General features: G+C 43.3%; 14 protein-coding genes across 22 annotated transcripts in view; 11 read left to right on the forward strand and 3 right to left on the reverse strand.

Annotated features, from left to right (window-relative positions):
- Nucleotides 1-3055, reverse strand: part of tek (TEK tyrosine kinase, endothelial) — a 20306-nt gene extending 17251 nt beyond the window's left edge. The window contains exon 1 of the mRNA XM_062554369.1: nucleotides 2834-3055. Within this exon, the coding sequence (XP_062410353.1) occupies nucleotides 2834-2945 (112 nt within the window). The 5' untranslated portion in view covers nucleotides 2946-3055. The remainder of the gene's footprint in view (nucleotides 1-2833) is intronic.
- A 5135-nt stretch (nucleotides 3056-8190) lies between these two features.
- Nucleotides 8191-31636, reverse strand: ift74 (intraflagellar transport 74). The gene is made up of 20 exons (XM_062555231.1): nucleotides 31495-31636; nucleotides 30858-30993; nucleotides 30569-30704; nucleotides 30395-30443; nucleotides 30186-30284; nucleotides 29837-29897; nucleotides 29627-29686; nucleotides 29454-29515; nucleotides 24512-24650; nucleotides 23657-23719; nucleotides 23121-23264; nucleotides 22424-22464; nucleotides 22220-22299; nucleotides 21229-21282; nucleotides 20692-20789; nucleotides 20074-20200; nucleotides 14118-14281; nucleotides 10152-10277; nucleotides 8875-8935; nucleotides 8191-8641 (listed from the first exon to the last, which is right to left on the reverse strand). The coding sequence occupies exons 2-20, from the start codon at nucleotides 30975-30977 to the stop codon at nucleotides 8526-8528; spliced, it is 1800 nt and encodes a 599-aa protein (XP_062411215.1). The 5' UTR covers nucleotides 30978-30993; nucleotides 31495-31636; the 3' UTR covers nucleotides 8191-8525.
- LOC134101507 (leucine-rich repeat-containing protein 19-like) lies at nucleotides 26260-29527 on the forward strand. The gene is made up of 4 exons (XM_062555232.1): nucleotides 26260-26776; nucleotides 27019-27535; nucleotides 27776-27868; nucleotides 28303-29527. The coding sequence occupies exons 1-4, from the start codon at nucleotides 26687-26689 to the stop codon at nucleotides 28683-28685; spliced, it is 1083 nt and encodes a 360-aa protein (XP_062411216.1). The 5' UTR covers nucleotides 26260-26686; the 3' UTR covers nucleotides 28686-29527.
- A 552-nt stretch (nucleotides 31637-32188) lies between the features above and the next one.
- On the forward strand, nucleotides 32189-56122 carry fsd1l (fibronectin type III and SPRY domain containing 1-like). 3 transcript variants are annotated; one of them, XM_062554162.1, is made up of 14 exons: nucleotides 32189-32388; nucleotides 38847-38942; nucleotides 39615-39746; nucleotides 42761-42862; nucleotides 44193-44215; nucleotides 44910-45031; nucleotides 48929-49138; nucleotides 49294-49392; nucleotides 49635-49764; nucleotides 50478-50510; nucleotides 52722-52819; nucleotides 52991-53242; nucleotides 54036-54124; nucleotides 54974-56122. In XM_062554162.1, the coding sequence occupies exons 1-14, from the start codon at nucleotides 32374-32376 to the stop codon at nucleotides 55094-55096; spliced, it is 1524 nt and encodes a 507-aa protein (XP_062410146.1). In that variant the 5' UTR covers nucleotides 32189-32373; the 3' UTR covers nucleotides 55097-56122. The 3 variants fall into 3 exon arrangements, with proteins under 3 accessions (XP_062410146.1, XP_062410148.1, XP_062410147.1); XM_062554164.1 differs by lacking the exon at nucleotides 50478-50510 and having other exon boundaries at nucleotides 32190-32388; nucleotides 52725-52819; XM_062554163.1 differs by lacking the exon at nucleotides 50478-50510 and having other exon boundaries at nucleotides 32191-32388.
- Nucleotides 56123-56839: 717 nt separating this feature from the next.
- fktn (fukutin) lies at nucleotides 56840-63161 on the forward strand. The gene is made up of 10 exons (XM_062554415.1): nucleotides 56840-56918; nucleotides 57357-57542; nucleotides 57671-57727; nucleotides 57974-58174; nucleotides 58357-58634; nucleotides 59147-59279; nucleotides 59749-59878; nucleotides 60040-60173; nucleotides 60296-60420; nucleotides 61267-63161. Exons 2-10 carry the CDS (start codon nucleotides 57441-57443, stop codon nucleotides 61478-61480), a joined length of 1374 nt encoding a protein of 457 aa, XP_062410399.1. The 5' UTR covers nucleotides 56840-56918; nucleotides 57357-57440; the 3' UTR covers nucleotides 61481-63161.
- Nucleotides 63162-63700: 539 nt separating this feature from the next.
- On the forward strand, nucleotides 63701-76657 carry LOC134100918 (UDP-glucuronosyltransferase 2C1-like). Of its 6 annotated transcripts, XM_062554412.1 has the most exons (7): nucleotides 63701-64423; nucleotides 65418-65566; nucleotides 65805-65936; nucleotides 66171-66258; nucleotides 66353-66572; nucleotides 67457-67530; nucleotides 75767-75876. In XM_062554412.1, exons 1-6 carry the CDS (start codon nucleotides 63715-63717, stop codon nucleotides 67470-67472), a joined length of 1314 nt encoding a protein of 437 aa, XP_062410396.1. In that variant the 5' UTR covers nucleotides 63701-63714; the 3' UTR covers nucleotides 67473-67530; nucleotides 75767-75876. The 6 variants fall into 6 exon arrangements, with proteins under 6 accessions (XP_062410396.1, XP_062410395.1, XP_062410398.1 ...); XM_062554411.1 differs by lacking the exon at nucleotides 67457-67530 and having other exon boundaries at nucleotides 75767-76657; XM_062554414.1 differs by lacking the exons at nucleotides 67457-67530; nucleotides 75767-75876 and adding an exon at nucleotides 69465-70449 and having other exon boundaries at nucleotides 66353-66575.
- Nucleotides 76658-77142: 485 nt separating this feature from the next.
- Nucleotides 77143-83006, forward strand: LOC134100921 (UDP-glucuronosyltransferase 2C1-like). The gene is made up of 6 exons (XM_062554417.1): nucleotides 77143-78579; nucleotides 79472-79620; nucleotides 79872-80003; nucleotides 81352-81439; nucleotides 81533-81752; nucleotides 82075-83006. Exons 1-6 carry the CDS (start codon nucleotides 77844-77846, stop codon nucleotides 82355-82357), a joined length of 1608 nt encoding a protein of 535 aa, XP_062410401.1. The 5' UTR covers nucleotides 77143-77843; the 3' UTR covers nucleotides 82358-83006.
- Nucleotides 83007-83187: 181 nt separating this feature from the next.
- LOC134100922 (testis-expressed protein 26-like) lies at nucleotides 83188-85754 on the forward strand. Its single transcript, XM_062554418.1, has 7 exons — nucleotides 83188-83465; nucleotides 83682-83766; nucleotides 83881-84046; nucleotides 84136-84292; nucleotides 84855-85028; nucleotides 85133-85294; nucleotides 85503-85754. Exons 1-7 carry the CDS (start codon nucleotides 83453-83455, stop codon nucleotides 85625-85627), a joined length of 882 nt encoding a protein of 293 aa, XP_062410402.1. The 5' UTR covers nucleotides 83188-83452; the 3' UTR covers nucleotides 85628-85754.
- A 99-nt stretch (nucleotides 85755-85853) lies between these two features.
- Nucleotides 85854-100079, reverse strand: capn12 (calpain 12). Its single transcript, XM_062554416.1, has 20 exons — nucleotides 98662-100079; nucleotides 98238-98307; nucleotides 97401-97519; nucleotides 96428-96561; nucleotides 96043-96214; nucleotides 95117-95200; nucleotides 93673-93758; nucleotides 93156-93233; nucleotides 92738-92904; nucleotides 92349-92602; nucleotides 90604-90812; nucleotides 90069-90105; nucleotides 89852-89926; nucleotides 89305-89350; nucleotides 88952-89013; nucleotides 88452-88520; nucleotides 88025-88103; nucleotides 87702-87818; nucleotides 87342-87391; nucleotides 85854-86986 (listed from the first exon to the last, which is right to left on the reverse strand). The coding sequence occupies exons 1-20, from the start codon at nucleotides 98857-98859 to the stop codon at nucleotides 86960-86962; spliced, it is 2133 nt and encodes a 710-aa protein (XP_062410400.1). The 5' UTR covers nucleotides 98860-100079; the 3' UTR covers nucleotides 85854-86959.
- Nucleotides 100080-102104: 2025 nt separating this feature from the next.
- ythdc1 (YTH N6-methyladenosine RNA binding protein C1) lies at nucleotides 102105-112770 on the forward strand. Of its 2 annotated transcripts, none has more exons than XM_062553488.1 (16): nucleotides 102105-102348; nucleotides 103239-103340; nucleotides 103616-103914; nucleotides 104068-104479; nucleotides 105839-105892; nucleotides 106022-106116; nucleotides 106251-106359; nucleotides 106458-106575; nucleotides 106671-106755; nucleotides 107522-107691; nucleotides 110126-110205; nucleotides 110666-110702; nucleotides 110818-110857; nucleotides 111073-111138; nucleotides 111262-111420; nucleotides 111811-112770. In XM_062553488.1, exons 1-16 carry the CDS (start codon nucleotides 102321-102323, stop codon nucleotides 112030-112032), a joined length of 2076 nt encoding a protein of 691 aa, XP_062409472.1. In that variant the 5' UTR covers nucleotides 102105-102320; the 3' UTR covers nucleotides 112033-112770. The 2 variants fall into 2 exon arrangements, with proteins under 2 accessions (XP_062409472.1, XP_062409473.1); XM_062553489.1 differs by having other exon boundaries at nucleotides 104071-104479.
- A 1286-nt stretch (nucleotides 112771-114056) lies between these two features.
- On the forward strand, nucleotides 114057-117844 carry dnajc25 (DnaJ (Hsp40) homolog, subfamily C, member 25). Its single transcript, XM_062554392.1, has 4 exons — nucleotides 114057-114374; nucleotides 114651-114803; nucleotides 114975-115445; nucleotides 116122-117844. Exons 1-4 carry the CDS (start codon nucleotides 114066-114068, stop codon nucleotides 116242-116244), a joined length of 1056 nt encoding a protein of 351 aa, XP_062410376.1. The 5' UTR covers nucleotides 114057-114065; the 3' UTR covers nucleotides 116245-117844.
- A 752-nt stretch (nucleotides 117845-118596) lies between these two features.
- On the forward strand, nucleotides 118597-120971 carry gng10 (guanine nucleotide binding protein (G protein), gamma 10). The gene is made up of 3 exons (XM_062554393.1): nucleotides 118597-118887; nucleotides 119509-119643; nucleotides 120665-120971. Exons 1-2 carry the CDS (start codon nucleotides 118807-118809, stop codon nucleotides 119632-119634), a joined length of 207 nt encoding a protein of 68 aa, XP_062410377.1. The 5' UTR covers nucleotides 118597-118806; the 3' UTR covers nucleotides 119635-119643; nucleotides 120665-120971.
- Nucleotides 120972-124343: 3372 nt separating this feature from the next.
- rcl1 (RNA terminal phosphate cyclase-like 1) lies at nucleotides 124344-133798 on the forward strand. Its single transcript, XM_062554558.1, has 9 exons — nucleotides 124344-124541; nucleotides 125199-125270; nucleotides 125577-125752; nucleotides 126225-126299; nucleotides 126495-126619; nucleotides 126901-127026; nucleotides 127313-127466; nucleotides 131936-132039; nucleotides 133477-133798. The coding sequence occupies exons 1-9, from the start codon at nucleotides 124412-124414 to the stop codon at nucleotides 133628-133630; spliced, it is 1116 nt and encodes a 371-aa protein (XP_062410542.1). The 5' UTR covers nucleotides 124344-124411; the 3' UTR covers nucleotides 133631-133798.
- Nucleotides 133799-136866: 3068 nt separating this feature from the next.
- mcc (MCC regulator of WNT signaling pathway) overlaps nucleotides 136867-139805 on the forward strand; it is a 97152-nt gene continuing 94213 nt past the window's right edge. The window contains exons 1-2 of the mRNA XM_062555247.1: nucleotides 136867-137212; nucleotides 138841-139088. Coding sequence (XP_062411231.1) covers nucleotides 137085-137212; nucleotides 138841-139088 — 376 coding nt within the window. The 5' untranslated portion in view covers nucleotides 136867-137084. The remainder of the gene's footprint in view (nucleotides 137213-138840; nucleotides 139089-139805) is intronic.

Genomic DNA, 139805 nt, shown 5'->3' on the forward strand with positions numbered 1-139805 from the left:
CACAGTGTGATGACCTCTGAAACACGATGCAATCAGAAAATGATGACTTTGCAAAGGAGATGACTGTATTTGATATAGAAGTCACTCACAATTTAGCAACCAGCTAGGGATACACAAACCTATCAAACATTCATGGTCCAAACTCTTATTCTAATTAGCAGGCTTACTACTGGGATTAATCATTAAATCAGAACCGTTTAACTAGGGTTGAAGCACAGCCAGGAGCCACATCTACACACACACACACACACACACCCTTAATTACACTGTTATTACAGTGATCAATGCTATCAGAGCCAATCTGTTGATAAACAGAGATAGGTTAATGAGTCTTTATATGCTGACGAATAGGGTTGTCCGGTAATCTACGGGCCATCTTAAACAGGCCCCAGTCGCTCATTCCTTCCAGTAAACCAGGCCATCCTCTACATTGTTTTCACGAGTTGATTAAAAGAGGCGACAGAGCGTAGCTATTTTTTATTTTGCCGATGAGGGAGTTCAGAGTTGGCAGCCCAAGAACAAGGGGTGTGGGTCCATGAACTAATTTGTATGTGCATGTGGAGAGAGAGAGAGAGAGAGAGAGAGAGAGAGAGTGAAACACAGAGAGAGAGAGAGAGAGGGTGTGTGTGTTTAGGTGGAGAGGAAACCATTCGGCGTTCCAGTGCTTGCTTGACAGGATTATTTTATTAATTCCAGCGTGTTAAGTAACTGGAGCCACTGGTACATTAAGCTCCAGCAGCCCGCTCCATTTCCAGGCTCTGGCCATATGGTTTTCATATTAATGCCGATGCTTTATTCGCTCCATTTTTTTTCTCTCTCCTAAACGCATTTCTCTCCTCCTCCTTTTGCCTTGATAGACACATCAGACTTCATCAGCGCAGTGTTGCAGAGGCCCATAAAGAGTGCTTAAGAGCCAGGGGGGAGAGCCATTCTAGGGAGCCACAGACTTGATTAATGAACACCGGGATGGGAGTTTAAAGACCTCACAAATGACAAGAGCACGTATAAAATCATTCCCTCATTTGGAGGAATTTTTATAGCGCTCGAGTTTATGCTCCGAACACACTTCACACTCAGAGACCCATAACCACGATGCTGGAAATCTAAGGAAGCTCACTTGAAGCATGACTGCAACCAGGCTGCAAGCATTTACACATTGACCTTCAAATCAAAACGGCTAAAAACACTAGAGGTACATCATCATTATAGGAACAGATAAAATTACAGATAAAAGGAACAATCATGTGCAAACCATCAAGGCCGTGGAGCTCTTTGCCCATGGCTCCTCATACATTCCACAAGCTCAGATGTTCAATCCATCCCCAACATCACAGCCTACATACATGTATACTCCCATTTTTCACCTGGTACATAACTGTGGATTAAATCAATGCCTCCTCTCCTTCTCCTGGGGCAGTTATAAGCACTTTGGTTTTCTAGCACTCTGGAAAACATCACAGCAAAGCCCAAGGGGGGGCACACAGTCCTCCCTCCTACACATGTAGACATCTCCAGCTCTGGGTGCCAGGTAGAGCTCAACCTAATGCAGTATGAGAGATCTCGCCAGAGTCTGCCAAAGTGAGGAGATTTCACACACGTGTGTCTCAATGAAAAGGGTTTGGAAGACAGTGTATCTGGAAATGCCATACACGCTGTACTGACTGACAGACTGGCGCAGGAGAGTGGGGCTGTTGCTGATTCCTCTGACTTGAGTAACACACTCACTGAGTGTTTTGTGAGTCCTGGCTGTCATAGTGATGTCGTGTTTTGCCCGCGGCACCCAGAGAACAAGCTTTCTTCGTTACTTGGGCGCGCCTGTTTTGGAGAGGTTTTGAGAGTTTCCTTCAAAGTGTATCAACCCAACACAATACCGGTGCCAAGATGGCTGAGATGTCTATAGTTCACTCTGAATGCCATCGGGTAGCATTATTAATTATTAATATTAATACCAATGGCATGCACTTATGTTGCTTAAACCAATGATTCGGCCATTATACATGTCAGAGTATGCCTTAAGCCTAATCAATTAACACTGAACAATTGAAAACTACTTTTCCAATCTGAAAAACAGCACACAGGATTACATTTTGAGCACTCCAAGAAATCCAGCTGCCCAAAAATTATACATTGGGTATTCAACTGGGGACAGATTTAATCCAAAAGAACATAGCTTTTGGCAAAGAAGGCAGTCCAAGAACAAAGCGAAAGAATCTTAAATATGTTAGTGGTTAGTATTACCGGGGCCAAAAGGATGCTAAAACATTCAAGGGAACTATTTCCCAACTGAACTCGGCATGATGGAAATCTGACATTTGGAGGGCATCAGAGTTTAAGGCAGCTCTCTGTACCTCACACAGCAAATCTGTGGAATTCACTCTCCTCAAACAAACTGACAAACACAGTAAAGACTTCCAAAACCACAATAGACACCACCGCATCATCCATGTATTTCTCAAAATGGACAAACTATAAATTTAGAGAGACAAAGAATTACATGTTTTTGCAATGTTTTAAATAAACCGTTTCCTGAAATAAACTGACAACATTCTACCAAAAGCAGTTTAAACAGACAATCCCAGTCCCTATAAACAGAATGACTCTCACCGTTACACATCTTATACAAACATCCATACACATAAAGTTAAGACAGGAGTTGTGTGAAATATGTTTGGATCATCTCACTCCAATTACTTGTGGCTCATTAATTCAGAGGTTACAGAGTTAGTATCAAAACCAAAATCCTATAACAAACAATAACGGTTAGCTGTAATCAATGACTTCACAACAGACTATCATGACTCCACGCGACGTAGACAAAGGCCGGCAAACTCACCTGAGTAGATCCAGCAGAGCAGACACAGGGCGAGGGAGGAGAGCTGACGCATGTTCCCCCAGCCGCAGGCCTGGGTCTGGGCACGGGAGAGGAGGCAAAGCTGGCGGTACATCCACAGCGAGGGGGTTACACACTGGGCTACGGCTCGAGTCAGGGACCAAACCCCCAGAAGGGTGTCAGAAAAGCCCCTCCACACACATCTCGGCACTCAGTCTGAAGCTCGAAATTCTCTCCCTCCCTTCCCTCCCTCCCGCTCTCTCTCTCCCTTTCCCTCTCTCTCTCTTGCTGCCGCTCTCTCTCTCTCTCTCTCTCTCTCTCTTTCTCTGCTGTCCCCTCCCTCTGCCTGTATTCCCTGACTGACCCCCCCCGCGCCTCTCCTCTGTCCAGGCGCTGGGAGTTTAAGTTCCTTTTTCCTGTTTCCTTTTCATGTGAGGATGGGAAAGGCCTCGTCTGAACAATTGCTTGACATTAATTGCGGCTCCTGCGCAGCCCTGTGGGGCGTCTCCTCACTGGAACCCCGCAGAAGGACCCGGTGCTCAGGGAGGGGCCGCACAAAAGAGACACTGGGGGGGGGGGGGGGGGGGGGGGGGACGAGGACACTTGCCGTGTACCCACAACAAAACACTGTAATCAATTTCAGGGGAAAACAGATTTATGTAACTGTTGTAAGGTAATAATACACTCCATAAGATCTATAAGCTATCTTTGTTTTTATATGCTTGAATGGTCATCTCTGTGTAAATGAGTACTTTTGTGTCACTCACACAAAAGAGAGAGCCACACTGAAAGTTTTTGTTTTTTTTCTGGAAAAATAGTTTATCCAGACTACAAAACAATGTCAAATAGTCAAGAGCTGTTATCAAAATTTACCACTTTTTTTCCTCCGAGGAAAAATGACCCATGAAACTACCTTGGCACACAATACTTCATGCAGATACACATTCCAGGTAGAGAGAGAGCTAAGAGAAAGAGAGGAGAAATTCTCTTCAGGGACCCAATAAATCTGAAGACAAACCTGGCTACACTGATCAACAACAACATACTTTATCTGACTTTGCTATACAATTTTTCTGTAGGCTATACAGACAAAACCTAAACATCATCTAAATATTAAACTATGTCAACACTATAATAAAGAATTATTTTACGAGTGCAGGCTAGGAAAACGATCCACATTATATCATTTTGAAAGCCTTGACATTATGTAATTTACATTTTTGCACTTTCTTCCCTTGTTCACACCAGCTCAGCTGTCACCATAGGCCTACAATAACCATACTTTTAATAGCGTTATTACGTTTCTTCTGGAATGCTCTCTCCATGCTTCCATGTTTTTTCCAGTGCCGGTGTGAAAGTGCCCTCTTAATAGTTTAATTTACCGTTTTAGTCTCCCCGGGGACCCTTTTCCCCACTTATGTCCTCCAAATGGTCGTGTTTGTGAAAGTTTGAATTATTCACTCCGTTGCCAGAGGCATGGATATTCTCTTGACAGTTTGATGTGTAACCTAGGCTACGGGTTATTTGACTTGCATTACAAGACATCGTGTTTCTTCGAGCAGCGAGCTGCCAATCTGGCGCTCTGTTTTACGTTTGGGAGCGCCTCCCCCGATGGGAGGGAGACCTGGTAGGGAGGCCTCTGAGCCGCGGCCCCTCCGCGTTGCTCGCTCCCTCGCCCGCCCTTCCATCTCACGTTGGACCCACCACGTGCCAGAGACTATACCCCGCCAACGGGGGGGAGCGCTGGGTGGTGGTGCTCTGTTAAACAGCTACAGAAGCCTCGTGGAATAATCTGGAAAAAAAAAAGTATGAAGAGTGCACTCCCTAAACACTTCATCCAGAGTCTTCTCCTTCGACTTTGGAGTGGATGAGAGACCATATGGAAAAGATGTGGGTTTTCTGAAAGCCCAGGGGCAATAAATCACACACACATTTTCCCTGTTAAACAGGTGTGAGAGGGAGAGAAGAGGGGGGGAGTGTCAAGAGAGAGTGTGTGTTCGATGGAGGTTGTTACAAAGGAGGAGTTTGCGCTGTGTGTGAATTTACAATCCCCTGTCTGACCTCCATCTTTCACAAGTCCTATGCTCTGGGGTGGTCAGGAGGCTGAAGGTTGGACCCAGGGGTTGGAGCAGTGATGTAATGTGAGGAGACACACAGAAACTGGGTCAGGAAATGCTTGTACCCTTTAGCAAGTAAAGGGGGAGGTTGGTGGGAGGCTGGAGGGGGGGGGGGGGGTCTTATCAGCTAGTGCAGGGACCCTCAACTGGTGTTAACGCAGGTGCTGCCACACCATGATCTTTTAGCCCAGGCTTCCATTATGGTCAGAGGAATAGAGATCCTGTCCAGAGTTAAGACAAAGCAGCCTGGACCTATGCACTGTTCCTGGTCTGTTTTACTTTTCCCCTCCATTCCGTTTCCTCTAGAATGGCCAAGATAACCTAAGCACGTACACACACACACACACACACACACACACACACACACACACACACACACTGTAGATTAACATGGGACAAACATTCTTTCCCAGCAGGGACTCTCATTCCGCGCCACCCGTGGCTTGATGAGAACGGCCATTTATATCGGTGACTGGCCCCAGGCACAGTTTTGGGAGCATTCACAATTGCGGCGTAGGAAAAATATTCTCATGGCCCTCTTGACTCGGCGAGAGGAACAGGTTTGAGGACTTTTGTTTTGACAGAGGCCTGTGTTTCTTCCTCTGCTCGCACAGGGCGAAGGAAGGCAGCAGCTGTGGAAACAGTGAGGCGGCGCTGCCATTCATTCACCCTGATACCCAACACCCTGACAGGACGGCGGCCATCTTTTCCCGCCACACTCACATCCCCATAGCAGAGGGTTTAACAACAGCGAGTCACTCACGCACCACTGTCCAGGCATGACATTGTGAAACTTCAGGCAGGCAGATAGAGGGCCTCTTTTGTCGATGGTGGTAGCTCTTGCGAAAGAGGCTTAGGAGAGAGGGAGGGAAAGAAAGAAAGAAAAAAAGTGAGAGACAGTGGGAGGGAGAGTAAAAGGGAAGATGCCACAGTGAAGGGGAAAAGATAGAGATCATCCTCACTGGGCTCAGTGAAGGGGTCATGGCCCTCTCTATCGCTCTCTCCCTCTCTCGCTCTCTTCTCTTTCGTTCTCCCTCTAAGTGCGTAGGGAGCTGTAACTCTGTCACTGGCCTTGTGGAGAAGTTGGGTAGAGTTCCTCTTTCCTGGACTCCCACCCTGAAGTGCTTCACAGCCAGAGAGAGAGAGAGAGAGAGCGAGCGAGCGAGAGAGAGAGAGAGCGAGCGAGAGAGAAAGAGGGTGGCAGGCGTATGCCAAGTGCAAGTGCCCTGAGCGTGAGTCCGTGTGAGGGAGCCGTTGTGGGATGATGTCCATAAACTCTGTATGGGCGTGAGACTATTGTTCTTACAGGGGTGTGGACTTGCTGACCAGTAGCTAAGTGGGACCGAGAGAAGGAAGGGAGTGCGGGGGGGTGGGTGGGGGTGGCAAGAGGAAAAAGACAAACTCTGTATGTGAGTGTGTGTGTGTGTGTGCAGAAGCTCGGTCTACTACACACACCTCTCATCAACTCACCCCCGTTCCAGCGCAGTGGGGTGCGGCGGTGGGCCAGCGCGGCGGCCAGAGGGTGTTACGGCAGCGTTAGGGTCACCGGGGGAGCCCTAAACCTCCTGGCATCGGCCGCAGAGCACTCACTCTCTCCGCACTAATTGATGCGGGCTGTCAGGCAAGAGGCTCAGCCCCTGCCGAAGTCCTGCGGTTCAGCGCCGAGGAAAGGGGTGGGTTCGTGGGCTGAAGCCTGGAGCCTGTTGGTTGGAACTGGGGGGTTATGCCTCCTTTCCCAGCGCACTTACTCCGGAGCGCAGCTGGTCAGCATTCGGCTAGATACACAATGGGGCCAATTAGTCGGGTTTCTCCGCAGAGCAAACACGCTGGGACTGTGCTGTGACTTGCCTTGGGTTCACTCACACACACGCAGTTAAGTTCTATGTGTTATTTTGACCTCCTAGGACAGAGGAATGTGCGCCCCCTCTGCGACAAAAAAACGATGATCTCATTACTTTAATAAACCCGAGCGGTTTGTTATTCCTGCTCTGGTTCCGGGTTAGCACAAGTCATCGCACACTTTGAGGCAAGCATTGTTAGACGCGAGACAAAACACGGGCTTGTGTACGAGGGGGGAAAATTGAGGAACAATTGGTTTATTTTCTCTGCATCTGAGTAATTTAAGGACAGTTGTAGAGGAAGCCAGTGTGTGGACTGCTGGGGGTTTGCCGGTTGTCTGTTGAGTCGACTGGCCCTGATTGCACGGGTCCTATTATCCTGTGGTGGAATTCCCCCCCTCCGCCCCCACCTCATCCCGACTCAGGACAAACACACAAGCCTGCACCCAACCCCCCATCTCCTTGTGGACAATTGTTCTTTATCTTTACTTTTCCTTTTCTCCTGCGTCCACAAACAAAGTTTCCACGCTGACTCACTCACCGAGCGCCTCTATGTCCCTTCCTCCATCTCATTCACATTTTTACTCGTCTCCTCCTCTTTGAGTTCTCCTTTCTCTTCATCCGGCCATGCTCCCGGAATCACACTCTAAAGGAGAGTCATACACTGGGTGTCACATACTGGGCCGTGATGTTGCGATCAACACTCCCTCGGAGTGAGAATGGCGACTTGTCTCAGAAATGGGTTTTTGAACAATGATAAATGACCTCTAATTGTGCACAATATTCAATGTTTTTCTATGGCAATTTCACATGTATCTAATTCAGAGGGTAGCTCACCAGGACACACACACACACGCTAACTTACCAGAGTTGGGCAGGGCACGAGGCCGCACTGGTTGGGAAACACCGGGCCTCCTACTGTGATAGTGCTCGGCGGAAACCAATTGCATTAAAACAATAGTGTTATCAGCAGGCCCAGTTCCTGGCTACCATTAACCCCTGCTACCATTCCGGATCACACTGCTTAAAAGCAGTATGCCCACACACATGGGCACACACACAGAGACACACAGGCACACAAGCACACACACACACACACACAGGGGCACACACACAGGCACACATGCACACACAGCGACAAAGAGAGCAAAAGAAAGACAGAGAGAGTGAGAGACAACAAAATATGACTGATTGACTCCAAATGCATTTCTTGCACACCACATTTCCCTTAGCACACTAAATCCCTTAGTGTTGCGGAGCCAGAGATGAAGCAAGACCTGGATCCTGTTCTTCCTCATCTCTGTGCAGTATCACTGAAGCCTAAAGTCTTTATCATGACATCCTTCCCATGGCCACATCCATCACATCAATATAACTGTCATAAAATCACAGGCATTCTCTCACAAAAATGTTTATTACATCAACATTCTCATATAAATATAAAATAATACCGTTGATATGACATTCGAATATTTACACTTTCTAGATACAGTATATGATAGATGTTTTTGGTATAATAGTATAAAAGTTATGACATCAGTGACACCACAGTCTATGGACTGTGCATTATGCATGTATGCAGGACACCTCTGATGTAGCTTCACGTGGCGGATTATTCTAAATGTGGAGAAGAATGGCAATTAAGTGCCGGCCTCGTCTCTCACAGGAAGTGTCCGGGGGACAGACTGGCGGAGCCGTAATGGCTGCTGTCAGAGACAGGAAGTAAGGGGGTTTCTCGGCTCAGCCACGGCTGCCCTGCAGGGCCTCGACGAGGATCCTGTTGTAGTCACTTAGCTGGCTGGTGACGGTCTTCACCACGGGACGGTAGTCACTCTCCATGCCTTTGGAGGCAATGACTGGCGGCAGGAGGCAAGTTAAGGAAGATTGAGGGCTGAATCATGACAAAGACCACCACTGTTCCTCAGAGACATGTGCATGCACAGGGAAGCCCTCGTCTACTCTGCCCTCTTCAGCAGAGTTACTGACAGGAGATCAGATCATCACAAAGCTGCTACTTCACTTCGGTTCACATCACGTGTGTGTTCTAGTGTTTGGTTTTGTGCTATCTGGATTTTTAGAAAAAGGATACATTCTTTCATGACGAAGTTGTTCTGTTCATGATGCTGCCATTTCCTCTCCAAGTTAGTGAGCTGTAAAGACAGAAGCACACCGTACAGTAGAAAAAAGATCAATTCCAAATTCGCACGCCTGAAAAAGCAACTGCGGCCAAAGAAAACCTTCCATCAATCATCGCACATCACCAAGTGCAGGTCGTCTGGGGTTGCCCCTGGAGACAGTGGGCGTCTCTGTCACGTCAGATGACCCTGTGACCCCTGCAGGGATTATCTGAGGTCAGCTCCGTCCAGTCTCTGTCTCAGCACGACCCCACTGGAGGGGAGAATCTGCTGTCCTGCACAGAAATGGCTTCCTCTGGCTGATAGAAGCTTCTGCTCTTGCCAAGATCGTCAGCGCGATCCCCCTTTAGCCCACATAAACCAACACCCTCTACTGAAGCTTCTGAAAGATGAATCCCTTCAGGACGACACAAGACCCCGCCACTGTGGCGTCAGGGTCCTGTTTGTCCAGTCAAGAACTAAACTTTATACCCTCCATGTACAGAAAGATTTGTTGTATTCAACTCTACATGATCAGTTATGCTGTGTTCACCTCTTGATGCACTCAAAGGATGCTTGAGAGGACACCAGTAGAGGGAGCTGGGATTAGAGCAGAGGGTATGTGGAACTGTGGGCCATGTACAGTAGGTGAGTGTGGAACTATGGGGGCATATGAGGGGGTATGTGGAACTACAGTATTCGGTTGTTAAGTCCGACGTCACGGACCCAGCAGCTATTTTGTGAAAAGACGTTTATTAGCGCAGCCAGACGGGTTTTGCTACTTGTAAACTTTGTCATCACCACCTTCGTTTTAGCGGTTTTAAAACAAAATCGCTAAACTTTAACAAAGCAATCACTGTAGCTATGCAGCCAGATGATATATGAATGGGTAACGTCCAGGCTTCCGTGAAAAATATAGATTTGATTAGGTTGAGGCAACAAGTCCGTATAAGATGACAATTTTCTTAAAGGCTAGTCAGAATAGCGGAAAATAATAGTTTATTTTACTGTCTATGGAGAATGACATGTGAGTTTGAAAGCCATTGGACCCGGAAAACTATTTATTATCCCATTATTACATCATCACTTAAAAACCGAATGGGGGCATATGAGGGGGGATGTGGAACTATGGGGGAATATGAGGGGGGATGTGGAACTATGGGGGCATATGAGGGGGTATGAAGAGCTGCGGGGGTGCGTTCGGGTGAGTGGTCCGTGTGTTGACTAAAGTGTTGATGGACACTGGGGTCACCTGAGAATGAGTCTCGTTCTCTTGAAGCTGGGTCTTCAGAGCCTCATACTCCTCGTTCATCTTTGCCATATCCTTTTTGAAGGTGTCTCTATGCATGGTGAGGGAAATCTTCTCTTCCTGCAGCCTCTGAGAGATGTAAACAGAGAGACAGATTTTCAGGGAGATTTTTTTTATTTATCTTTTGATGTACACTATATTGCCAAAAGTATCCACTCACCTGTATCGAATTACATATGAACTTCAGTCACATCCCGGCCTTAATCCATAGGGTTTATTATGACGTTGGTACACTCTTTGCAGCTACTGTATAGTAGCTTCAACTCTTCTGGGAAGATTTTCCACAAGGTTTAGGAGTGTGTTTATAGGATTTTTTAACCCTTTTTTGACCCAGAAGCGCATTTGTGAGGTCACACACTGATATTAGACTAGGCGACTGGCTCTCAGGATCCACTCATCCCAAAAGTGTTCTGTTGGGTTGAGGTCAGGACTCTCTGCAGGCCAGTCAAGTTCATCCACACCAAACTCAGTCATCCTTGCCTTTATGGACCTTGCTTTGTGCATTGGTGGCAGTCATGTTGGAACAGGAAGTGGCCATCTCCAAACTTCCCACAAAGTTGGGAGCATGGAATCGTCCAGAATCTCTTGATTAATGCTGACGCATTCCGAGTTCCTTTCACTGGAACTAAATGACAAAGCTCGGGGATGGCCACTCGGGGATGGCCACTTCCTGTTCCAACATGACAAAGTCCATAAAGGCATGGATGACAAAGAAAAATGGATCACCGCACACCATCGGACTACACTTTATTTCTGAGCAACGCGTTTCGCAATGCGCTTCCTCAGGCTCGAGGAACGCAACAACACGTTTCGCAATGCGCTTCCTCAGGCTCGAGGAACGCAACAACACGTTTCGCAATGCGCTTCCTCAGGCTCGAGGAACGCAACAACACGTTTCGCAATGCTCTTCCTCAGGCTCGAGGAACGCAACAACACGTTTCGCAATGCGCTTCCTCAGGCTCGAGGAACGCGAGCAACACGTTTCGCAATGCGCTTCCTCAGGCTCGAGGAACGCGAGCAACAAGTTTCGCAATGCGCTTCCTCAGGCTCGAGGAACGCGAGCAACACGTTTCGCAATGCGCTTCCTCAGGCTCGAGGAACGCAACAACACGTTTCGCAATGCGCTTCCTCAGGCTCGAGGAACGCAACAACACGTTTCGCAATGCGCTTCCTCAGGGTCGAGGAACGCAACAACACGTTTCGCAATGCGCTTCCTCAGGGTCGAGGAACGCAACAACACGTTTCGCAATGCGCTTCCTCAGGCTTGAGGAACGCAACAACACGTTTCGCAATGTGCTTCCTCAGGCTCGATGAACGAGAGCAACACGTTTCGCAAGGAGCTTGAGGAAGTGCATTGCGAAACGCGTTGCTAAGAAAAAAAAGTGTAGTCCAATGGTGTGCGGTGAACCTTTTATTTTCTTCTTTTTTTTATTAATTGTGAACCTGCAAGTCACCAGCACCCAACAACCTAACTTAATTGGCTGTGCTGGGGATGGGGATTTGGGATTTTTTGCATCGATGACAAAGTTTGGTGTGGATGAACTTGACTGGTCTGCACAGAGTCCTGACCTCAACTCAATAGAACACCTTTGGAATGAATTAGAGCAGATCCTGAGAGCATCAGTGTGTGACCTCACAAATGCGCTTCTGAAAGAATGGTAAAAAAAAATCCTATAAACACACTCCTAAACCTTGTAGAAAATCTTCCCAGAAGGGTTAAAGCTGTTATAGCTGCATCAGCTTTATGACGTCATCATAAACCCTATGGCTTAAGGATGGGATGTGACTGAAGTTCATATGTGAGTCAAGGCAGGTGAGCGAATACTTTTGGCAATAAAGTGTATATGTATATCATGTATGTGTGTATGTGATGTATGGTCTGATTTCTTGTCCTGTACGCAATGACTGCTTGACTGGCAATACAATTCTGTGTCATATCAGCAAAGCACTTGAATAGATTATTTTATTTGACAGGGGGGAGTGCGGGAAGGCCAAGTACGCAGAACGGATGACGTTCGTCATATTCTCGATAAACAAAGAACCTCATGTTCAATCTTTTCACATTCCAATTTTTTGACGTAATCTTTTTATTCATTTTCCAATCAGAGACCTCCCTCATTGTTTATCCCACCCATACAACAAAGAAATGATGCATGACACTGATGAATTTAAGCCGGTAGAGGAGACGACTGTTTCCTGCAAGTGCATCTGCATGGCCCCACGTGTGTGTGTGTGTGTGTGTGTGAGGACTCATAAGATCCAGAGTAGCCCTAGGAGCGGCCCACTCCCCTGGGGGGGTAAGTCAGAAGCTCCTCAGTGGAAGAAACATGTCTTCCTGGTGTCAAACACAGCAGAGAAACCTGCATCCTGTTGTAGAGAAAAGGCCCCTGAAACCCACTCACCCCCAGGCCCTTCTCTAGACCCCCTACAAGTCATTTCTCTGGTGAAGTGAAGGGACGCTTTTATGTCCTCTTCCTCCTGGCCACACACACACACACACACAACCAAACAACACCCACGCACATATAGAACACACACACACATACACACACAACCACACCTCACCCACGCACATATACATCACACACAAACACACACACACACACACACACACACACACACACGTAACACACACACACATACAAGCATAAACACACTAAGACACACTAACAAACAAACAGGTACGAACAAGCCCACGCACACATATTCCACGCACATAAACAAGCATAAACACACTAACACACATAAACACAACCAGGCACAAACAAACCCACACACATATATGCCACACACACACACACAGACACACACACACACACACACACACACACACACACACACACACACACACACACCTACACACACACACACACACACACACAGACACACAGACACACAGACACACACACAGACACACACACAGACACACACACAGACACACACACAGACACACACAGACACACACAGACACACACAGACACCTGTTCCTATGGAAATGGTGCTGTGGGCTGCCTCCCAGGGCGGGAGCGGGCCTATGGTTGTTTACACTAGGTTGCGGTCTGCTGCTGGAGAGGCAGCCTGGGAAGCGGGAGCACGTCGGATACGTCTGTCAGGGCGCCTCTCCCGCAAGACAGGGGAAAACGGAGGCTGAGAAATGAATATTCTTCCTGTGTCCGCGCATGGAATGGGAGCTCCAGAGCAGCAGAGTGGGAGCTTTTATCTGGTGGCCGTCTTCGGCTGGCCCCAAATCTCCCGGAGCAGATGGTGGCACAGGCTTTCCGGACGCAGACATTTTTTTGAGAGAGAGGTGTGAAAATGTGAAAGCCCTGATGTTATCTTTATATCTGTGATGTGTTTACGTGTGTGTGTGTGTGTGTGTGTGTGTGTGTGTGTGTGTGTGTGTGAGAGAGAGAGAAAGTGTGAGTGTGTGTGTGTGTATGTGTGTGTCTGTGTGTGAAAATGTGGACGAGTGCACGGCTACAAGCACTAATGAGCCTGTGTTGTTCTACGCAAACTCGATGAAATTTGCCTGCCCACAGATAAAAGCGACAGGCAGGCGGGCCAAGTCTTGTCCATCCACACCTCAGCAACTCAACAAATACATACTGTACACAAATAACTACAGAGCTCTTGATCAGATGTGGACAGAATGTTTAGACTGACCGAACACCCCATAACAACTCTGGCCTGGGCCATCAGGCCCTAATTCTTAACGAGGACACGCGCACATCCAAAAACTGTCCGGTGCCGGATTCCAAAAGTTGAAAAAGCAAAGCTGAATCCGCACACTGAGCTCCACGTTACCGTAACTATTTTATAATCACAAACTAACGTTTCGGGCAACCGCCCCTCTTCATACTTGAGAAGAACAAAAGACAGAGGACAAGCTGGATGTTGGTGGATCCTCACCTTCTTCTTGTCCTCTCCGGCGGCCTTGAGGGCGTCCAGGTTGCTGTAGGTCTGCAGGCCCTCTGTCATGCTCTGGATGCGCTCCCTCAGGCTCTCCATCTCCGACGAGATCTTCCCCTCCAGCTGCTCCACCTTCTGCAGGTCCTGCTGAAGACGCTGGTTCTCTGTGGAGAGGCACACACACACACACACACACACACACACACACACACACACACACACACACACACACACACACTTAACATTACACATGTAAAAAAAAACACAAATGCTCATGCATGCCCCCATCAAATCCCGCACCCTCCCAACACACACACACACACACGCACACAGCGTGCAGGGAAATCACATTTGATGAATATCATATTGACACGCCTAGTTAACATACACACTCCGGGGCACATTCAAACTGCTGCTTTTCAGCACCTCTGCTCTATTGACCGCTGAGGCCCCCCCACTCCCCACATCATTGTCTCATCAGTTCCAGTTCCAACTCTCCGTGTCTCAGACACCTGGAGGGAAAGCAGCGGTTCAGGGAGAGCGGCACCAGACAGTGCTGAAAGGTCCAGCACGAGCTGCAGGGCCAAAGCTCTCTTCACCTGAGCCACTTCGGGTCTTAAAGCTCAACAAGGCCAGAGACTTTTGTTTTCCACAGCCTTTTCAAATAAAAAACAGGATATTTGGTTTTGCCATTTCAAATAAAACTCTGAAATTTTTGCTGACAGGGACTGACCTAGGGAGGGCTAACTATTTGCTTTTTTTCGACATTCGATTCGGTTGAGCCGAGTCTTCATTTCTCTGAGACGTCGGGGCTTAATAGACCTTGGAGGACGTCTGCATTTTTCGTGCAAATAAGGAGAAGAGGAGACAGAACCCCGGCAGACTGGAGTCCAGAGTCTGGACGATGGCCACGTCATTAACGTATGGTGAGAGGCCCGACACCCGAGCCACCTCTGACCAGAACCTCAACCCCCGGACCAGAACACGAGAGCCACATGGGCGGCGCCGGACTCATCATTCCGGGCCCTCTCCGAGCACCGGGGACGGATCCAACGCAGAGCCGGCACAGCTGGAAAAGAGCCCCGGCGCTGAGGATACGGGATTCAGCGCTCCATCGGATACTTCGGTTTTCATTTAGTTACACTTCATAATCGTATTCTTTTATGGCCGTATTCTTTTTTTTGTGCGTTGCACAAACCGTATTAAACTGATCCTCCAGCGCCCGTCCCAGCCAAGTCTATGGAGGTCTCATTCAATCCTTTCTGGCGAATGTCAACACAATCGATGGTTAAGTACTGGGCGGTCAGCCTCCCATAAAAGGAATGCGAAAACTGGCGGATCAAGAGAAGATAGGCCCACTGTGAGGCTGGCTTTGAATTTCCTCTGTTTATTCTCAATGACCGCAAGACCTGCTGCAATCCCCTCTCGACTGGTACCAGACCCCACGCAGAACTGATGGAGAAACCCTCCAGCCCCCTTAACCACCCCCCACCCAAGTGCGCCGATTGCGAAACCAAAGCTTCTCGTCCCTATCCTCTGTGGCAACGGCATCTTAACACATCCTTACACTCAGTCCTAAGTCCATCTGTCTCTGCCTGTTAAGCTATTGAGTCCCCCCACCTAACCCCTCCACCCAAAAAATAACACACACACACACACACACAGACAGAAACACACATACACACACACACACACAAACACACACACACACACACACACAGAGAGAGAGAGAGAGAGAGAGACAGACACACACACACACACACACACACACACACACACACACACACACACACTCCACCCCCCTCTGAGGCCGAGTTCTGTTGCCCCTGCTACTCTCGGGGCAGGAAGAGGAAGTGGGCCGGTTCCTCCTGATAGGCGGCCGGCCGGCCACACTGTTTGGAGAGGCCGCTGCACTCGGAGCGGCGAAAGACTCACAGAGTGCCCCATCAGCACTTCTGTGCATTCTCTGCCGCTTCCTCCTGGGGTTAGCCTTTCTCGCCGGCCGCACAGCTCCCCCCACCACCCTCACACACACAGACACACACGTACATGTACAGCCCTTGTCTATAATCCCTCAACAACACACACACACACACAGACAACTCCCTTCACTTCACTCCCAAAACCAGGCACACACACATCCACCCCCGTGCTGTAATCCCTCAATAACACACACACACACCCACAACTCCCAGCACTCCCAAAACCAGCATACACACCCACACCCACACACACACACCCTCTAAAATTCCTTTATTCCACATCCTCAAGTGCACACAAACTGCTCCAGCCCCCACAAACACACCCCACCCCACCCCACCCCACCCCAAAGACTTCTGCAGCCCTCCAACCCTTGGGGATGAATGTCTTGGCTTTGGTTCCCCATAATATTTATACAGGGACGCTGTGGAGGCCCAATTGTGTAGAGCAGATAATCGTCTGTTTATTAATACTGTGTACTTCACCTCGGCGTACCTCTCCGCAGCTCCCTGGTTGCTAAAACCTCCTCTAACATACCTCGCACCCACACAGAGGCTGAGAGACCTCTCGGTGACACACGGGGGGCCTTCAAAGCAAACCTCACCACTGGGCACCGATTCGCTTCTCTGATTTTTTTGTTTTGTGGCGGTGCTGTGAAAAGGTTCGCTGCCGCAAAGACAAATAAATAAGTGAAACCGAACAATGCCGACCCCCCGGCTCAGAATAGTCGGGCGGCGGAAGTGTCGCGGCTGGCTTTCGGCCGTGGCCCTGATGAGATAAGAGATGGGTTTTTCGGGGGGCTGGGGGGAGGGGAGGGGAGGGGAGGGGGAGGGGACCATGGGACGTGGGGAGGGGGGAGCCCAACACAAAGGAAGGAAGGCCTCTTGGCTCGGCTTCAGCAGCTCATTTGATAAATAAGAGTGTGAGGGGATGAGGGGGTTTGGGGGGGGCAGGAAATAGGGGCCGGGACAGAGTCGCACTGCAGGGTGGTAGAGCTCAACGGGAGACTGGCTCAGGTCAGGTATCCCCCCACCTGAGGCTCGTCAAGCTCTGGTGATGAGGTGCCACTGGTCCTTTGCTCCTTTGCTCCTTTGCTTCTTTGCTTAGCAGTAACGGTAGCAGGCAGTCACCCGAGCCAAGACTATCAATCCGCAACACTTTTGATAAAATGACGTCTCATCTACATTAGTCTTCTCGGAGAGACATATTAAGACCCCTTCCCAGAACAAAACTATGAGAAATAAGCTGTGCGTCTGTCTGTCCGTGAAATCGACACTACTATGGATAACTACAGTAATTGCAGGCTTTGGCTACCTTGCAGACTTTGCTGGCAGCTGTTGTACAGTTCAATTCAGCATTCTACAATGCTGCAGTGGCCTGCAGGAAGCAATCTATCATTTGAGCGTCTTATCCAACGCAAATGGTCACGTAGGATCATTTTAGCTAGCCTGACTCTCGCCAGACCCTTGTAGTTCCACCATGCTCCACCAGAGGCGTTTCGCTGAGCTCCACACAAGGGTCTGGACGCGAGGGCAATCCAAACCCCTGTGCCAGTGATAAAAAAATGAGCAACCAATCAGGAGCGCCGAAGCGAGTGTTTGATTCAAATAACAATGGCGGCACGCAGCGAGGAGTCTTGTACTGACATTGATTCTGCTATTTCAACCGTTTTGTCGAATCTATCGAGTATTCATTCTTTAAAAGATTAACAGAGAATAGTTTTGAAGACATTTATTGGTGGCAAGGATGTTTTTACTCTTCTTCCGACCGGGTTTGGCAAGAGCTTGAAGAAGCCTAGCACGTCATTCAAGATAACAGGCAAGTGGTTTATCAAATCACATGCGAGGATGTTTTACAAGGACCCGCCTTCAGAAATACATCTCCTATCGAGAAGTCCCAGATCCTTGTGTGAAGCAGACAGCGAACTACAGGATCTGGCGAAAGTCAGGTTACATTTTAGCTGGGACGAGGATCAATTTAGCTTTAACTTTTAAAATGAATTATAATTGAATAATGTGGATGTGCCTGTAGTACAGTTCCGAAGGACCTGACCACTGAATGCCTCATGAATGCCTCATGTCACTCATTTCTAAAGAAACTACAGTAAGTAAGTACACTGTATTTCATCATCAAGGTGAGTACCTCGAGCCAAGACTATATTACTTCTGACTTCAGTCAAAAGTGGTGGGGGGTGGGGGGGTGGGGGGGTGGGGAAATGGGGATGGAACTGAGCAGCTTCCAATTCAGCCATGGCCTACTGGTTAGGGCTTGTAACCGGAGGGTTGCCGGTTTGATCCCCGACCAGTCCACGGTTGAAGTGCCCTTGAGCAAGGCATCTAACCCCTCACTGCTCCCCGAGCGCCGCTGGTTGGGCAGGCAGCTCAGTGCTCTGGGTTAGTGTGTGATTCACCTCACTGTGTGCTGTCCTGTGTGTGTTCACTAATTCGGTTAAATTGGGTTAAATGCAGAGAATGAATTTCCCTCACGGGATCAAAAAAGGATATATACTATACTATACTAATTCTATCAGTGTTGTGAAGCTAATGGGGCTACTTCAGCTGCAATGACATTAGTTCTACTCTAAGTGGCAGTGCTGTTGTAACTAAAATGGAACGTCTGCTCCTGTGTGTTGACCACAGCCAGTAGTCTTGTATAATCAGAGTTAAATTCCCTTTGCGAGTCCCAGTGAAAACTGATCAAGGAGCCGTACGACAGCTGAGCCAAACAACATGGTGTTTTAGCAACCGTTGCGATTGACAGTGCTATGGCAACATACTGCATATCCTTACTGTCACACGCCACTCAGTATCATACACACACACGTACGCATGCAGAACACTACACTAGTTTACTTAACTATTTTATTTTTGTTCAAACATAATATAGGGATTGGCATTGCCATAAATATAGGAAACAGAATATAACATGACACAGTTGCACTGAACTGTAATTACAGCAATAACTAGAAAATGTAATTCCATGGAAGGAATTACCATTGCATGTAAATGCAAAAAGGTTGTTAGCTGCGTAAAACATATTAGGCCTATAGTTAAAAAGGGGCAGCGACCACTCAAGGCATAGGCCTAGCCTAAACTGAGTGATGAACGTGAAATGCGTTTTATAGGCTACAAAATTCTGCATTAAGATGACAATTGTGTGTAACCACGCTTAGGCTACCTAGTTAATGGTGAAATAGCATCCACATTTACAGCATTCAATAACCTAAGGACAACTTGATCTTAAGTTAAATTGTTCTCAGAAAAGGAACAGCAGGTCTACAGAATATTCCAAATAGTCCCTTCATGGTGACAGGGGGAGACCAAACTCTGTGTAACATACCTGATTCCGCTGTCAATGTTCAGTGCCTATGTAACCTGTAATATTTGTAATTTTTTAATCCATGAAAATTAACCAAAATGTATCATTTCCTATTAAAGGGGTAGTTCAGAATTTTGGACATAGGACCTCATTTCCAGGTTAGCCAGTGTGATATTTATCAGTGGAGACCGTTATCTGCACATTTCATCCAGTCCTATAGTTTCAGAGTTTGCTGGTGCTATAGTGCCTGCCACTAAAAACAGTCTTACCCAGTCTATGGAGGAACAACCCCTTAAAATAGAATTGCATTAATAAAAAGATGCTAAAATCCAATTTTCATTGACTAAAACAAGACTAAAAGTCATTAGTTTTCGTCAACTAAAACTAGACGAAAATAAGACTAAAATGCTCATACTTTTAGTCGACTAAAACTTGACTAGACTAAAAGAGTATGAACGTGACTAAAACTGATAAAAACTAAAATGACAGCTTGACACAAAGACTAGACTAAAACTAAAACCAAAACAGGTCGCCAAAAACAACACTAGTCTGTACAAATGTAATGTCATGTACAGCATGCTGCTATTGACGGCTATGACACGGTGTCGAGGACAGAAATGTGCAGAGTATGTGTGTGTGTAGGGTGTGTGAGTCTTACCTGAGGACAGGCCTTTGGCCGTGCTCTGGGACTTGTGCATCTCGGTCTCTTTGAAGCTGAGGTCCTCCTGCATGGAGCGCAGCTCGTGAGCCGTCACCGAGGAGATCTGCCGCAGGCGCGTCATGTTCTGCCAAAGGGAGAGAGAAAGATAGAGAAATGGAGAGATAGAGAGAGAGAGAGAGAGAGAGAGAGAGAGGCTCATCCAGGGGCTTTTCAGCCATAACATGACTGACTTTTATCATGACATGGATTTTAGCATGAGCTTTGGGGGCTTTGGCTGAGTCCATCATGGGAAACTGTAGGAAGTGTATGTTGTGAAACACTGACTAATGAGATCATTTTAACCAGCATTATCAATCAGCGTAAACCCGTAATCCCTTGTCCCTGTCCATTTAGTTCACTTTTGAGAAACACAAATTAGGGTCGGCAGTTGCCAAAACCAACTACAGCCAAAAACGACAGCCTCAAGTAGTTGTTTTGGGAGCTTGATTGAAACTAAAACTCATCAGAAATGCCAAGACTATAAACATGTCAACGTGCAACATACTCAGCTAAGAAAATATATAAACTGGTCTTGAGTTCTGTGGTATCGTGGAGTTTTCTGTGGTTATTACTCACTCTGCTAGAATGTTCTAGAAGAGCAGTGATGCTGGCCTGTGTCTGCTGATGGCGCTCCAGCTCCTGGGCTTTGACTTCGTCGTACGTCTCCAGGAAACCTGAGACACAGCCAGAGCCGTTAGCACTGTTAGCGCACTGGCAGAGCAGGCGACTCATCACACACTAGTCCAGTGGTTCTCAAACTTTTTACTATACCACCTCTGAGAACAATGACCCCAAGTACCGCCATTATGACCAGCATCAAAAAACGACAGCATCGTCCAATTTAAATATATTTTTCATTGTATATACAGTTTTGCATTGTTTTGTTTAGTTTTCAAGAAATATAGAAAAGTATGATTGTAATGATTTTTCATTATTTTTTTATACTAAAATATTAATATTATATATACTGTATATAAATTTAAAAAAACAATCTTAGAGACTCCCGAAGGACCACAACAGAGAGTCCGTGTACCACCAGTGGTACCCGTACCACAGTTTGAGAACCGCTGCACTAGTCTACACATGCAGAAGATGAAGATGAAGTCTACTGACTGTTCATGGTCTCCTCTTTCTTCTTCAGCTCCTTGTACTTCTGGCTTCGCTCCCCTGTCAGTACAAAGCCAGTTAGTGGAGATGGACAGGTTGCATTTGCTCCTTCTCTGCCTGATATGGCTTTGCTAAACCAAAGAAGACTGTATCTACAGACCATCACTACGCAATGGTATGATACAACTATGGCAACTATCACTGTGCCTAGGCCACAGATCTCAATCACTTGTTTCTAATTACACATATTCATCACACACATTCTTGACACACTGAAAGGTACAGACAAGGGGGTAGTAAGGGAGTATAGTGGATGTTAGAGGTGATCCGAGCCCTACTGCTGTGTCTTACCATCTGCCCGTGGAGTATGAGAGGATGGCAAAGCAAGAAGAGACACAGAAGTGATGAGAGAACACACAGAACACCTCTCTGTTTAAAACTCCAGCATTCCCACAGCTTATTGTGTATCGTGCTTTGCACTACACCACAGGGCCGGCGCTGTTTTAACGTCACCTGAGCCAAACTTTCCCCTCAGTCCCTCCACCCCCCTGGTGAGGCCCTCCCAGTCAACTCTATTGTTCCTCAGCGGTGTGCGTGCCGCACTTCCAGTGTCCCCGGCCAGGAGCGGGCCACTCAACGAGCCGCTTCCAGGCAGGAGCCCCCCAGACCCGGGGACGACGGCAGGACGTGAAGGCCAGCGGGGAGGGACTTCTTCCTGGACACCGTCCAAACTCGCTGGGATTTATGGCCTGCTAGTCGGTACAGCTTCAACCCTCTGAAAGCACCCCCACCCTATAGTCTTACGTGGGGGAAGATGCTTGACAGCAGCCAACTCCCGAACCCCCACCTCTCCCCACACCTCTTCCCGCACCTCCACCACTCCTCCTCCTCCTCCTCCTAATCTCTGACGTCCCCTGTGGCATCTCCGCCCAATAAACCGGTGGGGGCGCCTCCCATTCTGCCGCTCGGGACGAGCCGTGTTCTAGCTCTGCCTCACCTTGGCTCTCCTCCATGTCGTTGTCCAGCTGACGCATCTCCTCGGTGACCTGGCTGTTCTTCTCCCGCATTTCTGTCAACCTGAGGAAAAGTTAGGCTTACCGATGCAGGCTGAACAAGGGCTTTGCCATTTCACAATTGTATATGTGCACTTGAGTGAGCGTCATGGCCAGAATATAATGCTCGCGAATCACTTCATACTTACTGTCGCTCCATACTTGCTATCTCCTGATTATCTTCTTTCACCTGTGAAGGAACAAGCCCAAGTCAAAAGGACAGTACTCATATGAAGTTTCTTCACACACACACACACACACACAAAATGAGTCTTCAGAGGTTAATATTGGCGTATGGTTTTTCTGAGGCCGGCCATGAATAGGGCCTTTATCTCCGGTCCTGTGACAGATAACTGCTGGCAGCCAACAGCAGAGTCATGACTGCGGAAAATAATAAAACCGCTGCGGTTCCCCATTAGCACCCGTATGGGTACAGCCTTCCCATCCGCAAAAGGGCAAGCCCTGAAATAACCACAGCCGCAGGACAAGGCCAGAATGTTTTCATCACCACCGGTCCACGCCGACTGGACAAGGCCTGAACTCTGGCAAGAGGAACACAACAGATTCCTTGATTCCTCGGAGTCTCAAATCTCGGAGGAGTCTACAGTACAGTCTGCAGCGCAGCTTGAATGCTACTCCTCATTTTTGAAAGTCGGGTTTGGTTAAAAGCATCTGCTAAATTAATAAATGTAAATGTAGAAACTAAATCCTGCCATTTTGTGTGTGTCTTCTTTCCTCTCTCGTTGCAGACATGAGACCTCATCTTTCTAGGCCAAGAGGACACGTTGGCTGGCTGCAATAGAGTGTGCCAAACAGTGATGGAGGGGCCTCGGGGCTGGTCCTCACCTGCTTGAGCAGCCGCTCGCGCTCCTCCTGCGGAGAGCCCATGCTCTTGTCCTCGGCCAGCATGGCGTCCCGCCGCAGCTCCAGCTCCTGCAGCCGCTCGTACAGCAGCACCGCCTCCTGCTTCACCTGCGAGTGAGCCATCTCCTGCCAGAGAGGAAGACATCAAGCAGACAGACAAAGAGTCAGACAGACAGACAGACAGATAGACAGACAGATAGATAGATAGATAGATAGACAGACAGGGCAGTAAACATACAGTACAGCAGGGCAATCATGGGAAAGACAAACAAAGGCAAAGAAGTGAGTGGGTGGGGTAAGAGATATAAACTGTTCAGAGAGAGCAGTACAAGAGTATTCTTTGTGCTTTGGGCCATCAAGGGAGAAAGTCTGTGACAGTGCATTCAACGTGTTTTAGGTGAAATAGGCCTTTCATTTCAGACTGGACAGCCTTTCAGAGTGCACCGCCTGTGGTGGTGTTGGTGGGAGAGGTCACAGGGTTTGCGGTCAATGATAAGAAATCTGGGCTCTGGACTCACAGCTTCGAACACCTCCTTCCGTGTGACAAGGGCGTCCAGCTCCTCCTGACGGGCGTCCAGTTCCTGAGAACACACATCAGAGAGAATCCAGCACTGTAATTTACCAACTATGAGCCGCGGCTTATACACTGATTTTACCAAAAATGGCAAAAGGCCAGTCGTTAGTTCTGAATGGATGGTTGCTACGACCAAAAGCCAGTCGTTAGTTCTATCTCTCCCGTTGTCAAACGGGCATATCCCAGGATTCTGATGAACGTTAACTTTGAAAGATCGCTATTTTCATAGCCTACATGCCATCCAACAAGCTACAATCCACCTCTGTCATATGCTACAGTGTTACTATGTTCTGAACGTCTGTATTTCAGATTGGATGCAACGTGACAGTTCATTTAAACTTCGCAACGACGAGTTTGGCGAATTAATACTCAAGTGTGATACGGGCAACAAATAGGAACTACTTTAGAGGTAGTCTGTTATACGAAGTTAATGGCCACCCCATCAGCCAATCAGAGAAGAGAATCCCATTGTTAAGGGAGATAATACAGTATTAACATGGCTTTGTTTATTTTAACTTGCATAAAGGCCTAAGAGTTTAAGGCTGTCATGAAAGCTGTCAGCTTGTCCTCGGTGCCTGCTGAGGCCAATGATTGTCTATCTCCATCGTAAATCAGTGGCCACGTGTGAAGTGACAGAAGAGAGACCTGATCACATTTGACTGGCTATGTGTGTTACTGAGGACACTCACGGGTCACAGAGAGCAAAGTTTCCCCATAGGACAGAGCGATAGCAGAACTACTTTTCGTCACATCAAGGATCGTTCACCTCGCGTTTATCAGATGAATAGACATCTCTCACCTGCAGCAGTTCTTCATTGTTGGCCTTCATCTCGGCATATTTGGCTTGCTTTTCGGGCGACATCTTTTTGATGATGTCCTCGGCAGCCTGCTTTGCCCTTTCAATCTCCTCCTCCACCGCTCGGATCATGTCCTCCTTCCTAGAACCCAACAAGGGGGGGGGAAACAAGAATAGAAAAAAAAGGGGAAATTTGTTTAGCTGTGTAGCTATTTAGGACTTGGTCAGCAGACCTCTTCTTTTTTAAGGGAGGGTTTAAGAACAGACATTCAGGAATATCTGGGAGACATCCCAACACTAAATAAAGCAAAAACAAAACTTTAAAACTAAAAAATATAATTATGCTAAACACTAATACGTCCTGAATCCATTCTGAGCCACTGACCAAACAGTTGGAAATCAATAATGAATATCTGAAATATGTACACACATGGATTCATTAATAAAACAAGTTTCAAGTGATATTCTCTAGAAATGAGTTGCACAGTATTTTTTTTACAATTAACCTACTTCAGTAAACTCGTTACATGGTCAATGTTTAGCTAGAACATCATGGCTTCCTTTTATTGCTGAGACCAAAGGTGCTTGACAGGTCCCCTTCCAGTAAGACATTCCTGAGCAAGGCAAATACTCTTCCTGAAGGTAAGGCACATGTATATTTAAAAATGTTGATATTTATATCTAATCACAGTTTTGTGACCAGTTCGAGTTTGGTATTAACACATTAGCCAGTCTGTATTCATGAACAGAGTAGAATGAAGAGATGTGATTCAGGACTGTAATGACAGTTGAACAGTGCCATGGCATGTTCACAAGGGAACTGGCAATAAGAGAAGCATACTACTCAAGAATACTCTTTTACAGGAGAGGGCTCTGAAGCGCCTCATTATATTACAGCCTTTACTGCTACATGCCACTGTCAAGTTCTAAATGAGAGCAGGCATACTGTTTGGGTTTACAGATACAGTGTCATGCTTTTGCCCCGTTCCTTGTCTTTGTTTCTGATTTCATAATGTTTCTGTAAATGAGGTTTCCTTTTGTTCCGTGACTTTCTCTGTGTGAGAGCAGCTGTGCTGCTGCTATAGATAGAGCCGTACCTACCGAAGTGAAATCACGAGCCAGACAGACTTTGGCATTTTAGCCCGTGAAATCCCATGCTGATATCTTTAGCAGCAGTGAGGGTTAATTCAATTTAAGTGAAGACTCTGAATAGATCTTCTCTCATCTTGTTTCACAAGATTATTCACAAAATTCTCAGTCGGCCATAGACAACACGATTATGAGGTCTCCAAGAACTTGAGGAAAGCATTTACTGCAGTGGATTCCCCTTGACACTATACAGTACAGATTCCACAGTTATTGTACATTCATAGAGGTGAGTCAGGACAACACACTTCCTGTCTCATTCACCACTATCAAGAGGAGTATTGATTCACTCCCTCAGCGGTGACACGCAAGGTGGGATTCCAGCAAACATGTGACACTGACTCTGTGAGCTGCGACACCCTTATGCATACTGACACCAAGCTGTATGGCAGTCGCTCCCTGTTTACTCCATACAGATCAAACAGACATCTGTCCTCGACTCTAGCAGTCCGCTAATCCGGCAGGCTGAAAAACATCTCTCCTGTGAGGATAAGGGGGAGAGGAGGGGTGGGGTGGGGTGGGGGGGGGGACAGTGGCACTTTGTGCTCCTTGCCAGTTTGCGGAGACCATGGGTGTCTTTGTGACCGGGTCAGAGATAACAACAACAGGCCACACAAATATAGCGGAGAGGAGAAGGCATGTAAGCACAGCAGTGGTGGAGGACCGCGAGCAAGCCACATAAACCAGTGGTCCCCCACACAAAGACACCCTTTGTGCGGCTCTTTTAAAGACTGTGCTTTTTTATCGCAGAGGTTATGCATTATCCTACAGGGGCGGAGTGGGTAGGGCGGAGGGGTTCTCTCTTAATTCTGTCCAAAAAACAATTCTGTGGAGTGTGGATCTGCTGACAACGCCTTCCAAAGAGGACGGAGAGTCGAGCGCACTCGAACCTTTCACGAGCGATCAAGATTGGCATCCGTCTGGCTCAATGCCATACACCTTCTCTGTGGTGTGACGGGGATGCGATTGTGCACTTGGACGTGATGCAGTTGTGATGTGGCCGAGTGCTGAAGTTTGTTTCCTTTCTGTGACATGACCGCAGGTAAAGAAAGGATCATGGCTTTGTGCATAGTGCTACTGCTGTGTATGGGAGGACTAGCAACGTCTACCGTTGGAACAGAGGTAAGTGTCGTTGGATATATTTCAGCCCCCCAGCCCAAAATACTTTCTACAGCCCTTGTGATGATTATTGTGATGATATATCGGAGGCATATTTCTAAAACATTTGCTTGACAACCAAATGCTATTTGGTCTACACTATTTCAAACAGTCTGCATCTTACCACATTTACAGCATCTGCTCAAGTAAGTGGATTGCATTAAATGTTTAGTCCTTTAAACAGTGAAAACGAATTGCCTTCTCAGGTCGTAGAGGATTTCACCAACAAAACATTGAAATGTATCCCCGAGCCCTCTTCTGAAAACATCACCAAGTTGATTCTCAGCAACAACTTCATAAACCTGTGCAGCTCAGACGTGGCTGCTCTGAGCAAGTACAAGAACCTGACAGAACTCGATCTCAGCAGCAATGCCATCAGTGCCCTGCCTGATAACCTGCTGTCCAGCCTCCCTGCACTGAGAGTCCTCAACCTCTCCCACAACAACCTCAGTTCGCTGGAGCCCGCCACGCAGTGTGACTCGCTGACTGAGCTGGATCTCTCCCACAACCACATACTGTCCCTGCCTGAGGACATGTTTTTGAGGTTGCCCAGCCTGGAGAGACTTCACTTGCAGGGCAACAGACTCAACACGCTAACAAAGGAAATAGTCTCAACACAGGTCGAGAAATTACAGCTGTTAGCTTTGGAGGACAATCCTTGGAACTGCTCTTGCGAGTTTGTGAAGCTTGCCAAATGGATTAACAGCACCGGTTTACTAACAAGTAAGTAAGGATGAAGTGTATGATCACATGACTCAGTCCTACTCGCAGTCTACATTATGGAGCAGACAGCTACAAGTGCTGGAAAACAGCGAGATGCTGACATCTACTGACATTAAAGTGTAGTGCAAGAGCCTGCTATCTACAGTATCTGCACACTGCATGTTTCTGCATGTTATTGTTTTGCTGTCATGCTGTTGATTTATCAGCAACGAATTCTTTTCAAATATGTATTTTGAACAGGTACTCAAGCAACATGTGCCACACCACCAGGCAAAAGCATCCTCGACGACAGCGTGTGCGCTATTGAATCGTCAAAGACACCTTCTCCCACAGGTACCACACTCAGAATTATTCTGACAAGCAGTGTGCCACCAAAAGTCAGCAATAACTAAAGTAAAGGTAACCAATTAAGAATAAAGATAAAGAAGTGTCATCGTCAATGCTTACTGTATGGAAATGATGCAAAAATCCAAACTCAAAGTGGACAGTAGCTTAAGGCTGTGTAGAACTCTAGCATCAGTCCTTACAGGGGAGCTACACCAGGCACGTAACTGAGGCGTTCCCTTCACAACACGTATGTTGCAGAAGTTAATAATCACTATGATCAATGGAAGTAGCTACAAAAGATGCGACAGTGGTGCGTACATTCGAAGAAAATAGACCAGACTTCTAAAATGGATTTTAGGAGCGATTCAGTTATGCGCCTGGTGTAGCTCCCCTGTTACACTGTAAGAACTAAAAAAAAACATTTCTTGTCTCCTGTCTAGACTCCAATGTAGGTGAGGACACCAACGGTAGTGGAGGACTCCCGGTGGTTGGGAACACCTGGAAGTTCCTTGTCGGGGTAGTGGTCATTGCCCTCAGCACGTCGGTGGTCATCGTTTGCGCCGTGAAGTCGCCCTCCTGGTACAAGCTGATCTTCAACTACAGGCACCAGCGCCTGCGCGAGGAGGAGGCGTCCCACGTCTCGGTCACGGGACGCTACTCCAACTTCAGCCTGGAGACGGAGCAGACGGAGACCAGCGCCCACGAGCTGGACGAGGGACTGGACTGCGAGATGCCCGACGACGAGGAGTTGGAGGACGAGGACGGCTTCATAGAGGACCGCTACATTGAGCCGGAGGACTACAAAGACCACAACGAATCCTGAGGAACGGAACTGTGATGGATGTATCTCATCTTGGACGAGCGAAACGAGACTGCAGAAGGCTCCCAACCAGGGATTTTTCGGAAGACGTGAGCCATCGCTTGAGTATGTAGGACTGTGATTGGGATGGGCTCTCTCATTCCAGGAGGATATGTTTGTGTTTATGATATGAAGGCTCCGTGAACACATCCAGGCGCCCTTATGCCCTGACAGAACATTAAGCCATGTGGAGACCTCTGTGCTATGATTCATAACCACTCATCCTGCAGTGTAACTAAACTAAAATCATAACTGCAATCATTCATGCTTCTTACAGAGATGTAAACGAGAGGTATCCATCTTGGTGTGTTGTTGAGGGATTGTTGTAGTGTACTCTTCCGTGAAATCAACAATCTAACAAAGGTTATGACGATGAACATGAATGAGATAACAAAGGTTATGATGATGAACGTCTAAATGTGAAAGATCGTTTTCTGGTGTTTGAAGGTTTTTAAAGTCTGATGACCTCACTGAATTTAATCCTTGGTAAAGTTCGACACATGGAAGAGCTGATGTTCAATGATCACCGTTGATGTTTACTGTTGTAAAGCAATCCTGTCTGCTTGTCACGGCTGCAGTGGACACACTATGAGTACGTTTGCTATTTGATTGAGCACTTTTAACAGAAAATTCACATACATTTGGCTGGCTATTACAAGCCACCAGTCTTTTCACTCGAGAAATAAAAAGAATATTGAGGCGACTCAATTTAAATACATTCAACATACTTACTCTCTTCTCTCAGTAAAAATGACATCCATGCTTTTGGCCTCTCTGTCATTCTGGGCTCTCAACTGAAAAAGAAAATGACAATCAGTACTACTACTGCGCACATCTCTGCCAACACACTAGCATGGATTACATACTTATGTTTCATTACAAAAAAATGACCAAAAAAAACATACCATGTTGCAGTCATTCACAACTTCTTCCATCTCTGTATTGGTGTTCAGTTTGTCAACAAGCTGGAATTCCCAAAACACAATTGTTATGTTCCAAGTTTCAGACGCAATGAATACATCACTACAGCATAATCAGTGAACTTCAAGAAAATCAACTGTCATTAAGACTGAGCAGTCACAATTGCTCTCTCTAAAGGTCAAACACATAATTACCATATTGTAATCTGCCAGTTGTCCCTGAAGATCTTTTAGCTCACCCACAAGCCCTTCAGCTCTAAAAACAAAGATGGCAAAATAAAGAATCACAATCTTCAAAATCATTTGGATGCTACTTGTGCAGTGTCCTTATCAAACCATGCACATTCTTGAAGAAAGTCCCATTGGCCAAAGACATGTTCACAGCTACTTTGAAAATAGAATTGTGCTTTGTAGATAGAAAAAAACATCATTCTGACCAAACAAACAAATAAATAGACAGACAGGCAAACAAACAAACAAACAAACAAACAAACAAACCGTGATCAAAACCTAACCTCCTTGGTGGAGGTAATAAAGCACTTACCTTTTCTCATATGAAAGGTAAACAGAGTTCTCCTGGTTGAAGGTGTCAATCTCTTTTTGCAATTTGCTGCACTCTGTTGTGAGTTCATTGATTTTACTCCTAACGAATTTCAAATTGTAACAGTAAATATTATAAACACATCAAAAACAACTCAAGATTGAAAAAGTTATCCATGAAAAAGTGACAAAGAGTAACACCGTTCAACTAACCTAAGCAACCCAAGGTAGTATGATTTATCCAGAATTTGTCTCTGTGGACCTGTTGAACATCAACGATTTCAGATACAGACATGACAGCTGAGATTTTACATACACACTGCAATTGTGTATTAGCAGAACACCATGAATGAATGAGTAGACAACAGTGACTCTTCAGAAACTGACCTTTCATTCCAGTCTTCATCCCACTGAGACCCTGCTGTGTCACAGGCCGATCCGCCACCTTTATTTGGGCTGACAGGACACCAGGGGTGGCTATGGGACCTCCTCGTGTCCCCGGGCGACCTGTCCCTGGAACCATCTGTCAAAACATCATCACCATTATAATGATGAATCCAATCTTCATCACACTGACACGTGAGCCTATAACTCACGGAGCAGGTACGGGTCTGGAAGGTAGGGGAGGGTGGCTGTTTTCACAATTTGTTCTGATACATGCATGAGGCTTACTTACCCCCGTGCCAACTCGGACGGCTGTCTGTGGTGGTCTGATGGCTGTTGGTGGTCTTCCTGCCCCTGGTACAAGAGACCCACGACTCATCGGTCTGCTGGATGGAGGTCGTTGGCTAGCCATTCCTGGATAACGTTGGCTGGCGAGAATTGGTAATGATATAACATTACATTCAGAGACCAAATCAGCAAACTCGTGAAAGCAAATAGAACAACTAACTAGCTTCTAGCTAAGTTTAACTAGCATAGCTAAGTTAGTGATAGTTTGTTATCCATCCCAACAACACTATTCTTTTAACTTAACAAAACACTTTGTCAAACAAAATAAAACAATTACTGCTAGTTTCTGTCTCTAAACGATGGTTTAGTTAGAATGCTAACAAACAAACAAACGTAAGTTTGAATGTGGCCAAAGTAACAAAAGCAGCATTAACTAATTTTAGCTAGATATGCACGTTTAGTTAGCAGCAGGATGAGGACTAACAAGATGCAAGAATGTTAACAGTTAGCTAGCTAGCCATTTCATTTCATAAGCACGTTTAGAGTCATGTCTCTCTCTCTCTCTCTCATGACAAAAATATGGACGACGCCACAAATGTGTACAAATGTAAAAGTGAATATTTTTCGCTCTTTTGCATTACCTGTATTATGCTGGCGTACTCCTAAATTGAACGTTAGCTGAAAGATGTCCCGATGTTTTGCTAACGCTAGTTTGCTTGCTTGCTTCTTGCAATGCGTCGTCGTTTCGTTGCTCAGCAACCTTCTGAGGGCTTACCGCAATCACGTGCAGTTCTGCCCCCTCGTGGAGCTCTAGCAGATGGAGCACACGAGCTTATTTTGGTTTAGAAACATCTGCAAATATTTCATTGACTTTTCCCTTAAGGTTCAACGAAGTAGTGATTGGACATATGCGTTTGTCTGTGCGCGCATGCAGCTGTTGAATTTAAAGAAAACTAGTTTCTGTGTTTGCACTAGTTTTGAATATGGAAATTCACAATTCCATTTATCTAGAAATGTGTAGGCCTAACAGAGGGGGCGCTACAGGTTTAGCCAGGTCAGAGCCGTAGCCTTCGATGAAGTCTTCAAAAAAACAGCTGCTGAGAATTTGGCCAAACCATATTGTAGGCCTAACATCTAACCATCATTAGTCAATATGTTAACTTCAGGTAATGAAGCTGGTCTGAGCCAGCTGAAATGTGAACTAGCCTGAGCCTACGCCTACATAAAGTATTATCAACAAATGATCAACAAACTAACTAACAAAGTTAAATGATAAGTATAAAATGTCCAAACTCCCACTTTTCTCCCCGAGTCTTTAAATATCTAAGGCCTTGTTAACTGACCGCTGTTGTCACACAAGCCTCTATTTACCACTTGCCTCATTTGAGTGGGGGATTTGAAATCTAATGCGCATGTTCATAGTGCTCCGCCTTGTTCCACCGGGATAATCGTCTTCCTCGCTGAGAAACTTGGCCCGTCCATGAATTATATCTGATCTTATTTGTTTTTTTGTCCTCGGTATGGACTCTCAAAAAGTAAGTAGACCTGATGTATGTGTATTGCACAACTGATACTGGTGTATTCCGTGGCAAGTAATTTGTGTTCTTCTGAATGATCATTGTTACATTATATCGTAAAGCTGAGAGGCTGCACCGCTAGTTGGTAGGTTACTGTGTAGCAGCTATCCTACAGTGGAACTCTTGTCATGCACCCGGTTACATTTTATCTGGTCAGATCGTTACATGGGCTAGCCTACTCCGTGCAGGAATATAAACGAAGAATAGATATAAGCTACACATTGTCATTTTGGTTGACCTCAAGCTGCGGCTAGCAGCCATCAGATGCGTTTGTTTGCTCTGAAATCGTCGGCAGGTTATTCCCACAAGATAAAAATGACAGTAAAGTGTTATTTGCGGTGCATCTCGAGGCTATAACACCAATCGCGGGCGTTTACATTGATGTGAACATTACATTCTCGCCTTCTGTTGATTTTAGCATATTGAATAGTCTCTACACTGCATGGGAACGTTGGTTGGTTTATGTATGATTCCCACTCATAGTTCATGACCGTCCTTCTGGCTTATGCAGAAATGGGATTTAGTCGGGTTTGCGTTGAGAGATTTCATAAAGTTACATAATAGGTTTCAGAAAGAAAGCATGAAAATACAACTGTTTCTTTAGGGGGGAACAGGTGTCGCATTTCAAATAGCTCTGACTGGCTTGTCATTTGGCTGGGGAATTGCAGTCCCCCTGCCCTTCCGTTACGTAGCAGGTGCATCAAGGAAATAAGGATTGGTGTCTTGAAATAGATTCGTTTTTTTCTTTGATCTTCAAAGTACCTGTAGTTTGGATAGTGATCAGTCTTTTTGATAATCGTACTCATGGTCTTTTTCTTTAGTGTTGTCACGTTCACGTGTAGGGTGTTTGTTTACCTATTGACAGAAGTCAAAGAAAATACCTGTGTTGATCTGAAAGGTCAAATAATCTTTCATGATGCTCAGATATAGTGCACCATAGCCATATGCATGTCAGTGGTCTTCATGTGCGTTCAGCCTAAAGCCTTTTACTTTCTAAATAGAATTAACTAATAATAGAGGCCTTTGCCCAACAGTGGCACAACACGGTCACTGTCTGAAAGAATGACATCACCTATGATGGGCCTAGCTCTGGGAAAGGCAGATGGCAGACATCCTTACAAACACAACAATACCGTGTGAGGCTAAAGCAGCAGCATGCACACAAACATGATTGAATTGGGGTCATTCATATGGCTGTAGACCATATTGTTGTGGATATGGATATGTTAAGGTGTAAGGTACATAGATTATGTTCCTGTGTGTCATTGCTCTCTCAGTTTTCTATCACAACAGAATGATGGACATGGTTTTGTAAAAAACTGTTGACTTGATCAAGAGTTAGTAGTACATAGCATAGCTAGTAGGCTGCACAATACATCTGTTTGCATCTGCGTGTCCTTGGTTTTGATACCCTTGTGTTTGTGACGTGTGTACACTCTCTTACTCACTGTCTGTATCTTGTCACATTGACAGTCACACATTGTCCTGCACCAGGATACTGGGTGTTGATAAAATATGTAAACATCTTTTTGCTGATTTACATAATGATGTGTTCAGTGGAACATGAAGACCACAAAGTCGCAGCTATAATCTAGTCTTTTTGCGTCAGTGTTGCTGTCACGTCAGAAGCCTATAGATTTGAAACTTGGTTCTTGTCCTGTTCTCTGTGTTATTGGCTCCTTTGCCTGGTATTAAGCATGTTATTGTTTTACACAGTGCTTTTGCCCGCATTTTCCATTATGTTTACAATGCAGACATGGTATTTACCATCATAAGTTTACAATAAGGCATCAGTTTGACTTAATGTTTACATATTGCATTGAAAGGTTCTAATTCTTAAATTTGAACACTGTTTTTGAACACTAAGTTCTTTGGAGAACAAGAGAACATTTCACATATTTCATGTACTTGTGTAATTGTATCGTAGTCAACCATTCACATGTCAAAGCGTTTTGTCTTGTGTTCCACGGACCATGTTGACTGGACTGGACACGGTGTCTGTGTGGAGGTCCAGGTTAGTCAGAGGCAGCATAAATAGCAGACGACCCAGGCCCAGGGCCAGAGGATGGTGTTTGTACTAGCCAGGATATGCGTCCGTGGGTGTGTTTGTTTCCCGGGTTACCGTGCTGTGGTTACAGTTGAGACTCATGTGGATTCATTTTTCTGCCAAGTATATTTTGTTGCCCTGTGTTATACACCCATAACTTTCCTGCTGACTCAGACTGATTTAGGGTGTTGTACAGTAATTACTTTATGAACTTTACGAAACACCACCATTGGCATGGGTGGCAATGGCATAACTCAATGTAATGATTTTTTCTCTCTGAGCTTTGGCTCTGATGTTGTATAGAGACCAGAATAGGTTGCTGTTATTCCACTTTTTCACTTGTTGTTCTACTATTCCACGGCATACAGATCCTAAATGCACCAGAATGTCTATGAGATGTCCGGAATACAGAAGATCTCTTATTAGAGACTTGTTAGAGCCTCAGAAAAAGCAACTTCTTGACATCTAGCGGACGTGTTATGGACCTCAGTAATCTAGGTCTGGAGGTCGGAAGAAGGCTGTATCGCATGTAGATCTGGGGAAAGTACTGTTTGGTCTGTTCTTGAGGATTTACCCCTGATTCACCAGCGCAGCACGCTCAGAATAGAGCATGTAAGCGCCGCCCTTTGTGCTGTAACATGTTTCTGAGCATCAGAGTACCACACCATGTGTATTATGTAACCTCGTTAGTGAGATTGCAAGTTAATGTCACTCAACAGGTATGATGGCCTTTAACAGCCACTGTGGCTGGTGGCTCATTTTTTTACAGATCAAGACATAGCTCTGGAATAGTTTCCAGACAGGTTCCAAACTGCAGCATCATTTGTAATTTTAAGACTTAACATAGTAATATGGATGTAATGATTTGTTTTAATTAGCGCTATACTATATACTGTAGATAAGAAATATGATCTTTAATTCCCCCCTCTAATTTTTGTTTCTTTTAAGTTTCTTTTTTCCAGCTATAGGTTACTAAATATGGATTTTCTGTTATACCTGCTCCACACAACATTTATGCATGCGATTCTACTGTTAATGTCCTAAACCTGGTGTCGCCTTGCAGCTATAGATAGCAGAGAGGACTAATCCCTAAATCTATCTAATCATGCCGTGCTACATGGATGGACTCTCACTCAGTGCGACCAGGGGAAAGCCACACACACAGCAACATGTCACATCTCAGGGGTGTATTGGGTTCCTTTTACTACACACAGGGGTGAATTGGAGAAAGACCTCTAACCCCCCCCCCCCCCCCCCCCCCCCTCCACACACACACACACACACACAGTCATTCACTCTAACATGACACATGTGAATTATTCATCTCTCCTGTGACACAGATGGACCCAATAGGGTGGACACAAGCAGTGCAAATAAGACGGCCACACCTTTCTTTGTGTCCAGGGAGTCGACTCTTTTCCACTGTTATCTGATATGGCTTTGTGTCCAGAACTGGGCCTGGATGCGAGCCTTGACTTTTGATGTGGTCAAAAGCACCACTGTCACTCTGCTTCCTGCTGTTGCTGACCTATTGGCTTTCTAGTACAGTTGTTAGGTATTGGATTCTCATTAAGGTCTATAGCAGTTCATGCTGTTCATCAATATGTTGCTGTAACTCTGGTAACATGATATTTGGTTCAAATACACCAAAGAGAAAATATACAATCACAGTTTTGTGCTATATTGACTATACTTTTAAGCTTTTTAGACTCTGAACTCTTTTTTTCCAGAGTTTAATTTTACATTTCATGCTATGTATAAAATACACAAAATCAATATCATAGGCAATTATTCAACTTGTGTCGAAAAGTCAAGTCACACAAAACCTTTTTCAAAAAAAGTTTAAAACATTCAAATGTATCAGCATGTGAAGAAGAAACATCCCAAACACTTTTTTTGTTACATGCATACAACTCCCATGAAAGATTTACGTGCTCTTTTATCCCTTAGCTCCTGCAACTCAGAGTAAACAACCATAGGGGTTCCGATGCATTTGCACGACAAGTGAACCTAATCCCGGTGTTTAGGGTTTCACGTTTGTGAAAGAGGAACCGGCCCCATACCATGACACTCATGCTATAGAGGCAGCGTCTCGGAGGAGTGGGAGACGTGACTATCTCCAGAGTGGCTCTCTCCGAGGCTTCTGAAGGAATGCTGGTTGACGCAACACCGTATTTATAGACCACAAGATCGCTGATGTAGGCTTGTTTTGATATTACCTCTGGTAGTAAACCTTTGTGCTTTGTTAAATGAAGACTAGTTTGCTATGCTAGAGGGTATATTCATGGAGGTTTTTCTGTAAACCGTTTAGCTGCATTTTTTAAATGATCTTCTCAGACACTTATGCACAAGCTGCCTGTCTTACACACTCCCCCTTACTGTGTCACTCACTCATTCGCTCACTCACTCACTCACTCACTCAGAGACACACACACACACACGCACTCACATACACAGCACACTCTTTTCCACGCTGTCACTTTTTGTCCACGTAGTCATGTATTTCTGATGCTGTTTTTTTCTTTCATCCCTTCTCCAGTTTTGCCCTCTCACTGTCTCTTTTGGGAAAAGAGCGTTAGTCAGCATTAGTCACTGGCATCTTGTCACACTGAGGAACTTCACCGCTGCCAAAGAGAATTGGGAAAATAAATCAAAGTAGACAATAAAACCCAACGGACGGTTGCTTTATGATACTACTTTTCCCCCTTATCTGTGTAAGGTACAACGAAGCAAACCAAAGCCCTCATCGGCAGCTGTTAAGTATGGTTAAACTGTAACACACACAGAGTGGTATCTGTCTGTGGTTGGGGTGTTGACATGGACACCTGATGAACTCTTGCGGATGGTGTGGTGCCAGTTGACAGCCCGGGGCGTGGGCTTGTGACGACAGCGGGCATTCTTTTTCCCCGAGTCCAAAAGGACAGGCGGCGGGCCCGTCCGATGGGCACTGCTGCTCGCTCGCGCGCGCGCGTGGCACGGCCGCGCTGTTAACGCCTGATTTGCTATATGGGCCAGCACAAACGAGCCTTTAAAGGCGCATTTCCGCCGCGGCCGTCTGAAAATGAATGTGAAAATCAAGCGATGCCGCCGTCGCTACGAATTGGGTCATGATGCTACAGAGCCATTCTTGTATGTGTGGCCGAGTGTGGACACGCATGGGTGAACTACGCAGAGATTCAGCTGCACACTTCACAACAACAGAATGTGCAGATGACCGCTGTACTTGGATTTGTGTGCCTGTAACTGACCAGCCCCTGTAGAACTTAGGTGGGGGGGGGGGGGGGGGGTGTGGGGTGTCTCACAGGTGGGCTACAGTGATTACAGTGTTCCCTCCACTCTGCAACCTGGCAGCTCTCTAGAGAGTCTGTGGACTTTATTCAACAAGACTCGGACCAAAGGTTGGAGGAGCCATAAGTCACTGTGAATGCCTGACTCTGAACAATGCCTGACGATTACAGTGACCACTTCACCAGGCAACCAGCTAACAAGCACTTCAAGGGCCTTAGAGAGGTGTCTTGCCTGTCTCTGTGATGACTGAGACACAGCAGGAAATGTTCTGTTATCCCCCCATACTTGCATATTGCATGCTTAGCAAGAGCAGCAGCATCTGTTTGAAATGACAGCCCCCCTCCTCCAATAACTTGAGTTTGAGCCACAGAACAGGGGCTGATGCCAAGCTGATGGGGAGCAGGAGGCAGATAGTATCTCTCAGACCTAAAGGAAACGCTAGAGGCTGCACCACTCGGTGGAGTCAGTGCCAGCAATGCAGATCTCTCTAGCAATACTTATGACTCCCTGTCCCGTGCCTGTCTTCCGCAAAATCACTCTTGTGACTCCCGCTAGATATATCAAAGATGGGTTCTGCAGTCTTGCACACAAACCGCCTGTGCTCGAGTGCACTTGTAACATCTGTTACTGGAGTTATTTTTGCGTGCACATGCGTCATGCAAATCAATAATTTGTGCTTTCGATAACTTGTGGTTTCGCTCTGAGGATACTGTACTTCCTGCATTGACCCTGTGCCTCACTGCGCCACCGATATCCTCTGTAGAGTCAGTATTTCTGGAAGTATCCAGGGATGTGTGTGTGTGTGTGTGTGTGTGCCAGACCTAATTCCTGTGTGAGAAGGTCACCTGAGGTTCTAAAGTTAGTGGGAGTATGTAAGTGGAGTGGGAGCATAAATAGTAGTCTTGTGTTAGCAGACGCTTATAACCACGTTCACATGATTGAACTGCCAGGCATCCCTATCAGTGTAACGTGCCACATCACATTACCCTGTCGCTAATGTACGCTGCTTTTACACCTTGGCCTTAAATAAACTGACCATTCATGCTGAGTTGCATGTTTTTTTCTCTCTCTCTTCTTTCAGGAGGCCCTACAAAGGATAATTACCACGTTAGCGAACAAAAATGAGGAGCTGCACAATTTCATTGATACGCTTAGTCACTCCTTGGCGGGGGTTCAGGTGAGAAACTCCTTACGGGGCAGAATGTGTAAAATGTAATAGCTGTTTCCCAGGCCAAGGCTTTTACCTTGCTTCCAAATAGCTGGAGTCATTGAATCCAGCCACACACTGCTACTGTCAGGGCTTGTAAATTTTACCCATGGATCTGAGTCAAATCAGATAAGGTTGTTACTCTCTCAGAGGAATGGGTGCAGAAAGAGTGGGATCAGTGTACTCATAAATCTACATGAATATGCTACACTGATACTTGACCTGCAATGTTTTTTTTTTAAATCCAGTCAACCTTCTTATCAGCTATTTATTAGTAATGAAAGTAGCGGCTTCTATCAGGAGCAGCATGTGAGATCTTCCATGACAAAAACAATACATTACAGTACAACAGGGATAGATTGAAACAGGACGTGTTTCATCCTTATGGTTTGATCTGTTGTCCATTCTCAGGCAGTTTTCCTGGTGCATGTTGTTACAGTAATCTCCTGTGTATTAGCCACATTGTGTATAAGCCGCAGGACCTTGTTTTATGCAAGTTAAAAGAAACAAACCATATTAACACCATATTAACTGCCCCTGTGTATTAACCTCATAGTTGAAGAAATATTGCAAAATCAATGTATAAGATTCGGCTAATAGTTGGGGAATTACAATAATCTGTGTTCAAATGGTGCTGTGCAGGTGAATTCCTCACAAGTAGTCTCAGACTTGGAAGAGGAGTTTGACACGTTGTTCTCCATCCTGGATGAGATGAAGGAGAGTATGACCAACACCATCAAGCAGGAACAGGCCAGGAAGTCACATGAGCTCCAGGTAAACCAGAGCTTCCTGTTACAAACTCCGTTACGATCTCCCATTACAAAGCCCTGCATATGCCCTGGGGTTGTAGATTGGGTACAATTTTTTTCTCTGTAGGAGTAATTCAGATGTGTGTGTGTGTGTGTGTGTGTGTGTGTGTGTGTGTGTGTGTGTGTGTGTGTGTGTGTGTGTGTGTGTGTGTGTGTGTGTGTGTGTGTGTGTGTGTGTGTGTGTGTGTGTGTGTGTGTGTGTGTGTGTGTGTGTGTGTGTGTGTGTGTGTGTGTGTGTGTGTGTGTGTGATTGATTGACATAACCATGTGTGTCTTTTGTGCAGGACACTGGACGACTGTGTATAATTGGAGAGTGTAAGAATGTGTGAATTGTACAAAGCCCTGCATATGCCCTGGGGTTGTAGATTGGGTACAATTTTTTTCTCTGTAGGAGTAATTCAGACGTGTGTGTGTGTGTGTGTGTGTGTGTGTGATTGACATAACACACACACACACACACACACACACACACACACACACACACACACACATAAGTAATTCAGACGTGTGTGTGTGTGTGTGTGTGTGTGTGTGTGTGTGTGTGTGTGTGTGTGTGTGTGTGTGTGTGTGTGTGTGTGTGTGTGTGTGTGTGTGTGTGTGTGTGTGTGTGTGTGTGTGTGATTGACATAACCATGTGTGTCTTTTGTGCAGGAATATAATTGTATAATTGGAGAGTGTAAGAATGTGTGAATTGTTTGTGTATGGGCGAGTGCACATCCGGATAGATGCATGTTGTGTTTCTTTGTGCGTTTGTCTCACACACATGGGCAGAAAGTGGAGTGCTGGGCGGGGGGCAATACTATGCAGTGTATGTTTGTGAGGGGGTCATGACCAAGCAAATGTGAGAGATTCCGTGTGTGTGTATGTGTGTGTGTGTGTGTGTGTGTGTGTGAGAGAGAGAGCGTGTGTTGTTTGGGTTTTGGCCGGCCTGTTGAGCCCTGCGCGGCTGGGCCCGGTGATGTCATGGTGCTGCTATGGCAGTTCTCTGGCCAGTCCTCGGAGGCCGCTGAGCACGAACAATAAAAGTGTGTGAAATTAGCCCAGATAAGAGCTTAGGCATCAGAGGCCTGCCCTCTCTGTCTCCCATCACGTCAAGTTCAGCACACACACCCTTACAGCCGGGCTACACCGAACACACAGCTTAAGTGCTCCGGTCGCATCGTTTAAAAATAGTTCAACTTTTAAGAAATAGTCTAACTTTTTTTTATGTGAGCACTGCTCTTGTATCCTGTGTAGCTAGCATCCATTGCATTACATAACATTACAATACATTTGGCCGACACTTTTTAACCAAAGCGACTGGTAAAAAACACGGTAAAAAACATTTTTAAGCTTTTAAGAGCAATTCTAACAAAATGTTTTACAACAATAAACAAAAACCACAATAAGTGCATCAATGAGTGTAGTAAGTGTTGATAGTGGAAGCTTATTGTTGCACAGAAGGCTTTGCTTTGCGAACAGAACGCTTTATTTGCATGCCCGGTTGTTTACCATGCATCATGTGAAGGACAATAACGATTACTCTGTATGCATGTGTGTTCTATGTAAAATGACCTAAACATGCCCTTGGTAACGTGTCTGCGTGTCTTCGACCTTTGGTCGTCCACGGATATGTTGACATTTCCACTTCATTTGTGCCCCTGGACTTGTGCGTTGCCAGTATAATCATGAGTCATTGGCCGTTACTCTGAGTCAGTCCTCCCTATGCGCCCGGACCCTGTGTGTGTGTGTGTGTGTGTGTGTGTGTGTGTGTGTGTGTGTGTGAGGGTGAACCCTGAACACAAAGGCGTCCACACAGCCTGGGCAGCTGCCTCCCTGAGAGGACAATATCTGACCGCTCTCTGGCCAAGGGAACCTGAGACCAGATTCACGGCTACCTGATCCCTCACTGTGCTAGAATTCAGAAAGGGGGGGATAGAGGGGACAGAGGGGAGAAGAGATAGAGAGCAAGGGCAAGTGGGAATAGGGGATCGACACAAGAAAGTAAAAAGAAGGGATGATTCAAGTAAGTGAAAAGAAAACTGATAGACTGAGAGAGAGAGAAAGAGAGCTGGATACAGAAGAGTGATCAGAAAGAGAGAAGAGTGGAGCAGGTTGCTTGTCTGTGTCCCTGAGGAAGGACGGCGCTAATGCTGAAATAAGCCCAGTCTGTTGTGGCATGACTCAGCTCTTGGAGACCGTTGACGTGCCGGACCCCACTCTCAATTAATGAGCAACGGCTAAGTAACGGCTGAGAGAAGGTGACCCTCTCTCAGGTCACCTTCAGCGCCCTGTGTACTACTCCACTGACGCTGTTAGAGGCCCAAATGCACGGCAGAGAGTGTTAAAGCGGAGTGAGAGGCGCAAATGTTCGACCATTTCTGCGTTCTGTTTTCGCAAAGGGGAGGGGGGGAAAACCCCTATAAGCAGACCTAGAAAGTGACGTTACATTTGAACTGAACTGACAGAGATCGATGTCCCACTATGCGACACGCCTCTTTAAGTAGACAGGAACTGTTAGAATTTTGCTTCCATAGAGATGCATTATGTTGCTCTATCTTGTCAGTAATGAAGGATCTTTGTGCACGGCCTGCGTATGTGTTGACAAAGCAAGAGGAGCCCGGCCACCTGGCGGAAACTCAGGATGCCCGAGCAGCATCTGGAGCCTTCAGCGCTCGCTCAGTCTACACAAATGTCACAGGAATTTATTTTTTTTGTCGCTCCTGCCTCCCTGCCTCTCCGACATGTAGTCAACTTTATGTAATGCCCTTACATAAGCCCTGTTTTAACCAGCGAGGGCGGAGACTCACCGAGATGTGTGCATTCAAGCTTAATCCTCTCAAAAACAAATATTTATTTGGATTTTTTTGTTGTTGTTAATGGAGTTGCCTGCAGTCGCTGTAGGTGGTTGGTAGGTTGGTGTTGCCATTTTAATGACATTCAGTTAACGTTCCGCTGTTGTGCTTAAAATGCCACTTCTCTGTGTTTTTACTCTGGCAGAACCAGCTAACGCAAAGCACCAATGCCTTGGAGAGTGCAGAAGAGCTTCTTGAGTTCGCAAACAACGCTCTGCACATGAAAGATGAAGACGAGTTTGCAAAGGTAGAAAAATGCCCCTCCACCATGTCTGAGGAGATACACACACACACACACACACACACACACCGCTCACTCCAGTGGCACTCATGTATGTTAGCACGAAGGTCAAGAGATTGCCAGGGGCCCATTTACAAACAGCTGTTCATCTGTCAGTTGGCTTCAGCTCTGTTGTGAAACATGATTCAGATTAAAAAGAGCCACTGAATCTAGGCTCACGCCAACAGACTCATTCATGTATCATTTCCATCATTAAGATATGCCGCTACATTGTTACTACATGTAGCCAATAAAGGTTACAGTACATCAACTGCGATATTTCAGAGAACGTCTTTTTAATACCTTACAAATGTATCCTAAACATTTAAGGATTTAAGGTTGCCATGGATTTTTGTGCTAACTGTGATAGACAGTAAGAGGCTAAAAAAAAAACAAGCACTCTAACAAGCCAGTAATTGACGGTTGGTCTATCTATATCATGTCTATGTATATCAATGAAGAAGACACAAATCGTGTTGGGAAGGGGAGGGGGTATTCTTTTGATGTTTGATCATGACTAATTTATCACTTTACATTCAAAGCGAACAGTCTCCTTTCACAAAAAAACTGCTCTTAAATAATTCCTTGAAATGATGCAGCTGAATTTCCCCTCACATGTTGAGTTCTGTGGTCTGTGCTTTCTGTATTGTCTACCTAACAATATATGTTTGTGTGTGTGTGTGTGTGTGTGTGTGTCTGTGTGTGGTGTTGTGTGATGTGGTGTGGTGAAAAATAGAACATAGACCACAACAGCTGTGTTCATTTGAATATTATGAGTGTGTGTGTGTGGTGTTGTGTGATGTGGTGTGGTGAAAAATAGAGCAGCTGTGTTCATTTGAATATCATGAGTGTGTTTGTGTGTGTGCTAGGGAGGGGAGAGAGAAGGAGTGAATGAGCAATCGAGAGAGAGGGAGAAAACAACAATCACATGGGTTGTGTGTGTGTGTGTGTGTGGCTAGAGTGTGAGAGGTGTGTGTGTGTGTGTGTGCGCGCGCGCGTGTGTGTGCGCGCGTGTGTGTGTGTACGCGTCTGCACGTGTGTGTGTGTGTGTGTGTGTGTGTGTGTGTCCGGACAGACGTGTTCTCCTCCAGATCAGCTCTGGGCTGACTGATGCGCATGCTCACCTCTCCAGCTGCATGGCTCTACTAACGACACCCCCTTATTCTCTCCCTCTCAACCTGTTTCTATCTATCCCCCACCCCTCCTCTCCTCCTCTCCTCCTCTTCTCCTCCTCCTCCTCCTCCTCTCCTCTCCTCTCCTCCTCTCCTCTTCTCCTCTCCTCACCTCCTCTCCAAAGGCTGCCAAACAGATCAAAGATAGGTACGGTATCCCTTTCACTTCTCTCTGCTTGAGCCTGGTGTCCTGTGTGTTGTCTTGATGCAAGCATCAAATGCACTCAAACTTCAATGCATGCGATGCCCTCACATAAACACTTGAATGGTTTTCCTTTCAATCCCTGTCAAACGACTCAAGACTGTATAATAATGTAAAAGAAATATTGAAAAATATGTTTTATTTTGTATTCTAAATGTGAATCATGTGGGTATTTGTGAAATGGGCCATGTTTACATGTGCATTTGTATGTTTGTGTGTGTGTGCGTTGTCGTGTTGTTGAGGGTGACCTAAAGGTGACCTTTAGTTTGGAGTGGTCTAGTTTAGCGGCACCCTTAGGGTTGCTGTCACTAGAGCTTAACATGAGTCAGGCGTTGCAAGACCCTTGTGTTTTGTTTTTATAATAGTTAGATGACCATAAGGTCAGACTTCACTAAAATGATTTTGGATCATTGTAATTCTAAAGCTGTTCGGACAGGTGACAAAGCTTCACTCGTGTTAGTCAAAGCTGCACTCATATTAGATAAAGCTTCACTCATGTTTTGGTCTGAAACATGGAAAACATGGAGTCTGTCTTTCCGCATGATAAGTAGATTAAAGAAATAATTGGTGCTTGCATGTGAATTGGGACGTAATTAAAGAAGAGTGGGTTCTGAGATGCTGTTCTGCTGACCACTCTCAGGGTCACGATGGCTCCGGCCTTCCGCCTCACCATGAAGCCCAAGGCCACGGATAGCATGACGCATCTCATGGTGGACTTCTCCCAGGAGCGACAGCTGCTCCAGAACCTCATCTTCCTCCCTGGTGAGTTCCTTAAATCCACACCAAAACAGTGCGGGAGGGGGTTTCTAATATCGAGTTTAGAAAATCCAGAAATCCATGATGGCGCAAGGTTAAAACGCATTTTGAACAGAATCAACGCCCTATTGGACAAGCTCAGGTTTAAGCTCAGGTTTATAGAGACATATCACAAGAGGTATTAATGCAGCCACCCATATTGGCCTTCTTGAACATTCTGACATTATTAGTCCATTAAAATCATCCTTATACTTTTAATACTATTAACTGCCAAAAAGATATGGGAATCAAGATGGTGACGTTGTTTTCTGGTTGGAAACAGCATTGCCCTGTTCATCTTCTCATGCATCTTTTCAGTTCTCGTTAACCAACCACAGGCTCGTTTCTAAATAGGTGCACTGATGGAGGTTTTTTTCTTGTCTCAGTGGGCAGAATGCAGATTTTCTCTTTCCCTCATTGTGAGCACATTTGTTGCCTGCTCATGCAGAAGAGATTTTCTCTCCTGAGGTCATTCTGTGTGTGTGTGTGTGTGTGTGTGTGTGTGTGTGTGTGTGTGTGTGTGTGTGTGTGTGTGTGTGTGTGTGTGTGTGTGTGTGTGTGTGTGTGTGTGTGTGTGTGTGTGTGTGTGTGTGTGTGTGTGTGTGTACACATGTGTGTCATGGGGAGTGTCAGAAGGAATAAAACCATAGATATATATGTCTATGAATAAAACCCCCCTAGTCAAGCAGCTCCATGTGAGTGGGTGTAGGACTCACCAAGCTTAGTCTCCCAGTAGATCATGTCTTTCACAGCTGATGCAAGGTCAGTTGTTACAATATATATGTAAGGGTAACTGGAACTAGCCCTGACAGCTCAAACTGGCTGTGGGTCAGTAATGATGTAAAGAGGAAGTAGCTTTGACAGACTTGCCCATCAATCACAGGGATATATGAAGAGACATGATTTCCGCAGCCCACAATAGACCTGGCTTCCCATCGAAAGAAAGAAAGACTGTATGGTCTTGGTCAATGGCTTGATCAATGGCTTGTTCAATGGATGATATGAGTTATGTCGCATTCACAATCTGCATGAGAACCAAAGTCTCCCTCCACCAGATGTGCTGAACATAAAGAACAGGAAGCCAAAGGCCCGTGGTGGTATCAGGTTGAGGAGAGGAGCGCAGTGACTCGTGATGGGATGGCCAGTGACTTGTGCATGGAGTGGAGGAGGGGAGCCTGAGCCTGAGCACCCAGAGCCCTGCCTGCCTGCCTGGGTAGAGGGGAGCGGAGCGGAGGGGATGGTTGCGGAGTGGAGGAGATGGATGTGGTGTGGAGTGGAGTGGAGAGGAGCGCCGGTCTCCCAGGGGCATCTCAGTGAAGCAGGAGTGAACGTGCCCCACAACACCGCACTCCAAAGAGGCTAAAAATACCACCGAGACAGAACAGGGGCTCCTAAAATCTGAATCTAATGCTAGAGGGGGAGACTTTAACAAGGCAAAACGAGGGAGAGAGGCCCTCAGGTAAAGGAGGCTTTCTGAGCAGGCTGAGAGAGACGTGCAGCACAACTTGAGATTTCTCTTTCACATTCGATGTGTCTGTGCGTCTGATGATGGACTAAGGCACCGAGTGCTCTTTTCCTTTTGCTCCATGCTTGATGTCGATCATTATTACCTCCGCCAAGGAGGTTATGTTTTCATCGGGGTTTGTTTGTTTGTCTATTTGTACGCAAGATAACTCAAAAAGTCGATAAAATTTTGGGAGTGATCAGTAACACCGTCTGGATCCAAGAGGCGATTATGTTTTCGCTTGGCGGAGATCTGCGCTCTCCGAGTGCTTTTCTAGTTGAAATTACTGACCGTGACGTCCCTCACTAGTAAAGACAGCTGATTAGAGGGTTGTTGAGGACATGGGTAGCTCTCTGTTTCCTTAGTGAAGGTGTGTGTGTGTGTGTGTGTGTGTGTGTGTGTGTGTGTGTGTGTGTGTGTGTGACTATCTTTGCTCCACATATCCAGCCAGACTGCAGCTCATTTCCTCTGCGCTGCTCTTGCTGTGAGCCGCACTGGACATGCTCGCTGGACCGTTCACGCACCCCGGTTGTCCCGGCTGAGCGCAGAGACACAGGGAGAGAGCCGCTCCCAAAAGTCACAAAGCCGGCCAGTCTCTTTAGCTAATGCCTCGTCCCCCCCCCCCCCGCTGCTTCCTCCATGACTTTAGCACAACTCCTGTGTCTGGCACTAATCAGCCTGGCAGCAATGGTCTGTCTGGCCAGCGCGTTGAGTGCTGGGCAAATTTAGCAGTGCAAAAAAAAACAAAAAAAACTTAACCCCTACCCCCCCAGCCGGGCTCAAGTAGGCTGACGATGGGCTCACGTTACGGGGAAAGCGGATGTGCTGGTAAGAGAAGCCTGGAAAAGTGGAAGAGGTATTTGATGGCTTGAAAGTGATGGCACACGTGAGAATCAGTTGTGTTATCACAACAAAATCAGTTTGTTTTATCTTGGTGTGTGCGTGTGTGCGTGTGCGTGTGTGTGTAGTGTTTGGGGGAGTGTACAGCTGGTGTGATGCTTTTAGTGTTTTCATTCTTAGGATTTATTCTTAGAGATGGGGATTTGGGATCAAACACACACCGCATGTAACCCCAGTCATCTTTTAAATTCCAAATCTCGGATTACACTTTGTTTAGCATATTCGTCATGGCTCTTGCCTCAAAGCATGTTGTTTGTTACAGGCACTTGTCATATGTAGGGTCCAAGTATCAATCAATGGACTACAGTAATTTCCTGTAAAATGTATTAGCAACGTGTATAAACCACAGGGCAGTGTTTTTATGCAAGTTAAAAGAAACAAACCATATTAGTACCGTATTAACTGCCCACGTGTATTAATCTCATAGTTGAAGAAATTTAGCAAAATCAATGTATAAGCCGCGGCTAATAGTTGGAAAATTACGGTATATTTAGATTACACAAGATACCACGAAATTACACTTTTACCCTGGGAAGACAGAGCTACATAAACCCTTGTGAGTGTGAAGGCTGGAGTCCTGTGGCTGAAGAGGTGTATCCCAGGAGCAGAGGCCTCCACCACCGGCGATCCCCCCCCTCCCACCCCCCTCCCAGCACTGGCCGCTCAGGGCAGTAGGAGACAATAGGGGCCGCTTGGGGTCTGAAAGGCGGGGTCGCTCTGCTGCCCTGCTCTCTGTTCAAACCAGCCCGAGAATCAGAATGGCGTTCCGTCTCCATGGAAACCGTCACACACCCCTATGGGCCCTTGAGAGCTGGTCAGCGACGTGGTCTGTTTTGATTGACAAATGAATGAAACCTCCCTCTGTTGAATAGGGCCGGGCAATTCACCATGGTTCTTTTTTTTTATCCGTTTCTAGACGTAAAATCGCTTATTTGATCAGACACTCGTTCTGCATACGCCTCAGGTATTAGAAGAGGGCTACTGTGAAACAGGCAGAGCGTAGCAGGGGTTATGAAGGCCCGGGGACCTGCTGGTTGTCCCAGCTGTGGGATTCTCTGTTTTTTTAATGGAGACTCAAGGGTACGCCCAATTACAGGCAACTAAGCCACCTGCTCTGGCCACTGATGGACACTGTGATGGTAATAAGACATCTGTCGCCCAGACCGTCCAGTCCTCATCTACTATTGTGTGCATTCAGATCGGAGGATTACATTAGGATGCTGAAACCCTTTCATCTTCTAGGCCATACAGCACAGGGTTTAAGTATTTACAGCATGAAGTACAGTTGTCTGATGGTTGCACATCAATCATGCTTATTTTTGTGCACAAGATGTCTTAAATTTCCTGCTTCTTCAGGTTTATTTAAATGCAAAATCTGAACAAATGCTTACAGAAAAACAACTGTGATGAACAGAATGAGTTGATGGATAGATGATTATTTCTCTTGGGTTTTTTTTTAGTTCCTCGAGCGCCTGAGATTGAAGTGCAGGACTGTCTTGTGGTGGACAACACGGTGACCGTAGTCTGGCGGATGCCGGTGGAGGACAACAAGATTGACCACTACATCCTGGAGTACAGGAAGACCAACCACGAGGGCCTCCCGCGTGTCAAGGACGAGCGGTGCTGGGAGGTGGTGGATAACATCAAGACCACAGAACACACACTCACAGGTACAAGCACACCCTTATACACACGCACACACACTCACACACTCACACACACAATAGTTACTCATACACAAACAAAGCCTACATCCCTGTGACGTTGCAAAAATGATCATGTTTGAGAGTGGTGTTTCATTTTGATTGCTCTGAATGCCCAACAGGCCTGAAGTTTGACTCCAGATACATGAACTTCCGGGCCCGAGCGTGCAACAAAGCGGCCGCCGGGGACTACTCGGATCCGGTCACACTGGAGACCAAGGGTAAGGTCCAGTTCCAAAACAGGAAGAGGGCTTTTTAATTTTCTGACACAGGAATAAGGGAGGCATGTTGTTCATGAATTAGTTTATTTACTGTAACCAGGAAAGACGATTTCTTAGTTCCAATGATATCCTGGCAAGTCCAAAAGACACTTGAAGGAGGAAAGGGAGAGGTCATCTTGAATCGTTTCCCCATTTCAAGTCATTATTAAGCTCATTCACTGTTATCCACTGTTCTCCCCTAGCGTTCAACTTCAGCTTTGAGTCGGCCTCCTCCCATCTGAACCTGAAGGTGGAGGATGGCAGCGTGGAGTGGGACCCTCAGGGGGGCAAGGGCCTGGAGAGCAAAATCAAGGGCAAGGAGAACAAGGGCAGGTGAGCCCCGGGGTCAGCACCTGACCTTTTCCTAGTCCTGACCTTTTCCTAGTCCTGACCCTTTTCTAGTCCCAGTACAACACCTTGCACAGGTTCAAGTCTGTTTGTGTAAGATATTATAGGTGTTTCATGTGCTGTCTAAAGGATCAGGTCCATGGATACTTTCTGAGTAAAAATCAGTGTAGAATGCTGGAAGAATGCTCAGATTTGAGATTATTTAGATTTTTCTTTAGTTCTTTTGCTGCCAGAAGTTACATTTTAAGTCCCATTCTGACACCCTAGAGAGGTTGATGTTATCTAACACCCACCACATAGGTGTTCAGAATTTGAGTTGAGCTGTAATGATTTACTTCTTGACCTCCTTCAATCCATAAGGACGGTTATCTCCCAGTAATCTAATGATATTTCATCGTACAGATTGAGAGAATTCAGTGAAAGAATCTTTGGGTTGCAGTGAGCAAGAGGGAAAGACACATTACTCTTACCATCTTGTGTGGCTCTTGTACCCCTACACAGCTCTGTACTGTCAGCAGGAATGTAATCATACGATAGATTATATAAAGACCCCTAAGCGTTCCTTCATCTTTAAGCAACAACACTATTCTCTCAGAACCACTTAGCTTCACCCATAACCTCCCCACACACCACATTCTACATCTTTATTTAACCCTTTTGCTTTTATTTGTCTCCTGTATGTTCATTTCGCCCCACAGCGCACACCTTGCCAATCTGAAGAACATGTCAAGGTGACCTCATGGCTCTTAGCTTTAGGATTTAGCTTAGCGGGTGGCATTAGCTTCAGACGGCTGCCTGGGGGCCACCAGGCCAAACAAACACTGGCTTAGGCGTAGTGCTCTTATCCAGTGCCTCCCCAGGGCAGTGTGCTTACTGGACCACAGGCCTCCGGCGCAGTAAAGCCCTCCGCGTTGCTGACCTGGGGTCTGTCGTCTCACTATTTAAAAGCACACATGTTTCAGTGGAGGCACTGGATGAAGATGAGATAGGCGTGTGTGCCGTGTGCCGTGTGTAGTGTGTGCCGTGTGTGGGTGTGGGTTTATTCTGCTGCTGAGCAGAGATCAGTCATGTACAGATGGATGGCTTCACAATCAAACTTTCAGCACATCTCAAGACTGCAGTCAAATGGCCAAGGAAAGTAGCCTGGTCCTACCATACTCTTGTACATTCAAAATGTACAAAGAGTGTGGGTCTGCAGTATATTCACGGGTTTTCTCAAGACAAAAATGTGCAGGTCCCATCAGCGAACAGAGGGAATAGCTGAGAACGATGGCGTTGAGGTCGTGCGCTAGTTTGAGCATGTCACGTCACGACCAAACGTTAGCGATTGGGCAGATCCAATAGTTTTAAACATCAACAGAGTATCCGCATTCAAGGAAGTTCACGCTTGGCAATGGAAAATGGCCAGACTCTCTGTACATTATGAATGTACGAGAGTATGGTAGGACCAGGCTAAAAGGAAAGTGCAATTGTGAACAGTATTTTTTTGCTCCACTGACTGGGCCCATCTGTTTGTGACTGTGTCCTTCTAACTTCTTTTCTTTGTGGGTCTCGTTTGGGTTTGTTTGCTCTTCTTCCTCCTCTTGAAAGAAATGGTGACAAAGTCTAATTCACATGCTAGCCTTACTTACATCTTTAATCAATGAAAATAACATCTAAGTAAGTAACACGTAGTAATTTTGCACATGCTAATTTTTTTCACGCTTGCATCTTATGACTTGGTGAGTAAGATTCCCTGTAATATAGTTTGTGTAGTCCATCTATGTCCATCAACATCAAGTTTGTCCATCAACATTAGCAGAAAATCCAGTGAAACTATGTGCACACATGTCTTCGACTTACAGTAGGTTAACCATTGACGCCAGTATGTAAATTAAGTCAATCATTAAGCGCACATTTCGATCCAAAGCAGAACAGGACATTTAACTACTCTAGAATCTACAGTCTCTGCAGTCCATCATGTTGCTATACCAGAATTATACTGACTGAGCTGTCACTGAAAAGCCAATAGTGTGGACAGCTTTCTTCAGGTGTCACAGCAATGTCCATAGGGGGGTTGGACTCTTGTGCCTCAGTACTGCCACAAGTGACCACTTAGCGCCTCTTGATTGGTCAGCACACATTATGTGGCCTGTCACTCAGTGGCCAGTTGTTCCTGGAGTTCCTCTCCAATGTGCGGCATGTGCCATATGGGCAGGGCGGGCAGGGCCGTCGCCTTGGAGACACGCTGCGCCTTTCAGCAGCTGCCAGTCCACAGTGACTGATTAGTGACCCCAGACATGTGTGCACTATGTTCAGCATTAGCCATGTCTTAGACCAGTGGCGTCATCCTCCATCCCAGTTCTGCTCTCTCTAGTCATGCATTGCTGATGGATCATGCAATTGTTAATTTGATTAAACACCAAACACAGCTTGCCTGGTCCTAATTGTAGAGTGCAAGAGCGCTAATTTGATTGTGCTTCCCTGAATTACCCATGAGGCCGAGTGGGGACATCGCAAAGCACTGGGTGACTAAAGCACAGACGAGATGTCACTGCATCTAGCTCCGTAGTATTACGCCATCCCATTAACACTCTAGTCTAGTGCCACTGATGTCCTTATGTACCCTGTGCATTTTTGTATTTCCAAAGACCTGTACAGTAGCTACTAAAACGCTCCAGTAGTGTGTAGATTTGTTTCACTTTTGTTGCCATTTCTTCATTTTTCCGACTGTGGTGTCATTCCATGTCGACCTCAACTCTTCTTCTCGTGTGTCTGACTCACCGGTGTTCCCTTCTGTGTGATTTCTGTGTTTGTTCTGATCCTGTGTCATTTGTTGTTTTCTTCTGAACTAATCCTCCAATGACTAATATGGGATAGCACTTTGGTGTCTAGTGTGCGTGCCCAGTGTCATCATCACTCTGCTGTACATTGAACGTTGTGTTTCGCTGGGGCCTTTTCAGAAGTGGAACGCCGTCTCCCAAGAGAGCGTCGACTGCGCGGTCGCCGGCAGTAAGAGGAGGCAGGGATCGCTTTACTGGAGAGTCCTACACAGTGCTGGGTATGTCAGTCATGTATGCTACTATTATACACTGACCAATGCAGTCACATCAATACAACAATTATTCTCTAGATTTTCTAATAGTGTGTGTGTGTGTGTGTGTGTGTGTGTGTGTGTGTGTGCGCGCGTGTGTGTGCATGTGTGTGTGTGCGCGCTCCTGCCCTCCCTCAGGTGACACGAGTATGGACTGTGGTCAGCACTACTGGGAAGTGAAGGCCTTGAAGGACTGCAAGTCCTACAGCATCGGCGTGGCCTGCAGGAACCTGGGCAAGTTCGACCAGCTGGGCAAAACCAACACGTCCTGGTGCATCCACATCAACAACTGGCTGCAGACCTCCTTCGCCGCCAAGCACAACAACAAGGCCAAGAGTCTGGACGTGGCGGTCCCCGAGTGGATAGGAGTGTACTGTGACCTGGACGGAGGTACAGTAGGGGTCAGCAGCAGATCTCCCTCAGCGAAAGCAGCAGTGACCCAATGAATGATTTAGAGGGAAATTGAATCTTAACACGTTGCACTACTTGAAGGATTACTATCAGCCAAACGTGTTTTTCAGTTAGATAGATAGATAGATAGATAGATACTTTATTGATCCTCAAGTTTCTTTATTGATCCCCAAGAAACTCCAAGTTTCATCCCTCCTTATTGCTGAATTAATTTATTTCCAATGTGATGACTCTGAGTACTGCTTTCTAAATGAAAGGCCCCGACTGGAGGCTTTGATGCATTGATATTAACACGTGTTTACGCAGGTGTACATATGCAGACCATATCATTATGGTCTGCATGTGTGCGACTGTGGGACTACTGTAAGTCAGTCGATTACTGACAATAAAGGATTTCAGTTCTCAGATGTTGAAGTCTCCTCTGTGACCCACATTTGGTCTCTCGGTAGTATCCTGTAGACCGGTCTTTCAGGTGGTATTCATTACAGGGAACAGTATAGGCTACAGGTGACTCCAGCCCCATGAATCCTGCAGGGCCATTGGATACCTCAGTATTGTGTGTCACTCATTTCCATTCTCCTGCAGGGATGCGACTGTACAACAGATGATTGTACTCCAATGGCTTTTCAGTTACTCAGTGTTGGAAATAGCTGTCCGTTTATGTCTTGCTTTGCTAGGATAGGCGTGAAGAGTGGTTTTGTGCTGTATGTCCCTGACTGAACTGAAACTGAATTTCTGTTTCATCTCCAACTGTTTTGTCTTTTTTTTTCAGGTCAACTCTCCTTCTACAATGCAGAAAGCAAACAGTTGCTCCACACATTCAAGACAAAATTCAGCCAACCTGTAGTACCAGCATTCATGGTAAAATAATTCACTCGCACACACACCACACACACACACACACACACACACACACACCACATTTGTTTTATAAACAGACATACAGTGCACAACATATCTGAGAGTGTTGTTTACGTGTGTGTTTGTCTCTCAGATACAGTCCTGCTGATATCTAATAGCAGTGGTCCTATCGGGCAACACAAAAGACAGCATAAGGCCACATCTGTATGTGGTCAGGTTATATGTGGCTCAGCGTCAAATAGAATCCGCCCTACTTGTCTGTTTGCCAGTGCATCTCACAGTACAGTCAGATAGTTATTCAGGGCACAGCTACATTTAGCTGTAGGCCATGGCTTCTTGTACGGAGGTGTGAGATTGATTCGCTTGTAGTATCTCTCTACTCTGCGGATCTGAATGAACCCTAGTGTGTCAGAGTTCACTTGTTTGAAGCGAGTCGGTAATTACGACTCGTAATCTCGCTACCTCAAATGACTTTAAAGTTGAAGTGCTGCTTTGTGTGTGTGTCTCACAAAAGGTTAAAGCTTAACTTGAACAGTGAACCATGGCAGTGACCATGAACTATTGTATAAAATACCTGTGTGGGTTCCTTATGCAGGTTAGACATAATAATAATAATAATAATGCATAGGTTTTATATAGCGCTTTTCTAGGTACCCAAAGATGCTTTACAAAGACACAGAACAAAAAGGATGCAAAAGGACAATATGTACAGTACATACATGTACAAAACACATACAAATACTCAAAAACAGCCATACTCAGAGAGTAGATAGGTAAGTAAACACTACTACTCCGTACATGTAATCAATCTGCATTGTTGACCCGAGTGGTCTCCTCTGTGTTTTGTAGGTGTGGTGTGGTGGGCTGTCCCTGTCCACAGGACTTCAGGTCCCTAGTGCAGTGCGAAGTTTCCAGAAGACGGAGAACGGCATCGGCGGCTCCAACAGTAGTCTCAACAGCATGGCGCAGTAGCCTACGCTTATCCAAGAACTCACCTCCTCCCCTTTCCTGCTTCCTGTGCAAGCCACTCCCCATATCCTGTGCACCTCCTGAAGAGAGCTGCATCCATGGACTTACCCTGAAGAGACCCTGTGAAGCATTATGGGAAACGGAGTCATTTTTGTGGCACTCTAGCAGCTCACCTTGCCTTCACTCTGACTTTACTGGAGATTCTTCCCTTCTGTTTGAGAGACATCTCTCTCATCCTCCATATTTTGAGAGACTCTGGCTTTCATTTGGGGACATTTGCATCAGGAATGCTAGCTGCTTAATCAGGGAATAGATGAGAGTGCACTTTTCTTCCTTTACTTTGTTCTAGGTTGAATGCTGGGTTTTTTTAGATTTTATTTCTGAAGTGAGTGTGTTCAGGCATGATAACAGTGTCCTTTACCTGCTGATTTACCTGTTTTATTCTACTAATATACTTAAAGACACCAGTGTGTGTGTGTGTGTGTGTGTGTGTGTGTTTGTTTGTGTGCGTGTGTGTATGTGTTTGTGTGTGTGTATGTGTGATTATGAGTGTATGTATGATTATGAGTGTATGTATGTGTAGAGGTAACTGGGAATATAGCTGGCTGTAACCATCTATGTAATTCAAGGCATTTTTCCTTGAATCTCCATTGCCAGTTCTCAACTGAGCAGAGTAACCTTGTCTTCAAACAAACAAATGTTTACGCTATGTACAGAATCTGATGTGGGGAGACTTTTTGCACAGTGTATAATATGTAGTGCTGCTTTTTACAAACCCTCTGTTATTGCTGATCCATTTCTGCCACAGTTCTACCTTCAACCGAGAGATTGGAAGTTGAACTGGACATGCACCTGTGAACCTGGACTTCATCTAGTTTTTGTATGCACTGTTGTTAGAGAAATTGTGCTCTTTTGTCATGGTCGATCCTGTGTATACCATGTAGTCCTGCTCCCTTGAAAAGAGATATTAATGATTTCTGGAAGTGTTTGTCCTACCATGAAATAAATTATTTAATCAATGTTTTCACAGTTCAGTATAAATGTTGCTTCTATCAAAAGACTATCAAAACACTGGAGATATTCATAAGCTTTTTTATTTTACAATGGGTGACACTGTCCACACCAAAGATATGTTTGCTTACATGATCAGATCATTTCACCATAATAAAAAAAAACATTAGGCTTGCTTGTGTCTCCATCTGGTGTTCAGACACCGTAACAGCAATACGACTGGAACTAGAGGGAAAACTCCAACCAAAATTCAGGAGTTCCCCTCACCATTTGCTTTGAGATGACAAATAACCACTTTTGTTCTTATATTTATATGCAACTTCCTTGAATTGCGCCTCCACGACAGTTGGTGTTTTATCATCCAGCAAGCCTTGTAGGCTTATAATTCTACCCAAATCATTTTAGTTACTGTCGAGGGAGAAGAGGCTGTGTGATATTCATAAGATTTACACAAAATAGTTTGTTGGTGGTATTAATGTGTGGTTCCTGTTCTTCAGTGAACAAATAAATACTTTCCTCGCCTCAAAATTGGGTCTTCATTCATTGGTAAATAGGACTAGGCCTAATGTAAAAACAACAGCATCTGGTGTGTCATTTCGAAACATAAAAGCTTCTATGGGTATGATTTGAAAAATAATAATAATATTAAAACAAAATAAAGCTTCAATCATAGCAATTACAACTGAATAAGTTTCCCATATTGCATTGGACCTGTCTATCCATCTACTGGTACATCGCTATTTTCAAAACGCCTTTTAGTTTTTTTGTCTATAGTGGCTCACCGTACCCTGTATTTGAGTCTGATAGCGTCTAGGTAAGATAACAATGACCACTGTCAAATTTGGATATGTTCTTTAAAAACATTATAGCAAGCTATCAGAAGGTGTTATGTTTTGTAATACAGATTAAGCGTCGTAGTGCGGAAGAGATATGTTGAATAGCCAGTGTCAGTAGGGCTTCACAGACGAATGCTTGCTAGTTAGCTGCACGCAAACTGCATCCATTCAACCTCTCGCCAATGTTGCGAGTAGCGATGATGACGATTTCCAATATTCAGTTGTATTTCAACGCTGTTGTTTCTAGCCTGCTAATTATATTTCACATACATCTAACCTGATGTGAAGAAGCTAAATGTGTTCATTCATAAGCAAACTCGCCAACCTATATTTTTGCGATTATTTCTTTCGCATGTTGTATTTTATCTTGGCCGCCTGTCGTGACTGCTCTGATGTGCATGTTGGTTTCCTCACAGTTGAATATACATGCTGCCAGATGCAAGCAATGAACATGGTTGGAAAGCTTTCTCAGTTCCAAGCCATCTCATCTTCAAGGACCAATGCCTAGAATCAACAAGAGCCTGGTTCTTGCCCTTCTCATTGCAACAAGCTCGATATTTCTGCTATTCCAGTTGTATTATTACCGACAATACATATCAAAGGTATGTACGTGATGCTGGCAACGAGCAAGGCTACTTCTGGTAATTTTAGATGTAATGTTATGGTCATGTCATATCAGAAGCCCTCGGTTATCATCAGTACATCTGACGCTAGTTCACCTTTTTCTTAGAATGGACTACACGTTTTCGGTGGTAAAGGGTCCTTGTCAGGCACTGATGCACAAAGGGTAAATATAACTGATTTATCAGATTGATTGGTGACCATAGGCTGTCATACTTGTTCTCTCTCCCTCTCCCTCTCCCTCTTCCTCTCCCCCTCCCTCTCCCTCTCTCTCTCCCTCTCTCTCTCTCTCTCTCTCTCTCTCTCTGTTGCTGACTACCTCTACCTGAGTGCTATGTGACATGGTGCAAAGAAACAGTTGTTTTCAAGTGTTTTTCCTATTGGGAAACTGACCATGGAATGTGTCCGACAGTACCTGACAGTGAAGTTCCTTGGGCTGGTGCACAAGTATAGCCTGCCTGTCTTCATGGTGGACACTGTGTCACTGGACCTGATCACCCAAGATGCTCTTCTGCTGAAGGAGAGCAAGTTGAAAGAGCCCCACTGCATGTTCCTGTGTACCCACAGAGAATTCACAACCTTTGCCCTGATGGGAAACCTCTGGAAGTACGATGTAAGTACTTTATCCTTGTGCTAGCTGTCCCCCCCTACATCTTATGTTTTCCAATCAGGTAATACTGTGCAACTGCTAATACCATAGCAGTTGCACAGTACAATGAGTACAGTAAGTGTACAATGACTGTATGTTGTTGTATAATCACAACTATGAAATCTGATTATTTTTGTGGATTTTAGGTTGGTCTGATTGAAGCAGCTGAGGAACGGGGTATGGAGGTCCTCGAGATCCGAGGGAAAGACCCCCGGCTCGTCAGCATGGACGACCTGGCAGGAAATGACATTCCACTCCACTTCCTGTTCAAGATGAACGGCCGGCTGGTGCACCTGGTGGTCCTGTACGAGCGCAGCGGGAACTACCTATGGCACGGCCCCCTCAGACTGAAGCCTAGCATGGACAGGAAGTTTGCCCCCTTCAAGAAGTTGGATTTTGGCCGCTACGCTGGAGCATACAATAGGTAAGGCTTTGGTTGTGTACATGTCCTTCACAAACACTGAATGGTTGCTAATCTATCATCAGACAGATCGTCAGGACCGGTCTAGCCTACTGTATTTGGGTGGGCTGGTAGAAATGTTGTGTGGGCAACATAGCAAAGCGGTCAAATTAGATCAAAATTGACATAAACACAAAACCCAATGGAAAAAAAACAGTAGCCTACTACCCAGCTCAAGCTGCTGCAGCCAACAGACAGGGATGGGCAGTATTTCTGTATACATGTATTTAAAATAAGTATTTCAAATACAAACTAGTATGTTGTCATTTGTATTTTATTTTGTTGAAGAACATTTGTATTTTATATCAAAATTCTTTTTAGGTGTGAATTTTTGTTTGAAAGTAGTTTGAAAATACTGCCAAATAAATATATAACTGAAAACAAAAAAAATCGTGACTGTTTAGGTGGGCAACAAGACACAATGGTTGGGAGCTATCTAGAGCCGGCCCTGCAGATCATGTATATTCTCTTTTCAGGCCTGAGTTGGTCCTGACGACGTTGGACGGTCTGGACGTGCGAATCCCGCGAAACTTCTCATATTTCTTGAAGGAACATTCCGAGGCTCGTTTTCTCGAGTGCCCCTATCGAGAGGCCCGTGCATTCTACCAGGTACCTGCCGTCTGCTCCCTGTGCACACATGCTTGTGTCAGACCTGCCAGCACACAGGTGTCTTTCACAAGATGTTCACTACGGCATCATCTTCATTTTATTCATCTGCTTCTGTCACATTAAGACTTTCCTGAAAAACGATGACCCAATTCTGTATTAAGCTTAGCTGGTTCCAATGCTGGTTGGAATCACTGATCTACAAAAAATAAGTTAGTTATTCTTTATAGATCAGTGGTTGGAATGCTTCAAGCATTCCAATTCAGAACTTGTACTTGGAACCAGTTTTTTTATCTGATTGCCCAGTCAAGCATACCTTTTCTGTCCTTGACTTCAACTGCTTCTTGATTATTCATGGGGCAAGGTGGTGACATCAGTCATTAGAGAGAATGAATAGATCTTAGCTATTGTCACTAAGTTTCACATTTTCCATTTGAATTCTCTCAGTGTTGCTTCCTCTTGTTTCCTCAAGCTGTATCCAGACGACCTTTCACCAGAGGCCATGGACTTCAGGATGAAGGCCAAGAGTCTGCTGCACCTGGCCGCTAGAACGCTGTATGAGCTTGGAGTTCCCTTTTGGCTCAGCAGTGGAACATGCTTAGGTGACAAGCCCATATACACACACACACACACACACACACACACACACACACACACAATAATTAACTAGATAAGTAGATACACATACTTCTGCTCATGCACATAGATGCAGACGGTCATACCCACTCCGGACTTCTCATGGTCTCCTCATTCTCTCCTGCAGGCTGGTTCAGACAGTGCAGTATTATCCCCTACAGTAAAGATGTAGACCTGGGGATCTGGGTCAAGAACTACAGACATGACATCACACACGCGTTTCAGAAAGCGGGGCTCCCACTCAAGCACAAGTTTGGAAAGGTCTGGTAACATCTGGACGCACGGCTTTTGTTTTCAGTTTTTGGTCCGACATGATATTTATGATTTATGACCTAAGTGTTCATTAAATGCATAGTCTCTGTAATGTATGTGTCCATCCTCAGGTCGAGGACAGTCTGGAGCTGTCCTTCCAAGGCTTAGATGTGAAGCTGGACATCTTCTTTTTCTATGATGAAGGAGAGACTGTGTGGAATGGAGGCACGCAGGCAAAAAGCGGCAAGAAATTCAAGTGCGTTGTTTGTTTGCATACACTGATAGATACTTGAATGCGTATACTTTTTAAAAACACTACAGTTCTGTACTCTATGCGTAAGGGATAATGTATAGAACGCTGGTCATTATCGGGAAAATAAGTACCGACAGGGCGAACCGGACCCCGACGCAAAGCGGAGGGGTCTTGTTTCACCCTGAAGGTACTTATTTTCCTGATAATGACCAGCGTTCTATACATTCTATTTGCATTGTGAAGAGCCGTATAATAAACCATTTTAATAATACTGCAACCACATACTGTATACAGTATACAAGGAATGCTTCAGTACAATCCATGTGATTTCTGAATGCATAATGGCACATAGCCTGTGATAGTGTTGCATTCGGTTTGGTTTCTCTATGACTATGTTTACATGCACTTCAGTATCCTGGTTATTAAGCTTATCCCAATTTTGATCATAGTCAGGATATGGTGTGTACATGAACACTTAGAAACCCGGTTGATAATATCCGTGTATACATGATAAATGCTAGAATCCACCAACCAATAATAAAGTTCTACTAGCACACCTTTTGCATGAGAAATCAGTGTATGTATGGAACAGAACCCGGGATAAGGACTGACCTGAAAACCAGATATGATGTTTACATGTGCAAATACAATCCAGGATGCATCAAAATCCTGATCATCACCGTGATACTGAAGTGCATGTAAACGCAGTCTATGTTAATGTTATCAACTCTCCTGTACACCTGAATTTCACCTGGGGGGATGAATAAAGTACCTATCTATCTATCTATCTATCTATCTGTCTATCTATCTAACTAAACTGTGTGGCTGTGTGGGTCTCTCCCTGGGCAGATATGTGTTCCCCAGATTTCAGCTGTGCTGGACAGAGCTGCTGGAGCTGAAGGTGCGTGTGCCGTGTCAGACTCTGGACTACGTGCAGGCCAACTACGGCTCCGACTGGAACGTTCCGGTAAAGGCCTGGGACTGGAAGAGCTCTCCACCCAACGTGCAGGAGAACGGCGTTTGGCCCGTGCGCGAGTGGGACGAGGTCATCCAGGTCTACTGAGAACGGCCAGCGTTCTATTGCTGGCAATAGATGTGGTACAACAAGACTGTGAGCAGCTCCGTGGCTGCTGCACTTTCTACTAAGGAGCCTTTCCACTGATGAACTGTTACTCGAGTCTGCGTGTTCAAGCCCTGTCCGAGTCCTCATGGGTTCAAACAATGTTCAAATTCCTCAACACAAGACAGTGATATACCTCCTATATCCACTCCCTCCCTCTTGCACTTGCACTACTCAGTAGTACCTCAGACAGGAGGGGGAGAGATATGAACTGTGCAAAGACATAAACCTGTGGAATAATTGTCAATATTTAAGAGACAATTAAAGCTAATTAAAGTTGCCTGGCCTTAGTGGACAGGTCAGGGACTGCATACGCTCTCCGCACAGGCATAACAATTATAAAAAATAATGGCAAGATACTTGTAATTAAAAACAAAATGGCTATAATTTATTTGACTGAAAACGGTGAATTTCATAACTTTTTTTCTTTCTCTGTATATATATATGTATGTCTTAACACTGTATTTGTGTCATTTTGAACACCATTTTGGATGGTGGTATCATGTTTTAAATATGTAAATGATAACAGGAGCTCTGGAAATAATGAATAACTGCAGTATTTGGTGGGTTTGGTGATCCATGCTACGTATTTGGATGTGAGAGTCCCAGTACAGACTGTAATGTGAAGAGGCCCTAGAGAGGATCTGCAGTGTTCAGAAAGGAAATGTAGATTACAACTAGATGTTACACTAGTAAAACTTGATTCTGTAATATTCTGTATTTCCTCTCTCTGCAGCATATACAGTAACAGGAATAGGAATTTCTGTTTCTTTTGGTTGCTGTTGCATGATAACTAATCCATTTAAATGTGTTCTAAGAAATTATTTGTATTATTTGTCATAATGTTACCATTTGACTAAATGTACCTCCACATCTCAGAATGATCATGACCCATGTTCCCTACCGCACTGAAAAATATGTCCCCTGTTGTTTCATTTGGAAGAGAAAAGCCTGCCTTTGTTTGAATACTGTGTTGTGGTTGCCTTCACTTTTGGCCATCTTTCTGAAAGTCTACCTGCTCTGAGCTATTTAAATGTTGAATGGAGAAGGAGGTCACTCTTGTGTGTGCCAGCTGGGAATGAAAGTTAACATAAAAACTAGATGTACCGTGGCGTCTAGTGGCACATAACATGACGTAACATGCCCACCAAGCTTCATGTTACCCTGTGTTTCAGTGTCCCAGGAGTCGCTGAGCAGAAATCTGGAGAGAAAAAACGTTGACTAGTTTGACGGCTAGTGGCAGTTTGTGTGAGCATAGCACACAAATTCTGTTCCTCTTTTGCTGGAACCAATCAATAACTGGCTTATCCACCAGACGCACCCGAATTATTTGTCTAATTCAAGGACTATCCCAGCGTACAGTCATTTGAACTATGCCCATTGATCACGCCTCTTGTGCAGACAGTAGAAATACAGTGCAGACTCCCCAGACTAATGTTCAGGCTCAGAAGATTGAGCTTGGTCTAGTGATAGCCAGGCTAGTGCTCTTTAGTATTTAATGAGGATTTCATTCTCATCAAAATCGTCACCAAATAAATCATTTAACTTCATTCACCAATAATGAAGTAAAGTACTGTAGAAATTGCTGAAATGTCTAACAGTGCAGATTAACAATAAAACTAGACAGTTCTCACATCCTTTACATTGTGCCACATGTGTTATTTTAATCACATTACAGATCAGTTCTTTGTGTTTACAACTGCTGGTTCAAAGTTCAGTGTGTTAAATGGCATTCAGAGATAACTCAGATGATTTCATGAATCATTAGCTTTATGGAAGCACTTATTGTTACGAGGTTGGATAAATAACATAGGACATATGAATAGGGTTTAGTCTAATTTCTAACATGTAAGCTCAACAAGCCTCGACAAGACAATTTGCAGCTTTATGCAACCATCTTCTCCTTCATCTTTTAGCCACAGAACTTCTTTTATTATTTTGTTTTGTTTTACTTTTTTACTGTTCGTAGAGTTAATATCTCACTAATCTAACTTCAAAGCCTACAGGTGTTTGTTAAATGGAAATGGATTTGGCTGACATGCATTTCACCGTAGAGTTGTGTAATTCTGGGAGTGGCTTACTCCTGTTTCACTATTTACTATTCTATTCTCTTTCTATTTACTCTGACTGGTTTTTTTGAGCTCCTTCACAGTTGTAGCAGTCGCCGGTGAGTCACTATGCGTGTGCAGCCATTGCTGATTTCACTGCTGTGTCTAGCTGCGTGGAGTGATGGAGGGAAGGTGCTGGTGTGGCCTGGTGAGTTCAGCCACTGGCTCAACATGAAAGTTATCCTGGACGGCCTGGTGGACAGAGGCCATTCTGTCACCATTATCACTCACACTGCCACTCCGTCTGTTGTGACCGAGTCCTCCAGGTTCAACATTGAGATTTTGCAGGCTCCGTATACCAAAGAGGACATCACAAAAAACTTTCAAGACATGCTGCGTTACTGGATGTATGACCTGCCTAATGACAGCTTCCTGAGGGCATCACTGAAGGTCAAAGAGATGATTGACAGAGGAGTGGAGCAGAACCAAGCACTGTGCAGGACCCTGTACTCGAACAAGAGCCTGATTGAGAAGCTGCAGCAGGAGCGCTATGAGGTCATGTTCCTTGACCCCATGTTCATGTGTGGCGACCTGCTGGCCCAGACCCTGGATGTGCCCTTCGTGCTGTCTATGCGCTTCAGCTTTGGAAATGCCATAGAGAGACAGTGTGGGCAGTTGCCTACTCCCCCCTCTTATGTGCCAGGAGCTGCTTTTCAGTACACAGACCAGATGGATTTTGCTCAAAGAACGAAAATGTTTCTTTTTTATCTATCTCAAGATATTTTGTTCCATGTCATCACATATTTCAAGTGGGACCCAATATACACTGAACTGGCGGGTGAGTTACAGAACACAGACAATATTAGGAAATTCTGCACATAAATCAATGAAAGCTTTTTCTGTCGTCTCTGATCCCACATAACCGACTGACTGTTCTATAGTCTGTCCTCACTGCATAAGCACTCCAAACTATCTAGGCTATCTGTCTCTACAGTATATCTGTCCCTCTTAATGCACTCTCTCTTCTCTGCATACACTTTATTTCCTTCCCTCTCCCCATGCATATACTGTAAACAGATCAAGATCAAGTCTGAACTTGAGGCGGAGATATAACAACAGTTGTCAGCAACCAATCTGTTGTTAGTTCATTGAGAAAAATAATTGCAAATTAGCCGGCATTGGCTACCTGATCACAGTAATATAGCCGTTATACCTGTCCTCACTGCATAAGCACTCCAAACTATATCTAGGCTATCTATCTCTACAGTATCTGTCCGTCTTAATGCACTCTCTTTGTTACTCTTTTGTGCATTCTCTTCTTTGCCTACACTTAATTTCCTTTCCTCTCCCTATGTAAACAGATAAGTCTGAACTTGAGGCAAAGATATAAAAACATTTGTCAGAAACCAACCTGTTAGTAGTTAATTGAGTAAAATAATCACAAAGTAGCCGGTGTCATGACAGTATAGAAGGCTCTGGCTCTGTGGGCTATCTACACATGATGTAGTAGACTTTGACCTCTGTACACATACTGTAGCCCAGTAGCCTACTTTTATTTACAAGCATACCCCCCCCCCCCCCCCCCCCCACACACACACACACACACACAATCAAGATTGGTTCCATGAATGAATGGAGTAAGAAACACTACGAGTCTTCCTAATAGAACTTTCACTGAAGCTCATTTCCAAAAATTGATCTGCTAAAGAGTCATGTTGTCCTTATAATCCAAAATATGCCAACTTCTAGCTGTATCTGATCTTTCCAATTTACGATTGCTGCATTCAGTTCATAACAAATTAGCCGGCAGCCCATTTCTATGTCTTTTTTAGGTAAACCAACCAAATTGTGTGAAGTCCTTAGTAAAGCTGATATTTGGCTAATCAGGACCTACTGGGATTTTGAGTTCCCCCGACCTCTTCTCCCTAATTTCAAATTTGTTGGAGGCCTGCACTGCAAGCCAGCAAAGCCTCTTCCAGAGGTGAGATCAGCTCCTTCTCACATTTTCATTTGTTATTTTTTATTGTTGGAAAATTACACTGCTTCTCCTCAAGAAGATAGCAGAGCGGCAAAAAATGAATAAAAAAATATTGTAAACCCCTGTTTTGGACAAATATGCACTATATGAGACCCCCTAAGTGTTATTTGCAGCTCCTTGTTCCTGTTCATTTATATTAACAGTAAGTGTTTTAATGTTTTTATGGTATGGTTTCTTATAGGACATGGAGGCGTTTGTGCAAAGTTCTGGGGATGATGGTATTGTGGTGTTCTCATTGGGATCCATGATCAAGAACCTCACGATGGAGAGAGCAAACACAATAGCCTCTGCACTTGGACAAATACCTCAGAAGGTTGATGGATATTGAACATATGTTTTGCTCTTTTCACATTTTACTTTCCATCATAGCATTTGTAACTGAAACTTAAGATATTCAAATGTTTTCATAATGTCTTTTGAAGAGTTGAGATTTTTAAGGTAAGCCCAGGTATTAAAACCCTGAAAAGCTGTGTCACAGGGATGCTATTATGGCCCATGTGAAGTTACTCATGTGTCATGTGTTTAACGTTTCATGTGCCCTCCGTAGGTATTGTGGAGGTACAGTGGTGCAAAACCAGAGACACTGGCTCCCAATACAAGACTTTATGACTGGCTTCCCCAAAATGATCTACTAGGTAAAGTCTAATCTAAGATTTTACATCCCTATGAAGAGAAACTGTGTTGATGAATGATGTATCTTAATCTGTCCACCATGTTGTTATTACAAAGGCCATCCCAAGACCAAGGCCTTCATAACCCATGGTGGCACCAATGGGCTCTATGAGGCTATCTATCATGGAGTGCCCATGGTGGGCATCCCCCTGTTCGCTGACCAGCCGGATAATCTGAACCACATGAAGGTGAAAGGGGCGGCTGTCAGTCTGGATTTCAACGAAATGGAAAGTAAAGATTTGGTGGATGCCCTCAACACAGTGATAAGTGATCCCTCGTAAGTCACTCTCTGTCTGCATTGGTTTATGAAAACATTGCAGGTGGTTGTAGTCCAGCTCATGTATCTTGATAAATACGAGACAATTAATTTAGCTTTAGTTGAGTTTAACCCTCATCTTGTCCTTGGGGTCAATTTGACCCCAAGCCATGTTTAACATCATAAAATATATGGTTCACTTTTTTTGTTTTGCTTCAAGTTTCATGACTTTTCCTCATTTGAAGGGTACAACAGAGTAAACATGAAATTTGCACAAAAATATGTTTCCAATGTCCTGTAAAAAAAATAGTTACGTTGGTGTTCTTGGGGTCAATTTGACCCCATTTTTATGAAACATGAGGTAAATGAATATTTGACACAATATGAATATTATTATTGTAATAGTATGAGAACATGTACTTATTATCATTATCACATAAACAAGTACATATTACATATAAGTTTTTATGGCAGGTCTGAAAAAGGCCAAAAACTCAGCCTTTGGGCTGTTGACACTGGATTGGCCATATTGCCAGCCAGGGTTCCAGGGTTCATAAAGGGGTGTAGAGGGGTGGGATTGTTTTTTAGGGCTGTTGATGGTGGTTGTTACACTCTTGTTAAGTACCTACCACAAAAAAACTGGGTAAAAAAAATAATTTCAATCATTATTTGAGAGTTTTGTTAGCTGGGGTCAAATTGACCCCAAGGATAACGAACGTCGGTAAGATTTGAGGACAACATGAGGGTTAACAACAGTTGTTCTACATTATTACCTCCACTAAGGAGGCTATGTTTTCCTCAGGGTTTGTTTGTCTGTCTGTCTGTCTGTCTGTTTGTTTGTTTATTTGTTTGTTTGTTCGCAAAATAACTCAAACAGTTATGGATAGTTTTTATGACATTTTCAGGAAAGGCTTGAAGTGACCCAAGGAAGAAACGATACATTTTGGGAGTGATCCGTATCACTGTCTGGATCCAGGAGGTGGTTATGTTTTTGCTTGGCGGAGGTCTGCGCTCTCGGAGTGCTTTTCTAGTTCACATTTCATGCACGAGAACTTTGATTGCTGACAGACTTAGCACTTTGCCCTCCAAATAAATGAAGGTCCTTGAACCTCAAGGAATCCCTTAGGCTGGGTGAACCCTGCCTGACCTGCCGGCCAATTTGGATTTCACCCAACAGCTCAGGCTGGAAACCTGCACATCTATCTTCCCTGCTTCCTGTCCACAACCTTTGGCTCCAATCACAAACTAGCTTATCCAAAAGACACACCGGATCGTTGGTCTGATAACTGAGTCATTCGAACGATGCCCATTGATCCCGCCTCTTGTGCAGTAGAAATAAAGCGCAGACTCCCCATACTAATGTTCAATCTTAAAAGATTGAGCCTAGTATGGTGATAGCCAGGCTAGGATTCCTTTTCTTGTTTTTGCAAACTGCACATTATCTTTAAACAAATTACTACATGGACGAAAGGTGCATGAATTTCCAGCATAAACCCAAAGTTTGATTTTAAACACAGGGTGGATTACTTGATGTGTTTTTGTAGTTCGTAGGTTGTGGCATGTTGTTATTTTGTTGATGCCCATCAATTGCTGATATATTAAGATATGGTTATGATATATCATAACCATAACTATAGTTATGGTTATGGTTATTGGTTATGGTATTTAGCAGATGCTTTTATCCAAAGCCACATACATATCAACAATACAATAGTTAAGTTTTTCGTTTTCGCTCGTTTTATGCTTGCATTTTCTCTGCAGAGCTTCCCCGACAGCTTTAGCGTGTATATTTATACATGTATAGGCTATATTTAAATATATAAATTGCAAGCGTGGTTCTTCGTCTCAGACTTCCAGATGTAAACAAGGAGCGATCGTCTCCTGTAGAAAGTTGCATAGGGTCTCTTTAACAGCTAACTATTTAAAAGTTGGTACTACATTAAGGAGAATAGCAACAATAATGGCAATAGGCTACAGTATATAGCGTAATGCACATAACTAAATACTTCTGCAACTGGCTTTCTGTTTGCCACTAGATATACAGTGAGGAGCACATGTATTTGATACCATGCTAAAACAGGAATATAAAATCATCATTTGACAATTGATCTTAATGCCTTAATTTAAAAAAAAAATAGTACAAATCAAACCGCCAAGGACACCAATTTTCTTTGTGATTGAAGAATGTATCGTAAATAGATAAATGTTTTCCTTAAATGCTAGGGGAAGGAATTATTTGACCCCCTATGTAACCCTATGGGAATTTAACACATAGGGTTAACATAGGGGCAGGCAGATTTTTATTTTTAAAGGCCAGCTATTTCATGGATCTAGGATATTATGCATCCCCATAAATTTCCCTTGGCCTTTGGAATTAAAATAGCCCCACATCATCACATATCCTTGACCATAGCTAGAGATTGGCATGGTGCTTTTTCCAGTTGGCCTATTAGCCTGTTGATTTGCATTGAGCTCAATGAGCATCAAACAGGCTAATAGGCCTACTGGAAAAAGCACCATGCCAATCTTTAGCTATGGTGAAAGGTATGTAATGATGTGGGGCTATTTTAATTCCAACGGCCAAGGGAACTTTATCAGGATGCATAATATCCTGAATCCATGAAATAGCTGGCCTTAAAAAATAAAAATCTGCCTGCCCCTATGTTAACCCTATGTGTTAAATTCCCATAGGGTTACATTGGGGGTCAAATACTTCCTTCCCCCTAGCATTCAGGAAGAACATTTATTTCTTTACGAAACATTCTTCAATCACAAAGAAAATTGGGGTGCTTAGCGGTTTTATTTTTACTATTTTTTTTAATTAAGACATTAAGATCAATTGTCAATTGATGATTTTATATCCCTCTTTTTAGGCAACTTTAGCATGGTATCAAATAAATTTTCTCCTCACTGTAAGGAAAGCATGATGAGGCTCTCCAGTATTCACCATGACCAGCCAATGAAACCTCTGGATGAAGCCGTGTTCTGGATCGAGTTTGTCATGCGCAATAAAGGAGCGAAGCACCTGCGCGTTCAGGCCCACGACCTCAGCTGGTACCAGTACCATTCGCTGGATGTTATGGTATTCCTGCTTGCCGTAGTGGGACTGTTCATTTTTATTATGGTAAAATCATGTTGCTTCTGCTTCAGGAGGTGTTTTGGGAAACGTCTCCCAAAAAAGAAAGCAGAATGACATTTAAAATATTCATTAAAGTTATCATGGAAAAATATGCACTCCAACTATATCCAACACTGCAAGGCCATTTGCAAGTAATCATATGGAAGGGGTGTATTTGCATGAAATCAATGCTTCATTTAAAGATCATGACCTTTTTATATTATATTAATATGCAAATAAATGTCAATATAAATGTAGGGCTCTTTTATGGAATACCCTACGAACCTGTTGATGAGCACTGACTGATAGCCAGTATCCAGTGACTGATTACAAAATGTTTGACAAATATACTGTAATTGTACACAAAAATCATATGATGCTTCTACAAAAATCAGGTGAAAATCGATCAGGTAAAACACCATCATCAAAATATGGTGTGTATACATATATGTGAGAGTTACTTCCTGTTTGTTGTGTACAATGTAAAAGATGACAGCAACAAGGTGTTCATCTAGCATCTCATGTCTGTGACTAACACAACCCCAATTCCAAAAAAGTTGAGACGTTGTGTAAAATGCAAATAAAAAGAGAATGTTATAATCTGCAAATCTTGTAAACCCATATTAAGATGCAAAAAGGACATAGACAAAATGTTGAAAAAGATCAATTTGAGTATTTCATGGAAAATAGCACATTTCGATTTTGATCCCGGCAACACTGCTGTAACAAAGGAGCCTCTCCATTTATGAACTGTCAGGCTAATCTGTATGTCCAAGCCATGTCCGAAGCCATGTCCGAGTCCTCGGTCCTTGCTCATTACTCAGTAGTACCACAGACAGGAGGGACAGAGACATTAATTGCTCTACCATATCTGTGAAAAAAATGTCTGGCCTCAGTAGACAGGCCAGAGTAGTCAGACTACATACACTCTCTACACAGGCATTCCAATGATAAAATAAGAATAAGAATAGTAATAGTAATAATAATAATTATTATAATGACAAGATATTTGTAAATGAAAATGAAATGGTCATGTATTTGAATCTTAATAGTTGGTTTCATAGGAACTTTCTTTCTCTGTATATGTACTGTCTAAACACTACATTTTGAACATAAATATGGATGGTGGGATAATGTTTTATACATGTAAATGATAACAGGAGCAAATAATGAATAACTGCAGTATTTGGTGGGTTTGGTGATCCATGCTACGTATTTGGATGTGAGAGTCCCAGTACAGACTGTAATCTGAAGAGGCCCTAGAGAGGATCTGCAGTGTTCAGAAAGGAAATGTAGATTACAACTAAATATGACACTAAAACTTGATTCTCTATTTATTGAAATGTTTGATTCTGTATTTCTTCACAGACTCCCCAGACTAATGTTCAATCTCAAAAGATTGAGCTTGGTCTGGTGATAGCCAGGCTACATCTTTCTGAAAGTCTACCTGCTCTCAACTATTTAAATGTTGAATGCAATGGGAGGTCACTGTTGTGTGTGCCAGACAGGAAGGAAAGTCAGGCTAGTGGTACATAACATGACATAACATGCCCACCAAGTTTCATGTGACCTTGTGTTTCGCTGTTCCAGAGCAAAAATCTGAAGAAAAAAAATAAGTTGACCAAACCTGTCGCAGTGCTTGTGATGATCATAATAATAGTTTATCATATAGGAGCAGCTGATCGCTGTTTGCAAATACAAACGCCGATTCAGTGGACTGTATTTCTCAGAAATGTAGCCCACAACTGTATTTAAAACCTTCGTTTACGAGATTGCTACACTTCTGAAATTATTTAGTATGAGTTAAATGCACTAAGTTTAAGTTTAATTTCACTGCTTGTTACGTCCCTGCTGTAAGCCGTTAGCCAATTAACCTTTTCCAGACCCACTCACAATTACAATTGAGAAGTGTTAACAAGACTAACAGTTTGCAACTCCCTCTTACTTGTCTTTTAGCCACAGCTGGAGTTGGCCAACATGCTCCCTTGTGGAGTTGCATAATTCTGGGAGTGGTTTCCTAGCTGGCTACTCCTGTTTCACCCCTTCCAGATCACATGCATTCTCTCTGACTGGATCTTACCTCTGGTTTTTTGAGCTCCTTCACAGTTGTAGCAGCCGCCGGTGAGCCACTATGCGTGTGCAGCCATTGCTGATTTCACTGCTGTGTCTAGCTGCGTGGAGTGATGGAGGGAAGGTGCTGGTGTGGCCTGGTGAGTTCAGCCACTGGCTCAACATGAAAGTTATCCTGGACGGCCTGGTGGACAGAGGCCATTCTGTCACCATCATCACTCACACCGCCACGCTATTTGTTGTGAGCAATTCCTCCAGGTTCAACATTGAGGTTTTGCAGGTTCCCTATGCTAAAGAGGACATCACAAAAAATTTAGAAGAGATGCTGAGTTACTGGATGTATGACATGCCTAATGACAGCTTCCTGAGGGCATCACTGAAGGTCAAAAAGATGATTGACAGAGGAGTGGAGCAGAACCAAGCACTGTGCAGGACCCTGTACTCAAACAAGAGCCTGATTGAGAAGCTGCAGCAGGAGCGCTATGAGGTCATGTTCCTTGACCCCATGTTCATGTGTGGCGACCTGCTGGCCCAGACCCTGGATGTGCCCTTCGTGCTGTCTATGCGCTTCAGCTTTGGAAATGCATTGGAGAGCCAGTGTGGGCAACTGCCCACTCCCCCCTCTTATGTGCCAGGAGCTGGTTTTCTGTACTCAGACCAGATGGATTTTCCTCAGAGGATAAAAAATGTTCTTTTCACATTTTCTCAAGATATTCTGCTCCATGTCATCACATATTTTACTTGGGACCCAATATACACTGAACTGGCAGGTGAGTTCCAGAACACAGACAATATTTGGAAATGTTGGACAAAAATCCATGAGAAAATAAAGCAACTGACGGTGACAACAATCAATGACAAAAAAAAACAACGGAAACTGATGTATTTGTTTTTCTGTAATCTCTGACCCCCGATTAAACTATGACTAATCCTTAATCTACTCTCACCGTCTAAGCACTCCAAACTCGATCAATCTAAAGGTATCACTGTCATGCGCTCTCTTTAGTTAGTGTTGTGTTTTCTCTTCTCTGCTCACACTTCATTTCCTTAACCCACATATTAAACACGTGAGTCTGAACTTGACAAAAGAAAACAAAACCAACAGGTTGTTAGTTTAATGAGCTATATAATGGCAAATAGCTGGTGGCATGACGATATAGTTCGTTCTGGCTCTGTGGGCTATCTAATCTCAATTCCATATAGCTATGTTACCTTTGGCCATACATTGTAGCCTAGTAGACTTTGGCCACGCCTCGGTACGCGTACCCTAGTACAAGTATTTACCAACGAACATGAGAAGACTGACTTTCCGTGGCTGTTTTGTCCTAGTAAATGTCGTAATGCGCTTTATTTCCAGCTGAGCACAATGTTTATATCAACAAAAGCGCATAACCGCGTCATGGTTTCTACCATCGCATCTCTTCTAGGCTTACTCATGGTTGGTGTTTGCGTTGAAAGCGGCAATGTTTTGATTTTACCCGGAGAGTATAGTCACTGGCACAATATGCGTACGATTGTGGAAGCGCTTGCAGAACGGAACCACAGCATTACAGTATTGGTAAACTCAGCCTCACCATCTGTGAAATCATTTCAGGACGAGCGTGTACACTTCAACATTTTCCAAGTTCCTCTGGAGAAACACGAAGTACATGCCATGTGGAATGAATTTATTGATTTGTGGATGTACCAGTCAAGGACTGCGTCAAAACTACAAATGTTTTTTAAAACTATAGCCGTGATGAACCGTGTAAGCGCTCATAACTATGTCATATGTGATGGCATTTTACGCAACCCGATGTTAATTGATACATTGAAAGACGCCAAATTCGAGGTTATTCTATCTGATCCTATGATGCCCTGCGGTGATGTTTTGGCAGAAGTTTTAGACATACCGTTTATTCTATCCTTGAGACTCTCATTTGGCTATGTATTTGAGAGGCAATGCGGCCAATTGCCAACACCTCCATCATATGTACCTGCGGTACCAGCACAGTTCACAGACCATATGGAATTTATGGAGAGGTTGCAAAATTTTGTGATGTATGGAGTCCATACTGCCATATTTCACCTGCACACCATGCTAACGACGAATAATTATTTAAGTGAGATCAGAGGTAGGGGCGCATATTTGCAGTCCTATATTGTCTTGATTCCATGTTTATTTAGTCTGATACAGTTGACTAGTCCTTGATCTTACTGCGTTAATTGAATTTCATAAAAATGTAGGCCTATCTGTTGAAGTGTCATTTTGTGTCCATAATAGGCCAACTAGCTAGTCTGGAAGGTTTATCTGATCTAGGCCTATTCGATTCACCATTGTTGTGTTTGAAAAGGAGAAGCCATCTCAGCCTATGCCTTTTTTAGGTAAACCAACGAAATTATGTGATGTCCTTGGTAAAGCTGATATTTGGTTGATCCGGACCTACTGGGATTTTGAGTTCCCCCGACCTCTTCTCCCCAATTTCAAATTTGTTGGAGGCCTGCACTGCAAGCCAGCAAAGCATCTTCCAGAGGTGAGATCAGCTCATTTTTTACATTTTCATTTGTTCATTCTTATTGTTGGAAAATTACACTGTTTCTCCTCAAGAAGAAAGCAATGACATCAAAACTAATGTTAAAAATTGAGCAGCCCTGTTTCAATATTGAAAATGTGCACTAGGCTATATATTTGAGACCCCGTCAGTGTTAGATTTTGCAGATCCTTGTTCTCATTGTTAGGCTACCAATAAGTGTTTTAAAATGTTTTTTTTTATGGTATGGTTTCTTATAGGACATGGAGGCATTTGTGCAAAGTTCTGGGGATGATGGTATTGTGGTGTTCTCTTTGGGATCCATGATAAAGAACCTCACTATGGAGAGAGCAAACACAATAGCCTCTGCACTTGGAGAAATACCTCAGAAGGTTGATGGACATTGAACATATTTTGCACCTTTCACATTTTGCTTTCCACCAGTCTGTAACTGAAACTTAAGATATTCAAGTGTCTTCTACTGTCTTTTGAATGTCTTGGGTTGTGATTTTTAAGGCACCCCTTATCAGACGTAACCTTGAAAATTTGTGTCACAGGGATGATATTAGCCGAACGACCATGTGCAGTTACTCTTGTCATGTATTTAACATTTCATGTGCCTTCCGTAGGTATTGTGGAGGTACAGTGGTGTAAAGCCAGAGACACTGGCTCCCAATACAAGACTTTATGACTGGCTTCCCCAAAATGACCTTCTAGGTAAAGTCTAATCTAAGATTTACATCCTTATGAAGACAAATTGTGTTAATGAGAGACGTACATGTATCTGAATCTGTCCACTGTTATAAAGGCCATCCCAAGACCAAGGCCTTCATAACCCATGGTGGCACCAATGGGCTCTATGAGGCTATCTATCATGGAGTGCCCATGGTGGGCATCCCCCTGTTCGCTGACCAGCCTGATAATCTGAACCACATGAAGGTGAAAGGGGCGGCTGTCAGTCTGGATTTCAACAAAATGGAAAGTAAAGATTTGGTGGATGCCCTCAACTCAGTGATAAGTGATCCCTCGTAAGTCACTCTCTGTCTGCATTGGTTTATGAAAACAATACAGGTGGTTGTAGTCCAGCTCATGTATCTTGATAACTATGAGACAGAGTACAGTTGCTTATGAGTTGAACAGTTGTTCTACCTAATTTGTATGTGTGTTTAGTTGAGATTTTTGGCACTAATTTGAATTATTTGCAAAGTGTAAAGTCTTAAATCTAACTAAAGTTAATTGAAGAACTAGACAAAACCAGTTTGCTAGTTTAACATCATGGGCAAGACATTGAAGCCAGGAAATAAACGTTTGCCAATAAAGCTAGGCCAGACTCTCTGCGAAGAAGAGAGTCTGGTCTCCAGGATAAACCCACATGCATTTTAAGCATGAACCCTCATGGTGGACATTACTACAGTGAATGTGTTTTTGTAGTTTAGAAACACCATCGAGGCTGTGGTATGATGTCATTTTGTTGATGCCCATCAATTGCTGACAATTGGCTTTCTGTTTGCCACTAGATATAAGGAAAGCATCATGAGGCTCTCCAGGATTCACCATGACCAGCCAATGAAACCTCTGGATGAGGCCGTATTCTGGATAGAGTTTGTCATGCGCAATAAAGGAGCGAAGCACCTTCACGTTCAGTCCCACGACCTCAGCTGGTACCAGTACCATTCTCTGGATGTTATGGTATTCCTGCTTGCCATAGTGGGACTGTTTATTTTTATTGTAGTAAAATCATGTTGCTTCTGCTTCAGAAGATGTTTTGGGAAAAGTCTCCTTAAAAAGAAAACAGAGTGACATTTATATATATATATATATATATATATATATATATATATATATATTAAAAAAAAACTAAAGTTTGTATCATGGAAAAATGTGCACTGTCATGTTGGATGGTATCCAACACAGCAATTATGCAAGTAACTGGGTGTAAGGGGTGTATTTGCATTCAATCAATGTTCAAATGTAATTTAAAGATCATGACCTTTTTAGATGATATTTACAGTATATGCAAGTGAATGTCTGTATAGGGGTCTTTTCAGAGAATATCCTACAAATTAGTTTTAAAAAAAAATGAAAAAATGAACAGGTGAAACACAACAAGCAAGTTTACGAACTTGCTTTGAACAAATAAACACCATCATCAAAATATTGTGTGTATCTGTTATGAATGCTGCTTCCTGTCTGTTGTGTGTACAACATAAAAGATGACAGGAACAAAATGGGTGCCTCTTATTTGGGCTTTTATACGTCCTCCCTCGCTCCTCGGACCTCGATCCTCACTGATCTGATGGGGCGGCAACAATGGGATAGTGTCTATCCAGTGTTAACTATAGATCAGTGGGAACGCCCCTTGAGGATCGAGGACAGATGTTGAGAGGCACCCCATGTCTTCATCCACTCATGGAGCGCATTTTCTGGCCATGTCACTGTCCGATAATAGTGAGACAGAATCAGACAAGTAAGTGAATCCAATCCTCCTAGTCAAATTTACCAGAGGGGAGAGCCCCGCTACAAGGGATGAGACTGCAGTTCGGTTTATAGTAAAGGACACTTGGAAAATCTGAGTAAAATTTACCTTAAAAAAATTGGGTGAAAATGTTGCGTAAATAGGGTCAGTTATTTTTTTACAGAGTAGAAAATCCATGTAAACTTTACATAATATATGTTACGTTATTATAGTAAAGGACACTTTAAAAATCTGAACATTTACCAAACAAATTAGGTGTAAATTGTTACCACAATTATTTTGTATAGGGTCAGTTATTGAAGAGCTGCCTCAAAGCTCAAAGGGGAAGGTTGATTTTTTTTTCTTGTCCAATTTAGGATGTTGCTGGTATGTTATGTTTAAATATTTTAATGTTCCTACTGTTAAACTGGTTACTAACACTTTCTGTTTCAGGTAACCTACAGAGCTTTTACCCTTTTTAGTTTGAGTCGCCTACATCCCAGCAATAATTTCAGGCTGTATAAATTAGATTAGTGAACTATCCTCATGAGACAGCTTTCTCCAGTGAATTATGTGTCCCAATCTGTTTATGGCCATAGACATGATCAGGTAGGCTACAAAGCTAAATACAGCGAGTGTCGATGAAGATGACTATATTCCTCTTTTTAGTCAACTTTAGCATGTGTTCAAATACTTATGATACTCACTGTAAATGAAAGAAAGGAAATCCCTTGCAGTGTGCAGTGCACACACAAAGAAACTGGTGTTTGTGCACTGTAGCTGTTTAGGAAACTCAAATGTTGTGGGCGGGGCTAGTTCGGTTGACATCCAGGCTATGAATGCATAATTGCCTATGAGCTGCTAGAAATTCCTTCGGCACTCCCAGTTTAGGAGGATTTGGTAGGCCTATCAACAAGCGCAGTTAGTAGCCTACAGGGCCTTTTGAGTTTTGCCATTTGCGGACGGTCCCTGCACACTCGCATATCTATTCATCGAGGATCACTTGTTCTGATGTTTGCCCGTCGTGTTTGCGTCTTCTCATCTGAACTTTGCTTGAATTTGATTAATGTTGGTACTTTACCTAATAGTTGACTGAATCGACTTCCTGGCTGTGACTTTGGACAAAATCACCGTTTGAAATGTTAACATCAGCAACACTTCACCACTGCGCAATTATTTCTTCCATTGTGTCTCTTCTGCTCACAGTTCCTCTTTGCGTTGAAAGTGGCAAAGCTTTGATATTACCGTTTGAGTACAGCCATTGGCTCCACATGCGCATTATTGTGGAGGAGCTTGCGGAACGGAACCACAGCGTTACAGTATTGGTCCACTCGGCCTCGCCTTCTGTGAAATCATTTCAGGACGAGCGTGTAAACTTCACAATTTTTCAGGTCCCTCTGGTTGAACACGAAGTGCATGCCATGTGGAATGAATTTTTTGAAATACAGATGTATCCATCTGCCTCGAAACTTCAGGTTATTTTGGACATGATGGCAATAATGGACCGCCACAATTCTCATAACAACATCATCTGTGATGGCATTCTACGCAATGAGGCGCTTATGAATACTCTGAGACAGTCGAACTTCGACGTGATTCTGGCCGACCCTATCATGCCCTGTGGTGAAATCTTAGCAGATATACTGGACGTGCCATTCGTTCTGTCATTGAGACTTACTTTTGGGTATGTGGCTGAAAGGGAGTGTGGCCAGCTGCCAACACCCCCATCTTATGTACCTGCTCTCCCTGGGAAGTTGACAGACCGCATGCACTTCATGGAAAGGTTGCAGAATTTTTTAATGTATGGCTTTCATACTGCATCCTTCTATCTGTACATCAAGCTGACTAGAAATAAATATCTTAGTGAAATCAGAGGTAAGTGCCATTTGGAAATACATTTTCACTTTCACCTTATATCTGAGATGTCATTGAGGGGAACCAACTCTTTCCAACTTCTACACACACCCCTTTTTGAATGCTCACACACACACTGAATAAATTGTATAATCTTATAAATAAACATTCAGCACACATACAATGGGTTATTGGGTTAACACATACTGTTGAAGTGTGGAGATCTTGTTAGCCTTGTAGATGGGTTGAAAGAACTAATTTATGTGCAGTCTTTTTTGGAGTCAAAATCCAATAGGAATCCAATAGCAACAATCATGGGATTTAGGAACCCTATGGGATTTTGGTTCCAAAATCGGATCGGAATCTTATATTCCTTCAACATTAAAGATACTTATTGGTCCAAACTGGCATGTGGTTACTGTGTGCTTATGCTTTGGAACAAAATACTGCCTGCCCAGCGCTGCCTCTTTGGAATTGTTCCTTTTTCCCATAATCACCATGAGATTCCATAGGAGTTTCAGGACATCAGGTGCTGTACCCAATAAGGTATCATCATCATCATCATCATCAACAACCATTCTTTATTCAGGGAAACTTGACTGAGCTGAGCTTTTAAGCTCTTTTTCAGTAATGCCCTGATAGGCTACAACAACAAGTACAAATTAACAAAAAGAAACAACAAAAAAACAAACAAACAAGAAACATAAGACAAAAGATGTCAGACGGAGCGGTGTAGTCGCCAGCATGACACCAAGACATAAACTAACAAAACAACAGGCAACCATATAGCTTGCTTTTTCTTCCTCCTTCGCATGTCTCATCTTCACCTCTGCTTACATTAGACTGTCACTCTGTTCTTCACTTGCCCTTTTCCAGTCATTTTCAATCAATTTATTTTGATATCTTCTCTTAGGTAAGCCAACTGAATTTTGTGATATTGCTAGTAAAGCTGATATTTGGCTAATCAGGACCTACTGGGATTTTGAGTACCCACGACCTCTTCTCCCTAATTTCAAATTTATTGGAGGTTATCACTGCAAGCCAGCAAAGCCTCTACCAGCGGTGAGGTCAAACTATTTTTTAATTTTACATTTGTCCATTTTATATTATCATGTATAATCATTGCTTCATCTCTAAAAGAGGCGAGGACACATTTGTATTTGTTAGTAATGTCTAAAAGAAAGCAGAGTGAGGCATGAGATACATTTGTAAATGAATTTGTTTACTAGTGTGTAAAAATATCTGATTCTGCTGTTCTTTCATTTTATAAAGTAGGCTATGGCGAATACTTAATAATATCTATTGTTTTTTAGGATATGGAGGACTTCGTACAGAGTTCCGGGGATGACGGTATTGTGGTTTTCTCACTGGGATCCATTGTCAAGAATATTACGATGGACAAAGCGAACATAATAGCCTCTGCACTTGGACAGATACCTCAGAAGGTTAATGGATGTTGAATATATTTGTATGCACCTTTCACATGTTACTTTCTACTGTAGTTCTATATCTTGACATTAGGGCCGGGACTTTAGCGCGTTAATTACGATTAATTAATTACACAAACATTAATGCGTTAAAAAAATTTACGCATTTTAATCGTATGCCTATTTATTTTTGCACCGCGGAACGTTTCTCACTGGATGAGTTTCAGACGGACCGATTATACTGGAGCACCAAGTAGTTCGGTTCAGACCATAGACTGTAAGGTTCAGACAAAACAAACCACAGTGGCACAGTGAACATGAACAAAGAAGCTGATGTGACCGCGTTGGTTGGCCCCGTGGATGGGAAATGTTGTTACAAAAAACGAACGGATGGAAGCGCAGATAAGAGCATGGTTGTGTGCAACCTATGCAACAAGGACGTATCACCACAGGTATCACCTCAGTGCAAAACATAAAGCAGCTAGCTGCTAGCGTGGACAAAGTATTGTGATACTCCAGTCCAGACACTTGAGGGAAACCTCTGAGCTTTATTTATTATTAAATAGCAACCGAGTTGCTGTTACAGCCACAACTCACGCTAATAACAGTAATCCACCGCACCTAATTCCACGTCCAACTTTCATAGACCTAAAAGAAACTTCACACTCAGAACCGCATACAAGCACACACGCACACACGTAAACTCCGCCCCCCAGTTCCCCTTAAAGGGACACAACAATTTCATGAACTCAACTCAAGGTAACAGGTGACACAATTAACAGGATATCACAGTATTATAGTTTACAGAAGGTCTACCTATCTATAGGCTACATGAATTTCTGAAAATGTACTATTTGTAAATATGGTATTGCTACACTTTATGGCAAAAATTGCACTGGTCTGTTGGACTTATTAATAAACAATATTTTTGTTGCTTAAGCTTAGGCCTATGTATTCAGTCATTATCCAATAGTAGGCTATACTAAAAATCCATGTGAAAAAAAAATACTTCTCACTGTTCTCAGGTCATATATTTATATACAATTAAAATGCGATTAATTTCGATTAATTAATTACAAAGCCTCTAATTAATTAGATTAATTTTTTTAATCGAGTCCCAGCCCTACTTGACATATTTAAATGTGCTTCATGTTGTCTTGGGTTATTGGGTTGTGGTTTTTAAAACACCATTGTTATTATGTAACCTTGAAAATCACATCAGACTGTGTGTGTGTGTGTGTGTGTGTGTGTGTGTGTGTGTGTGTGTGTGTGTGTGTGTGTGTGTGTGTGTGTGTGTGTGTGTGTGTGTGTGTGTGTGTGTGTGTGTGTGTGTGTGTGTGTGTGTGTGTGTGTTACTCTTTATCAGGTATTATGGAGGTTCAGTGGGACTAAACCAGAGACACTGGCACCCAATACAAGACTGTACGACTGGCTTCCCCAAAATGACCTTCTAGGTACTGTAAATCCTTAGGTTACACCTCTTATGAAAACAAATTGTGTTGATGAGAGACTTGTCTTAATCTGTCCACCATGTTGTTATTACAAAGGCCATCCCAAGACCAAAGCCTTCATAACCCATGGTGGCACCAATGGGCTCTATGAGGCTATCTATCATGGAGTGCCCATGGTGGGCATCCCTCTGTTTGGTGACCAGCCTGATAATCTTCACATTATGAAGGTGAAAGGGGCAGCTGTCATTCTGGATTTTAACCAACTGGAAATTAAAGATCTCGTGAATGCCCTCAAGACAGTGATAAATGATCCCTCGTAAGTCACTCTCTGCTTGTAGTTGTTTATATTTATTATCTAAGTGACTTTAGATAAACAGGAAAATCATGTTGACACTGCTGCTTAGTCATTTGACAGTAATACAATGAACTGAATCAAGTGTGTTGTGAATATATGATTGCATATGTAGAAGTTTTACGTTGAAGACATCTGTAGTGCCATATGTATATATACTGTATATATAACTTGAAGCATTGAGCATTTAACAGCATTTAGCATTGCTGTATTACCTAAAATGTACGCCTAAGCTTATGACTCTTCCCAACATAAATACCATGTATTGCGTATTGTTTTTCTCTAGATATAAGGAAAGCATCATGAGGCTCTCCAGGATTCACCATGACCAGCCAATGAAACCTCTGGATGAGGCAGTGTTCTGGATCGAGTTTGTCATGCGCAATAAAGGAGCGAAGCACCTGCGCGTTCAGGCCCACAACCTCAGCTGGTACCAGTACCATTCTCTGGATGTTATGGTATTCCTGCTTGCCATAGTGGGACTGCTCATTTTTATTGTAGTAAAATCATGTTGCTTCTGCTTCAGAAGGTGTTTTATGAAAAGTATGGTAAAAAAGAAAACAGAGTGAGGTTATGCAATTAATGTATTATTAAACTCTTCATTGCGGAAAAATATGCACTGTAGCCTAATGTAGGACGGTTTACAACTTTGTTTATTACACATCATCTAATGTGTGATATGGATTGTGTTTGTGTGTAATCTGTGATTTATTTTAAAATCATAAAAATGTTTTGATGATGTACTGTATGATTGCCTATAAAATGGATGTCAGTGAATGTAGGCCTACATGTGAAATAGCGTATTGGATGTGTTCAGGACCTAAGAGCCAGCTTAGGTAGCCTAGTTTAGGCCTACCACCTCAGAAAACAATTGCTGGCTTTCCAGGTAGGCCTACTCAGTGTGAAGTTTGAGAAGCACTGACTTAGGGCATTTTATACTGAACAGGGTAGCCAAATATGTTAAACTTACTTACACAATTTAAATGTTAATTTTGTTGTCTTTACGCATTAGGCCTTTATTAGGCCTTTTTGTTTAGTTCACAATAGGCCTAATTCAAGCATTTTGTCATAGACTGTTACAGTAGCCTATTGCAATTTATGCAATTGATCAATTGGTCTTGTCCTTATATGTCTGTGTGAATGTTTCTTGTGATTGGAGCCTTGTCTAAGAAAATGTTCTGTAGGCCTTGTGTGACAATAAAGTATTATCTTATCTTATCTTATCTTATCAAGCTAGGTCTTTTTTAAGATGCTGAAATATAATTTAGCGTAGGCTACGGATAATGCCTCTTAAAACAATATATTCGAAACTTAAAATGATGTGTCAAACGCAAGTAGGCCTAATGGTTTGGATAGCTAAACGGAATGACCTATTTATTTACTATCTTCCCGCCCCCAAGCTATCAATCAACACAAAGCCTGTGTTGTGTAGCCTAGTCTCCTAACAACCGGTGCTTGAAAATTCCTAGGCAAAGATTCTGGAATACTAATTGTCCCAGTTGTCACAGTAGAGTGGAACTCCCCCGCGGCGTCATAATTAGCAAGGTGTTTGGACCGAACCTTTTACCGAACCTCTTGGGAGGACATGGTAGAGAACATACGGCAGTAGAAAGGAGGACGGCATGTAGGTTAGTCCCAGGAGTTTCCTCTGACCCTAAGTAACCATGGACCATTCAGGTAGGTTGAAATGATAACACCAAGGCTTAGCCTAGAAGTCGGGTACAAAACATTTGTTTATTTTTATGTAGGAGTAGGCTATTTGCCAGTTATTATTTGTCATAATTGTCTAGAGTAGTAATACACTCTGTCGCTTTGGACAAAGGCGTCTGTTAAATAACCATAACCATAACCATAACCATAACCATTAAAAAAAAAAAAATAAAAAAAAAATAGGAGTGCAAAAGCAGTGGGATCCATACCAGACATCTCACAGACGTGACTTTGTATACCGACCCAACTCATCAGAGCCTGTTTACGGGTAGGCATGTGAAGTTATATGCAAAACATTTGTGTGTTAAAATTCTTAAATTCGAACTATAGCTCTCATCTCTGGGTTGTTTTTTTTTGTTGTTGTTTTCTCCAAAATATTAAGCACTTCAACTGCAAAGGTTCACAGAAATCCATATACACTTGACGAGCCTGCGGATACAAAAACTGTGTACAATGAGGAGTTCAACTGGAAACCAACGTCCAAACCTGCTTGCATACGAACTGGAACAGCTTCTGGTAACAGAAGAAACAATCCCCACCCGAGTGAGGTGTGTAGCCTTTACCAGCCTGGTAGCCTATAGCAATGTATATGGATGCCTCTGCAGTAACTCTAGCATGCTGATGCTATTTCCTATAGTCTTTCATGGTATGGCGGATGCCCAGAGGGCCAAGACAGATGTCTGCTTATGATGGAAAGCCTGGGACAAGCCTCCCCTTGGAGCAGCAGATAACGGACGCTCTTTCTGCCCAGTACCGCTCTACATACCGCACTGACTACCTGGGCATCCCTCAAGGTAGATGATTGGTATATGGGAACATAGAGCAATACTGTATTTCTAATGAAGGCCTGGTCTAAGACCTTATAGTAAGATTATGTTTTTAATTGCTTGCAATTCTCCATGACATCACAATTTGCTTTCTGCACACAGAACATACTTCATATAATATAAATGCCCATGGTTACCCTAAAACAAAATTAACATATTGCTTCAGATTCAGAAGCACAGAGGGTCATTCCATGTCATATCAGATAAGGTTGTTGCTGCATCTTCTCTATATCATGTCCCAAAATCAAGGCGTGTGAAAATAGTTCTCTGTTAGTTCTCAGTATGACAAACATTAAATGTAGGCCATGGCATGCTGATTGATTTTGTCCAAGGCATGAGGGTATTATAAACATGCTTTTTTATGTGGTATTAATCTTTTTTATGTTGTCTTTAAATACAACATTTACAATAGAATAAATCTTCTTATAATGGGAATATAATGGGTATATAACAAAAGAAATACACTTAAAGATAACATGAAGATAATAGTTGTTTGTAAAGTAGATTTACATTAGTGTTTTAATTTCAGGTGTCCAGAAACCCACTAAACTGAAACCTCTGAGCTCAGAGAAAATGGCCTCTTACACCATTGATACAGAGATGCGCCACAATTACTGCAGGCCACAAAATAAGCCTGACCTTCAAGGCAATACGACTCGTTACGGATGCAATGCACTCCACGGAGTTGCCCCAAAAGGAATAGGTAAGGCAGAGATACTGTAGTCATTATCATGGTTAATGGAGGTCTTTCAGCAATAGCCACTATAGGTTTGTTCGTCAGCCTAACAGCATTCTGTCCTTTCTCAGTCCCCGCAGTGGTTCATAGTCACATTAGGAACCAGGAGACCAGGAAGCAGCTGACAAGCTATGACATGCACTTTGGGGCAAAGGCCACTGACATTTCAGATGTACTCAGATCCCTTCAGCCACAGGAGTTGAAGCAGCTCTATCAACATCTTCCTCAAAAAGGTGAAGTTGGTGTAACACAAAAGTGCAAAGGAATTATTCCTATTAGCTTTACTGTCATTGAGAATAGATAATAAGTTAAGGCCATTTTGAAGGTTTAATAATGTCATAATTTGAATGTATATAATTAGTAGGCCTACTGTATTTTTAGGTACATATTTCAGATGAATGACTGGATGTTTGTCTGACACTTTCATTCTGTTTCCCACAGATAAGGATGCTGTTGACGCTTTTCTGCTCATGACCTCCCGACGTTCTCAGGTAAAGAAAGGGAGCAGTTCCCCACGCTCTCCTTGTAAGCCAGACTGGATGTCAACTTGGGCAGGGCCCCTGTGAATGTTGCTGGACTCCCTCATCTTAAAGTGACCCACATGGACAATGTCTGTGTGCTCGTTTATGAGCATACATACACATTTGTGGTCTTCATCCTTTATGAGAAAATAAAGTAATAAGACCAGTTAAATTACTGAGTTCTCAATCTCTCCACATTGGTGTAATCTCATATTTGATGGAACGATTACGTTAGTGTAATCTATGGAATGATTCACTCATGTCGACAGGATGCTCGTGCAATTTATTCCACAAAGCTTGAAAGGTACAAAAATGAACTCACGAGGAGTAGGCACAACCAAACACAAAGAGACTAAATGTACCTCATAGTGAGGAATACTAACAGCACATAACCCAACATATTGCTGTCTGGAACTGAGAGAAGATAAAGCACAACTAATTGGTCTTGTGAATGAAGGATGGGTGTGCCTTTGAGTCGGGAGCTATGGGAATTGCTGGAGTAGGCATAGCATAGAGATTGCTACTGAGATTCAGACAGCATGGCCACAGTGAAAAAAAACAAAAAGAACACTGGATATTGTATCATTTTGCATATTTGTTTATGAATCGTATTAGTTTCAGAGGACAGCAAAATATTAATTGGAATGTGAAGGGATATGACTTCACTGTAAATTGGCAGATTTATATGGCAGGCGATTCCCAACTATGTTCTTGTATTTTCTCTTGAGCAAACTTGTATAAACTGCAGAAACATTCAGAAACAATTAGCCTCAGGGATGTTTACATTTTTCCAATGTAGTTTGTTCTAAACATTTAAGTTGAAGGCACAAATGTTCTAAGATTGGCTTTGTTTTCTAAATGTATCCTGAGCCTGATTAAATCCATGTAAATGTAGGTTTCATCTTCCTTTCAACTTCTCATTCTTATCTGTTATCGGTAAATGACTGTAGGTAGATATGTTGTGCTCAATGCCTTTTTCATGCTGCTGTTATTATACACATGGATGCTGATAAGACAGCACCTTTGACACACTCTCCAAACAAGATAAAACTACCTCAAAAGTCTGTTGCACACCTTTGCCCCCATTGTGACCAAACATGTTGTTTAAACCAGAAATCATAGCATAACAGCAGAATGTTTAGCTGTTGAACATGCTTTGGCTGAACAGGAGCAGATCATCATTCCTTAAACAAGTAGTTATGGCTTAGACTTAGGCTACTGTAGATTAGAAAACTGACCCTTCATATGTATGGCCCTAAATGTTTGTTTTGGGTGGACTCAACAAAGGAAGAGGAAGAACGAAGAGACACATGCGTTAAAGCACTGTAGATTCCCTCATATCATATGTAGGCTGAATATCCTGGAACCGGAGTATCCTCACAAAGCCAGTAGTCTCAGCAGCCACTGCAGAGAGGAGAAGATAGAGGCTATTTGATTGAGTCCAGTAACAACTCAGGGACCCAACATTTTGGGAATCAAGATTTTAACTTTATAAATGAGTAATAACAGATGAGGGTCTTAGAGAGAACAATAATTTTTCAGCATATTTGGTGAAAAAGGAAAAGGAATAGACTACTAAATAAATAAAGACATAGTAGTTTACTATCATTATACTACCACTGATTTGTCACTTCATACAGCTGACATCTTAAACCACACGCAAATCACTGTCAAAGTTAAGATGAGAAGAAGAGCGATAAATCGAGGTAAAAAGAGATCAGATTACAGGTGAACTGAGTCAGAATGAAGATATACTCACAGTGTTCAGCCCTTGCTTCTTCTGCTCAGGACTCTCCGACTCATATAGTTCTGAGGAGAGGGAACAACACCATCAACACAAGCCATTGGCAAAAGCCTTACTCTGTGTCAGGTAGAGAGAGCCAATAAAACGATGATCAGTAATAACAAGTCAAGTCCAGGCTGGCTCAATGGTGTTTTAAGCCCCCAACGTCGTCTTCCGGGCAGCACTGCCACTGTTGACTTAAAGGCACCCAATCCTAACCTTAACCCATGCCTAACCCTTGCACCTTCCTGGCGGCGCTGCCTTGAAGACGACGAAGACAACGTTAAAACACCACGAAACTCCAGGCTGGTTGTGTGGAATCCTGGGATGGCTTACCATGGAGTGCTCTCAGCCGGGTGACACATGAGACAAAGCCATGGAAGGGCAGGTGGATCTCCCCAGAGCCAAAGCGTTCCCAAAGCACCTTCACCACCTCACTGTCACACTCGATACCTACGGAGGTGAGCGAAAGAGGTCTAGATTTATAGGACAGGAGTGATACAGGTGCAATTGCATTGGTAGACGAAAGCGAGTACTGTATTTGATGGTCTGGCTTTCTGACTTTTACGCACTAAAATACAGACCGGGGTCTCATGCTCCTGTCCTCTGGAACATAAATGAGCACCCTCAATGTTCTGATGTTACCTGTGTAGACATACCTGATGCATTCAGGGCCTCAGTGAGCTCAAAGGGACTCATAGTCCCAGATGAGTCCTCATCATGTTCCAAAAAGGTTGACTTTGGGAGTGGGAAAAGGTGAAGAGAAAAACAATGATATAGATGTTTATGATGTTTTCAAATGCTTTTTTCTACAAAGCGAAGAATGACAATAAACATTACAGTAACATTAGAAATGATAACTGTAAGTAAAGTAAATAATAGATTAATAATGCTGATAGTAGCAATAATTATGACAATAATAGCAAGTATTCATAACAATAAACCATGACAGTGTATACATAATTAATTGATTAGATAATTTCATACGGACTCAAAGAAGCCAATCTACCACCTATTGCATAGTCTCCAATATGTCCGACTTACAATGACAGACACAAAATATTAGAAAATCAATAAACAACTGACTTGTAGGTTTCGCAGTGATGTCACGAGCTTGAGAGCCTGTGTGCGGTCCAGCCTGGCCTTCCCTTTGGTCTGTGGGACATTATTAAGGGTCAACCATGCTAGGGCTGAGCAATTAATCAAATTAATCGATTAATCAATTAATCGTGATTATGACTTCCAACAATTATGGAAATAACATAATCAAAATATAATGATTATTTTTGCTACATTCAGTTTCATAACAATGCTCTGATCTTGTCTTTTGAGTTGCCGTGTGCATTATCTTTTTACATGTATTTTTTCCTGTTGGATTATATTTAAAAATCAATTTAAAAATGTAAAAAAAAAAATGGATGATTGTTCCAAAATCGCTGAGTATTCACGTTTATAAACGTGATCTCAATATTGAACAAAATAATTGTGATAATGATTTTAACCATAATCGAGCAGCCCTAGACCATGCACACACAGATACGCAGATGACAGAACAAGAGCTAGTGCTAGACATGTGGGAAGGATACATCTTGTCCTAAAACAAGCTGCCGGCACGTCTCCAGAGGAAGATGATAGTCCTTCTCCAAAACTAGGAGAGAAATATGTTGTCAGTTTAATTAACCTTCAGATATGCATCATTGTGAGTATTAAACTTGTGCATTGTTCTGCTGAAAAGCTACCTCGAGAATGTGTAAATGTATAATGTAAGTGTAAATGTGAAACAACTATGAAGTATTCATTCCAATGACTGATACAATCACAGCATACAGTTTTGCTGACAAATGACAGGGCTCAGGAGGATAGTTCTCCACCTTGTGGCCAAACAAGGTAACAGAACACCAATCACAAAATCAAAAACGAGATGAATATGAGTTGAAACCTGAGTTCACAAGCCTCATGAACGCTGCAGCATCCAGTCTGTCGTCCTGAAAAAAAACAGACCGTTAGATTGCCTGGAGTGCTTTAGTCACCATAGTAATGAGAAAATCTAATGAGGGGCTACAGACACTAATGCTGATCTTACTGTAACATGTAAACGCCCACTGATGGGACTGTATATTGTTCATTCTCAGACATATATGCAGTGATCATGTGGCCCTGTATGTATAGATCAGAATAAATGTTGTGGTCATACGACCAATAGATTTGATTTAGAGATTAGATTGTGCACAATGTATTAGCACCACTATGAGTATGCTGTAGCAATTGAATTTCCACGTCCTGTACAGGATGCTATTCTTTTGCGCCTCTGGATAGATGCATAACTGCATTTCATTGGCTATGTACGGTACCTGGTCTCTGTACACTACAAAAAGTTTCATCTAATTGAATCTTTAGATTAATCAATAATCAAATATGCCACCTTGATGTTAACTGCTGTTTGACTTTTTTTTTCTTTTTAAATGAAAGTGAAGGGAAGGACTCACAGAGGCATCCTCCTGATCGAACCAGTTATCCACTCTTATTTGGTCCTCAGGCAGAGGTGGGTTTGACATCACGGTCTTTGAAGAAAACATACACACACACACACACACATAGAGAGAGAGAGACTGTGAGCTAAAAGGTATGACCATTTGTATTTGAAAGTAATATACTTTACATGTGGCACAGACAACACGCTTGAGGAAGACAGGTGGGACTCACCATGAGGAAGTTTGTGGAGCATGTGAACTCTTCATGTCTGTAACAGAAAAAGCAATTCGGTCATTAAGTGATGATCGTTTTTCTCCATAGACAGAAAAATAACTAATTTATTCCGCTATTCAGAGTAGCGTTTAAGAAAATTGTCATCCTACCACTCAGTTGTTGCCTCCCTCAACCTAATTAAATCCTATTTTTTCCCGGAAGCCTGGACGTTACCCTTGATTGTGTCATCTGGTTGCACAGCTACAATTATTGCTCTGTTAAAGTCAAGCTTTTTTTTTTTTTTCACTCTCTAAAACAGAGGTGATGATGACAAGGTTTTCAAGTTGCGAAAATCCGGCTGCACTAGTAAACTTTTTTTTTTGACGAAAAAGCTGTCAAATATCTGCGGTGATATATATCTCTCTCTCCCCCCCCCCAACACACACACACACACTCACCCGCTCTCTCTCTCTCTCTCTCTCTCTCACACACACACACACACACACACACACACACTCTCCAAACATTGTCCAGCTCATGTTTCACCACTCACCCCAGCGTATTGCCAGTCTTGGCATAGATGCGGAGGAAGAAGTCGCCGGGCTGGTTGGGTCTGTAGGTGGACGGCACGATGACATAATTGCCCGGCTCCAGCAGCACTCTCTTATACACCCCCCGCATGCCCTGGTACTTGCCCGAGCGCCCCACGGGTTTACGGGACGAGAAGAACGCCTGATTCAGACTACCCACATGGTTCTCCACCTGCATCCAAATATATACAGAAGAACAAAAGAGAAACACACACACACACACACACACACACACACACACACACACACACACACACACACACACACACACACACACACACACACACACACACACACACAAACACACACACACACACACACACACACATACCTATTATAACAATGATATTCAGGTCATTTTGCATTTGATAAACCTTAAAAACAGTGTCTCCGTATGAGGTATCTAAGAGAGAGCAATGCACAAAGATAAATGGGGCACAGGATTGTAGGAGTGAAAGGACATTTTTGACAATTACATTGTAAATGTTTGCACCAAAACAATTATAAAATTTTTCAAAGATGCTTATAAACTCCACCAAATATAATGCAGTAAAATCTCCACATACAGTATATATTTTTAGTCAAAGTCTTCATCTGTTCCACCATTTTAAAAGTGTATGTGTTCCTAGGTGCTTGGAGCACTTATGCATTGCTGTTCAGCCACAGGAGGAGTGCACCATTTGCCTGGAATTCCAGATCCAGACCTACAAAAGGTCTGACTATGAATAATGAAAACGGCCCAACTTGAGTGGCAGCACCAAGCATGCATTAGAAAGTATTGCTGCATGCAAGTGGATAACATAGTGCCCAATGTCTCCTGACTGATTCCCGACTTCGATGTTGCTGCCCTGTTGTCATCTGTTTAACCTGCCTCTGGCCCGCCTCTGGCCCGCCTGATTGCCAGAGTGACTCACTGAGCAAATTTAAATTGTGCTCTTGCGAGAACTCTGGATTTCCAGGGTAGCGCACCATAGTAAGATTTCTCACGTGTTTGTCTGTGCATATACAAGCATGTTCCATGTTCCCTGCTCATCACTACCAACTCCTCCCTGCCACTCCTTCCTCACCTGGGGTGGCCGTGGCTTCGAGCTTGTAGTCGACGGGTTGCCGATTCAATCCCTGACCAGTAGGAAATATGTGGGCGGGGGGGAGTGGTTGAGCCGAGCGCTGCTCTCCCATGCCCACATTCAGGGCTGAAGTGTCCTTGAGCGAGGCATCTAACCCCTCACTGCTCCCCGAGCACCGCTGTTGCGCAGGCAGCTCACTACTTTGGGGGGCAGCCGTGGCCTACTGGTTAGGGCTTCGGGCTTGTAACCTGAGGGTTGCCGGTTTGTTCCCCGACCAGTCCATGGCTGAAGTGCCCTTGAGCAAGACACCTAACCCCTCACTGCTCCCCGTGCGCCGCTGGTTGGGCAGGCAGCTCACTGCTCTGGGTTGTGTGATTCACCTCATTGTGTGTTCACTGTGTGCTGTGTGTTCACTAATTCGGTTAAATTGGGTTAAATGCAGAGAACTGAATTTCCCTCACGGGATCAAAAAAGTATATATTCTATTATTTTTTTTATCTTACTCCAGTCTAGTGTGTGCTTCACCTCACTGTGTGATGTGTGTGTTTCATTAATTCATGGATAGGGATAAATACAGAGACCGAATTTCCCTCACGGGATCAAAAGGGTTTATACATTTATACTCATGCTTATACTCCTACCTTGTAGATGTGGAAGGCGATGTAGAGGAAGCGGACTTTGCGCTGGCTCCTGCGGTCTCTCTGCATCAGCTCCACCAGCAGCGTGCACTTCTTCCCTTTCTCCTTCTGCTTCTGGGCCGCCGCGCTCAGCGCTGCACCGCCAGCCTTCGCATCGTCTTCGTCGTCGTCGTCCTCCTCATCCTCCTCATCCTCCTCTTTCTCCACATCTGCTGCTGTCAGCGACAGCTGAAAGTGTGGGTTTTTCCAAAATGACCCTGCAAGATCATAAACATGCAAAACACATGTAAATATTATGTTACCAAAACACCATATAAAACACACATTTGAATGAAGACGCGCACACATGCGCACGCACACACACACACACACAAACACACACACACACTAACGTCTATATCTGCGGCTGCCTCCTGCAGAGCAGCCCGGGACCCAGGAGCCTTCGTACTCGGTGAGAGACCAGGAGGCGGCGGGGTCAGTGCTGCTGCTCAGGGAGTCTGGCTTCACACTGCACAGCTCCACCAGGTCAAAGAAGCTGCTGAACGCCTCCACAGCAATCCTGCAGAACACACACACACACACACACACACACACACACACATACGTTGTTTAGTAATGTTTAGATTACTAGTGGATAACAATGATTCCGATTCCAACAACTCTTCAAATATGCACACAGACACATACAAATCCACATACATAAATCCACACAGGAGCAGAGGAGCAAAAACAGTTAAGCCCAGTAATATTTGTCAGGTTGAGGGATGTTCAACAAACTCATAACAGTACATGTGCTAGTCTAGGACTCACCAGAATTCCCCATCCTCCACTTTTTTAAGCTCCAGTCTTTCAATTTCAGCCTTGTCAATCTTCTCCCAGTCCTTACACCTGAGCATTCCAGAAACAGATACATATTCAACAGAGGTGTAGCCTGGAAATCCAGCGCCAACTGCTGGACGGCAAAATGTTTTGCCTGCATTTGGGTCTGGCCTCGGACCACTGTACATTTTGAAAACACTGCCCTGAATCTGGCAGATGGCAACTAAACCAATCACAACGCAGAGATGTGTTTTGAATCAACGCGGGCGGGGCAGAGGGCTCTGGGGCGGGGTTTTGAGGGAGCGTTGGCCTATAGGCACAGACACGGTTTGAAAGACAACGGGTTGTGCTCATCAACAATGTTCCGTTGTATCCATTCATCGGAGCCAGACTAAATTAGACATCCAATCCATTTAGGCTGGTTTATCAGGCTAACAGAGGTGTTCACTTGGTGTTTGGAAGTCATCGTAATAATAATAATGATAATACAACTTAAGCCCATCCTTACTTGTCACTCCAGGGTCCACGGTATTCCACAAAACCCCATGGGTTACGCAATCTCACCAGCAGGACTTCAGTCGAGTCTTTTAGCACCTGTAAATAACACATACGTTACTGACATGTTAATGTTTTTTTAAAATGGCCGCCTGTGACAACAGTTTTCAGTGCTGGATACAGTATGATCCCAATGGTCTAGTCAGCTATTTATCATGGTACCAGCTATTTACCCTTTCTTGGAAGTTAGAACATGGATAATACATACAGTACACCTATAAGGCCTATAGGCCCAACAACGGTTATGAAAATGATAATTGCAATGAAGTTAGACTAATCTGATATGGATGATCTCTGCCCATTTGTACATTTTCTATGGTGCAGAATTCAATTGGAATTGGAATGTTAGAATTGCTTGGAAGATTACTTCTATCAATTCAAGGTAAGTAACAGGAACTCTCCAAACATCTCTTGTCAGCATTCCCCTCATGGCTGTTCACCCATGTGTATCCCCTCATGGCTGTCTAAAGCTGCTTGTGTTTGTATTTGCACTGCTTAACATAACTCTTCTTACATTTGCAGGACACATGCAGCTGGAATGGCCTGCATCTGGTAGGCAGTTCCAAAATGGTTCATAGTAACCCTCAGAGAGCCCATTGACCAGCGCCATTTGCAAAGCAAAGGTAGTTATTTTGTGGACACCAGCATCTGACCCCACAGATGACCTCCCTGCTACACTGCCCTCTTAACATGCTACTTTAGGGCAGCCTTTATTGAGGGATTGACACCATAATGTGCTTCGTCACAATAACTGCTTTCTAGTCTTGCCTGTTTGTATGCATGTTCTGGTGAAGTCCTAGAGCAAGAGCAGGACAATAAACCTCTCTAGCATAGCTATTACCTCTAGTGGAATGTCACTCAGGACAGAGGATAGTTCAAACGGCAGGGCATGTGTAAGCTCATTCAGGGGTGTGTTTCTCAAAACCATAGTTGCTAACCTATTAGCAACTTAGTTGGTTGGCAATGGGAAATTAGTTAGCAACTTAGTAGAAATTAGTTCGCAACTATGGTTTTGGGAAACGCACCCCAGGATAGTTGGTGATCTCCTGGATGACCTTGACACTTGGTGTCTTCCATCCCTGAGCATGACTGTCCAATACTCGTCCTTGGTGGTATGATCATCCACTTAAGGACCATACCACCTCTGTGAGCTTCTTGTCCTGATATATTCTCTTGACCACCATTGGTCTTGTTCTGCCACAACCTCCAGAACTTCCACCAAATTTCCTCAAGTCAGTGTCGACTCTGTTCTACCACCTCATGGCACATTCTCCCTTCAGCGATTATAGTATCAATGGGCAACTAATAGATCATGTAACAAATGATCTTCTTGACTGAATAAAAACACTTGATTGGTTCGTGAATTGAATTGTCTGGTCCACAGCGGCTGAACCAACCTTGTCTGTGTCAGTGATGGCATAGGCGTGACCTCTCACCAGTCCCTCTGGAGTGACAGTGCCAATCTCACGCCAAGTCTTGGCCTGTAGGCAGCACAAAGACACAGCTACTGATTATGGGGTAAATGAGGGCAATCAAGGTCACTTAAAACAGAGTTTAATCATTCCAAATGTGTTTACAGATATCATTTCCAAATAAAAAATACATCTTATGCCAAAAGGAAGTGTGGGGGGGGGTTTCGCTGAAAATACAAAGACCCCTTTTAGAACAAACAGAAACATCTGATAGTTTGTGTTATGATCATCACAGTTACTGTAATACGCTTCAGATGTGTATTTCTGACTGTGACTCTGAAGTGAGATCTGAAGAGTTTGGAGCAACATGCGCGTCCAATCTAATCAGTAATAAAATAAATCAGCTGTCCTGCATTACAGTATTTATGTTCATTTCTGTTCCCCAGGGTGTCAGTGTCAGCACTAAACTGGGTTAGACCTGACAATGAAAAAATTAGGATATAAAGATCTTCCACAATTCTCACATACCACAACTACTATATGCAGCAGGCTTGCAAAACATGTATAGCGTAGGAATTACAGTTACCCACAGTTATGCTAGATTACGATGGAAAGGTCACACCAGTTTCCACTTTCTTCAGTTACCTGTATAAAACGACTACAGATATATAGGCCTATGGCATATTTTTATATGAGTGTTCACCTTATAGAATTCAAATGTACAGTGTATGTGTGTGTGTGTGTGTGTCTGTCTGTCTGTCTGTCTGTCTGTCTGTCTGTCTGTCTGTCTGTCTGTCTGTCTGTGTGTGTGTGTGTGTGTGTGTGTGTGTGTGTGTGTTTGTGTGTGTGCGCGTGCGTGTGTGCGTGTATGCGTGTGTGCGTGCGTGCCTGTGTGTGTGTGGCTGTAGAACCTGTATAAAGCAGCTCAGCAAGGTCCCTCTGGACAGTGCAGCAGTCAGTTGTCTCCAGAGCACAGGAGGCTTGTAGGCCGACACAAGCTGTGAGTATGCAATGCCTCCAGTGAAGTCCTCCATGCCCTCTGAGATATTACCACCCTTCAGACTGCTGTAGTACCCCATCAACCTCCACAAAACACATTTATAAGCACATAAATAACACATCCCAGCGTACTGACTGTTATAGTGGATGCAGATATGTAAACATCACATAAAAGACACAATGAATTCAGTGCAGTTCAGTCAATCTGACACTTCTAACACACATGCGCACATCCACACACACACACACACACACACACACACACACACACACCACTGTGCTTAAGCCTGCACTCACTTGGCGTAGGCTTTCTCCACCAGGGCACTCCAGAACTCGTTTTTGCTGCGGGAGTAGCTGAAGAGCAGGCGGCCTGCGCGCACTGGCAGCCGATCGTCCACCACCACCTCAACCCACTCCCCGTACTGCCAGAACTGAGAGCAGGAGGGAGGAGAATGACAAACAAGAACAGAACACAACAGAATAGAGAACCACAGGCAGATAGATGAAGATGGAAATAGGAAGATGTGTGAAGTGAATTTCATATGAATTTTCATACAACCATGTATTGCTAATATTGATTATACTGACAACTGTTGTTCAAACTGTAACTCAGGTTTTAAAATTTCATATTTAGCTGTTGATCTTTTCTGGTATTTTCTGTATACAGTTTGTAAGTGGAGTGATTGTAAGTTTGCAAGTGTGATTGATCAAACACACTGTCCTGCAGCTGTTTTACTCCCAGTGCCTGTAACTTATCTACCCCTTACCAGTTTGAACTTTCATTCAGGAGCAAATAGTTATTTTGCTGTTGGGTGACAGAGCATGTCCACACCAGCCCACACCTGGTCTGTTTGTGGGTGTGCTGCTAGTTGGGTAGTAAAACACCTGGAGTGAAACCCCTGGAGCACTCACTATTCTCGACTCAACCCGTATCCTCGTCACCTGTTTGCCGTTTCAAGTATCTTCTCTTCCTCTACGGAACCCTTACTTTTTCCCACTCTCCCTCTCTCAAGTCAGGTCATGCTTACTGCAAAATAATTGTGTTTATGTTTATGTATATCAAGTCTGGAAACTTCTTCTTTTTTTTCAAACCTTAATCAAGTTTTAATTACGACGTAACTTTCAAGACTCCCAATAAAAGAAACCACATTTAATTTAATCTTATCTTATTGTTTGTGATATATGGTGACATGCCGATTGGGACTCAGATACTGAAGTCTCCTATTGCATGTCCCGGCAGGAGAAGTGAAGTTCATTTGACAGCTCTTACGCGGAAATGAAAGATCCCAGCATATCCATCAGTCAAGCGCTGCTCGGATGGAACCACCTTCGCAAAGAGCTTAGGATGCATGGTGAGACAAGACAGTGCTGCCAAGAGCCAGCAGTTACCTGAAAGGGGAAAATCAGAATCATATTTACACACACACACACACACACACACACACACACACACACACACACGCACGCGCACACACACACACACACACACACACACACACACACACACAGTCCACATTGGATGTGGCATACTCCTGTGTTTCAAAGCAGCCCATCTGTGTTGCAGGGACAAATAGCCTGTGTGGGCACATTTCTCAGAAATTCCAAAAACTCAACTCCGTCACTATGCCAAATATGTTCTCCAAAACACTGCAAGATTGTTGAATTCCTGTGCTAATGTTACTCATCTGTATTCCAAGGACAAGTTTTGCTGTAGGGGCTTTACATATTTGTCAACATTTCCAAAACACACACATGCAAACACACAAACACACACAGAGAAACATCTCTAAGAACCCCTCCCACACACACACACACACACATTTAACACGGACATGCACTCAAACAGTAAGCATAGCTAACTGAATTAGAAAGGCGAAAACAAATGATTGAGACATTAATCCTTTCCCTCTGCAAGTCTGGTCAAGTTAGTCCATTGACTGACTAAGGAAAAAACCTGGAGGGAAGGGCGGTGGGACGGGGAGATAAGACATCTATCCAGATGCTCATAACCATCAGGGGGGATCTGCATGATTCCTTAGACATACTGAAATAGAGAGAAGCTGAACAGATATGCAGTAGGTAGATAGATGTTAGCGGTCACACTCACCCAGCTGGCCCTGGCAGATATCTGTGGTGCCAGTAGTGCCCTCCACAAACACAGCATTGTCACAGATCTCCTGCAGGAACGTGACGACACATTGAAGAGGGGGAACGTCATAAAACACACAAAATGCATACTCACTAACCTACAGGCAGCTACCTGAACAACATACTGCAGTTTAGGTAGCAACTCCTATTCATTATTTGTTTCATGTTTCTGTTGAGATGCGAGCATTTATAGATTCAGATATGATGTTTGGCTGCTTAAGCCCAGATATTGCATCTTCTATTCCATACCTATTCCTTGTTCATCTTCATTTTGAGAAGAGTATAATTAGTTACATGAAAACATGGCTTTAAAGAGCTTTGTATGAGCTGACTATTGATACAACAGATAATAATAGAGAGGAATTATTGCTAATTAAACCTACCTTGGGTCGCAACCATGTCACCTCGTTGTCAGGGTTGGGATCCTCGGGCATTCCAATGGAGCTCTGGTCAGCAAGAAACGTGGTGTCGCAGAAGAGAGAACCAGACTTCAAGGAGGCATCTCTCAGGGATTTATAATCCTGATCTTCAAATTTCACAGGGTTTTCAATGGAGCCAAGCTTAAATTTACTGTTAGCCATTTCTCCCAACAAATATGAGAGAAAAAAACAAGGGTATACTTGACAGTATTCGTTGACTGAGATGTTCCTCTAGGCTGACAACTTATCTATGAACAGGCAGTTTAAATGGCCTCTTAAATAGTTGCCTACATCTCCTCCCCTTTCGAGTGAAGACACTGAGACGCCAGCTGACAGGTCATCCCAGCGAGTTCTAATAACAAGCTGACAAACCACAACTTTGAAGTAAAATTTACTCTTGTCTCTCACAGACAATTCTTCTTCACTAAAGAATGTGAAAAACCTCAGTCATGTCTTCACAATTCACTATAAAGTAACACAGGGAAGGTGTTATTGAATATGTTATTTGAGATGATTGATTATGGTTGTGGTTATGCTATTTGGCAGACACCTTTGCTCAAAGCGACATTCAGATCAAAAAAAAAAAACAATACAGTTATCAACTGAACAGTAAACAATTTCAAAAAGTTGGTTAGACTATAGCATACTGTACATAGGGAGAATAGCAATTTAACAATAAACAGACTCACAGGCAGTGTTTCAAAGCTGGCTCTGTTGTGGGAGCTGAACAGGAGTGCATCACTTTATCAGGCAAAAGGAACAAGCTACTCAACGACTGTCATCCACTCCACAGCACTACAGCAGAAGAGCTTGATCAGTTGGAGACTAAGCTCCCTGACATGCACAACGGACAGACTGAGGAAGTCATTTGTACCCAGGGCCATACAACTCTACAATGCTTCACTAAAGGGAAAAGGAGAGTTGGACTCCTATGCATAATATCTTTACTGGCTACATTAGCCCACATGCACAACCCCTCCCTCCATCCCCTTGACTGGACTGTGGTCTCACACTTGAGCAATGGCTGATACCTTCATCCTACCAAACTTATCATTGCTCTGCTGCTACAACTCCTATTACTGTTTACCGTCTCTTATTTTGTCCATATTTCTAACTTCATACTTGACCAATGAATGATGCCTATACCCTTATCTAACTTATCCTTGCATTGCTGCTATAATTCTTATATTTCTATATGTTTATCTTATTTGCCCATATATTTCTACAATTGCTGTGTGGTACTGTGTGTAGGTATTGTAATGTCACTGTCTCAAAAATGAATTACTTGCAAATGTATTGAAAGGTTGGAAATCAGGCTACATGCAATGTGTGTTTCATAGCCTATTTTAAAAACTCAGTTTGGATAACTCCCCAAAAGTTAAAAACAATAATATGCACTTTTTGTTATTCAAAATAAGCCAGTAGCTTGGGGGTGAATTTTTGACATAGGCTGTCAGGAGCTTACCGAATTTTTGCACCTAGGTCTATGTTTTTGTTGTTACAGTGTTTTTGGACTGTCATTAAAAGAGAGAGAGAGAGAGAGAGAGAGAGAGAGAGAGAGAGAAGTTTTCAGGGGCATCATTGAAAGATAGGGGGGCTTAGACCCAGGAGTGTTTTCCAGAATGCATTCGTTATAACCATGTTACAAAAAATAAAGTATGACCACTAGAAGCAATGGAGGTGACCCCATTGCATATGGAAGGCATTCAACTAAAATCAGATGGACAGAGACAGGGGCATCACTAGAATTGAGAGATAGTAGGGCATATAGCCCCAGGAGTGTTTTCCAGAACATTCATCAGAACCTGTTATCTGGATTACTTTCTTTTCCTTCCCTGCCTTCTTGTCTTTTCTCTCCTCAGGAGTCTTCAGGATATCTTCTTTTAATTAAAAAAATCAGTTAATCAGGCCTAGATATATGTTTATGAAGAAAGATGGTTATGGTTATGGTTATTGTTGCTTAGCAGACGCCTTTGTCCAAAGCCACATACAAACAAAAACAATACAATAATTTAATTTAGCAGTTGATGTTGAAAAGATGTTAAGCCTATACACAGTGCAAGTCAAGTTGGCCAGCATTAAAAATGAAATAAGGGCATAAAGGCATGAATAAGAAGTCAACTTAAATAAAAAAAAAAAGCGCCTGGGAGTTTGAGATGCACTACTAGGCCTACACATGGGTCAGCACTTGCTATATTTTTTATTATTTTTTTATTTTTTTATCAAAGCTTGATTACGTGCATATAAAGGGAATTAGCCTACTTTCTTTTCGACTTTCACTTTTTATTATGTAATTCAACTGGGTGTTGATGCTGTTCATGTTGTCTTAATAGGCTACATAAATGCTGATTGGGTGACATATGACACTCCCCTGACCTAAACAAAACGAACTCAGTCATAATAAGCCTGTTGGTTTTATCATCTTCAACTCGAGGAAAGCGTTGCACTGCGATGCGGCCAATAATGGTGAATTGGACTCCTGTTTTCTCTAAACCTCTACTGACCTCAATCACGCAGACCTGCACAGCATCGATCAGCTTGTCTCTCTCCTGCTCCTCAGTAACTCTCTTGAAACATCTTCGTATCCATTCTAGCCAATGAATTGAAAGATAATTTAAATGTCCCCATGGCAATAATGCTGAAATGCCATTTAGTTTTCACTCACAATGCGGGTCTGGCTGGTCAGGCTAACCGAGAAAACGAACAGGCCTACTGATATTGTGCTGGCAGTGCGACTTCTGGACTGTTGGACAACCCATCACATTATTTCTGAAGAATATTAGGAAAAACACAAAATGTTATAAAATGAAGGAGTATCGGCTAACAATAAATGTAAAAACATGATTCCAACTGGCAAACTAGCGTTTCACACAGCAACCCGCCAATGCACACTGAGCAGAAGGTCGACTTTTTGGCAAAAATCCCGGCAAAAAATGGCTTCCGTTTGGCCACTTTACACTCGGTTGTGCACGCACATTATCTATTATCTGACACTTCCCGGGCTCTGTAAATATTAGAGCACAATCTAGAGAGCACAATTTCGCAATTTGCTCTTTTTACTAAATTGTGAACTTTAGGCTACTAAATGTTGTTCTCGTTTCACTAGATTGGAGATTGACACACACACACACACACACACACACACACACACACACACACACACACACACACACACACACACACACACACACACACACACACCAAGACAAGCTAGGCTCAAAACTTGAGTACCCTGAATTTATTAATACCTGCTTGGGGGTGTAGTTGGCTATAGACTTCTTCACTGCAATGTGCTTTATATGTGGCGTAGTAGCCCTACTATGAAACCTGTAAACAACAGCATGTGAAGATCACAAAAATGTGTCAATGTTCTACGTCATTCAGATCAGAGCCAATAGAATTTCAGTATTACTGCACGTTGTGTGGCCTGTATGTCTGCAGGTTACACACACAGATTGGTGGCTGCGCAACTTCTTAGGCCACCAACGACATTGTAATTCAGTTTATCAAATGTAGTGTTTAAGACGAAACGACTTAGTAATTTCATTTTCCCTTCATTGTTTTGAACAAAACTAAGGAAAAGAGGGGTTCTGAAAAAGTATCCGAAGAAGAGAACGGCGAAAATGGCGGTCGACAGACGAGACGAAAAAGGTATCTAGCTGTCGATGCTAGTGACGTTAGACATTTGCCTATACGGTTGTAAAGCAATCGGTCGTTTTCTGTTTTTGATAAGGTCTTATGATAAAGGCGGTAAGACAAACATACTGATAGTTAATGTAGATTTAGTCGATTAATCGAGTGCACAAGAGTCACAAGAACGTTCTTGCTAGCTGTTAGCACACAAATTAGCCAGGTCTCTGACTAAGGGAATGGCGTGCTAACGTTACCTAGCTAGTTTGGTACGGGTGTAGCTAGCCGACAGATTATGATGTCTTGTAGAGATAAGTTATTGGATTTACTACGTTATATAAGTGACACACGACCTTTAAAGTTACGAAGTCTGAAATGAGTTATCCAGTTAGATAAAGAGTGTGGCCTTTTATCCTAAATGCCTCATCAACAGTTCAACTGGTTTTATTTTCAGATACGCAATGTAACTATCTTAGCTTTGAATGGGGCCAGCTAAATAGCTCGCTGGATTATTATGCCTCCTCTTTGTTGGTTGCAGTCGCATAACGTTAGCCGTTATTCGTTAGCGTACCATTCCTGGCTAACGTCAACTAACGTTACTTCCTTCAACAGTATTCTGCAGTTAGCACTACCAGTTGGCAATAATTTGTCAAATGATCCAAATCTAGCCTAGCTACCCAGTTAGCGGTAGGCAACGTGACAACAATACTTTCGTATGGTATAACGTTGACTGCGCTATTAGCTGGATAGCTAGCATGTGTAAACAAAGACTCGCCGACCAGCCTTGACCTGAACGCCTTTGTTGGCTCACTGTGTGATATGGGATTGTACATCCATCGGAATGTCTGCATTGTTTAGACACTGTGTCATCATCTTTTGAACGTAACACGTATTTCCTCGTCGATATTTAGATGGAGAACTTAATGTTCTGGAGGATATTCTTACTGAAGCGCCCGACCAAGACGACGAACTCTACAATCCAGAGAGTGAACATGACATCAGCGACAAAAAAGGTATGTCCGCACTATTCCGTCGTTGATTTAAAACGACTTGTAATCTTGCAGTAGATAGTCTCTACGACGAATGGACGTTCAGCAAAGTCATTAGAGTTTGGATGCAATGCAATTTGCTCAGAGCAGCAATGATTTGTAAATAAGTTATTTATTTATTAAAATATGATTAGTTGTTAATTTTTTCATGCTTGGGTTTTCTGGCATGCTTCCTTAGCCCAATTTCCTGAAAATTATTATCGTTATATACTCAAATAATTGGTTACTTGTCCACTCAGGATCCAAAAGGAAGAATACCAGAGGAGATGGACAGGAATCTAAGCGTTTGAGGTCCTCAGGACACTCGACCAGACAGCTCATGAAAAGGGGAGGCCCACCCAGTGGGGCCAATGGGAAAAAACTGACAAACCCCAGGGGCCGACACGTCCCTGAGGAGTTCTACGATGACCGGAAGAACCACGGGGCGAGGGGCAGCACCTCCAGAGGAGACCCCCTAAAAGGGCACAGTGACAAACCGCTCACCCGCAGCAGAGACGCACAGAGGAGGATAAAGCCCCTCATGCCCGAGTTGTCTGAGGTAAGGGTCGAGGATGAATGCAAGCATCCAGTCTTGCATTGGGTTGTGTCAGCATGTATAGTGCTGGAGAATGCCTCGAGCAACAGCGTGAAGCATGAAATAGGTATGTCAAGCTGGTAGCGTGTTAACTAAACATGCTTGTTTTGCATTTAGAAGTTACGGCGCACGAGTGAGGAGAGCGCAGGACAGGCTAGCCGCTCCTCCAAAGACGGCGCCCAATCAGCGGAGTACGCCTCCGACCAGGAGACGGGCAGCTCAGCTGCGTCCTCCGAGGGCCAGCGCTCCGACCTGGAAGAGGAGGTGGAGGAGGAAGAGGAGGTGATGGAAGAAGAGGAGGAGGAAGATGGAGAGAAAGGTGGCGAGGAAGAAGAAGAGGAGGAGGAAGAAGAAGTTGACGAGGAGGGCGAGGAGGAAGAGTACGAGATCGAGGAGGATGGCGACCAACGGGAGGAAGCGGAGCAAAACGACTATGACACACGTAGCGAGGCCAGCGACTCCCGGTCCGAGTCGGTCTCCTTCTCAGATGGCGAGTCTGTGCGCTCCGGATCGGGCTCTGAAGCCTCAGGTAAAAGAGTCCACAATGGGAAAAACAAAAACAAAACAAAAACAAGCGGAGTTAGTGGTACAAGACGGAGGGAAATGCTTAAGCGTCCGATACAATTTGACACATTGTATAACCATTGACATTTGTAAACACGGTTTGATGGTCTATAGCAAGTTAATACTTTTTCTTAAAAAATGTGTTCTTGCGAATCTTGCCATAAGTATGCTTATAGCCTGTCAAGTACAGCAGTATGATCATCATCAGTGTTAAGCAGGTCGTTGAAGGTTTATTCATGGCCTAAATCATAACTGGTTGAGTTCAAGGCAACAGAGGTAAAGGCAGTTGTAGATCTCTCAGGTGTAGTGGAAGTGTGTACTCAAGCAGTCTTTTGTACACAATTTAAGATCTTAATCTAATGTAAGGGACGTGTTTTCCCATTCACTGCTCAGATGAGGAAAGAAAGCAGAAGAAGCACGCTAGAGGGATATCTCCAATCGTTTTTGATAGAAGTGGAAGCTCAGCTTCAGACTCTTATACAGGTATTAAAAATACTCCCCCCGCCCCCCCTCTACAGTCTGAATCTGTACGCCATTTTTATCTGAGATTAGGTGATGGTCATTGATTTAATCAATTTGACACTATCAACTGCTATTAGATGCCGTAAACTAACCTGCTTTTGCCTTCTCTGATGTTTCTGTGGAGGAAAATAAATAATTTCCACCAGTGGATAATTTTGGCCTCAATAAGGCCTTCAACTTATTCAGTGTCCACTGTAAACAGATGCACAGCTACAGTGAAGCTGTGACCTTATGAACGTACTCAGCGGCCCATGATGTGCTGCGGTCGCTGAGGGAATGATAAATCAGAAACTCGTGGGTTTTGTCAAGGTCATAAGCGCGCATCAGTGGCAAAGCAGGTCAGGTCACTTTGCTGATTCCCCCCGCCCAGGCAGCATGTGAGCCCTGCGGTTGGCAGCCACACAGAGACCACCTCCAGAGGGCACCTGACTGCTGAACTGGACCTGAGCCACATCCGGGTCAGATCTGGCCCAGTGTCAGCTGCTGTCTGGCGTCTCTGTGCTGCTGATCAGCATTTCAGACTCCCACTGACACTGTGGACCAGAGGGCAGGGGTAACCTCTCAGTGGCTCAACCACAAACAGAGGAAAGGAGACATTGCCATACTCTTGGGTCAAACACCATAGAATTCCGGTCTAGTCACCTTCTCAGTCAGTGATGTTCTGGAATTCTGATCGACTCTCATGCTAATTTTGAGTTGCCACATTGAGTGATTTATGAACCCTTTTTATTTTTTACTTTCTAGCCAGTTCTTTTATAATATTTGGCCAATTAAGTTTTACTTCTCTATGTTTGATCTGTAGGTTCAGAGAAGAAGAGAGAAAAACTTCCATCTTCTGTCCGGGCTGTTCGGAAAGGTAATCTAGCTGCAAGCTGGCCATTTATAAAAAGTGGAGATGTGTGCAAGATGCAACTGTTTTTGTTTTCCTGAAAATATATCTGTGCACCTTTTCATGACTTTACCCCTTTCTTTTGTATATTTTTAGATCAGACCAGCAAGCTTAAATACGTTATTCGAGAAGCCAGATTCTTCCTCATCAAGAGCAACAACCATGAGAATGTTTCTCTGGCCAAAGCAAAGGTTTGTCATCTTTTGTCCAGTTATACATTGAGGGTTATTAAACTGTAGTGATTGATTGTTGTGATTGATCATTTTTTGTGATTGTTGTGCTTGATCAGTTTTTGTGATTGATTGTTTTGTATTTTGAATGCTAGGGGGTGTGGTCCACGCTACCTGTCAACGAGAAAAAGCTGAATGCTGCCTTCCGATCCGCTAGGAGTGTCATCCTTGTCTTCTCCGTTCGGGAGAGTGGGAAATTTCAAGGTGCAGAATTCTTCCCACCTCACAAACTTGCAACCACAGCACAACCACAGCGTGGGCGGGTTTCAGCTAACACCTTTCTGTATGTGTCTTGAATGCAGGTTTCGCCCGTCTCTGCTCTGAGTCACATCACGGAGGTTCCCCCATTCACTGGGTGCTGCCAGCGGGCATGAACGCCAAGATGCTCGGCGGAGTCTTCAAGATCGACTGGATCTGCAGGTGAAGTGCTTATAGCAAAGCATTTTCTCTGAAGCTGTGGTATTGTTGTTGTTATTATTGGTATGTTATATACTGATCTGCGGGCTTTGTTGCAGGCGTGAGCTGCCATTCACCAAAACTGCCCACCTATCCAACCCATGGAACGAGCACAAGCCTGTTAAGATCGGACGCGATGGACAGGTGTGTGCATATCACTATTCTGTGTATTATATAAGTCCAAGGTCAAAGAGCCCAGGAGTGGAGTTTAATCAGTTTAAGCAAATTTTAAAACCATTGAAACGGACAGTGTAGGATCAGCTGAATTGATTGGATGATGTCATTAAGGTAATGAAAGATATGGAGCCCTGTCCAAGAGCTTGAGAGTTGAAGGATATGAACCACAGGAGTGTCTGCAACAGGCTCATATATGTGGTTGAGCAGAGGCTTAGTTGACACTGGGTCACCAGCCGACTTTCTTCCTCCATTCCTCATTCACCAGTGGACAAGGCCCTATCTAGGTGGAAAGAGGTGCAAGAGGTTATGCGTTGGTTGCCTCTTCCCCAGGCCTGAGTGTAAGCCCTTATTGGGTCAGTTAGAAGCACCCAATGTTCTTGCAATCGTCACAGTTTAGATAGATGTTTTGATGCAAAAAGCTAGGATTTTTGGAACACAGTAAGGTATTAGAGTATTAGGTATTTCAGTGGTCTTGCGAATGCCTTTGGATCTGTGCTTCACAGTCTGCTGGGGAAGGCATTCGGTTAATTTCAGGTCCCTAAGAAGATGTCACCAATAGTGTGGGCATATTTTGACAACATTCAGTTTTGTTCAACAAGAGGTCTTGGAGCTTAGTGAATTCATTGTTAAATTTGCAACGCTTATTCACAGAAATCTCTGGAACTGTCCCTGTTTCTTTGACATGTACACTGGCAGTGGTTTGACCTTTTCATTCCTTTTTCTCCCTCTATAGGAGATTGAGGCAGACTGTGGGACCCAGCTGTGCATGCTGTTTCCCCCAGACGAGAGCATTGACTTGTATCAAGTTATTCGCAAATTGCGCCACAAGAGGAGGATGCACTCAGAGTCCCGCTCCCGGGGCCGACCGGCCCACCGCGAGCCTGCGCCGCGCGACCTGGGAAGGTTAGAAATGTTCTTTGGACCACTAGTGCTCTTGCGCGTCGCCGTGACGTGACGTGACGTGCCGGCGGGCAGGAGCCGCTTGAGCTTCTCGCGTTCTTCATCTTCACTCTCCTCATCCTCACGCCGTCGGCGAAGAGGCGAAAAAAAAAAGCCCCCCTTCTATGTTTCTATCTCTCTCTCTCCCACCCCCCGTGTGCCTGACATCCTCAGAGGGGAGGGGCGAGCCACATGGACCCACGGTCCCCCCTCGCCCTCGGGAGATGGTCATGGCGGAGGAGTGCGGCTTTGAGCTTTAAGTACTCTCAGCTGCCAGTGGTGGTGATTCTGTGTGATGCTGCTGAAAAAGAGTTTTTTGTTGCAGATACCTGAATTGTGTTGTGTAGATACAGTACATGACATTGATAGCCATACAGTAATGCAGTAATTGTCAAACCTGTAAAACAAAAGCCAAGTCAGGACGAAACTTTAAAGTTGTTAAGTGTCTAGCATAAGCTGAGTAATTCACCTTTATCGATAAGTACTCTTTTTATTTTGCCTTAAATTTGTTCCCAAAGCACTTTTTCTTTCAGGAATGTCCATGGGGGATAAACCTAAGCATAGATGGGACTTTTTAAAGGAGCCATACTATTATAAGCAGAAGATGGCCTATTCCATTGAGGGGCAGAAAGCTTGATGTGTTATAAATGGAGAAAATGCTTGCAAGAGGAGCATTTTGGCTGGACTTTTCTTAACCGAAAAAAAGAGGTTTTTGGTCAAGTACCATTAGATGCATTTGCAACGTAACACATTCACAGTATAGCAACAGATAAAAGATAAAGACAGCATGAGAGGCAGGAGGAGAGAGCGTTCCTCTGCAATGCTGGAGAGCGCTAGGCCAGTTTGGAGAAGGGAGCCGGTAGAGGGAGCCATGCAACGCTAGCTGTGTCCTTTGTACCACTTCCTGTTGTCTTCTGTGCCACTTCCTGTCATGCGGTGCCTATGGACTCAGCTGATGTCAGGGACTGGTCCCTGTAGAGCACCTCAATGTATGAACTCTATACATCACGGTGGTCAGAGGAAAAAAGAGAGATGGGTTTTTTTTCTGAAAGTTTCCCGGAGCAGCTGTGGGTGTGATAGAAAAAAAAGAGTCCATCTGACGGAGATCTCTTGAACTGAAAAAAAAAAAATCTGTTGGTCTTTTCAAACACCTTCTCTGTCCCACATTCAAGAAAAAAAGAGAGGGGTAAGGATTTGGGTTGGTTGGCAGTTCATGTGCCCTTGTGGTCACCACCCCCCTCCACACACAAAATGGCCCCCCTTTCAAAAAAATGGACCGAGGATATCATGTCGAGATCCCTTTCCCACTTATCCTGCACCCTTTCATTTAAGTGTACCCCCCCTCCCCCTTCCTGACCCAGCCTCATCCACCCTGGTAGGTAGCCAAAGGAGTGTGTTCCTGTTCTCCTGGTAAAGGACTGTTGAAGTCAGGTAGACCTGGTCACGTACAAGCCATTTTCTTCTGTGTCTCGGCTTGATGCCCCTCAAGGACTGCAAAAGCCATGAGCACATGGGGGAGGCTTTGGTGGGCAGATTACCTGTTTGTTTATTCCCGTGGAGCTCGTCATGTCTGGTTGATTGCCAAAACAAAAATGGACTGCACCATTTCCCCTTCTTCTGCCTTACCAGGCCATCCTTGTAAATGTGTTTGTGGCTGTAGACCACTTAAGAATAAGATGGACTGTATTATGAACATTTTCTATCATAAATATTTGCCAACGTTTACGGTCACAAAAAAAATCTACAAGAAAGCGGTATGTTAAAATTTTAACCAGCTTTTCTCATTTTATGTAGATATTGTTTTTGTTCTCTAAGCTTTTTGGTTGGCTCTGTCCTGTTTGTCCTATGGGCTAATAACCACTGCATAGATCTGAGATTTCCCCCAGGTATTTAGGCCCAAGTGCCATGAAGTAAGGGTATGTGAGTGTTCTTAGTCTAGAAATAGACGAGGATCAGTTTAGCATCTTGTAGACCTTTGAATTTGTCCCTTAGATATTCTTAAATTGGCTGACATTTGCACACTATCAGTCTGAGCACTTTGAACATGTTATTTCCCATCAATTGGGAGATAGATCTAGGGCCTAAAATATCCACTTGCTTGTTTATCCACCAAAAGCATATTCAACTGTAAATTGCTTGACCAAACGTAATGGAAAAAGAGGAGAGGCTTGAACGTATTCATTAAACACATATTTGCCTGTAAGTACTTTTTGAAAGTGGTTGCCCCAAAGGAGCTATGCCAGAACCTAAGGCAAGGTTTAAAAGTTTGCTGTCCTTTAATTACCATCTGTAAAAAGTTGTATGTGTATATGGAACAAGTGTGCAGTAAGCTGTGATATGAATGTAATCTGTATGTGAGTGGAGTTTTGTCTCTTAACTGTTCACCTGATTCGTGTAGGCGTCGTCCAGAGGAATATGACATGCACAACAGGAAACGACCCAGGATTGACTATCCTCCAGAGTTCCCTCAAAGACCAGGTTATTATTTCAAGTCCATGCTTGAGAATACAGACCTCATTTTCAAAACAGGAGGGGTTCCTGTGACAGTGGCTGTCGGTGCCATTGAATCAATGTGATGCTACAACTGTATGCTAAACGTGTGTGTTGTGGTTTCATGCAATGTGGAAATGTACATGGAGGTTTCACAGAAATAGTGTAATTGTTTTATATTATGTTGTATTGTTGTAATGATTACATTTTGTAAAGCACAGATGAGTTGATATTATTTATATGTCATGCATAGAAAGTGTGTAGTCAAGAAATACTTGCGTATTTGAGTTGAGTACTTGTGGTAACCTATTCTGTTGTCCATGGTTACCATGGTTATGGTCCTCTATTTTGGTTTGGTTGATGTTTTATGTTCATTTTTTTCCCCCTTTTCTCAATTTTTTTTCACATTGGTAAATTGAGCAAACTGCTTCTCTTGTATATTATACAGGCTTCATGCAAGATCCACGTAATCCACCTGTTGACAGGTATAAGCCTTGGATTTCTTGTACTTGTTGCATTTCCTGTGGATTTCTCTTTACTGAGCTATTTTATCTGACCTGATGTGACTGTTTCTTTTGCATTGTCCCCCCCTTGCTACAGGCGTTTTTCTGGAGTCAGACGGGATGTGTTAATCAATGGGGTCAGTTACTTCCTTAAAACTTTTTTTGACGTTTTAAGCGCGGTTCCCTGTCTAGCCAAAGTTCCTCAAAATGGTCATTTTTGTTGAGTTATAGATGAAGATTTTAACACTTTGGTTACGTGCAGTGTCAGTCTGCAAAAACGGACTGTCGCCTGTCGTTTCCCACAGTCGTGACAAGGCCTCACGCTCAAATTTGCTCTCGCTCTTTTCTCCAGTCTTACAATGATTACATGAGGGAGTTCCACCACAGCATTGGACCGCCGCCTCCATGGCAAGGAATGGTATGCACACCACTGAAACGTCTCCATAATCTGGATATAGACACAACCATGTGGTTTTTGCATGCCTTTTCTGACTGCACTTACATCTGAGTAATTGTGGTGCCATTCATTGTTCTCTCCCAGGCACCATACCCTGGCATGGAGCAACCTCCACACCACCCGTACTACCAGCACCATGCACCCCCGCCCCAGGCTCACCCACCGTACTCCGGGCACCATCCCCTACCTCATGATGCCCGCTTCCGGGAGAAAAGGGTGGTACGCTCCTCCTTCTCCAGCCTGGTAATGGTCTCTTCTAGCGGTCTTACATCTTTGTAGTGATGGGGATGGACAGTAGAGTTGAGTAATTGCTTAGATCATCGCGGTTATGTTTCTCTGTGGTCTGCTTGGTCTTTGGGTCACAGGGGCCTACAACCTCTCACATGGCCACAGATAGGCACTCAAATCTACATAAAGAATGGCTGCTTCATCAGGCTCTGACCTGATGAAGGATCAAGGCCTGCTTAATACCTTGTTGCATGCTCAGTGAAAAATTTGATTATATGTATTGATTGGTTTGATTGATAAGTAGATGGCTCTGAAAGTGGACTTTATAAATTTGACTTAACTACTTTTATGCTATATTGATCATTTGAAATGTGTCTACTAAATGTAATGCTCTCTCCTTTGCAGCATGACTACGACATGCGCGTGGACGACTTCTTAAGGCGCACGCAGGCAGTGGTGAGCAGCAGACGGAGTCGCCCTCGTGAGCGCGATCGGCAGCGGGAGCGAGAGAGGCCACGGGACGCACGCCGGGACCGGGAGAGGGAGCGCGGGCGGGAGCGCGACCGAGAGAGGGAGCGCATGAGGGATCGGGAGAGGGAGAAGGAACGAGGGCGCTACCGCAGATGAAGAGGCCGAACCGATGGCAATTCCGTTTAAAACATCCTTTGTCCGCTTTTTTGTTTTTTGTTTTTCTTTCAGCGCTAGGTATTCATTGTTGTGTTGAAAGCCAAGTGAAATGCATAACTGTACTTTATTCCAATCAGAATCATTTTAAATTTTTATTTTCAGTTTCGTGTTCATGTGTATCATGCATGCATTGTATAAAACCAGACCCTTGTTATTTTGACTTTTACCCTTTTTTATTGAAGAGAGGCTCATCGTGTTTTTGGCCTATGAGCAGGGAGATCAGCCTGTTTGTCCTGTACATTTTTTACTTGTGTATATGTACATATTATCTCCCCCCGGACACATCAGCCTGTCCCTTGCCTTTGCTTTTCTGTATGGGTCGTGTATGAAGAAAGTTTGGTAACCCGCACTTGCCACAGTGTCTTTGTTATATGTAGTGGTGTACATTAAGTGAAGACATAACTACTAAAAGGAGTATTGTACTGTACTAGTGGAGATGAAGGTGTTGTAGCAGTTACCTCTTTTTAGCTTTTTTTCCCCCCTCTTTATGTTGATGAGTTGAAACCCCCAATGTTGGCATCAACCCACCTCTGTTTTAAGTTACCAGTCAGTACAGAGTTATTTTGTCTTGAAGAGAGTGTGGGCTGCAGTTGCGCTGTCAAGACTTCTGTGGTGAATACAAGGTTGTATCTTTTACTGATGCTTTTTGTAAAAAAAAAATAAAACAAAAGGCATTTACTTTGCATTGTATTTCTTCCAATATTACCTAATCATTGATGAAATTAGTATTACGAGCTTGAGGGGAATGTTGTATGGCCAGGGTAGCATCCACTAGACTGATTCGCTCATGTACATGTCAGCAAATGAAATGAGCTCTCAGCTTGGTCTAGTTCCCAAGCTGCATGGAGCTTATTCGTTTGAATACCTTTGTGTAACTAGTTTGTATCTAAGTAATTTTTTTATTTAATGTATGTATGTTTTAAAGTAATTCACTGGTCAATTGGAAGACCCCAAGGTTGGGAAACGATGGCCTAGCTTATGAATTGCTGTGCAGGCAGACTTAACCATTTTGTAATTCATTTGTTTCAGTAAGTAGACTTCCAGTGAGCCTATTTGAAATTTTCACCACACAATAGTATTAACTCAGGTAATCCACACATATCAGTTTTTAAAAAGAATGTCCATATAGTTATGTATAATAAAGTGAAATGACACAGAAACAAGTATTAAATGCACCTACTGAAATTTCTTAAATACTTTTTGGGAATGTTTGTTTACTTTGTTTGAAATGACAGCTTCAAAACATTTCCTATATGACGAAACTTCAGTCGCAGTATTCCTATGTGATTTTGACCCATTCTCTTCTTTACAGTCTGTAAATCTTGAAGATTCCAAGGGTCCCTCTAGTGAATCCTGGTCAGTTACTGCCAAAACAGTTCAATTGGCTTTAAGTCAGGGCCTTGGTTTCCTTTCTCTGAAACAAATGAAGGGTTTTCTTTGTTGAATGCTTTGGATCGCTGTCCTGAAAGATCTAGCCATGTCTCATCCTCAACCTACTGGTGGATGGCAAGATTTGTGGAAGGGGATCAAAGGAATAGGCTTAAGCAGAGTTGCAAATCTTCAGAAGTTCAGGAGTCTTACTAAGATTAAAGTCACACATCAATAGAAATTCCAAGCCACCAATTTAGGAAAAGATGTAGGCCTAGTTGGGGATGAAGTTTCAAAGGGATGTTGTGTGGTTCATGAATTGTCTGATCCAGTTCACTTTGAATGTGTAAGTGAAATCTAAGAAGTTCATACATTTTTTTTAATTGCAGAAAGGGTGCAAACTACAAATGCAAATATATAATATAATCTATACCCAAACAAATAGCAGTACAATTCATTTAATCAGCATATAACATATAACAATTAGAAATGTATTTAATTGAATAATACAGGCTGGAAAAAAAAAAAAAAAAAAAACCGGTCCTACATCTCCCAAGAACAGCCTGTATGACGTCAGATTCAAGCGACAGTGCCGGAATGCTGACATGGCGGCTTCCATAGTGGATACGTCTCGACAAGGCAGCTGGGTTAAATGTATTGTAGTTCTTTGTGTCCTTATTTCTTCTGTCGCTGGCCTGATTCCAGGATTATACTGTGGGACAGAGAGCTGTTATGATGTCCTCGGGGTGGCAAGAGAAGCAACAAAAGCCGAGATAGCGCGTGCTTATAGACAGCTGGCCAGAAAATATCATCCCGACAGGTATCGAGATGGGGACCCAGGACTCGCTGGAGAGACCAATGAAAGTGCCCAACAGAAATTTATGCTCGTCGCAACAGCCTATGAAACCCTTAAAGTATGTATAAAGTCATTATGGGTATACTTTAGAACCATTTAAGGCACACACATCGTCACGTTACGATTTGCCATGTACCAGCAATCTGATTACTTTTACATTGACGCCAGACGTGTGCCTACGTGGCAGTAGAAATCCATGATTAATTCAAATATTATTTCTAAAGTCGCTGTAGGGGGTATGTGGTGAATTAATCAGTGCATAGTTAGGTGTAAAGATGGAACAAAAGTAGGCACTGACTTCATTCGTATTTGTTCTAAAAATATCTTTCCTCAGGATGAAGAAACCAGGAAAGAGTACAACTACATGCTGGATAACCCAGACCAGTACTACAGTCACGTTTATGCATACTACAGCAGAAGGCTGGCACCTAAAGTGGATGTGAGGATAGTGATCCTAGTAACAGTCTGTGCCATTTCTGTGTTCCAGGTAGGTGACCATATGATGTTTTTATTCTATAATCTTTTGACTAAAGAAGATCCCTTTTCCAGAATCACTGTAATCAATTGTTATGTTTTGTAATAAGATACCAGTGTAGTCTATCGCAAGGTTACACCTGAATACATAACCACAGTTTAAACGTAACTTCTGTTTACATAGTATTACAGCTGGTGGAGTAGCTACACTGAAGCCATAAACTACCTGGCTACCATGCCAAAGTACCGCATCCAGGCCACTCAGCTTGCAAAGGAGCAGGGCCTACTGAACCGGACCAAGGAGAAAGGAAAGAACAGACGATCAAAGGAGGAAATTCGAGAAGAGGAAGAGGAGATCATCCGCGACATCATCAAGAACAAGATTGACATTAAGGGCGGTTATCAGAAGCCTAATGTGTCAGACATCCTGCTGTTCAAGCTAGTGCTGTCTCCCTACTACTTCTGCATTTATATAGCATGGTACTGTTCCTGGATATACCGGTTCACCCTAAAGAAAGAGGAGTATGGCCAGGAGGAGAAGCTCTACCTTATCCGCAAACACATGAAGATGTCACAAGCACAGTTCGACAGCCTTGACGACCACCTGCACGACACGTACTTGGAGAAGCAGCTTTGGATTAAGGAGAACTATGAGGTGAGCAGAGATGTGTTAGTCATGTGAGGATGATGCTGAGTTGCAATTTGGAAATTCTGATCTTTTACTAAAATGCATCACATTTGCCGTCAAACTTGTGAGGACAATGTGTACTGTAGGTTATGCTTTTCTACTGGTGTTGTGGTGTGGATTTATCAAGTGCTGTTTTGGGATGCCTAAACTAAGATTTTTGGTCAGCAGGCCATAATGTGACAGCTTTTATGAAAATAGGACTTGTCTTGATTTTGTAATTGTGCTGATGATGTTTCAACACTCTGGCAGTATGTTTATCAGGAAATCACTAGAGAGATCCCTACCTGCAAGTTTACAGCATATTGAGAGGACACTTCAGACTTCTGTAATAGTCAGGGCCGGGTTTCCCAAAATCGTTAAGAAGCTCTTAAGTCCTAAGAACTTCTTAGGAGCGTTCTTAGAACATTCTTACAACGCTCCTAAGAAGTTCTTAGCACTTAAGAGCTTCTTAACAATTTTGGGAAACCCGGCCCAGACCTCTACTGATATCACTTATAGTGGCTGGATATTAAGTCTTTATTCGCAAACACATGGAACCTACAGCCTAATCTCTTACAGTGTTACCTCAGAGATGTCAGTGTAATGTCAGGAGAATGTGTTTTCTGCTGACTGACCACTGTGCGTTGTTGTTGTTGTTTGGCAGGTGTATAAACAGGAGCAGGAGGAGGAGATGAAGGTGAAGATGGCACAGGACTCCAGGTGGAAGCGCTACCGCAGGTGGATGAAGAATGAAGGACCGGGTCGTCTCACTTTCATTGATGATTGATGATAACAAAAAACAAAACATACAAAAATGAACAACCTCTACTCCCCACCCCACACACAAGACACATGTGCTCACATGCACATGTCAAACATGTAAAACCAATATGCCAATACGCAGTATATAATGCATCCCAAGCTTTGCGTATGTGTGTGCATACATTTGTGTGTGAACCTCATACTGATTGCTTGGGCTTGTCATGTGTGTGTTTTTATGCAAACATTTACAAACGATGGTGACTGGTGTCTTCTGAAGCATTAAGGAGGTACGTCTGAAAGGGGCTGTCTTGGTTTCTGGCTGTGGATGGAACAATTCAATCTACAGCCAAGTCTGCACATTTGTCAACTGTTTTGCCATGATTTTTTTTCTGTGGTGTCTTTGAATTCATATTTTATAATATTAAAATAGTAATCGTAAAGCGTTGTATTTTTGTGTCCGATGATAGTGTTCCATTAACTCAAAATGTTATGTCTCTCCCATCCACACCACCATCCTCAACATTTTTTTTTCTCTTTTCTTTTGATGTAGACAAACATGTTAAGAGGTGCATGATAATAGCATGTATGCCATTTGAAGCTGCATGCCACACATGTTACATGTGATATCTATGTTTACATTTTTTTGATGGTGTCTAAAGGGGATTTGGGGGGTAATTTAAGGAAGGTGTTAGCATGTTGCAATTGTAGTTGCTTTAGCTACAAATAGAAACGAGTAACTTTAAACAAAAACTTGAATGAAGCCAATTGGAAAATCAAGTGATCCTTGCCCAAAGATTTTGATTCCATCACTGAGGGTTTTTTGGACTTATCAGGCTAGCTTTATGAAATATCCCAAAAGATGCTTAGATGTCTTAAGCACTAGTATAGCAATAGGCACAATAATTCTGTGACAGGGCTGCTTAACATTTTTTGTTACACAAAATGGCTGCTAGTTATACTGTTGTGGTTGATGTTGGACAAACTGGAAAACAAATGACCCCCTCTCCACCTTTAAACAGCAGCAGCATCACCTATGCTAATGTCCTAGAGAACTGATACTGAATTGGAGAGATGTTAACATTCTGTTTTATGTGATAATTTATGTGAAGGGGATGATTTCCTGTTACCTTCCTATTTCCTTTTTCATTTAAGCAGTGAAGACCTAAGACAACACTGTAAAAAGTAAATCAGACAACATTTAGACTAAGGTCACAATTGCTGACCAAACAACGCCCAGAGAGCCGGTCACTGGGGTCACGTTCATTTGTTTATAAATAGACTTAGAAATAGTAATATTACCACAAATGCCTTAATCATATTGATGTATGTATGTATGCTACGGTATCAGTTCAAAACAAGTCAGACCCCCCAATAGAATACACATTTTACAGGTCTGTAAACTAGTATATTCTTCAATACAGTATCACGGACTACCAATTGTGTAGGCTAATATCTAAGGAAGTGGTCGTACTGTGAGGTTTTATACAGAGATCTTTGAGATGCTGTGTGGTTGCATTCAAATCTTTTCATATCTGTCACTTCTATGGGTCTGTTGGCTGTGCTGTTTGATAATCAGATGGTGTTGTTTGTGACAACTGCTGTAAATTACTGAAAATAAAAACACATTTTACAGCTGGATGTTTCTAATTCCACTTGGACATTCCGTTAGTGCAGGATTTCCTCTAGTAGCTTTATTTTCTCGCTGTAGTGATCAGGGTGCTAAAATGTTGTTTTGTAAAATTACCAGCAGGCGGGGTTATTTGGCTATTTTTTTGTACAGTAGCAGCACCATGGTCCTCCTACCATTTCATTAGGCATATATTCCGGTTAGAAACACCCACGATGTTAACATTTTTAATATGATCTTGACTTTTAACCATAGATTAAACTGTTCACACATAACCTACAAATCGGTTTAAATCATTTGAACCTGCTTAAGGCCATGTCAGAATAATTCGTGATGATCATAGGCTAATCAATGAAAATGACATGCCCATTACAGAAATAACAGCAATATGATAGACTTGTAGTCCTATCATGAAATGTTATGCCATTTTTCGTGTTCAAAATAGACGCACTGCATTTCCGTCATATGCACGGCAAATAACTCTTCAAAAACGGCATGTTTGATAACGCAGTTTTGGGCACTTGAAGTAGCCTTCTCTAGTGCGTTTATTTAGTAAAATGTAAGTTGAGGCTACGGAGGGGGAAAGACCGTATCATTCGTTCAGACAGCTGGTGTTTTCCCTTGGGCTTTTATATTATCTTGTCGAGTACGTTAAGTCTACGAGAAAAACTGTGCATCACAAAATCAACTCAAACGTACCACCCCCTGCTCTCGGAGGTGGGGAATCCACACATTCTCAAATTCGGTAACTTTTTTGCCCAGTGGGCAGGGGCAACTCATACTCCGACCACGTCAAGCCGAGCGCTGTTTACACACTGCTTCCTCAAAACCTTGGGTCATTCTTCATCACCAAAACAAAGAAGTCAGTCTGACAGAACCTGCTTTTAGTCGAAGGCTCACTAAAGTATCAAGTTCATATCGAACTATTGGCAAAAGCGACGGAAAAAACTTTGGCTGAAGATGTCATCCAATTCCAATTTGACGAACATGCGTCGACTTGTTGAACAACTGAGGCTCGAGGCCAGCGTAGAAAGAATTAAAGTAAGTTTTAACCCTTTATGTTATCATCTAGTAGTGGCTGAATAGCCTGCTTATAGTCGAAGTCTTGTATTTAAATCTAGATTAGCCTACGACTACTGAACTTCCTAACTTCTTAACATATTAGCCTACGGTTTGATCTCTGGATATATTTCATTTCTAAGACCAAACGTATTTGCATGATGCTCAGACCACAGGTAGGCTATTGCATCTCGTTTGTATATCAGCCTACGGGGAAAGGTTGGATGCAACTCATAAGCTAGTCATTCATTGAGCCTGTGCTGTGCCACTGGAGCCATATTCTCCACATTGGCTTAAAATAGTCGCGGGTGCATGATTACAGGGGAGAGAGTAATGTAATTCCAGTATTATTATGTTGTTCAAAGACGCTGGATGGTTCTCCCACCCAGGCCGACCTGATGGACGGTGTGGGAATTTTTTTAATAGAGAAGAAGAATAAAATATTTGCACAACACAAGAACAACACCAATGTTGTGGATTATTGTGATGTAACTCAAAAAACTTCATAACCCTACTGATCCCAATCTGTTTTGTGTGTGAAAATCAGCAGATCCTCCTTTAGGCATAAGTCATCTTATGAGACTAACTGCCCTGTTCCTATAGGTGTCCCAAGCTGCTGCAGAACTGCAGCAGTACTGCCTTCAGAATGCCACCAAAGATGCCCTCTTGGTTGGAGTGCCAACAGGCAGCAACCCTTTCAGAGAACCACGTTCCTGTTCCCTCCTGTAGACACACTCGGTGGGTGTTCCTCCTTACCCTATGACCCTTCATTATGCCCTTGGTAACACCCTCACAACACAACAGATCACATTGCCTACCATTTGCATCCCAAATGATATCACTATACTCTTCTCAGACCGCGGGGTGGTACAAGGGTTATCTCTGCAGACCAGAGTTGCGACAACTGAGGACTCTGGGTTTCCGAGTGAATGGTCGGACAGAAGCTTCTAAAAAGATGTAGGCCTACAACTATTCTGAGAATATTCTAGATATCAAATTGAACTTTTAGCTGTAGGCTATATATGCAGCTCTTATCTCATCAGAGTTAGCTGGCTTCAGCAATTGACTAGGCTATAGATTTCATTTCATTGTATTGGTATTGTCAATGCAAACATCTTAACCTGGGATAACTCAACCGTAGCAGTCACAGCTGTGTGCTGAAGATTATTTTTATCCCAGAAAGTTATGTCCATATCCGGTGCTGCCTTTGGGAAGCGTGACTGGACTGCTGAAGTTTCCGTGTACTGGCCAGGCTAACTGCATCAACAGGAAGTTGGGGAGGGAAGGAGGGTGGGGAGGAAATCCAGAGGTGGCATGTGGACTCTTTTTTTCCCCCTTCTCCAGCAGAGAGGAAGAAGTGCGAGCTGACTTCATGTTCCTTCAGCTGCCCAAAGTGAAAAATGACCTGTTTTCAAGACGATGGTTACATGTTGATTACATTTATCAGACACTGTTCTCCAAAGTGACTTATGTCAACTATGTTATAAGGGATTACATTGTTCCCGGAGCAATTTGAGCTTAAGTGCCTTGCAGTGGCACAACGGTGGAAGCCGAGAATTGCACATGCAACTCTCAGGCTAGGCACGCTAATCCAACTCCTTCACCATACCACACACCATATTGTGTACATGGATAGTTGTCAAATGCTGGTGTTGTCAAAAGAGGTTTCCATGAGTGATCGAGTAAGCAATACTTTATTTGTACATCCCGTATGTGCAATTTTCTGTTTTTAAGTGCATTGTTTTGTGTGTAATTACAGGAAATATCTCAAGTATTCCAACATAAATTGACCAGTGACGACTATATGGACCACAGACGGGAAAATGTTTTCATTACAAAGGATGGAAAAAAAAAACATATATTTATTTAAAAATTTATTTTGATACATTTTTTAAATCCATGATTGTGAAAAAGTCATGTTGTTAAGATTAATTGGTCAGCTCTCATGTGTGCAGATTCTATGTTTTTGGTTCCAGACTGAGCAATGTTCTATGTTTTTTGGTTCCAGACGGAATGCTGGCTCATTGGAATAAATATCATTAATATGCAAATTAATGCATCAGTGAGATATGTTTATTTAGTCTTCTTTTGTAGAACTGTATAACCAAGTGGATTATATATTGCTATCACAGAATTTCAAGAGGACCAAGATTCAAAATCAAGTAGTTTTGCAGTTTGGCTCCTCTCAGTGTGAAAAAGTGAAAATAGTTCATGAAAAGTATAAACCCACATTATTTAATCACACAAATTGTATTGTTTATAAGTAAGATAATACTGTAATTATGCTGGAAATACTGAGATGCCAGAATGTATTTCATCAGTGCAGCAAAGGTTTTAATAGCATGTTAGATGTAAACAAGATGCTTTGCAGCCAACAGTTTGTTAACCTATTAATCACTGGGCTAACAGGCGTTTCAACATAACACGTATACAATTTTCTCCAGTTGATGATGAGATCACTCATATTGTGTCAAAGCAATGCAAAACGTACCCATACACAGCTGCTGTACTACAACACACAGATAAGCAAATTAGTAAAACGACAGGAACTGACATGAGGCCCAAGCTAGTGATGCACTGGATGATTATCATGTCTGTTTTTGCTGCCCTTCAGCGGAAATCTAACTGACAAGTTAGTTTTAGAGATAATGTCAAACATCAGGGGGGGGGGGGTCTGACACCTGAGAAGGTTATTGAAATGTACACCACAACACAGAAACAAAAGGACATTGTGTAAAATGTGAATAAAAACAGAATGTGTACAAATCTTTAAATCCCAGCTGCAAAATGAGCATACCAGTGTTGAAAATGACAAATTTGAGTATTTCATGGAACACGTGTTCATTTTGAATTTGATACCAGCATTTCAAATAGAGTTGGGACAGGGGCATATTTACCACTGTGCCACTTCACTCCTTCATTTAAGAACATTCTGTACAATGGTAAATGTTTAGGAACTGAGGAGACCAGGGGCCGGATTCACAAAGTCTTAAGAAGGCTTTGTGAATCGGCCCCAGTTGCTAGAGTTGCAGAGAATGAAATGTCCCATTCCTGTCCACTACAGGATTTCAGCTGCTCAGTCTGGGGTCTTCTTAATATTTTTTTTATTTTGTTATGCACCCAATGTGTCAGGACTGGACTTCCATTGTGGAGAAATACTGTTTAAATATGCAGAATTAATTTTGCCATTTGTTTTCTGAAATATTCAAGGTGTTCTCTAAAGCTCTGCAACATGGCCATGATCTAGGTACTAATTCACTTACCCTCATAGATGCTGCGGGTTTTGAACTGAGCAAATTGTCCCTGTCCTTTTTTAGCTCAGAGGGCTTCATGATTTCTTAAAATAACTGCACATTTTGATTGGTCTAACCACAGGACCTTTTTCTACCTCGGCCCATTTTACATGAGCTCAGGCCATGATACAGTGGGGAGCCCCACATCATCACATACCCTTCACCATAGCTAGAGACTGGCATGGTGTTTTTTCCAGTTAGCCTAGCCTGTTTGATTTGCATTGAGCTGAATGAGCATCAAACAGGCTAAAAGGCCAACTAAAAAACACCATGCCTCTAGCTATGGTGAAGCGTATGTGATGATGTGGGGCTATTTTAATTCCAAAGGCCAAGGGAACTTTATCAGGATGCATCCTGAATCCATGAAATAGTTGGCCTTTAAAAAAAAAACATATACCGGTATATAAAAAAATACTCCTGCTCCTATGGGAATTTAACGGGGTCAAATACTTATGCCCCCTAGCATTTAAGGAAGAAAATGTATTTATTTACGATACATTCTTCAATCACAAAGAAAATTGGGGTCCTTAGCGGTTTGATTTTTACTATTTTTTTTTAATTAAGGCATTAAGATCAATTGTCAAATGATGATTTTATATTCCTCTTTTTAGCCAACTTTAGCATGGTATCGAATACATGTGCTCCCCACTGTATGTGGAATTTCTGCATCCTGTCTAAATACTATTTATTCTTTTGCATGGTAAAGCTAATTGAGAACTGAGAATCAAACTGTACTCATAGACAATGGTTATCAAAAGTTTTCCTGAGTCCATGATTTTCTTTACAGAGACAGGTCTGTTTTAAGTGCCATCTGAGGTCCAAAAGACCATTCTTCCAATATTGTTTCTCAGCTCTGTCCCTTGTTTGCAAAGAGTTCTCTGCATTCTCTGAACATTTCAATGACATTATACACTGTAGATGATGAAATCTTTCAAATACCTCACAATTTATGTAAAGAAGCATTGTATTGTTTCATCATTTGTCCACACAGAATTACACAGAGTAAAGAATATCTCTGCATTTTTACTTCTAAGAGACTACTTCTCTGTGATGCCCTTTTTTAATACTCAACCACGGTGCCAGTTACCCTAATTAGCTGTGAAATATTCCTCCATTACAAAGTTTTCAGCATTTGGTTGCCCCCCCCTCCTTTTTTTATGTGTTGCTGGTATTGAAAATAAAAATACTTTCCATGAAATAGTCAAATTTGACATTTTCTACATTTGATAAGTTGTCTGTGTCCAATTATATGGGTTTACGAAATTAGCAAATTGTCACATTCTGTTTTTATTTGCATTTTACACAAAATCCCAACTTTTTCTGTGTTGGGTTTAACTTTTACAATTACTATAGGCCTAGGGCTTTCATTTTGCTATCAAGACATATCATTCACTGTCAGAAGATAAATTCAGGTTTAGTTATCTTCAGTTATGCTAGCCTTCTAAAACTTGTTTAAAGTCTTGAAGGTGTTCTCCCCACAGAATACAAAGAAAGGCTATCCGTAACACTGGGCACAGACTATTGGGACACTTCCTGCTATACAGAATGCACTGTGTTTTCTAATGGATGCTCATTCAATGAGAGGAAACCGTGTATGGCCTCCCACATGGACCCATAAAGCTACTGTGGACATATAAACTGTCTGATGAGGAACACACAAAACACATGGCATGTCTTGATTGGATGAACCTGTTCAGTTTTAGCATATAGGCTACCATTTACTCCATGGAGAGAATTACTCCCTGATAGGACCCTATTTTGTTTAGTGGTGATTACTCGATAAATATGTGTTTTCTTCTTAATCAGATGTTGTATTTAATTGTAGTAGTAGTAGTAGTAGTAACATTTGCTGATATTTAATAATAATTTGGCATTATGACATAGGCTATAAAGTAGGACTTTTAAAAGTAAAAGTGTAAAAGCAAAGATCCTTTAACCCTCTCTGGTAAAAGTCATACAAACTGATCTACCACCTTTTACATCTGAAACATTGTTTTACTGATATTTTTTTTATACATAATTTCTTCTTCCCTAATAGTGTTTGAATAACGAGCTTTTGGTGCCACAAAGTGGTTACTATTAGTATTGCTTCATGTTTGTGCAATATTCCGTCGGAGTGTTTTGAGCCTCACGGGTAGCCATAGTCTTTAACCCTTCACCCTCAGCCACGGAGCGTTCGTGAAACACGTGGATGTTCACGCAGAAACAACAACATGGCAAGCCAGGGGCTAACTTACGAGGGATGTAATTTTTTTAGACAAAGATTGATTTTATCGACTCTAAGTGGGAAGCGGGTGAAAATACGAAATATAAGATCCAAAGATGACAATCCAGGGTTGCGCGGTAAGTGAAAACAAACACAGCTAGCTCGTTAGCACAGTGCTATAAGTATGTGACGTCGCTGTTAATATCAGAGGCAAGACAGCACATTTCCAGATGTTACCTGCACTTCTCAGACCCTAAGCTATCATATTGTTCGAATAGCTCCTCGCTGGTTACATGAAGCACGTAGGTAGAAGAAAAGACCCGTGATAACCAAGTATTCGCTGTTGTCGATTTTGCAAACAGGTGTGGTGTTCTGCTCGTAGGGAAGCTATCTGTTGAATAAGGCATGTTAACGTTACCTGACCAGTTGCACCAATGTAGTGCTGTATGCTGTACATGTAAAGCTGGCGAGATGTGATGATCGTGATGTGAATTCTGTTTTAATTTGTAGTTTTAACAGTTTTCGATGGGCATCTCGTAAAGTTGAATGCGCCACAACTGAACTGCAGCATTGAGGTCGCTACTTCAACCAGGGCACTCACATGCGTCTCAAAAAAATCTGAAAAAATGCTATGTGCACCTATCAGAGGGGTTACCAGGATTTAAGTCTCTGGAAGACTTCGCATAGGTCTGAGTAGTTTTCCTAGTAACGTTAACGTTGATCGAGAAGTAAAAACCCAACTAGCTATTGTTAATGCATATAAACTAAATTGATGAATAATATTTACCTTACAGATTTTGAAGCGAGTTTCATAAGACTATTGGACAAGATAACCAATGGCTCCCGAATCGAAATAAACCAAACAGGTAAGTTATGTCCTCAAATGTACCTTTCGTTTTTTGTTTTGTTTTGTTTTTTTTGCGATGTTTGCGCTGCTTCCTTTGGTTTGATCATGTACTCATTTGGATTGATGATTCATTTGCGTTATTCATCATAATCAGTATTCATCTAGTTGATATTTTGTCAGTCTGGACGTTTTCCTGCGTGCACTTACATACTTAGCTTTATTTTTGTGGCCTACCTTTTCATTTCCATAATTGTAATAATGTTTCTCACTAACTTTGTGTGCACTTTATATTACAATCTCATCTTTGCTGTCCTCCTCCCTGCAGGTACCGTCCTGTTCTATCAGCCTGGTCTGCTGTATGGAGGCTCAGTGGAGCATGAGTGCAACACACAGCGCTCAGTGGGCTACTACCTGGAGCCACTGATCATGCTCGCCCCCTTCATGAAGAACGCACTCCGGGCTGTGCTGAAGGGGGTGACCAATGACCAGAAAGACTCATCTGTGAGTTCCTCCCTCTAGGCTGAAGAGAGCAGTGTGTCAGTTTGGGTAATAGCACCCAGATGGATTGATATAAGACCTGGTTATGTGGACTAGTTGTATGGTTGCAGTAGCCTGATGTGACTATAGCAGATTGATATCCAGGCTATCTTAGGCTAACAGAGTTTTAAAACAGCGTAACAAACAAGCTTTCTTTAAAACAGCTTTGCATGTGTGCAGTGAAGTATTCATTCCTTACAGAATTACATACAGTGTTGATGTGTAACACAGTTAATCTTAATTGATGAGCAATGTGCGGTACATCTAGGGTGAAATTCAAAAATGTGACTGACTGTACTTGCAGACAAACACCCTCTTGACATCATATAATATTTGAAAATACTTGTAGTTATGTTTGAGTGCCATTCAAAGTGTTATGTGTGTGGTATAGTTTTTGTAAATCATATGTTAATCATTATACCCTCTATGCCTTTAGGTTGATCTCCTCAAATTAACTGCCGTTCCACTTATGAAGAAGTTTGGGATTGATGGAGAGGGTCTGGAAATAAAGGTAACAGTGTAGCTTTAAAAAGTCATTTTTTTTGTGTGCTTATATTGTAATTGGAATAGTGTTGCTAGCCAGTCTAGCTTTTTTCTGTTATACTTGTTGCTTGTGTTGTAAATTTAGAAGTTTATGTATTGCCAATTTGATTTGACATTTGTTTGCTAAATTTGCAATTTTTTTCTCTCTATTGTTTGCGTTTAGGTGACTAAGAGGGGTATGGCCCCGGGTGGTGGAGGAGAAGTTCTTTTTACCTGTCCGGTCAAGCGCACCATCCGACCCGTTCAGTTATCTGACCCAGGCAAGATTAAGAGAATTCGGGGAACAGCGTATCCTTTCAAACGGGCTTTATCTTAATCGACATCTATGTGACAAAATCTTACATCTAAAATGGCTTAGCAGGCAACATTGTGTGTGTGTGTGTGTGTGTGTGTGTACAGTGCCAAGCTGTGTGTTCCCTCAGCGAAGTGAATTCCATGCCATGGCCCTTCTTTTTAGGTCCAGCTGACAAGAACATAATATAGACTCGCATGGAATTCAGCTGTAGAATTCTACTTGAGAAGTTTCTCCCACTGCAGTCTAGTCTGTCCTTAACTCAAAAGCCTCACAGATACTCTGTCAGAGTCTCTCCACAGATGGCCAACAGGATTGTGGACTCTGCCAGAAGCATCTTGAACAAGTTCATTCCAGACATTTACATTTACACGGACCATATGAAGGGGGCTAACTCGGGAAAGTACGTCCCTTCATGACTTGATTGCATGTCTTTCACAGCACTAACCAGCAGAGGGAGTCTGATTCAGAAAACAGAGACAGCACTTTGATTTTCAAATATCAAATTGATCACGTACTGTACTTATAGACAAGCATTATAGTATTTATTTATGGAGTTGCTGATATATTACACACATATAATCATTATAAAGAAAACTCTTACAAAACAAATATATAAATGTGTCTAACAAATAGTCCAACCCCATCTATTCACCGTACCGATCTGTGCTGTCTGGTTTGTCTCTCAGGTCTCCAGGCTTTGGTCTTACTCTGGTTGCTGAGACTCTGAATGGGACCTTTCTGGCGGCAGAGATGGTGTCTCCACCACAAGGGCAAGAGCCCACGCTGCCCGAGGACCTGGGGAAGGCCTGTGCCAAGCGGCTCCTGGAGGAAGTCTATCGAGTGGGTATTCTAGTGGGCATGGCTTCACCTCTCATATTAAGCAAGCAGAAGGTCCTCTATTCTGGGCAGTGAATTACCTGTGCTTTAGGCCTGTCCCGTCTGGTTCATGATAGATAGGGTAATAGATTCTAGAGTAGGGTAGATGGGGTAATAGATTATAATAGATTGAGCGAATAAAATTTGCATTGAGTTTATGTGCTGTTCTGTGCATACAACACAACTTAATTGATGCCAGTGAACCATATGGTATGTAGGTGTCATGGAGTTAATGCTATAAAATGAGCCATAAAATATCCAATACATTCAGGGGAGACCTAATAAGCAAAATCATTAACATTTAGATTAACAATAAGAGCAGATTCAGAAAGGATTAGCGTTGAGATGTAGTGTGTCTAAAACAGAAGTTAACAGGCTCTGCAGAAACAGCCATTTGACTTGAAGCACTATTGCGAGAGCCAGGATGATGTGGCCGTGTGCATAACGGGTCAGATGTTAGAAGCTGTGAGGTGCCTTGGCTGATGTTTTAATTAGTCTTGCCTATTTTTTTTCGCATAGCGCAGTGGATTCTTTTGCCTCCTCAGCAAGTAACAGCCGGTGCCATTTGCATGATCTTGCTGATTTGCATAAGGCCTCCCAGGATCCCACTCAACAGATGTGTGGACTCCAATTACCATCTTTCATTTGAACTTTTGCTCACTAAGTGTCATAAAGAGACAGCGTAAGACTTTCAGTAAGTCGCCAAACTTGACAAACTCCCAAGTGTACGCCGTCTCGGTTAGCGGCATTAACAGCTAGGCCATCACATAAGCACTGATACCAAGTAGCATAGCAAAGTTCACAAAGTTCATTCCTGTGCATGGTGCGGCGTGTTCCAAAAATAAGCGTAAAGAGGGCGAGGCGGAGAAGAGCGGACAGATGGACAGATAGATGGACGGAGAGATTGACTGACAGGCGGGCGGGCGGGCGGGCGGGCGGACAGACCGATGGATTGTGCGTTAAGTCCCGCACCCGTCGTTAGGTGGGGAATGTGCGCAAACAGGGCCAGCACTGTGGCCTGCTGTGATTGAGTCACTGCCCTGTGAGACTCGCGGACTGTGCCGATGGGCCGACGGACGACCTTGGCAAGAGGTCAAGCACTTTGAGGTTTCTATATACGTGTCACACACAAAGCCAGCTGGGAAATATTATGGGCATGAGGCTTTTTTTTTTGGCAGCTGTGGATCACTATCCCAAGCAGTGGACAAGTAAACATGTTTTGTAAGCACAGTGGGCTGAGAAGCACTCATGACTTAAATTGTGGTGTGGCGGCCATTGTGTGTGTGTGTGTGTGTGTGTGTGTGTCGGGTTGGTGGGAAGGTAGGTGTGTGTGTGTGTAGGTAGGTGGGTGGGTGGGTTTGTATGTTTGTGTGTGTGTATGTGTGTGGGTGGATGTGGACAGAGAGGGTTTAAGTAATTTAATGTATTAACACTAAACACTAGTTTAGCAATATTGTTTCCACAGTAAATATTGCATTTGTATGTTAAACACACATACACACATATCTCTCTCTCGCTCTCTCGCTCTCTTGCTCTCTCTCTCACACACACACACACACACACACACACACACACACACACACACACACACACACACATATAGATGTGTAACTGTTTGTGAAACTGTTTATGAACTCCTCTTCTCTGTTTATGAACTGCTGTTTAGTGAGGCTGTGCCACTGATTGCTTTGGTCAGCCATGTCTGTCAGGAGCATGTGAGTCGTGTTAGTCAGGAGAATCTGATGATTCCTCTCTGAATGCACAATATTGTGGAGCAGCGCAGCCTGGACTCTCGGCATGAGAGCTCACCTCATTGGCCAGAGAGGAGCAGGCTGAGGCCGGGGGTGGAGTGGCGGGTGGGGGTGGCGGTGGCGGTGGGGGGGTTGAAGAGTGCTTTTGGGAGAAAAGTTAATGTTTGAAGAGGACACCAGAAGGGACAAGCCTCAGCCTGTGACCGTTATGTGTGTGTGTGTGTGTGGCACGCTTATGTGTGTTGGTGTGTTTGTTCACTGGTTAATAAGTAGGCCTACTTGTGGTCAGGATGTGTAGTAAACAGGAGCTTCTGAACACAGATTGGGGAGAGGTGGTGGGATAACCAGCTGGGGCAGATGTAAGTTGTGCTCAAAAAGAATATTTATATCCCAGTTAGAATAATGTGTATATGACAAGCATGACTAAACCAAACAGCGTAGCTTAATTGCATGCATTTGTGTTCAACTCTGTGTGAAATTGTCTTATTTTACTTGTTGAGGTATAGTTTCAGCTGTACTTGAAGCCTCTGAAGTAATTGGTGTTGCGTCAGTCCTGAAAGAGTCTTGTTTTGATCTTCATGCATTCTGTCAGCCTGTAACCTCAGGTGCCATATTGGTCTGTGTATGCAGTGTTTGTCCTGACAGGATGGGGCGGGGGTTAAAAACCTAATCACAGTCTCTCTTTTGTCGTGGTTATGAGGGTTATGCTTTTATGATTTTTTTTCCCCCAACAGATGAGAGCCTATATTACTTTTTTCGATTTACCATCAAACTCTGTGGTGTGAATTTGCATAATTTCATGAAGATTTTGACAATACTTCTATGGTAACTTGGACAGATGACGGTCCCATTACAGAAGACTGGTGGTTCATTGCACCTTAACTCGGCTTAAACTTTGATGGCAGCTCGATACAGCTCGTCGCTGTTCGGCGTAATTGCCTTGATTTTCTGTTGAACTAATTTCACGATCCCATGGCTGCGTCGTGAGGCGAGGGCTTGTGCGAGCGCCACAATGGCTTTCAATGTGAGCCGCTTAATTGAATTTCACCATATCAGTAACACCGCGAGATGCCAAGATATGATGAGTCTCACGTGAAACCTCCTTTTTTTTTTTTCTTCCTCCCCCCTCATGGACTCGTCTTGCTCTTCACCCTCCTCCATTGCGGACGTCACTCAGAAGAGTAAATGCAGAGTCACAGGATCCAATGTTAGGCTTATATAACCACAGAGAAGGCAGCTGAAATGCAAGTGCGGGCAGGGGGCTACTTATGTTACAGCCCCTCGAGCTGTGGATTTTTGGGGACTTTTGCCGATGTTTGCTGTGGCAGTTGAGAAGTACACCTGTGTGTTATCCCCAGTTCTTTTAATGGGGGGTTGAGAGACTGGTGAATATATTGAAGCACACCGCTACTTAAGAGTAGAGGGGCCAGACAAGCTGGTAAGTACTGGAGTTTATGATTCACAGGCCTAGAGAGCTGAATGCTGCGACTTTGCTTGGACACGAATCTCAAAAATGTAGTACCTAAAACATTTGATGTGAAGCGTTCTGACCAGTTGGACTTTTTCAGTTGAATTCACTTGTTGCTACATTTGCGTTGCTTCTTTGCGAGCTGGCTTCTGTTAGGATAGCGATATGTTACGTCACCAGTTAAGCCTTTTGTTAACATTTGATATCTAGTTAAATAACTTTTCATCAGTGTGTCAAAATGCATAACCTGGATACGATCGCCTCGTCCGTAGTTAGAAATCCCATCAGATGATAGCTGGGCGATTGGGTAAAGAAAGCATCTTCAGTTCTTTGATATGATTACGTAATTACGTGATTGAATCATATTCATGGATGGCCAGCTGTCAGCCCTAGCCAGAGAAGGGGTCACATGAACGGGCTGCTATAGACAACCCTCTTTAAACTGGCACCATTGGTCAACATGCCACCAGAACAGACATGCAATATGGGTGAGATTATTGCCATTCCACAAGATACTGAAATGATTTTGGGGGTAAAGTAATTAAATTTAAACATTTGTTAAGGGACGTCTTCTCTGTAAGTAGTTTGAGATGGACAGGATGAAGTGTTTTATCTGTTCTATCAGGTCTTAAGCTTTGTCGTGTTTTCTTGAATGACCAAAATGAGGATATGACCCTTTGACTTGGTCCTGATAAGGTCCAGAACATGCCTAGTGTTGACTCATTCATGCTGGATAAGCTGTAGTAGCGGTTGAGGTAGCTGAACTCATTGGTTTTTCATGTACTTTCCATGGGATTTCCTTTAATGTCGGAAAGACTGTTTGTTTTCCGCCCTTTTAAATACATTTGTCTGCAAAAGCACACTTTTATGTGCTTGGGTGTAGATTCAAGACTGCGGTAGCGTGTTGTCCCGAGGTTTTTTGCCACTCAAAGTACAAAATCCCTGTGCCGTGTGCACAGCCCTTGTTTTTCCGTTTTTCTTTTTTCCAGGTGCTGATGATATGCAGTAGAACTTAGTAGAATCACAAAAAAAGATTATACATTGCACACTGGGAAAATAAGCTTTAACTGATTTTATTTCACACAAAAATAAAATCGGTTAAAAGCTTATTTTCAAGTGAGAGTGATGTACACTCTTTTTTTTTTTGGCACTCTCTTTGTGTGGTTCTGTCTGTCTCATGTTCACAATTTCCTTTCTTGACGTGTGATTTGCAGGGTGGCTGCGTGGATTCAAACAACCAGAGCCTGGCGCTTCTCTACATGACGCTGGGCCAGCAGGACGTGTCCAAAATACTGCTGGGCCCCCTCTCCCCCTACACGTGAGTCCCCACCTCCCCCCTCAGTGGCCACTCAACATCCAAAGGTCCCTCATTACAGAGGAAATGCAGACCTGGAGCTGGTAAACAGGCCCTTACATGGCAAAGGAAAAAATCTTACATTCGCTTCTGACCTTTGATCCACAGCCCCTGGGTCAAACTTTGACAGTTTTGATGGGTTTGTAGTTTAATTAATCTGTAGAGGTGGAGAATATGTAGTTACGCAAGGATAAGTAGTGAGAAAGTTTGGGAAATTAAGTTTTAGATTTAGATTTAGATCTTGGGTACAGTATAGGCATAGACTATGACAGAAAAACACCTGTTTATTGTGGTTGATCAAAGTATAGTTCCAGGCAAAGATTACTTTGCTCTTTAGAAGTAAATCATATATTTCCTTTAATAAAACGACCCTAAAGTATTGTTAAACACGTTTTTTCCTCTACAAAGAGGAGTTATGGAAAGCACACTGATGTTGATTGTGTATTAGGATGTTTTCCGCAAGAACGACCATCTTGGACTGTGAACTGTCCATTTTCAGTTATCATGGTACCGGTGCTGTGTTCCTGCCAAGTACAGTACTATGATAACTGAAGATTGGCAGTGCCATCGCAATACTGTTCCATCTCTGCTCCCAGAGAAACATTTACCTGGTTCCATCTTCCTGGGAAACCTCGTGCATGGATCCTTGGCAACAGCCCATTACTATGGTTACCGTCAGTGTTTTTCTGTGTATTTGGATGCTGCCGATTTGTTGACGCATGCATGCATGGTTGTGTGTCAACAATGGCTGCCCAGCGTGACCTATGGTTGTGAGGCTAAGGTTACTCCTGGGCACAACGTGTCCCAGGTTTTTGGTGTGCTGTGGGTCAGTCCTTACGTCAGCAGGCAACCCAAAGCCAAAGGTACGCTGTCTTTCCCCGTATTAGGATTCCATCAGAATGGATGTTTGTCATGTACTCATTCACATGAAGCCGCTCGTGCCCCTGTCTGATGCAATGTTTTTGTATTGACACTAGTGGCCTGTGAATCATTCCATTGAAAGTGTTCCATTGAACGTGTTTTCATGAATTGGGGTTTTCCCTGAATTCTTTGTTGTGTTCTTGCAGGTAAAAAGAAACATTAAGGTCAGACACCACGGAATGCAAAATATAGTATCCATTAATTGCCTATTGCAAATAACGGGTACTTTGCAGTTACTCAAAACATCAGTTAAAATATGATTTGTTCAGAAGAGTGGCAGTTTTAATTTACCTTTAAATATTTGTATGACCAATAAAGCAGTATATCCCACAGACTCGTCTCCACCTAATAAAAAGCATTTGATGGATAAATCTGTTGAATGTTTCTGTTTTGCCAGGTGCAGACAACAGGTCTGGACATGTTTTTCATTAGTCTTTGGTGATATACCTACTGTCTTCTCTCTCCCTCTCCCCCTCACAGGATAGAGTTCCTGAGGCACGTCAGAGATTTCTTCCAGATCATGTTCAAAATTGAGACCCAGAGTCCGGACGAGGAGGAGAGTAAAGGAGGGGAGAAGGTGCTAATGACCTGCGTTGGAGCTGGCTACACTAATATTAGCAAGACCATCAAATAAGCGCAAAGGTTTTCATCCGGTTGAACTGTAACAGAACTTTGGGCACAATATGGGACGTGTCATCTTTTTTGCTTAATATTTATATTGAGTATCGTCTTTGTATAAAAAGTCATCAACTTTTTAAGTGTTTTTTCGTTGACATGAAATACACATCTTTTTATATACATACCTGTGTCTACATTTTGTTTGGTTTATCTAGGCAGCAGGATTTTCTAGAAAACCATCAAAGAACAAGGGGACTGAATGATATCCCTCACATGCCTTCTACCGCCAGTTATAGTCAACTCACGTGTGTGTGAAATTTGATTTAAATCGCTGGATGTTTCAGAGGTCACCTAGAATTGAACTTTCCTAGCACTTAAAGCCTTTATACATACCTCACTGTACACAGCCGTCTCTTTCCAAATATAGCCACCATTAAGGCTGTTAAACTCTAATTTCACACACACAACTGAGTTAATTATGTAGCAAAAATAGTATGTGAATAAATAGCCTCTGTACACCTTACAGAGTGGGTTAGTTCTGGTGTGACTAGCTTAATTTAATATAACACCTACTTTTATTCATTTGACAAGTATGGTAACAATTCGCTGACTAAACGACCGACCGCTTTGGGTTGCATTCTGTGCATGTTAAATGCACTATATAAATAAACTTACTTACTACTAAACAACTAATCAACTGTTCAGCTACAGATGAACATAATGTTGTCCATCTCGGAAAGTTGATATTTCACCTATAATACAGAAGGAGTTCTCTTTAGATTGGAGACTGGGATCAGGAGCTGCATACATTTTACTATACAAAGCAGTCATTGTACAGGACATGTAATTGACCACACAAGCTGACAGTGCACATGCAGGCAAAGACAACAGCAAAAAGCCATGTAAAGAAATTATTTGACCGACGTGTGAACTTCTGGACCTCAAGATCTTTAATTACATAATATTTTCATTATATTGATATTATATAGGTCTACAGTGCAGTACCAGCCCAAGGCCTTGCCTCTATGTAATGACTCGATAGATACGAGTTTGAGCTGCTGCTGCTGTCTGGTTCAGGCCTGATAGAGTCCATCATATCATATGGTGCCTGAATTCAGGCTTGAGCTTGGCCATGTACATGTCAAGAAAGACTATTCTCGATATTGTCTTTGAATGTATTTGATCATTTCAGGCACAGATCATTTCCTGTCTATCAGCCCTGCTGGTTGGCTTGGTGTTGGTATCTTTAATTTTCTCCAATATGGAACAGTTCTTAGCATCTGCCCATTACATCCTAGAATGACAGAAAATAATGCAGGTAGTGTATTTAAGAGAGATTATTAAACGGGTTCATGAATAGGGTTTATGTTTGAAATGTGAATTTCAGAAGAACACATTTAAAACTGACAGATCCCTCCCTCCTGATAGCATGGATGCAGACTCATATTGTCCTTTGTTGAAGGGTGGTTTAGTCTACTGTCAATGACTTGGTTTTTGAGACCACATCTACAGTATTCTGATTCATTCAGTATTCAGAATTAAACAGGAAGAAAGAATTATTAAACAAGAGAACCCTACTCTACCCTAAAGCAGTTGGAGCTGACAAAGAGGGGTTTTGCTGACAGTTGGATTCTTAGACCACAGTAGTGATCAGACACCACACTACAGGGGAAGGAATATTTGATCTGCTGCGTGTTCTCATGTGAATGGCATTGGTATGCAACATTTCAGCAGAAAATGTGAAATGTAGTTTACTTTGGGAAGACATAGCTACTGAAGATTCAGTTGGACATATATATTTTAAGTAGTGTCTGCGTATTGTATGGGGATAGGATGTTTGTGAAAAACTTGACACCTGGTTCTAACTGTTGACTGTTACTCTGGCGCCCTCCAACAGCCAGGAATTGCAAGTTGCATCTAGTTGATATTTGAACATGATACTAGTAAAGCTGGAAATTTGCCAATTTAAATATTGTTATGCTTATAACATGCATTTCTCAAAACACACTTGGAATACACATTGACAACAGGCCAGTAAGTAAATTATATAATATAGTTAGGGTGACTTGACCTCCCCGGTTTCAGGGGACAGTGCCTGTTTTTGGTTGCCTGTCCCCGGGAAAATACAAGATACAGTATCCTCTTTTTTAGATTAAACTGGTATTTCAGTCAGATTGATGTCCCCGGTTTTGGTCTTGGACATCTGTCACTTTAAACATTATACAGGTCATAAGCACATATTTAGGGCTGTATTCAAATAATTGGCCTACTACAGATATGTTTGTATTACCATAAGATTCTGCTTATGGATTATTTCCAGAAAGTCAGTTGAATATTCACTCGGAATTATAGTTACCAGGAAAAGTAGCCAGATCAGGTCATCACAGGTAGCTTTTTTTAAAACTACCTAGGCCTACAAGTAAATATAGATCACACTAGGCCTATGTGTATCCTTTTTTGCCATATTTAAACCTCTTTTAAAATGTAGACCTCCATGCAATTATCCTAACATAATTTTGGTAATATATTGTTCATGTATTTTCAGAATTTGATTACAATAATTGTATTGCCAAGAGGCATTGAAACCTATAAGCTATTTGTAGCCTACTGGAGAATTATCCTGGACGAATGCTGATCACCAAGGTTACCCAGTGGCATGAACAAATGATGCAATGCCTCAAGGGAGCTCATTATAAGCCCTGGAGCATGAATAGGCCACAGCAGAATCAGATGTGTTCACACTTCCACTGAGTCCACCTTGCCATAAGTGAATGACTTGATATGAAAGTGAGGAGTTCAGTTATAACCTTATGACCTCTGCTCTGACGACTATTGTGTGTTGTCATGTTTGCACTGATGCATGCTGTCCCAACTTCAGCATTATATCCATGCCAGAGCCATGGTAGTAGCCACTTAATTGGCCTGGTTTGCGTGGATGTAAACTAAAACATGATTAACTAGGACTATTTTACAGAGTTAACGTTGACATGTGCCCTAACTGTAGAACGGAAAATCTCTAATCCAAACAGGCTTTACTGAGAGACTGAACAATGGATTCAACGAAGAAAAGTGTGGTGGATATGCCATTGCCCTTTTCGAATAAGGCTACACGTGTGAAATCCAAAAGCTCGGTCCCATTGATTAGAACAATCAAATGAAACTTGCTGTACTGTACGTACGCCACCGCGCGCAGTCTTCTACTGTGCAGCCTTGAGACCAGCCCACTTCGACATCATTCCATCAACAGTTTTCAAAGTTATGTATCGCCATTCTTGGCTTCATTCTCCTTTACTTCAGAAGTTTTACCGCACTTTGTCGTCGAAACGGTGAAAAATATGCCGTCTGTATATTAAGTGACCATGTTGCTATGTTAGAGCGATTCGTTTTTTTTTACTGGTCGAATGTTCACTTCGTAAAAGCGGAGTTCAGAGAGGCTGAGCGAGAGGGGTTAGCATTTTTCGGGGTAGATCATGGCGGCGGCTGCGGTAGAGGTGAGTGTAAGCAGCGGCAGCAGTGACACATCTAGCACCGGTGAGGAAGAGCGGATGAAACGGTTGTTCCAGACTTGCGACGGCGACGGAGATGGCTACATTAACAGGTAAAAATGAAGCAACCTAACTGTAGATACAAAGCCATCACGGAATGCTGTGATAAATTTGTGCAGTTGGGGTTTTCTCAGAGAAAACGCACTCAGCTGTTTCAGTACGTTGGCTTTTTTCTAACGCGTGTGAAATGTAAAGTTACAAATAAGAAAAAAAAAAAGAACCCAACAACAATCGAAATTCTGGTTGACTCCACATGCCGCCTCAGTGAGCATTGAGCAACAGATGCGATGCTCACACATTTTAACGGAACAGGCTACAGGATTGATCTCAGGGTGGATGAGTCAGTAAAAACTAGAAAGTGTTGACTAGTAGTAGACTATAATCATGCAGCCCACATTGGGTTATGTGGTGAAGCTTATTGTTGATTCTTCCCACCTTATAGACAATACATGAATTGTAGGCTAATAGACGAGCCAACTGCAACCTCTACTGAAGCCTTCTAAAAGCAACATGGCACGCAAAGAAGTTGTTGCATACCCTTGTCCCGATGTGATCCATTAGCAGTGTAATTGCTTGTAGAGCTATTTTAAGACAGCTAACCAGTGCACATGCCACGGCCACCATGAGACTGTCTGACACACACATTGAAGTCGATATTCTCAGCTCTATTTCAGACTGCTCATATATTATTATGCTAAAATAATTAAAAACAGTCATTTGGCTGACGAAAGTCTTTATAAAAAGTGCCAGAGGGTGCGATTGAGTCTCCCACCTACGGATGTCTTCATTCACTCTCATTGCGATCTAAAGCGGGGTAGCCCTTTGATCTGTCTGTCAGTGTCTCGAGATGTTGCCAGGGCCAGGGAAACATCAAAGGTGTGTTTGTGGCAAGGCCTTATACAGCGAGAGTGCGCAGCCTCCAAAAGGATATCAGCATCCACAACATATAGGATTCCCCTATATTGTAGAGCTGTTTGTTGTCTTTTCTGTGAGGACAGTCATGAAGTTTTCCTTAGTACAGACTGGTGCTTCAGTAACCTTTGTGGCCTCTAATTACATGACACTTATAAACTTGTAATGAGGCATAATGTGCTCTTCTCTCTGAAAATATGCCTGTTTTAGGCAAGGAAAATGACACCCTTTTTTTAGAGCTATTTTTAATGCAATTGGTGAAACTTCTGATAGTCACAACTGCAAGCGTTCTGGATGTCAGAGATAGGGTACAGATTCTGTCTTCTCCAGCTGACCTTTCTAACAAAATCATTTGTTATTCTGTTGTTATAACATATTAATAGCATATGGACAGTGGTTGATTTGTACTCTTCTTTGTTGACCCAACTCATCACCTTTTCATCTCTTTCTGACAACTCTGTTCCTCCTTTGTTATCTTCTTTCCTCTTCCTTCCTTCCCTCTTCCATTGCCACACTTCGCCCCTTCTTTTACTGAACATTCTCTCATCCCCCCATCCTTCTCTCTATCTTCTTCCTTCATCTCCTCCTGTCCATTATAACCCTCTCTTCCTACTTCTGCCCTATCTCTTCTTTCCTCCCTTTCTTTGGCTTCCTCTCTCTCTGTCTCTGTCACCCTCTCTGTCTCTCTCTATCACCTCTCTCTCTCTCTCTCTCTCTCTCTCTCTCTCTCTCTCTCTCTCTCTCTGTCTCTCTCTCTCTCTCCCAATAGGAACGACCTGCTGATGGTGTGCCGGCAGCTGAACATGGAGGGTTCGGTGGCTGAGATCATGTGCCAGCTGGGTGGGGATGAACAGGGCAAGATCTCCTTCGAGGACTTCACCCGCTGCCGCATGCAGCTGCTGAGCGAGATCCGCAAGGAGGAGGGCCAACTCTCGACCCACTCCGGGGACTCGGGCACCCGCAAGCTGGGCCACGAGCACATCACCTCCTGGCCCACTAGCAGCGAGAACAGCTTGGGTGAGTAGGGCGTTGTGGGCCAAAGATGGCATAGCCTTTATGTGCAAAATGCACATGACGAGCAGTACCTCTCTTACCACCACCAATAACATACCCAGTGTTAGTGTGGTTACCCTCAGATCTTGCTATAAGCAAAACACTCACACACACGCGTGCGCGCGCACACACACACACACACACACACACACACACACACACACACACACACACACACACACACACACACACACACACACACATGCACACACATACACACACGTCACATACATATGCAGATGTCATCAATCATCACCTCAAATCTCTCTTTCTCTCTCTCACACACACACACACACACACCATATCAGTCATGATTGAATCAATTTATAGATGAGGCCTTTTGTGCAGTGACTTTGTTCCAAAAATGGCTCCTTTTTACTTCCTCTTTCTTGTTGCTGATGTTTGTGAGCACTTTAACAGAAAGTTAACCGAAAAACTGAACGCTGTTTTTGTAGTCTGTCAAGGCATGTTAAGAATATCTGTGGCACTACGCATGTGCAGGGTTTGTGGAAGACATGTGGTGATTGTGGTCAGAATCCGTTACTCAACCCTCAATGCAAAGAGGGAACTGTTGGTTATTATAGTAGTTTCATTGAGGAAATGTGTAAGAAGCAGGTGGTATGTGGAATTGTAATGTTGTGTCTATTTTATTCAACCAAGTATGGCCTCGAAACAGGAACA

The sequence above is a fragment of the Sardina pilchardus genome, chromosome 14, assembly GCF_963854185.1.
Source record: "Sardina pilchardus chromosome 14, fSarPil1.1, whole genome shotgun sequence".
Lineage (NCBI taxonomy): Eukaryota > Metazoa > Chordata > Actinopteri > Clupeiformes > Clupeidae > Sardina > Sardina pilchardus.

Coding starts and splice junctions, on each gene's coding strand:
- LOC134101507 (XM_062555232.1), top strand. CDS start 26,687: ATGACCGCAGGTAAAGAAAGGATCATGGCTTTGTGCATAGTGCTACTG. Junction 27,536..27,775: donor CAGCACCGGTTTACTAACAA/GTAAGTAAGGAT, acceptor TATTTTGAACAG/GTACTCAAGCAACATGTGCC. Junction 27,869..28,302: donor AAAGACACCTTCTCCCACAG/GTACCACACTCA, acceptor TCTCCTGTCTAG/ACTCCAATGTAGGTGAGGAC.
- ift74 (XM_062555231.1), bottom strand. CDS start 30,977: ATGGCTAGCCAACGACCTCCATCCAGCAGACCGATGAGTCGTGGGTCT. Junction 29,687..29,836: donor AACTGGCAGATTACAATATG/GTAATTATGTGT, acceptor TGGGAATTCCAG/CTTGTTGACAAACTGAACAC. Junction 10,278..14,117: donor CCGGAGAGGACAAGAAGAAG/GTGAGGATCCAC, acceptor TACATCTCTCAG/AGGCTGCAGGAAGAGAAGAT.
- fsd1l (XM_062554162.1), top strand. Junction 38,943..39,614: donor ACTCCTTGGCGGGGGTTCAG/GTGAGAAACTCC, acceptor GGTGCTGTGCAG/GTGAATTCCTCACAAGTAGT. Junction 42,863..44,192: donor ATGAAGACGAGTTTGCAAAG/GTAGAAAAATGC, acceptor TCCTCTCCAAAG/GCTGCCAAACAGATCAAAGA.
- fktn (XM_062554415.1), top strand. CDS start 57,441: ATGCCTAGAATCAACAAGAGCCTGGTTCTTGCCCTTCTCATTGCAACA. Junction 59,280..59,748: donor AGGCCCGTGCATTCTACCAG/GTACCTGCCGTC, acceptor TGTTTCCTCAAG/CTGTATCCAGACGACCTTTC. Junction 60,174..60,295: donor TCAAGCACAAGTTTGGAAAG/GTCTGGTAACAT, acceptor GTCCATCCTCAG/GTCGAGGACAGTCTGGAGCT.
- LOC134100918 (XM_062554408.1), top strand. CDS start 73,106: ATGTTTATATCAACAAAAGCGCATAACCGCGTCATGGTTTCTACCATC. Junction 73,854..74,103: donor TTATTTAAGTGAGATCAGAG/GTAGGGGCGCAT, acceptor TGCCTTTTTTAG/GTAAACCAACGAAATTATGT. Junction 74,967..75,057: donor TCCCCAAAATGACCTTCTAG/GTAAAGTCTAAT, acceptor ACTGTTATAAAG/GCCATCCCAAGACCAAGGCC.
- LOC134100921 (XM_062554417.1), top strand. CDS start 77,844: ATGTTAACATCAGCAACACTTCACCACTGCGCAATTATTTCTTCCATT. Junction 79,621..79,871: donor CAGCAAAGCCTCTACCAGCG/GTGAGGTCAAAC, acceptor ATTGTTTTTTAG/GATATGGAGGACTTCGTACA. Junction 81,440..81,532: donor TCCCCAAAATGACCTTCTAG/GTACTGTAAATC, acceptor GTTATTACAAAG/GCCATCCCAAGACCAAAGCC.
- LOC134100922 (XM_062554418.1), top strand. Junction 83,767..83,880: donor TCATCAGAGCCTGTTTACGG/GTAGGCATGTGA, acceptor CAAAATATTAAG/CACTTCAACTGCAAAGGTTC. Junction 85,295..85,502: donor TCAACATCTTCCTCAAAAAG/GTGAAGTTGGTG, acceptor TGTTTCCCACAG/ATAAGGATGCTGTTGACGCT.
- capn12 (XM_062554416.1), bottom strand. CDS start 98,859: ATGGCTAACAGTAAATTTAAGCTTGGCTCCATTGAAAACCCTGTGAAA. Junction 87,819..88,024: donor TGAGGCCCTGAATGCATCAG/GTATGTCTACAC, acceptor TCACCTCCGTAG/GTATCGAGTGTGACAGTGAG. Junction 87,392..87,701: donor CCGGCTGAGAGCACTCCATG/GTAAGCCATCCC, acceptor CCCTCTCCTCAG/AACTATATGAGTCGGAGAGT.
- ythdc1 (XM_062553488.1), top strand. CDS start 102,321: ATGGCGGTCGACAGACGAGACGAAAAAG. Junction 104,480..105,838: donor ATCGGGCTCTGAAGCCTCAG/GTAAAAGAGTCC, acceptor TTTGATCTGTAG/GTTCAGAGAAGAAGAGAGAA. Junction 106,117..106,250: donor TTTCTCTGGCCAAAGCAAAG/GTTTGTCATCTT, acceptor TTTGAATGCTAG/GGGGTGTGGTCCACGCTACC.
- dnajc25 (XM_062554392.1), top strand. CDS start 114,066: ATGGCGGCTTCCATAGTGGATACGTCTCGACAAGGCAGCTGGGTTAAA. Junction 114,375..114,650: donor CAGCCTATGAAACCCTTAAA/GTATGTATAAAG, acceptor ATCTTTCCTCAG/GATGAAGAAACCAGGAAAGA. Junction 114,804..114,974: donor GTGCCATTTCTGTGTTCCAG/GTAGGTGACCAT, acceptor CTGTTTACATAG/TATTACAGCTGGTGGAGTAG.
- gng10 (XM_062554393.1), top strand. CDS start 118,807: ATGTCATCCAATTCCAATTTGACGAACATGCGTCGACTTGTTGAACAA. Junction 118,888..119,508: donor CCAGCGTAGAAAGAATTAAA/GTAAGTTTTAAC, acceptor CTGTTCCTATAG/GTGTCCCAAGCTGCTGCAGA.
- rcl1 (XM_062554558.1), top strand. CDS start 124,412: ATGGCAAGCCAGGGGCTAACTTACGAGGGATGTAATTTTTTTAGACAA. Junction 126,620..126,900: donor AAGAGAATTCGGGGAACAGC/GTATCCTTTCAA, acceptor AAAGCCTCACAG/ATACTCTGTCAGAGTCTCTC. Junction 127,027..127,312: donor AAGGGGGCTAACTCGGGAAA/GTACGTCCCTTC, acceptor TTTGTCTCTCAG/GTCTCCAGGCTTTGGTCTTA.